The 111,545-nt window shown below is 40.6% G+C and overlaps 8 protein-coding genes across 10 annotated transcripts in view; 4 read left to right on the forward strand and 4 right to left on the reverse strand.

Annotated features, from left to right (window-relative positions):
* The window catches only part of tab3 (TGF-beta activated kinase 1 (MAP3K7) binding protein 3), an 8,744-nt gene extending 7,136 nt beyond the window's left edge, over positions 1 to 1,608 (reverse strand). For 2 of the 3 annotated variants that reach the window (XM_080032546.1, XM_080032545.1), the window contains exons 1-3: positions 1,460 to 1,608; positions 632 to 792; positions 1 to 338 (exon numbers count right to left, since the gene is read on the reverse strand). The exon at positions 1 to 338 is cut by the window's left edge and continues 911 nt beyond it. In XM_080032546.1, the coding sequence (XP_079888672.1) occupies positions 1 to 338; positions 632 to 733 (440 nt within the window). In that variant the 5' untranslated portion in view covers positions 734 to 792; positions 1,460 to 1,608. The remainder of the gene's footprint in view (positions 339 to 631; positions 793 to 1,459) is intronic. The other variant, XM_080032547.1, reaches the window with a different exon arrangement.
* Positions 1,609 to 7,337: 5,729 nt separating this feature from the next.
* Positions 7,338 to 18,884, forward strand: nexn (nexilin (F actin binding protein); the record flags this gene model as incomplete). The annotated part of the gene is made up of 13 exons (XM_080033412.1): positions 7,338 to 7,471; positions 9,385 to 9,883; positions 10,051 to 10,248; positions 11,330 to 11,417; positions 11,526 to 11,674; positions 14,820 to 15,020; positions 15,161 to 15,334; positions 15,664 to 15,852; positions 16,591 to 16,782; positions 17,407 to 17,601; positions 17,788 to 18,009; positions 18,185 to 18,373; positions 18,501 to 18,884. Exons 2-13 carry the CDS (start codon positions 9,434 to 9,436, stop codon positions 18,882 to 18,884), a joined length of 2,631 nt encoding a protein of 876 aa, XP_079889538.1. The 5' UTR covers positions 7,338 to 7,471; positions 9,385 to 9,433.
* A 1,935-nt stretch (positions 18,885 to 20,819) lies between these two features.
* On the forward strand, positions 20,820 to 28,308 carry mindy4 (MINDY lysine 48 deubiquitinase 4). The gene is made up of 18 exons (XM_080032270.1): positions 20,820 to 21,352; positions 21,994 to 22,113; positions 22,190 to 22,404; positions 22,492 to 22,753; positions 22,863 to 23,107; positions 23,218 to 23,276; positions 23,366 to 23,475; positions 23,579 to 23,695; positions 23,797 to 23,888; positions 24,089 to 24,190; positions 24,481 to 24,544; positions 24,989 to 25,054; positions 25,126 to 25,193; positions 25,310 to 25,373; positions 25,705 to 25,866; positions 27,020 to 27,200; positions 27,448 to 27,526; positions 27,666 to 28,308. Exons 1-18 carry the CDS (start codon positions 21,257 to 21,259, stop codon positions 27,712 to 27,714), a joined length of 2,151 nt encoding a protein of 716 aa, XP_079888396.1. The 5' UTR covers positions 20,820 to 21,256; the 3' UTR covers positions 27,715 to 28,308.
* Positions 28,309 to 33,711: 5,403 nt separating this feature from the next.
* Positions 33,712 to 40,650, reverse strand: alkal1 (ALK and LTK ligand 1; the record flags this gene model as incomplete). Its single annotated transcript, XM_080032580.1, has 4 exons — positions 33,712 to 33,776; positions 36,082 to 36,162; positions 36,833 to 36,886; positions 40,380 to 40,650. The coding sequence occupies 4 exons, from the start codon at positions 40,648 to 40,650 to the stop codon at positions 33,712 to 33,714; spliced, it is 471 nt and encodes a 156-aa protein (XP_079888706.1).
* Positions 40,651 to 42,436: 1,786 nt separating this feature from the next.
* LOC307254423 (dynein regulatory complex protein 11) lies at positions 42,437 to 48,028 on the forward strand (the record flags this gene model as incomplete). The annotated part of the gene is made up of 19 exons (XM_080032814.1): positions 42,437 to 42,450; positions 42,755 to 43,082; positions 43,201 to 43,317; positions 43,487 to 43,669; positions 43,762 to 43,833; positions 44,210 to 44,415; positions 44,535 to 44,619; positions 44,716 to 44,808; positions 45,005 to 45,080; positions 45,312 to 45,418; positions 45,593 to 45,679; positions 45,784 to 45,845; positions 45,934 to 46,016; positions 46,335 to 46,442; positions 46,530 to 46,729; positions 47,069 to 47,155; positions 47,257 to 47,434; positions 47,548 to 47,786; positions 47,915 to 48,028. 19 exons carry the CDS (start codon positions 42,437 to 42,439, stop codon positions 48,026 to 48,028), a joined length of 2,439 nt encoding a protein of 812 aa, XP_079888940.1.
* Positions 48,029 to 51,476: 3,448 nt separating this feature from the next.
* On the forward strand, positions 51,477 to 92,537 carry obscna (obscurin, cytoskeletal calmodulin and titin-interacting RhoGEF a; the record flags this gene model as incomplete). The annotated part of the gene is made up of 80 exons (XM_080032815.1): positions 51,477 to 51,516; positions 51,743 to 52,009; positions 52,674 to 52,835; positions 53,032 to 53,136; positions 53,248 to 53,514; positions 53,630 to 53,899; positions 54,523 to 54,789; positions 54,944 to 55,207; positions 55,316 to 55,582; positions 55,760 to 56,029; positions 56,176 to 56,442; positions 56,580 to 56,846; positions 57,166 to 57,438; positions 57,521 to 57,784; positions 57,888 to 58,154; positions 58,519 to 58,785; positions 58,879 to 59,148; positions 59,451 to 59,717; positions 59,868 to 60,143; positions 60,602 to 60,868; positions 61,943 to 62,209; positions 62,396 to 62,662; positions 62,765 to 63,031; positions 63,635 to 63,901; positions 64,138 to 64,404; positions 64,704 to 64,970; positions 65,292 to 65,561; positions 65,781 to 66,059; positions 66,191 to 66,448; positions 66,643 to 66,909; positions 67,063 to 67,329; positions 67,628 to 67,894; positions 68,188 to 68,454; positions 68,755 to 69,021; positions 69,315 to 69,581; positions 69,861 to 70,127; positions 70,428 to 70,694; positions 70,938 to 71,204; positions 71,465 to 71,731; positions 71,972 to 72,238; positions 72,364 to 74,478; positions 74,562 to 74,634; positions 74,735 to 74,826; positions 74,907 to 75,019; positions 75,140 to 75,340; positions 75,510 to 75,592; positions 75,881 to 76,054; positions 76,164 to 76,323; positions 76,424 to 76,525; positions 77,834 to 77,998; positions 78,097 to 78,255; positions 78,372 to 78,549; positions 78,748 to 78,861; positions 79,013 to 79,180; positions 79,728 to 79,830; positions 79,927 to 80,056; positions 80,162 to 80,267; positions 82,092 to 82,200; positions 82,306 to 82,439; positions 82,521 to 82,633; positions 82,903 to 83,071; positions 84,126 to 84,213; positions 84,309 to 84,509; positions 84,599 to 84,659; positions 84,747 to 84,824; positions 84,927 to 85,099; positions 85,260 to 85,286; positions 85,416 to 85,568; positions 85,994 to 86,039; positions 86,144 to 86,221; positions 86,390 to 88,088; positions 88,348 to 88,446; positions 88,542 to 88,664; positions 88,837 to 89,004; positions 89,216 to 89,321; positions 89,723 to 89,962; positions 90,707 to 90,930; positions 91,311 to 91,407; positions 92,033 to 92,182; positions 92,357 to 92,537. 80 exons carry the CDS (start codon positions 51,477 to 51,479, stop codon positions 92,535 to 92,537), a joined length of 18,963 nt encoding a protein of 6,320 aa, XP_079888941.1.
* A 1,018-nt stretch (positions 92,538 to 93,555) lies between these two features.
* Positions 93,556 to 100,816, reverse strand: LOC307254425 (guanylate kinase-like; the record flags this gene model as incomplete). The annotated part of the gene is made up of 12 exons (XM_080032816.1): positions 93,556 to 93,612; positions 93,931 to 94,008; positions 94,111 to 94,249; positions 94,800 to 94,896; positions 96,353 to 96,394; positions 97,905 to 98,049; positions 98,192 to 98,277; positions 98,349 to 98,433; positions 98,689 to 98,827; positions 99,205 to 99,301; positions 100,415 to 100,456; positions 100,705 to 100,816. The coding sequence occupies 12 exons, from the start codon at positions 100,814 to 100,816 to the stop codon at positions 93,556 to 93,558; spliced, it is 1,119 nt and encodes a 372-aa protein (XP_079888942.1).
* Positions 100,817 to 101,219: 403 nt separating this feature from the next.
* LOC307254426 (uncharacterized protein) lies at positions 101,220 to 109,936 on the reverse strand (the record flags this gene model as incomplete). Its single annotated transcript, XM_080032817.1, has 15 exons — positions 101,220 to 101,305; positions 101,892 to 101,988; positions 102,131 to 102,216; positions 102,291 to 102,375; positions 102,679 to 102,817; positions 103,762 to 103,858; positions 104,802 to 104,843; positions 105,075 to 105,213; positions 105,352 to 105,437; positions 105,509 to 105,593; positions 105,876 to 106,014; positions 107,815 to 107,911; positions 108,685 to 108,813; positions 109,165 to 109,206; positions 109,825 to 109,936. The coding sequence occupies 15 exons, from the start codon at positions 109,934 to 109,936 to the stop codon at positions 101,220 to 101,222; spliced, it is 1,461 nt and encodes a 486-aa protein (XP_079888943.1).
* Between the last annotated feature and the right edge of the window lie 1,609 nt (positions 109,937 to 111,545).

Here is a 111,545-nt window from a genome sequence, read left to right on the forward strand (position 1 = left end):
GGGGTGGGAGTGCCAGCCGACCGGCTCTGATCGTTCATGAAGAAAGGATTGTAACCCGGGGAGGGGGCCATGGTGGCGGGGGCTGAGAGTGGCTCAGGGTAGCTGGGCCGCTGGGGTTCAATGTGAGTGTCACTGGTGCTGTGCACGAGGGAGCGCCCCGCGCCTGCTGCTCCTCCATTTGCCTTGCTTACCTCGGAGCCCGGGTAGCCCAGGCTAATGTGCAGCATGTGGTTTCGGTTCAGTCGTCCCTCCTCTGGACTGTGATGGAACTCACCATACAGGTATCTATTACTCTCCTGAGCCAGCAGGTGGCAGCAGAGTTCCAGGTTATTGTTGTTCTGGGACAGCAGCAAAGAACAGTCTCAGTCATGCCATGTGGATTAGTGAGTGTTAAGATGCAAATACAGTTACCTTACAGTCCATCATGCATCATACGGGATTATACAAGATGAGGATAATTGAGCAGTACAAACAAAGCAATATATCTCAAAATATAATAATACTTTCTACCAAAGTGAATATCACACTGTCACAGTTGTCCAACTTCTGCAAACAGCTTTTATGACCATATGCAGGACTAAGTGTGTGTGTGTTTGAGTGTGTGTGTGTGTGTGTGTGTGTGTGTGTATACCTTCAGAAGGCACTGTGACACTACCCCCTCTGGGATCTCTGGGAAACGCTGCTTAAGGTCTTGCAGGATGTTGTAGTCTAACTGAGAGCCTCCCTGCGCCATCCTGAGCCAACACCTGAGTCAACGAGCCCACTGCTGAAACAACCTATCTCGTCTCATCCCTGAAGATGCAGAGATGACAGACAAAACTCAAATGTCATATGCATGCTCGCAGTAATCCCCTCGACACCGCTGGCCTTCCAAATGTCTGCAACACATCCAATGTGTCAGCAGTTATCACAGCAAACGTATCAATTAAATGGCCTTGTACAAGGCAGGTCAACATGAGTTTTTTTTAAGAGTAGGTGAAACAGCCAGAATATAACACACAACCACAAAGACAACAGGCCGGCGTTACTGGTATTCATTCACATTAGCACATGGGTGTTAGCGAGGTGCCTGTCAGTGTGTTGTTGTTTGTTTAGCCTTCCCAAGCAACGACGACATACCGTCGATACCTAGCAGGCTAGTTATGAGCATAGATTAGCCTCGGTGCATCACTCAGACTAGCAACCACACCGCTGTGCTCCGGGGCTACGACAGCTAACAACATTAACATTACTGGGAGATCATCCGTGGTTAACAGTAGCTAAATAAGTAACACAATCCCCTTAACAAGTCCCATGTTTAATACAGTTAACTTAAACTGCCTGTCAGCTAACTGAGCTAATACTAACCGTAGCTTGGTCCTGTAGGCTGGTCAGCTGTCACTAGCCTGGGTGTTGATGGATTAAGCTAACCATGCTAAAGCCAGCAAATGTAAACCACCGACGGCGTTATTGAACTTACCATATGTTCAGTAGGGCCTATCTACATCTTGTCTTTGGCCATAACTGACTCCCGAGCAGAGCCGTGGTGTTTCACAAACGGTGCGCTGAGGTTTGTCAATTTGTTGTTTCGGCCAAACAACTTGTAGTTTCGCATTCCAGTGTCAGGCCCCTGCCGCTGAATTACACACAGCCAATCTATCGCGATAATGTCACATTTTCCCGGACCAGGAAGTCGTTCAAATCAGCTCGATCGACGTTGTCATCACTGCGCATGTCTGCAGGCCGTGTCCCTCTGATCAGATCATGGGGATCAGATCCAACAAGTCCTGATCAGATCATGAAGCAGAAGTCCATTCGTTTTTCCACATTATTGCTCAGGAGTCACTAGTCTCTCCTCCAAAAAGAAATCCATATAAATAGCATAGGGGTGTACCCCTACAGATGTATTCAACAATTAAAATCAGAATCAGTAGTTTATAAAAAATAAATAAAAAATACTTCATGAATTCATTAGCCTACAGATGCTCACATTTAAGAAAAGAGATTGAAATTAGAAAATAGAAATAAGAAATAGGCCTATTGTTAAATAGCAATGCTAAATATGTGCCATTTAGGCTATATCGCCTCACGCAATAACATATGATAATAGGCTAGCATGAGACTGGGACTCTAAAATATAATCAGCCTATAGGCTAGGCTATTGTTAACAAAAAATGATTTAAATAGTATTTATATTGTAATGAAGAGACCAAATTAAATGAAACATATCCTAATACATAAAATAAATAACTCTTGTTGGCCTACATGTTCTTATATCCATTCAACATTGAAATAATTATCATGTGAATTATCTAGAGCAGGGGTTTTCAAAGTGTGAGAGAGTGAGCCCCCCCTCAGAGAACAAATTTCAGCGGAGCCCCCCCCCCCCAAAAAAAAAAAATGATTTTACAAATTTAAACATGTTTTTGAAACATTCTAAACATTTTTGTGCGTTTTTAAACACATTTAATACATTTTAACATCTTAATCCAGTGTTTTAATCCTGCTTCCTTTAAGCATGAATAATACTGACTGAGTGTGCATCGGAGTGAGAAAGATAGGCAGACAGACTTGCCCAAATTATTGACTAGTTAAATGTCATTCACACACCCAGTGTTTTTTCGCTAGTGCCTCCAATGTCCTGCTGGAGGAGAATAGCAGCCAGTGGAGAACCAGACCCTCCTAAGGGGGTCCGGGGGTATGCCCCCCCGGGAGATTTTTTTTCACCTTTTTAAAGTGAAATGCATGAATCTGGTGCACTTTGAGAGGACAATTAAGAGGCTAAATATGAGGAATTTTGTGTGAACAAATAATTTGGAGACACTGGGTCTGATGAATTAGAAGCTATTGAAGAAGGACACATGGATTTTCCATAAAAATATTAATTTAAAATAAACAAAATGTATGCAGGGTCCTCTGGGTTGGGCTTGGTGCTCTTTTTCTTTAACGAGACCTATTTCTCTGTAATTTACTGAATGCATTTAAATGCAGTGAGGGGAACGAAGCAGAAGAACTTGTGTCCAGCTATGCCGTGATCTTAGTATAAAAAAGAAAAACTAAAAAAAAAAAATTTTTTTTTTTTTTTTTTTTTTTTTAGTTTTTATTTTTTTTTACATATTCATCCGCGCCCCCCCTGCCATAACCCCGCGCCCCCCAAGGGGGGCGCGCCCCACAGTTTGAAAACCGCTGATCTAGAGCACTTTCAAAACTCCATTCAGCTCAAATACCAACATTTAATATAGGCTTATTTATATTGCTGGATGGCCAGTGCAATCCTAAACTGCTACAGCATAAACAATATTAAGTCAACAGAAGATTAATTTGTATTCATTTAGATTCCCCTTAAATTAACCAGGTAACCTTATCATTGTGAATGAAATATGTTTTTCAAGCGAACCATAAAGACAAATATAACATACACAATTGTATAAACATACAAGCAATATCCAGTTAAGCACAAACAGATATTAGAAGAAAACACATTGACCAAGAATGGCTTTTGCTACTTTCAAAAAATTACTGGAATTCAGCATCATCAATCAGCTCAGATTTTTTTTCCTTATATACATTGTTCCATGAGGAAGGAACTCTAACTCTGGTCCTGAGTAAAAGTGTACGAATGTAGGAAGGATGAGCTCTAATTTTCCTAATGCCAAAGAAAGGCACATCCTCCTCTTGCTCTGTGTTGTCCCAGCAATATCATGTATCATATTTCAAATGCTTCTGTAAGTGTACAGCATCAGTCATCTGAACTCATTTTGCATGACTTGGTAATTAGTTCTGGAATGCTCACATGAAATGACAATCAAAATGTAATGTATGACTAATTATCATAAAGGAGAAAAAAGCAGGTTTTGTGTGTTGGAAGTATATTGATAGTATATTTATTTATGGCCCCAGTTTTTGGTGGTTGACAAAGGGATCACCAGGACATATAATTAAAGAATTAAAAGCTAACAGCAAAGCTAAGAAGGACATTGTGGCAGAGGCATTTGTCTGTGTGTTCCCACTAGAGGGCAGTGAGAGATCCATTTATCCTGCACAAAGCTCACTTTAGCAACAATGACAGGAAGGACCTTGGGATGGGTGGGTTTCTCTGAAGGAAAATGTACATAATGGTTCAATTGGTTTAACAGTTCAGGAGGCAAAACACATTCATCCCCTTCATGATTTCTGCCATTGTGGCAACAAAATAAAGAAGTAAAATTAAAGTCTACATGAGAGGCCAGGGTGTGACCAACTGTTGACTGATGCCCGATTATATAGGTGTCTTTAATAATGTAGCGGTTAGTGTTGACTGGGATTGTGGCCAGTTATGGATAGCACTACTGTTCAGCAGTCTCTCTCTGGTGGAGTTTTTTTTTCAACAAGCCAGTAATGTAGAGTTATGATGACTCACTTTTGCCAATGCCAGACAGCTGATAGGGCTTAAATGATAGGCTTTCGAATACTGCACACAGGAGGGTCACAGCAGGGCATTTTAAACTTATACCACATCATAACTTTTAATAATTACAATTTTTCATGTAAAATTAAATACATTACTTTGTCTGTTCTCCCTTTCGAGCAACAGGTTAAGAGTGTGACCTGCTCTTTCTACAGGGAGCACCTGTTCTGTGGTGCAGTTGTTTTTTAAAGTAATAGCTAAGAACTCAGCAAGCATGGGAAATTATGACACGTATTCACTGCTGGTTTAGTTCAAGAGAAACAATATTAAAATGCCAACCACACTAGAATACGTTCTTGAGCATATTTGCATTGACTTGTTAAAAGGGAATCATAGAAAACTGAAGAGAGCATGACCACTCATTTCAGCAGAACTATTTTAACCTCAGTTAACCCTGTATAACTGGGCAGCTGCTGGGCAAAAAAAGGGCTGTCAGAGTTCATCACCTATGAGGGCTGGTCACAGTCTAGTCTGGATAGCACATGCAAGCCCTCAGTAAGAACACAACAGAGTCCAGAAAACCTCTACATCAGTAGTTTTGTCCGGGAATATCAGACTCTGACCAGACTCCAGCTCTGTCGATTTCTAGTCTTTTCTTGATGATACAATGCGGACATGAACATTAGCGTTTGGTGTGAGGGACTTTTTTCAATAAGTGCCATGCAGTGTCAGAAGTGTTCCTGTTATTGTGGCTAATGCTGAGGTAGTCTACTGGGGCTTCAGCAGGGGGGGGGGGGCATGGGCTGTACCACCAGTAAAAATGTTAACAGGGGAGTCAGGGCTGATCTACAGCAGCTGAGGCTAGGGTCCAGTGTGACTTGGGGTAGCTGTCCTTACAGTCATGATAAGTTGCCACAACTGTGCTGCTATTTAAAGCAGTCCCCTTGTTGTCCCTGATGCCCAGCAGGACTTAGAACAGAGGAGCAAGGAGCTCTATTGCCCTGAGTGTTCACAGAACAATGTGTGCCTTAACCTGAGCAGGAAATGAAAAAGATTATGAGGTTAAATGAGGCTCACTAAAACTGACAATGCTGTAAGGTGCTGATAGACTGTATTCTAGCCCCCCCCCCCAAAAAAAAAATTAAATTAAAATTAACTTTGAAAAAGGCTATATTTATGTTTGCTCACAAGCGTGTCATTAGGAAAAATCTGTGTCAACCCTGTATCAAATGCATGAGGCAAAAATGGCCCAGGGAGAACACTAAGAAAGGGAGTCCGCTTTGAGGATACGCTGAGCTTGAAATGCTTTGGCTGGCAGTATCATATTACAACCAGCCTTATATCAGTTTTGTACTTGTTTGTTGATTTGTGTGCACCAGTAGGACTTACTTTTGGCAAACAAGATCATTTTAACGGTCTTTAATGTTTTTTTGTCCCATTTATTTTCCTTTTTTTGTCACTTCCTTTGATGCTCTAGCTCTCAGATTTCATTTCTAAATACAGATGTATTAGCCAAGCTTTGGTCCTCTTGTTAGAGGTTTTCAAAAGAATTAACACTGGACACAGTGAGTGCCGCAATTACGAAACATTTGCAGGTTATCCTGACATGTACCTTTAACATGTAAAGTTTAAAATGTCCATTTCCAAGTGAATCCTGTCATACAGTGTCTGAAACAAGGTAGTCAGTATATTACTCATGCCATGCTTAATTAAGCATTAATACGTATTTGTGTGCCACCCCTAAATAGCATTCCTAGAGTGCTTCAATGGGGACTTTGGTGGGTTTTCTGTCTGAGGCCTGTGAGTCAGCAGCTGTGCTTGGAGCCATTAGGGCTGCAGGGTTTCTATTTACATCTACCCACAGTGAGAGACCCACTTTCTCATCTATAGTTTGAAGGAAGACTCATCCATCAGGTAGTGTATCAGGAACTCTGCTGTCCATTCATGTTTATTTCCCAAAACCTGCATAGAAGTGTAATATGAGACTATATTGAGAAACAATTTTTATGTGGCTCTTAGAGTCATGATGCAAGTTCTAACCGTAACTGCATAGCAGAATCACAGCAATATAGGTTAGGCAAAACAAAAGGCAAGCTGTTGTCGCGCTTAACTGATAAGTCTGGAATCCTGCTGCTTCAAACAGGCCCACAAGCAGATAATAATGAGATAAAGTCTGTCTGCATTTAGGTTGTGGGTATCCCAAACAGACCTGACCAGAAGAATGTCCAGTTCCGCTTGTACCAGACAGTTCAAAGGAATGTGTAAAATAATGGGATAATGATATCAACACCACACAGGGATTATATCTGAAACAAAAAAAAGGAAACATAATAAAAGCATGTCAAATAGGTGAGGATAAGGGTTTGGAGGAGAGCAAATAATGTATTACGGTATCTACTGTAATTACACTAGTTTCTGCACAAAATGACTGCTGTTAATTAGAGGATGCGCATCAATTAGTCCATATTAACTAAACACATACAGTATTATGTTAGAGGAAGTTCAAAGAGATATGTGTATGTTTTATGAAAACTGTAAACTCACTGATAACTACAGCCCATTTTTCATAACTTAATCAAAACTTAAGTGCACTTAAGACAACCAATCCGATCAGCTCATCATTAGGATTATTGTGGAGATATAAAAGAGGTATCACCGAATATAAAATGTATCATATCAATATCAGGTCACTTTAACATCATTAGTCATCGTCTGGAAATAAATAACAATAATTGAACCATGGTAACACAACAAAAAGCCATACTAGTTCATATTAAATTGTAAGTGATTTTTAAAGACACTTATTTCGAGTATTTTTGCAGCTGCGGCTGCAGGATGACACTGTGTGTGAGCATGTGTGTGAGGGTGTGTGTGCGCGCGTGCGCGCGCGCAGGACGCGACAGCTGAACCTGCGGCAGACGCGTGCGGAATGCAGTATCCGGTTGAAAGTATCGGCACTTTTATGGAAACGGCAACCAGCAGCCTTTAGAGTTGGTTCCCCGAGTAGTCGGATCTCGCTTGGCCTGAGTTTCACTTATTCTAGTTGAAATCTCTCAAAGGATTTTTTTTCTATCTAATCAAGGAGGACGGCAGGGCGCCAAAGAGGTAGGCTGATATAGCATTGAATAGCTCATGTATGAAAAATGGTCTATAAAACAACAAAATACTAGTCTGTTCATCATCATGAGGCAAGGTCATAGCAACGTGGGTCTAATCAAAAGTTTCCTCAAACAGTTCAGTTCATAGTTCTCAATTTAGGCATCTCAGCTTAAAGGCATTTTAAAGTGGGAATCAAGATTTTATGATTGTTCTTAGTTAGGAGTTACATGTCAGTTATAATTCCTGCGCACAATATGTGATTAGACATAGGTTATAGGAACAGAAAAATAATAATTCTAATATAGGCTATAATAGTCATGAAATTATAAAAGAACAGATTCATATCTCCGTATGTGTTAAACTCGTTATTCATTTTTGTCTGACACACACTACCATGATACCTTGTGCCAGCTGGGTACAGAAATAGCTAGGACATCACCAACCAAACCTACAATTTGTTACCGGAATTTGTTTAGGTCAGTGTTGATTCCACCATATGTTTTCAGTGTCAGGAGGACCTTGACTTGATTCAGTCACATTTTAGATTAGAAGATTATGAGCGAGATGTTGTATGTATCAATGTGCAACAGATGAAAAAAATTAACAGGCTGCAGTTAAAAAATGGCAGGTGTGCAGCTACAGATGTCAGTTTGTTCTGTCAAACTCTTGACAATTGTCTGCTTGTCACTGTCAGTAGGATGGGATTCAGTATTTAATCGAGAAACCTTCTCTAGTGAATACTTAACAAAGGAGCAAGCAGTATGAAATCAGGATTTTGTAAATGAGCATCATTATGGTTGCTCTAAAACAACAGTCCCATTTGTTTGTTTGTGTATGAATCTAGACAAATGTGTTCTAAATTATTAAATGCAATTGATTAATTTAATCTAAAAGCGACAGGGACATTTTATTCTAGACTGTGTTGTACAAGTTTGTGTAGACAAGTGTGAACTGCATTTCAAAGTCACTGTGATATGGGAAGATTTTGGGCCAAAATAGGAGCAACTCTACATATTTCTATTGGTATTTACACCCTTGTTTGACACTTAAATGGTGAAACTCCTGATGAACCGCATCATTTCAAACTTGATCTTCATACCTGAACATAAAAGTTAGATATTAAAGTCAGACATAAAAGTTATCTGAGGATACTGATAAACAGCAGCAGTTTTAGTGTTGCTGACTAACGGTCCAAACAGCTCTCATTCATCCAGTTGTCTAGCTCTTAGTCTGGCCATTTTGTCAAAGGTCTGTGGGGCGACATGTGGCCAACTTGAGCTGTGTCCAACTGCCTATCACTCATCAAAAATAGCCATGATCACATGTTCTGGACCAACAAGTGGGCTAAAAATAGAAGTCAGCAAGCTTCCATTGCGCTCTTTCTCAACATACTGGTAGTGTGGAGCATCTTTCTTTGCCACTAACTTTGTGCTCAAAAATGGTCCGTTGCACGTAGAAAATTAGGCACAAGACTATTCAACCATTAAAATGGAATAGTAAAACGACATAAACTTAACATAACAAAGAAAAACATGAATCACTGAAATTATTTCTGAACGGGTTTGCAACAAGCAATTAGTCTTGGCAGCCATCTTGTTTGTCTAAAGGATGCACAAATGCAGGCATTTATTACTAATAAATCTGGATTTCAACCAATGATTCCTCTTGTAAAACCACACAGTGAATTAATAGACAAATTGAAAAACTATCAGCCAATGTAATTTACAAATGAATCAGGTCTTTTGTTTTGTCATTTTTGTCAGGAGCTTAGACACTGTTTTTTAAAATAAAATAAAATCTGTAAATTCAAAATGAAATTATGTTCTTGCATAGCTTTTGTGATGATTACAACAGACGGGAAAGCAATAATTTGTGCATAAAGCAACAAGACAGTTAACACTTTCTCCTTTTCTTTTTAGGTAACACTTTAACAGAGCCTGTTAGTCAACTTGTCATTGTGGTTCAAACATGACTGAAGTGGCGCAGGTCGCGGCTGTAGCCGCACATGACATGGATGTTGTCACTGATGAAAGTGAACACGACATGAGCTATGCCGAAAACAAAGAAGAGGACGTGACATGCGAGGAAGACACAGAGATAGTTATCAAAGATGACATAGACGAGGTGTTTAATGAAGACAACACAAGTGAGTTAGTAAATGAAGACAACACAGCCGAGGAGAAAAGTGAGGAGACAACACATGTGGAGGAAGAAAAGCCCCACCAAGAGAAAGATAAATCGAGTCACAAGACTGACAAGACACAAGTGAACGGTGTGGAAAACAAAACAGCGAGCGATGAGGAAAATGACAAATCCCAAGGTGTTAACAGTAAGGCACAAGACACAGAGAAGAAGGACGATGCACTACTGGACACAAATGAAGACCAGAATATTTCTGAATTGGAACTGAAGAAAGAGGTGAGTGAGGAGTACAAAGATCAGAAGTGGTGAGACAAATCTTTGTTGATGATGTGACTCTCTTCAATGTGGATATATTGCCTTTCACGAAGGAAGAAAAAACCATTTACCCCTGCTGCAGAAAATCATTTTATCTCATCTCTCTGTCCCTTACCATTAAACCACAGAAGCTTCTCCGAACCAGGAAGCCGGTGGCCAGGAGCTACGTGCCAAAACCGTCCAAAGACAAAGGAGAGGTAACGGGAAAGTTTGAGGCCATGCAGAAGGCCAGGGAGGAGCGCAGCAGGAAACGGAACACGGACGAGCAGCAGAAACGAAAGCAACAGTACATCAAGGAGAGGGAGTGGAATCGCAGGAAGCAAGAGGTCATAGACAGATAAACCCCACTAACCTCCAAGCGTGACCTGCATGGCATGATGAGGCATGATGACGGGGTGACGCGGCTGCCAGTTTGAGTGAGAATTCCATATCCAAATCCTCCATACACCACACAGTATGTTCAAGAGAGAGTCAATAAAAAAGGAAAGGTTTGCAATTGTAACCCTATCAATGTGCACAAGGAACACTATAAGACTAAACCCATCTGTCCCTCCAGTGGATACTCTAAACGCATGTTGTGCATTGTTCAACTCATTGATCACCATTTGTGAGTAGAAGAGAATAGGGAAATGTTTGAAACCAACAAATCAATTAGTCGATCAATCAAATTGTCGATTGACAGAAACTTGAAAGGGAACTCAACCTCAACTGGGGAGTGCTACTGCATATGTAAAAAGTAAAATAAAATAAAATAAAAGAAAAAGCTGTATAAAGCCGGGTTGCATCATGGGTAATGTAGGCAAAACAAAACAAGATATTTGAAGACACCACGTTGGGCTCTGTGAAATTACGACACACTAATACTTACTTGCAGCTCTAGGATAAAATGATGCACAATACTAAATGTTTTCATTTCATGTATTGGTAAGCCATGAAAAAATTGTCATGGATTTTATTTTTCGAACAGAGGAAACAGATATACATGTGAATTATATTGAAATATGGTGTGGATTCTGTGGAATAAATATTTTTGTGACTGATAGGCTACCTGTGTGAATATTAAAAAGGATTGGAAGGTTAACTCAGCTTGCGTGTGAGTTAGACTGTGGTAAAATAAATGCATTGATACGGTTTTATGTGAGTGGATTAACAGTGATAGGCATCAGAACAACCTCCATGTGTACAGACCTGCCATAGCTGGCCAGGCTCTTACTCCTACGCTCACCTCCTGTCTGTTTCAACAATACCACGGCCCAACCAGAGACCTACTTGCAGGCCACATGACCTAGCTATTAGCAGGGATTAGGCCCTTGTTCTCGCTGGGACCAGCATGGCTCCTGAGTGGCAAAGGAGATGATCCCAGCTAAACCCTAACCTTACCACCACTCTCCTTCTGATCCACCACAGATAAAAGAACTACTGGCTTCCAGTGATGAGGAGGAGGAGGAGGTGAAGCCGGGCAAGGTAGAAAAATCCTACGTCCCAAAAATCACAGGTAAGACACACAAATGCATGCGGCAGGGTAGGATATATTAATATTTGGTCTGGGATCTGGTAGGACGAGAAGGCTGAAGGCTTGTTTTGTGCTCTTTGAAATCCTCAGGCAGTGTGAAGGGGAAGTTTGCAGAAATGGAAAAACAAAGACAAGAGGTGGAAAGGAAGAGGATGGAGGGAGAGAGGAAGAAGAGGGAAGCCCAGGACTGCATGGAAAAAGCCAAAATAAAGAAAGAATTGGCTAAGAAAGCAGCTGAAGTAAGTGAAATTCCCTGTACGGCCTCTCAAGCTGAAGTGGCCTTTCTGAGGATAGCGGCGTAGAACTTGTGTCTGTAATGACTCAGGTAATCCTCAGCTGTCACTCGGATGAGTTATTTTAAGTGGCTTGTTAGATCTCAACAGTTGGCAGAGACTGGCTGTAGGTCTGAAACCCCCAGTAGCATTGTTAACATGTTCTAGTGTGCGACCTCAGGAGAAATCGGTAGCCTTCATCTTACTTGCAGCAGTTTGGAAAATGTACAAATAAATATCTCCAATCCATGAAGCACAGATAGCATGACTTGGAACAGATTTCTGAAATCTTTTTTTATCTTCAGACAGTGCTGTTCTTGGGAATGGTTACGCAAGTATTCTTGTGCCAGATAGGCAATTACTTGCTGCCTCTTTGCACCAATTCTGCTCCAGTACAGTGAGAACAAATGTATAATGATGGTAACACTGAGTATGTTTCCATCCACAAGTTTTTAGGCAAATTAAGGATTGATTAAGGACCATAAAAATGCCTTTTGGAAAGAGTTTAATTCGATTTAATTTCATCAATATCGACGATGTTAGATCTCATTGGATTTTCTCTAAATCGGTAAAAGGCTTATGCGATAAACGCTGATGGAAACATTATTTAACGAATAAATTATGAACAACCACCACCAATGTCTAAGCATATATAGTATGTGCATCTGCACCATACTGATGTTTTGATACCAGATTCATAATTGTCATCTGATTTTTGGCTAACAAACTTTTGTTTGCAAATGTTTGCTTTGAGTGTTGTGTGATTCAGTCCAAAAATTAATCAAATCACCTTAATTGGCTGAAATGTATTTGATATAGGGGAGAGTGGCCTAAGTTGTGCCGGTGGGGAAGTTGTGCCACCCCTTGTTTCTCGAAAACCGTGGAAGAAATTGAAAATGTGACCACATATTTAAGATTTGACTCATCCTGTTAAGAAGAGAGACACAAGGAATAAGATTAAAGCACATTTAAGCTAAAAAAAGCTTTGCCTTTCAAAGTAAAATTTCAAGGTTTTTTGATTATTGTGTCCGAACAATTATAGACAAGTTTGAAAACATTTGACACATGTTTTAGTGCTTTAGTATGCTACACTTTGAGTCTATACAGTTAGCACGATGTCAGCCCTAAACTGCTGCATCATTCCTATTATCCAAAATTCTGGGGTTGGGGTGATTTGTGCCAAAGGGCCTAGGTGAGTTATAATTAAGTAAGTAAGTAAAATATATTTATAAAAGCACATTTATGACAGTTTGCACTGTCCAAAGTGCTGTACATAGTGCATTCAGTAGGTAAACAATGAAGGTAAAATAACAATAACAAAAATAAAAGACATAAAGCCCATACATCCACAAATATAAACAAAGATAGTAGTGCAGAGGTAAGAGAGTTAATGGGGAGGAAAAACCAGGGTGTACAGATGGGTTTTGAGCCTTGATTTAAAGGCAGAAATGGAGGGGGAATCACATTTGTCAGGTGGCAGTCAAAAGCACGGAGTAACTAGTGCGAAGTACATTTCTGAGAGTTGTGCCAGTGGCATGGCTGCATACGCTGGTCACCAAAAAGAAAGTGAAGAAAGTAGCTCAGAAGAGACCGACATCTCCATTCCACTTAACGACACCACTGATGACCAGAAAGATGATAATGATGACTTTGTCATTGTGAGCTTTGCAGGCAAAACCACCTAGATCTGCTAGGCCTTGTTTAAGAAAATTGACCTTCAATCTTTGTAAAATATTTACTTTAAATAAACCTTAAATAAGTAATTGTCTTATGGATTAGTCTTGCATTACAGTTTATGAGATATATATCAATGGCACAATTTACCCCATGGTATTCTCTCTTGTGGCACAACTTACACCACACCGGGGGCAAGTTGTGCCACAAGACAACTTTTTTTCCGAAAGCTATATTTCTTAAACAGTTTATTCCAGATCCAAAGTTTTTATTGCCAGGGATGCACAACATCCTGAAATATATGTACATATTTGAGTTGGAGACATAACTGTCAAGGCCTCACTTTAAAATCACTTTGAGTAAAAAGTGGCACAACTTAGGCCACTCTCCCCTACTAACTTTCTTGTAAAACAGCATATGACGTCATTACGCATACATGAAGACTTTCTTTTTGGGGTTGTGGTCGGTGATTGACCCATGACATCATTATTCATAAAATCCTTGCAATGGCCCTGGAAATTATGCAGACATAAGCATTACCATTTTTCTCTGCTGTTGATGTATGAAAAACAGAATTATGCTTTAGATCTTTCTACAGACGCAGAGTAATGTCTCATGATTCAAATGATCTCGTTGAAATGTCAGTGTGCAGTAGTCTCGCAAAGCCAGACCAAACTACAGCAAGTGACGATGATTGACAATTGACGATTTAGAATCAACTGAAACAGCACTCTTACAGCGCTGCCAGGTGTAGACAGCATATGACTTGCAACTGTTCCCCACACCTCTCAGAGACTAAATTAGCTCCAGACCTCCTTACTGTGACTGAATTAGACTCTGCTATCTTACACCGTCACCCATACTCTGACGTACTGCAACTGGTGATATTAGGCCAATAGTGTACCCACCCACATGACCTAATTACAACTGTTTCAATTCATTAGTAAAGTAAACGTATCCATTTGTCTATGTAGTAAAATTGACCATGTCACTAAAGTCATACATTTAAAATCATACCTAAGCCATTTTCTTGATCTTACTTTGTTTGTAAAAGTTTTCAGAATGTATGAAACTATCTGAGAAGTCTAGAGGGGAGATGTATTTTTGGTGAAAAACGCTGGAATATTTGGTTTTGCATACAACGATAAATTGTAATTTATGAGCACATCACATATTTATAATGCAAAATCACAATCTGTAAAATAACATAAATATAGTAATATAAAAGTAATATAAATGTAGTGGAGGTTACTGTTTAATATTTCCCTTTGAAATGAGGAGCTTGTTACATATAATGAAACGCACCAATTAGAGTACTGAACCGCATACAGTAATTGACACAGCATGCCACCTATGTCAACCATTTGTAAATGATTTGCCAATATATGGTCTATTTTTTCATCAAACAGATAATCATACTTAATCAAACCCCTTTTAGGAAGGCGATGACACTATCCTGGTACGAGTGGTTCCATCAAAGTCGTCGCGAGCTCCCGGCAGAATCAGGATGAACTTTGAAGACATGGAAAAGAACCGAGAGGAGGACCTGAAGAAGAGATCGGAGGACGACAAGAAGAGACGATACGATGAAAACAGACTCTCCTTCAGGGAAGCCAAGCGACGCTCGGTTGTTGAACAGGTAGGAATATGATAAATTAACATTTTAATAGCATTCAGCTCAAATAAGATCTTGTGTTGGGCCTTTTGCCATCTGCTTAATGAACGTGGATCATAGGCTAAAACAAAGTTTACTGTTTTGTCACGCTCATTTGGATTAAGGATGAAGAAGAGAAGACTTCAGAGAAGGTGCTCGTGACTCCTGGAAAACTGAAGCTGACGTTTGAGGAGCTGGAGAAGGAAAGGCAGGAGAACAGGAAAAAGCTGGCAGGGGAGGATGCCAAACGCCGCCTGCTAGACGAGAAGAAAGCGTTTGAGGAGGCCAGACAGGGAATGGTAAAAAAAAATCTAAAAATCAAAATATAACATTAATTTCAATGAAAAGTTGCATGTTTTATACATCTATTTTTTTTTATACATGTACAATACAATATTCACAATATTTTACAATCATTTTTTTCCCTCTTGTATCCTATATCAGAAACATATTTGCATCAGACATTAGACAGGATGGATTATTTTCTAAGAAGCACTCAAAAGCAATACACACCTCTGAAACTGCCAAATATAGGCTACATTTGTTTTATGTGCATTTTGTTAACCATTGAACTGTGGAGCTGACTTGATCAGTGCGCTTATACAGTAATACTTTTGTATGTTATCAGGAAGAAAATGAGGAGGACGCTCAGGCAGCTCAGGAAGACAAGGAGGAAGTCCGACCTGGAAAACTGAGGTTGAGCTTTGAAGAGCTGGAAAGGCAAAGGGTTGAAGAAGTGCGCAAGAAAGCCGAGGAGGAGACCAAGAGACGAATGGAGGAGGAGAGAAGAGCTTTTGCTGAAGCCAGAAGGAGCATGGTCAGTATGCTTCACATAAAAAAACAACCCATAGAATTCATTCCAATAAATCAATATAATATGTCCTTGATCTTAGGTCTGCTATGTTGAAGTAGTAGTTACACTTACATTACACACGCTTATTTGCTTGAGATGAGAATATTAATACCAGCCATATGTCTGTGTGCTCAATATAAAGAGGGTTACCTTAACTTAGTATAAACATTTGACACGGGGAAACAGCTAGCCTAACTAAACCTCACTAATTGACAATTTATATCTTATTTGTGTAATACATAATAAAACAAAAACCTAAAGGTTAAAAACCATAATATGATGTAGGGTAGGCCTATAGGCTTCTGGCTGGGATAGAGAAATATATGGTGTTAGTTAGCGTTAGAGGTGCTGGTTATGTTTATGTGGTTATAATGTATACGCCAGGCTAGCTGTTTCTCCATTTACAGTCTTTGTGCTAAGCTAACCAGCTGCTAGCTGCACCATTTTCTTTGGCGAAAAGATATGAGACAAATTATCAATCCTCTCATCTAATTCTCCACCAGTAAGCAAGCAATTTTCCCAAAATGTTAAACTATTCCTTAAAGTTAGTTTTCACCAAAACTAGCGTTGCTTAGTGCTAACGTTGTCCATTCAAAAATAAGAGGAGCCTCGTTTTGAAAGGTTAGATCAAAACTGGAAAAAGATCATCAGCCACTTCTTATCTACAGTACTCAGTGTTTATGTTGCTGTGTTCTTACTCAGCTTGTTGATGAGGATGATGAGGTGTTAATGGCCTTACTCAACCTGGAGGGCGACAAGCCCGGGAAGATTTGCGCCAGTTTCGAGGAGCTGAAACGCCAGAGGAGAGAGGAGGACCAGAAGAAGGCAGAGGAGGAGGCCAAGAAGAGACTGGAAGAGGAGAAGAGACTCTTTGCCGAGGCCCGCAAGAGCATGGTAAGTCTACATGACTCTGTGACCAAAGGTTATATACTCTGCATGTATTTTGCTAAATGGTAGTTATTGTTGCTCGAGCTTTGATTTAATTTGCTGCTACTGAGCTTTGTCCTTTAAAATAAATAATGTTAAATGACCCGAATTTCTAGTTCAAGATTTTATTTTTTTGTTATTGATGTGTGTTCTGATGAGCTCAAATGGTACACCTGCATTGCTGTTCCCTTGTCCACATTATTTCTTAAAGATCCCTGGCATGGAACAGGAAAGGTCTGCATATGGAGATGAAACAGTAAGAGATTTTCAAATGCATATTCACAGTAAAAGAAGAGGACACTACAATATCCGTAGATTATCTACTATTATTAATTCACGCATTCTAAGTATAAGGGCACAAGGATCTAGATATGATTGATTGTTTTGTTTGCATGCTGTCTTTGAATGCTATGCGCAGCCATAAGAAGGGCTCCTGCTAAATGTTTGCTAGTTGCATGACATTATTTATTGTTGGGTAAGTAGCTGGGCTTTCATTGTTTTGCCTGATTATAGAATGGAAGCCGCAATGACTTATATTGTAAAACATTATTGACCTGATACAGAGCTATCCACCTTTGTGTGCACGTATAGGTATTAGAGGACGAAGGAGGAATGGTTAAGAGTGAATCTCAGGAAGCACTGCATCCAAGAAAACTGGAGATGAACTTTGAAGAGATGCTCAAAGAGAAGCAGGAGGCCGAGAGAAAACGCAAAGCGGAGGAACGTAAAAAGAGAAGGGAGGAGGAGAAGCAGGAATTTGAACAACTCAGACAAGAGATGGGCGAGGTCAGTCTGGTTCAGATGAAAACCTATGTAGCTCATGTCCATCACACACTGTATGATTTTCTCAGCCAATAATGCCTGAGAACACAGCACTTGATTTTACAAATACATATTTTGAGAACCTATGAACTCATCCGTGACATATTTTATTGATGCAATGACAAATGTACCATGGCTTCTATTGCACAGGATGAAGTGAATGAAAGCTCTGACGTTGTGAGCCAAGAGTACGAAGAACTGACCAAGCTTAGGAGGACCGGCTCCATCCAGGCCAAGAACCTCAAGTCCAAATTTGAGAAGATCAAGCAGCTGACTGAAGAGGAAATCCAGAAAAAGATAGAGACCGAGAGAGCGCGGAGGAAGGCCGTCGATGAAGAAATTAAAGAGAGAGAAACTGAGAGGTGCCAGGAGGTAAGAGTACACACACACACTTCCAGCAAGGTATTGATAATTCAAGATGCTACAGGCAAACTTTATTGGGTTTTAAGTACCAAAAAGAACCAAAAATGTTCTCCCTCCTTTTTAATTTGAAATAACATTGGGGGATTATCTGAATGCCACATATTCCACTGCTGTGTTTTTTAAGGATGATGAGGAAGGTGAAAATACTCCAGCGCGGGCTGAGGAGTCCCCGTTCAAACAGAAGGTGGACATGCGGGCCCGGTTTCAACAAATGGCCCAGGCCAGAGAGGAGGAGGAGAAGAGGAGGATAGAGGAGCAGAAGCTGCAGCGAATGCAGTTTGAGCAGCAAGAGATCGATGCGGCCCTCCAAAAAGTAAAATCTTCCACGTTCATGACCATATATGCACGGACATTCCTTAAGCACGACAGCATAGCAACAGTTTAGCTTTTAAGGTTGCGTTGACCCTGGCAATAGATGTTTTAATGTGATCTGTTTGCAGAAGAAAGAGGATGACGTGGATGAGGAGGGCAGCATCATCAACGGCTCCGCGGCCTATGAAGACGAGGAAGATCATGCCCGCTCGGGGGCCCCGTGGTTTAAGAAGCCCCTTAAAAACCAATCGGTGGTGGACTCGGAGCCGGTTCGGTTCACCGTTAAGATCAACGGGGAGCCCAAGCCAGAGGTAACCTGGTGGTTTGAGGGAGAGATGCTCCAGGACTGTGAGGACTATCAGTATATAGAGAGAGGAGAGACATACTGCCTCTACCTGCCAGAGACCTTCCCAGAGGATGAGGGAGAGTACATGTGCAAGGCTGTGAACAGCCGAGGCACAGCAGCAAGCACCTGCATCCTCACAATAGAAAGTAAGACCACTTTGGTGTGATTGCATGCCTGCATGAAACCTCCCGCCCTGGATTTCGATGTCTCTCACGGCGGAATGCATGCTCCTCTCTTCCTCGTAATGTGGCAGGTGTGGGTAACTGCTCCTCTGTTTTCTTTCTTTCAGCCTATGACTACTGATGCCCCTCCATCCACGCTCTGGAAAACTTCCCCTGTTGTCTTTCATGTCTTTTGTAAAAACTTTGTCCCTCACAGTATGGTCAAACAGCAGAGGGAAGAAAATAGCAGTTTGCTTGGCATTCCTAAGGGAGGGATACACAAAACACACACACACACACACACACACACACACACACACACACACACACACACACACACACACACACACACACACAAATTGCTAGATGCTGTTTACATATTGCTAATTTCTAAAGATTCACTCCCTTTTAGAGTAGGCTGATACTTGTGCCAAAAACAGACACGATTCCTGTTCATTCTTGTTCAAAACTATCTGTACCCCTGAAGACCTCACGATAATTGTGATACCAGAATTTTTTAAGTGTCATAGTACTGTATTGTAAATATCACACGTTTTGGTCCATAAATGGCAAACATTATGCGTGGTGATTTTAAAGACCTATACCAGGATGCTTGCTTGGGGTAGTCATCTCATCTCAACAACTTCCTCAGTATGCTGTTCTGTACTCTTTGTCATATTAAAAACAAACTGGTATTGTGATACTTGCTTAGTTGCTTGGAAGCCTATTATATCGAGGGGTAACACATGAGGCATAACTTCATTGGAAATCCGGCAAAGGGTCAGTTGAGAATGGTATGACATTTTGAACTTGCGTATACTTCCTAATTTTTAGTGAAACTCTTTTGGTCCAGGTAAGAAGTGTTTTAAAAAGCAGCATCTTAAAGAACTGAATATGTTAATTTTTCACATACCAACCAACCTTTTTCTTTTTGAGTTTAATATAATACTCTTAATAAAGATTTCGTAACTCGGTTGTGCTGGACAGTAGGTGACCGTTTTAAGGTTTAATAATTAAAAATATAGGCTTGAATGAATATTTTTCATATATTATAAATGAAAATGTTTTAATAAAATGAAAAAAGATAACTTGACATAGATCATTTTTGTGGTGTCTTTTATTGTCACATGGGGAAGACTTTATTATTATTCTTTGGGTGAACTGTTCCTTAATAATTGATTAAAGCAAGTTTAATACATGGATGCATCATCATGGTACTACAACAAACCTGAATGTTGTTAAACCAGTGAGTGGATGTGGCAGAAAAGCCCCAGGGACAGCATGTGTAGGGTGTATCATAGTGGCCAAACCTGGAACTGCCTGTCCTGTGGTTTTTATTTTTTTATTTAACCTTTATTTAACCAGGAAAAAACCTATTGAGATTAAAAATCTCTTTTTCAAAGGTGACCTGGCTAAGACAGGCAGCAGCACAATGAACCACAGTTACAGACAAACACACAGGGACCAAATTAAAATAGCACTAAAAAATTTAAAGCAAATCAATTCACACTGCAACAATTATTTAAAACTTTGACATCTTCCTTCATGCCTCGGGACATATAGGCTACATGGCATGCTTGCTTTAAAATCAATGATGTACAATTTTTGTTCATGCTTAAAGATTGACTGAGGTCGGCTAAATTCATTTGAACCTGGAGTAGAACATTCCCCTGGGCTCCCTGAGAGGTAGCTCTGCAAATGCGTCTTACTAGGCCTACCTATTATTAGACAGTGTTTGTTAGAAAACATACACAACCACAGACTGTAAAATAATAAAACACAGACACAACCCACATATAGGCTGCCTGCTGTATAAATAGAATAAAATCATTTCCCCTTATAATCCATTGACTGTTGTTGAGGGCGCATGCGCACACGTTTGGCAGGCACCAATTTCTGTTCTCTCTCGTTCCGAAACTTTATCGTGTAGTAGACCAAAACAAACAGGCGTACAAATTATTCAAATTATTAAACCGTAGTAGCAGTATAAAAAGACTGAGCGAATATAGAAAATAGAACAAATATATAGCCTACGACATAAGCGTGCGCCTGGCAAAGTTTCCATCAAAAAAGAATAGGCCGTGATATTTCAGTAACGTATCCACGTAGTGTAGTCTGTGTAGTGGGGCGGAGAGAGAGCGGCGCAGCTGGTATCGCCATGGAAACGCACATCGCCGATCAACAGCTCAGACAATCGTTGTTTTCACCAATCTGACACTTATGGACGGTGTCGGAGGAGTCCCCGATTCGTCAAACCAGTGAACATTTGTGTATCGTGTGGCGCAGACCATCCCATAACCCACAACCTTGTTATGGTTCGCTACACTGTTCGCTAAAGGCTATCGTCAGAACAGCTACTTGTTGGACAATCTATGTGATGATGGCGATTACACCCGGACACGTCCCAAGCACCATGGCTGTCTCAGTCGAAGAGGTTTCTTCGTCCCTCGTGCGGGAATACCTGAGTCGGAAGGTAAGTGTGTGGAGAACGGTCTCACACTCATCGTTTCTGTGAATAACAAAGCGTAAAACGAAGCTAGCCTGCTAGCGTTAGCCCCCGTATAGCAATGGTAAACAGTTCAGCATGTGATGTTGCACCGATATCTGTGATTCGTCAGATTCTGTGCCATATCAGGTCTAAAACAAATGTATACTGTCACATCGGAAACAATGTGTAACTCTGCAAAGTTAGTAGGAAGGCAAATTATTCAAGTAAAATAAAATAAAACATATTTTTCAATATTTGAAGTAGTTAATATTTTCTTACTGTTTCACATGACTAAATAAGTTATGTTTTTATACACAGGTGTCCCTAACCCATAGTAATTGATGTAGCCTAGTTATTTTCAACAGTTTTGGTTATAAGTAAAATAGGTCTTTCATTTATTGTTGTTGTTATTATTATTATTATTATTATTATTATTATTATTATTATTATTATTATTATTATTATTATTATTATTATTATTATTATTATTATTATTTTGTTGTGTTATTATTAGGTCCCACAGTAATTGTAGCCTACCCTAAAGCATAACTACTACTTTCCAAGTGGCCATAAGCTATAGGAAACCTGTCACAGAATACTGTGTAAAGCACTGTGTTGCCTCGCAGGGACTCAAGAGGACGATCACCTGTATGGACGAGGAGCATCCACGCACAGAAGCCAGTATCAACAACAGATCGCACCTGAGGCAGATTCTCAACATGGAGGATCTTTATAGAAAGAATAAGGTAAACTTCGCAAAAACTGGAGTTTTGTTGAAAAATCTAGGCCTACTTATATTGCATGACTTCTCTGTCATTGCAGGTTCAAACTCACCCCATGAAGACGTTACTGGAGGTCATTGTGAAGCATCAGATTAAGAACGACAAGATCTTTGAAAGCAATGACAGCGATCCCCTGAGGTCTGCCCAAGCTATCAGTGTGATAACTAATTCCCCTGCAGTAACACTGACAGGGATGAATGACACAGGGGATAGTACGGCCATTTTTGGTATTAGCAGCAAACATGTACAATTAAGGTATTTCACCCTTTTGATCTTATTTTGTGCTCTTTTTAGTTCTCAAAAATGTGTTTGAACTTACATGGCAATTTATCTTGCTCGCAGGTCTGACACAGAAGAACTTTGCACCTCTCAGCCTTTACATACGTCATTATTTGCTGAGATTGACGGACTGCCCAGCCATAATCAAACAGGTGTCTGGGTTCCTGACTTAGACGACCAAAAAAGCCAGCCTCTGGTGATTAGTGAGAACGTCATTAGAGGAGAACCAGAAAAAAAGACTTCCAACACTGAGAGTACCCAAAGGAGCAGGCCTAATCGAATTAGACGTGGCATGATGGCTGGACCGATTGCTAGCACACCTCAGGTACCGAACGTCAGGTGCATGTACACTTCTTAAAAATGTATTGATGTCATTTCACTTTATAACTCATGTTCACCCTACTCTTTTCTATCACTGATGTTTTTCCTTTGAGGAATCTAACAAAAGACGACAGAATCGAAGACAAGAAGTGCCTCTGCTCAGAAAAGAAGAAGACAACAGACTGGATGGACTTTCAATGACTGGCCTATATCAGAAAAGCTTAGAAAGCACCGAAGTTACCGAAATCTACTTGGCTGACTGCATGGGAGGGCAACAGAAGTTGTGGAGTGCACCAGAGAGAGTGCAGAGCGAGAACAGCTTCGAAAGAGTGGGACAAGACAAACAGAAGACTAAAAAGTAAATACTTTTAGTTAAGAATATTGTGTATGTGGCAACTTCACTGTTTTATACTATAAAGATGATTTCCCTGCAGTTTTGTAAAAAAAAACGTTGTGTCTTTTTCTCAGAGTAAAGCCTTTGTCCAGGAAAGATGTGGCTAATTTGGTTGCGTCTGAGATGGTTTTAGGTAAGCATTGTGTATATTAAAAAAGAGAGCACATTCTTTGCCGTTGCCTCACATTTGTCAAAGTTGATGATATATTAATCAAATTCCAGATGACATTGACGATGATAGCGATCTGCAAGAACTCTCAAAAGTGTCCTTTCAGCAAACCGTGGCAGAGCACAGCTATTCAGGCCTCCTGATGAGCCAACACACTGCCATGGTGGGTGATTTATGCAGGTGTTTCATGAGAAATAGTGGGGACAGTTTTGGGTGGGTGCCTGTGATTTTCTGTTTGACTTTAGTTTTTTTTGCTTTTTATCCAGGAATTGAAAGCGGTTCTTCTCGGTTCCAGTCTAAATTGTTTCAGTGTGGAGTGGAGGAATCAGGGTTTCACATTTTCAGAAACGCACGACCTCGGATACGGCATTGTTCAGAGAAAGGTTGTCTTAACTGTTCCATCCTGCTAAAACTCATCCATCCAGGTAACCGAATGTCATATGATATAGGAATTAGCAGTATTATGAATTATGTGTTTTTCTAGGGTGGTCCTTGTGGAGTTCTGGCATCGGTCCAAGCCTTTGTTCTCAAGAAACTTCTGTTTGAAAACATCAAAAGCAGCGATACAGGCCTCCAGTAAGTTATCCTGTTATTACCAGCTTAGCCCCATAATATTAACCTCCGCTTGCCCTACTTGGATGCTTGTTACAGCCATTGATTCACATCAAGGCCTGCTTTGTAGCCATTGTTAAGTAGTGACCTATGCATTGTGGTATTAACAGTCTTATTACCTCAGATAACCAGTTTTTTATTCAAATGCCACTTTTTTCCCCCAGGAGGTTAAGACTCTCCAGCACCACTAGAAGAAAGTGTCTTGTTTCAGCTGTGGCTGAAATCCTATGGAGGGCTGGTGAGGAAAAACGAGCCACAATTGCAATGTAAGATCATGCTTTTATCCATCTAATCCTCTACATCCACACATTGACCAATAATACACAGAGCCTTATTATCATTATTTAAGTTGGTAGAACGCATGCAAATACCTGATGGCTTAGATGTTTAGGGTCAGGGTTGTTCAGTATGACTCATCTGAACAGAATACATAAACTATGCTCATTGCACCTGTCAGACCAACTGATCTCAGAAATGGCTGATACATTGCTGATTCCGCTGCAGCATTAATTTAAAAAGTTTGTGTACCTTTTTTTAACTTCTATTTTTAAAACAGAAATTCAGGAAGAAATCATTTCACCCCGACTGCTCACTACAAATCGGAAGGAGTGCTTGAAAAGGTATAGAGATTCCATGGCATGCTCGTCTGCTGAAATTTGTTTAGTAAAGTTTCGCCCAAGACGACCAAATGGAATTCAGTTGGATTGAGCAGCATGTAGATAAGGAGTTTCATATTTAAATCATCTTCAGTGTTTTCTAAATACAGGAGACAAACATTCCCAAATAGTACTTTATTGAGCCATTTTATTGGTGGAATTTATTTGTTGAACACACACTTAACTATGTCTAAAATGTTTTTGCAAAAGATTCTTAGTTATATTAGGATTTGCAAAAAACGTACCTGCACATTGCGCAAATTTGTTGTTTTTATTTGGAATGGATTGAGTGTGAACTTTTTACTTTAAGTCTTATCAGTCTTGGTTCTTTGCCTACTGTTGAAAATGTATTATAAGAAGTCTGTAACTTGATTTGTGAGCTTTTTTTCCACCACTCATTTATTTTAGATAACATGTTTCACTGTGGATAGCATCAAGGACCTGGAGTTGCTCCTGGTGCAGCATATTGAGCAGGCAAGAGACTTAATATCAACCATAACCCTACATATACAGGAGATTGCACTAATATGTATTTTTTCCCACAGTTTGAGACTGGGCTGTTAGGATGCATGCTGCTGACCATTTCCGCTGTTCTCTCTCGATCTGTTGAAAGGTTGGTTGAGAGGAGGATGTTAGGCCTTTATAGCTCTACAACTAAACAAGAGGTGCTGTATAATTCTTAGCATGATGATCAACCTTTGTTCTGCTTTCTCTTTATTCTTTCATTAGAGTAAGAGTGGATATGGACGTTCCCACCAATACGCTCATTGGAGCCCATGGCTACTGCACACAGGTTTGATAAACAGTTTACAGTAAAATTAATAATTGAAGGCTAAATTGGTTCAGATCACTTTGTATTGTGTTTTTTGGTTTGTGATTCAGAATCACAGATTATAATGAATAATAATGGGACAAGAGTTGGTCATTACATTGTTTTATAGACATATGTTCTCTTATATCAATTTATTCACTGTTAATGATTAAGGAAGGCAGTAGTGAAAGGCATTTATCAATTGTCATAGGCCAAAGTCAGACCAAACCCTGTGTAGTGTACTTCATTTGTACTACTTCGATGGCAAAAATGCTTGTTATTGAGATTGCTTCTTTGTGTTTGTGTTCACCAGGAACTGGTCAACCTGTTGCTCTGCGGCAGAGCAGTTTCTAATGTCTTTGACAATGACATGGAGTTAGACTCGGGCAATGGCAACATGACTCTTCTCAAGGGAATCACCGACCACTGTGACGTTGGCCTGCTGTCCTTATTTGAACATTATAACATCTGTCAGGTGAGTGGCATTGCTCATTGACTCTTTCACTGATGTAATCCTATTGCTCTCTCTGGATTTTGCTCTGCATTTATAATTATGGAGTCATCAAGGTTTTATTGAATTGGAATTGAATTAGGGGAAACGATTCAAAACAATGCTAACACTCAACTCAGAGACTGGGCAGAGTCTACCCATACCTGAAGTCAGAGCCGGCCCAAGCCTTCATGGGGCCCTAAGCAGAATTTGATTAGGGGGCCCTCTCTGGAGGAATTTTGTGTGAACAAATCATTTGGAGACACTGGGTCGGATGAATTAGAAGCTATCGAAGAAAGACACATGGATTTTCCATAAAAATATTAATTTAAAATAAAATATTCTTCTGGGTTGGGCTTGGTGCTCTTTTTCTTTTACGGGACATATTTATCTGTAATATAATGAATGCATTTAAATTCATTGAGAGGAACGAAGCAGAAGAACTCTGTTGTCCAGCTATCTTTTTTTCCACAGATGAGGCTGAAATAGGCTAAAGACTATACACAGTGCATGGGCAACTGAGGGCAGCTCCATGTCCAAATTATTAGGCTTATTAACTATCAGACCACAATATCGTATTTCTCTTTTTGTACGATAACTTACATTCGCATAATATTATGTTAATATCAAACACACAAACTCAAAAAAAGGACACAATGATATGAATTTAAATGACAAGGGTTGAGAGGGGTTTATATTGTAGTTTTTATGTATAATTTCAACAATACCCTTTTCAGCAAACACCTTTCAAAATGACCTTCATTTATACATTTTACATTTTTTCTGCACTGTAAGTGTTTTTCTGCACTTACAAAGTAAATACCAGTGCATACCGATTACCCAATATGTATTATTCCAATCAAAATCCTGTTCTACTGCCTGGGAAACTGTGTTCCCACTTTTAAGTATACTAGGGAGGCATGCATAAACAAATACCATGAGAGAGTTTTGATTTTACTCCTTTTCCTATCTGGTAAAAGGAATGTTGATTTAGTGCCAGTCTTCCAGATCAGGACATTTTCCTAACATGATAAAAAAAAAATTAAATTGATGATGGCTAAATTCCATTTAGCTGTTGCTTTTTGGGGGGTTTAATGGTCTACTTCGCTCTGTTGTGTCCTACTTCCTACTACCTAAGGTGGGAGCTTACCTGAAGGATCCCCGTTACCCTATCTGGGTTGTGTGCAGTGAAAGCCACTTCAGCGTGCTCTTTGGCCTGCAGAGGGAGCTGTTTACCAATCAGGACAAAGGTCTCGAGTTTGACCTCTACTATTATGACGGGCTGGCCAATCAACAGGAGGAGATCCGTCTCACTGTCTGTACGTAGCATCACTTCTGAATTCTCAGTGCACGTGTCCTTTTCAGCCCAGTGAATGACCGCTCAGAAAAACATGCATTATTTCAGTTTTTATGACGTGATCTTTTTTTGTTGGAAATCAGAGTATTCTGGTTATCTCTCATGTTTATGCTTGAGAAGTGTGTAGTTATTTTGCTGTTGGACTATTTGTTCGTATGCCTAAACAGAAGATGTTTTTTAAGTGTTTGTATTTTATTTTATTTTTTTAGCTTTTGGCAAATCAGTCCTGAAAGAGCAAGATGTCGACGGTGATCTCATTCCTCCATTGGAGCACTGTATTCGAACAAGGTAAGGAGAAGTTGATTCAGATGTGCCAAACTTCCATGCATACTCTAAAGACACCTATAATCAATTCAGAATCATGTAGTAGTATGCACCTGCGTCAGCTTTAAATAACACAAACTCTGTTTTTTATTTCTTTCTCAAGGTGGAACGATGCAGTAGTCAATTGGAACGACACAGAGCCAATTCTCTGAAAATTCTCATGGATTGATGTGATTTTAATCATGGCAAAGACTATTTACAGAAAATAAATATTTTGCATCACCAGTACAGCTAGCCTTCCATGGGTTTACTTTCTTTTTTTTATCTGTATATTTTTGCATATTTTTATGGTAATGAAATTATATTATTTTCTGTATAGTGAGACACTGTCTTACTCTGACATTTGTTTACATGGAAGAGTTTTTTTGCCCAAACTACATCATATCAAATTTCACTGTATTTTTAAAGCTTTAGCATTATGCATAAAGTAACTTTTTTTGGTGAAATGTAATTTGCTGCCAGATACAGTATTGACCACAGTGGCCTTTTGCTCTTTACCGTTACTTTTTACATACGATATACAAGAGATTGTTGTCCGTATGTAATTATCTATTCCTTACTTATTAGAAATGAAGTGTATATGTGATAATCATGAAAACCTCTGTAAAATGTAAAAAAAATATAATTTTACATCATATCTTAACTGATTAAAAATAAATTGATATATAGACCGCGCGCATCCACCCTGCATTGTTTTGTTTGCTTTTGCACCCTTAACACCGCCACACAGCACTCACGTATGCATTGCTGACATTACTGTATGGTTTATTTTGTGGTAACTTAAGTTTTAATAAATCACTCCTGTTTGAAGATAAATTCTTGTGTGGATTCTCTCCTCATCAATTTCCTGAGCCAGTTCGTGACTGTGTGTGTGTCAAAAGAAAGGGAATATTATATCAAATTGCTTGTAATTGCCATGAGGAATTTTCCTTTTTGACATCTGGAACAAAAAATGTAATTATTCTTTCTGTGCCATAAGTGTGGCTCCACAAACACAACTTCTGTTGATAAGCAGAAGCATTTTTTCCTCCTACTTTAAATAGCAACCAAATGGAACAAATAGGCCTACTACAAAACAACTGTTGACTATATATTGTTGAGTAATGATCATGGAGAGCATAGTCTGGTAATCTGATTTTAAAAACTGGAACTACCCGAAAAACAGGGTTTACTTTACAAGAAGATATCTGTTATATCTTCTTATATATATCTTTTCATACCCTTTAACTTTTGTAAAGCGTCCTTGGGTTTCTTGAAAAGCGCTATATAAAACTAAGCTATTTTTATAAATGTTATTATCACCTTAGTGTTAAGAGGAATCACTTAGTGTTAGGCTACAGATGTACAATTAGCTTTCATAAAAACTATTTATTTACTGCTCAGTGCATTTGAGGCATTTATTTTTGACCCATTTGTTAAATAAACATTTATGTACATTTTCAAATAAAGAAAACAACTAACACGAAGCTAATTGTAAATGAACTCTTTGTGACATCACATGTCAGGCTGAAAAAATAGATAAGTATTAGCCATGGCAGACGTCAGAGCACACACAATGTGGGGCATGCTGAGGGGGCGGCAGGAGACCTGTGCCAACACCTCCAGCACATGGGATCAAAGACACTGCAGCTGGCACACACAGAGAGCTGCAGCAACTCACTTCCCATCAAGTTGGCTAAGTCCATATTGTATCTTGTAAAATGAAACATGGGGGTCAACACATATCCAAACCATATTGGCAACTGCACACAATGGAACAATAAAATAAGCTTTCTGTAATAAATCTGTCAAAGTAATGTATGTCTCCTCTCCATGAAATATCCATTTTGGTGCAATAAAAATACTGGAGATGAGTTCACTGTGATGATGACAATGCATGTATCTGTCAAATTTCTAACGGAGGCTGTATTTATTTGAATATATATTATCTGTGTGACTCATGTATGGATGTGTGTATTCTTCAAAATACATAGGAAGAGTTATGAATTAATCATGAGACATGGAGTGAATCAATGAGCCCTCCATAACAATTTTACAGCCATCAAGGCTACTGCTGTCTCTATAAATAAGGTGGTTTGCTTGCATGAGGCCTTAGGGTCTAAGAAATTGGATTAAAGTGTTTACTTTTGCGACAAAATTCTTCTGTGGATGGGGGGAGTTTGGTATAGGTCACAAAGAACTATGTTCAGGTTTTAGGTTGAATCCTAGTCATAATCTTGATCGAATTTGTTGACAAGTGCCCGTCAAATTATAAATGTAGCCTACGTATGATTTTTAAATCAATGGGGGGGGACAATTCATTACATTGGTGAACTAACTTGGACCCCCTGATTCGCTTTTAAAGTCAAAATTGGTTTTAGACTGGTGTAGTTAATGTCAGTCCAAATCACATCCTCTTCATACATAATAAAATAGATCCTGTCCTATCTGTTTCGTTGACTACACTATTAGAGGTGGCTAGCTCCTAGTTGAGACATTTACTGTAAGTGTTGTTTCTTTCTTTCACAGTGAGCTTTGGTGCAGCGGGTGCTGTCTGACAGGAAGGAAATTACCAAGCTTTGGTCTCTATTTACTATTTATCGCACAAGCATTTCTCAGAGGTATCGGAGGGGGGATTTGGTGCTTGTGTGTAATTGTGTTAGAGCCCTCCCACATGCTGTCCCCCGTGCATCTTCTGTCTCCTCTCCTAATCTGTGCTGTTTGTCTCCAGATAAGTGATATCCTCCTCAGATTAGGATCCGGTGTCCCTGACTTGCCCACCCGGAGGGGAAGGGATCCCTGGTGCACCCCTATGAGGTGGCAGCTTTATTTTTAGCCTTATTTGTATTTCGATGAAGAATACAATGCCTCCATTAATTCGTCCCAGGTAATCATGAAACAATTTACCAGAGAGCAAGTACTTAGTTTTGCAGGTTTTGACAATGTTCAGGAATTTCGATGGAGAATACATGTCTAAGTGGACTCCTCTGTTCCTGAGGAAGCTGTGATTTGTGGTTGAAGAGAGACAATTTTTATTATGGCCCCTCAGAACTAGCTATTCTCATGTCAAGTTTGAAACATGCTGCATGGATTGAAACAGCATGGATGTCATCTGTGCATCAATAGAAAACGGGCTGTTTGTTTCACATCACAACCTTTTAAACTGACGGCTTCCGTGAATGGTTTTTTTAACGTCCTCACAACAGGCCAGATTTTCTTGAATAATGCATGATTCAATGTAACAAACTGCTCCCACTGAGTCTGTAGAGACATGCTGGCGTGAGAACTGAGCTGTTGTAATCTTTGGCTTAGCGTATGTTTTCTTCAGAACTTTGTCTATCAGCCTCCCTATGTGTGCGTGGCTTAATATTTATTTCACTAACTAAATAAAAACAGCAGGCAATCACTAAAAAACTGTTCCCCAGGCACATATCTCAGGACAAGATGACACACCATGACGAGAAGGAGAATGTTAGACCCTGTTTATTTTGTCTGGACTTTTTTAGCAATGTGTTAGTGCAAGGGTGGGTAATTTAAGATCCCAGTAGAAACACACAGTGGCATCTCCACTGTCTCTTGTCTTAATCCACCATTAGAAAGTCGTTGTGAGGAAATTAGGGCTTTGCTATCTTAAACCTCTTAAAGCTATCATAGTGTTCGCCATTTTCTGTTTATAAAGCCAAAAGAGGACTTTTTGAGAGAAAACAGACAGTTGAACATAACAGTGCTTTGGCTGCATTATCAGATTTCAGCCAGTTTACTCAAACATGGAACGAGTGGGCTGCGGCTGGAGGTCCAGGCACACTTCACTAATTGAATTAGAGTTTGCATGTAATTGTAATGCTTCCTAAACTGCCTTTGTCAACCATGCAGAAAGATGTTCTTTAAGCAGATGTAAGGAAGGATTATAGGCTACACTTATTAAAACATCTATGAAATTAAGATAATATTCACAGGAAACAACAAACATGTAAAATGCCTTGCACATGTGATTACTCAGGGTCCAGGGAGTACGCAAAGCTTTTGCTTGTCTTATCCAAAGTATATTTGTTTCGGTTCAGCTTGAATTGCTCAACATCCTGCTAAGTCAAAGAGTTCAAGATATCTGACAGAAATGGTTGAGTGTTTTACTGTCTGCCAGAGACAAACAAAAGAACCTGCCAGACATTTTGCAACAAAATCCAGTTAGGAGAGGGAATTCAGAAATGGTAACACCTGCTCAGAGGAGCAGGACAGAGGGGACTGCATTAATAAGGGGCTGAAACGAAACAGAAATGTCGGAGTCAGAAAAAAAAATCGATTTTGTGCGCTTCCTTTTTTTTTACAAATTTTAAACAAGACTGTAGAGACTGAGATCAATGCTGTGTCGTCATTAAAAGACTGAAAACACCTTTTTAATTATAAGTAGACCATTCCCCTGAGACAGACACGCCCATCACACTGCAGAGCTCGGCAGGGCTGATTCAACTCTGAATCCCCATTATATTTTCCCTCAACCCCCTCATCTGCAATAATAGCAAAATATGCTGTGCTTCAATATTCTTTATTGTTCAATGCAGCAGTGCGTTATCACCGCTGTTATCATTCCATAGGTTCTCATTGTCAGCAATCACTCAAGTGCCAAATAAAATTTAATGAAGACCATGACAGAGCATGACAAATCCTTCAAATTACAAATAGTTCATGAGGAATTCATATATAAGGAGGAGAGAAAAAATATATATAAGTAAAAGCTTCCTCTCCATCAGATATCATTTTATAATCAAAATAATTCGAATCTGAATGATTGTGAAATCATTACATACATACACTTTCAATAAATAGGTGTATTTAATTTAAAATAAATGTTTTCTTACAAATATATGGTACATACAGATACATTGAAATAAAAAGCAAATCCATTAAAAAAACCCATCAGTGTCCATCAGCATTTTCAGTAACAACAACAACAACAACAAAAACACACTATTTATAGAAACAAAAGTATACAGTATATGACTGCTCTGGATTTGAAGGCACTTCCTTGGTAACACGATGATCTTTCATTCATTATTTTTGGACCTGAGGTGAAATAAAAAATACAAAACTTTATAAGAGAACATTCATAGTTTCTTTATACTTAAACTGTATTTCAGATAAGGAAAATCTTCTGTCCAGCATCGGCAGGAAGTGGTGTTGTCAGCTTCTAAAGAGGGTCATTACTGTCCTTCCATTACTGGCGTTCTTCTGTGTTATGTCTGAACTTATTCAGAGGTGGTCAGGATGACTAAATATTTAATGAATCACTGAATGCCCCTTCAGTAGCCCCTCGATTGTGATATACGTTTGTCATATTTCTCAGAACAGTGCAGAAAGGATCTTATTATCTCATTCACTTGAGAAACTGAATACCCAATGATGTGTCAGCCTCTTCATTTGTATAATCCCCAGAAGTCGTCTACCACGAAAACACTTGTGTGGATGAACTCTCGCAGCAATCATGTACTTAATTGCGATCACTGGGAGCACATGCTTTTAGTTTTACCCAGGTTGGATTTAGGACATGAAGACATTGAACACATCAGACCTGCTGTCATAAAAGATCACCTTAACAAAAGGACGACTATGACTATGGCCAAGATGTCTCTGGTGACGATATTCTGAGTCCCGCTTTTGTCTTGAGAATAGCTACAGGTTGAGTGTGTTTAAAATGAGTGTAGGAAGTACATGCTTCTGGCAAAAAAAAATTGGATTTATAAGATCTGTTCATGTCCATCCGGTTATCTTACTTTCCACTCAGACTGTGCATTTCTTATTAATATTTTTTTGTTTTAAATCCATCTACAGATACAGTATGTATAACGTTTATAAAAGTTGATGGGAGTATTGCTTTTCTCTAAAATACATAAGCACCCTTGACCTTTTTAAATATTTAAAACCCTGATTTAAAACCCTGGTACGGTGCTGCCAAGAGAACAAGAGTTTGCACAAATATATACTGCTTTTTTTGAGGGGGTGTGAAATAGAAAACATAATATAAACAACGAAATACAAACTACATGAATAACTGAGTGGGACATCATTACTTCGACACATTGGAAGATGTTGACTAGGAATCAAAGAAAGTATGTGTGGACAGCAGACTGAGCCCCGCCCAAGGTGAGAAAAACAGTCATACTCACTTGCAGTATCTACGATTGCATGCAGAGTGGACTCATTGCTAATCGTGTTAGCAATCTTGCACACCTTTTGTAATCTGCAAAAGCAAAATGCAAAAAAATTCATTAGGTGGAAGAAGTGATTTTTAAAAGGTGTTGCAATATTCAAATTCCTGACTGAGCAACAAACATTACAATGTTCCTTTAACGGAGCATCTCTATGTGAAAGTACACAATCGCTCATGTTCCCAAGATTTAAAATCATCATCAGTAAAATTAGCATTGGAAATTAATAATAAGTATAGCAGTAAACAATACTCTGCTTCATCTAAATCGACAGTCAGATAAATGAAGCTGGATGGTGGCCAATTTGCCATCTGTATTTTTCCTCTGTATATCACAACAGGTCATTTATTTGTTGTTTTATGTCAGACTTGATGCTCACATGATGCCTTACAGATGCAAAAAGCAGAAACAAATTTAGTCTGTGCACAATAAAGTGTAGCTAAACAGATATCCATTTGTGTCATGGGGCATCGTCTGCAGTCATTCTTCATAGTCTGCTTGACGCCATCTTCTTCACTCCCAAACATGAAAATCCCAGAGGGAAGAATTGATCCTTCAATTTGCAAATCGTGGTTAACTCTACTTAGCTGCTGCTACAGTATATTAGCAGTTCCCAAGGATCTACAAGGGGTCACATGATAAATCTTAGTGCTAAACAAATTATGTTTATTTTTCTAATCTTACCTTTATTTTATTTGTTAAATATTGGAAAGTTTTTCATCTTCAAGGTTTTAAAAAATATTAAAAGTAAACGATCTGAAAAGGGAACATCACTCTTGAACTGCTTGCAAATCACAGAAATATGCAACCCGTAACAAGCCCATGAGGTCACAAATAGACCTTTGCCAAAACGATAAACTCCTCTGTACATCATTTTGTCATATCCATTTACCAGTTTTTCAAATCCATTAAACCAGCCATGTTAACATTCATTAGAATTTGTACACATAAAGTAAAGAGCATTAATCTGCAACTCAAAATGCTTTCCCATTATTGAATGGTATCTTAAATCCTCTAAAACAATGATTTCTCCCTACCCTTAGGGGTACATGCAACAATGAAAGTTTAAGTTTAGGAGAACACTACACAGCTTCATCAGGATTGTGGGTGTGATTTTGATCTGATTTAGTTAAGGGTGGCAAACAGCCAACCAACTGTTATTTGCACTTGGTGAACAGCAGTATGACATAAAGTCACCCAAAAAACCCAGCGCAAACAGAACCCCTTTAATTGAAACAACAAAACTTGTTCCAACTCTTGCAAATATTTTGTTCATGGGAGAATAAATCACGCACAGCAAGCTAGGCTGATTGAAAACATAGATTTTCAGGGCCACAGCATATAGGGGAGAACGGGGTAATTTGTCACACGGGTTGGTTGTCACAATCGTTATATCTCGGAACCAGAAGGTGCTGTCTGTGATATTTTGGTATATAAATATCCAGAATTGGGATCAGAGGTCACCTACATAGTCTTCCTTGGAGTTAGACTGCTGAATTTGAGGTGAGACGACTCTTTGTGTTTTTCATGTCAAATTGAAAATATTTAGCTCCTCTGTATTTTTCTTCTAGGCTTTTACACAATGGGTTTATAACAAAACACTTGTTACCCATACAAAGTGTGAAGGGTAAACTATAGTTTAGATTGTGGTTAGAAAGCTAATTAGTTGTCAGATGGTTGTTGGCCTTGATGCTAGCAAGAAATTCAAGTTGGGGTTGGTCGTCACATTTTTTGGGGGGTTGGTTGTCACATGTTATCTCAAGGCTGCAGCCAGAAAAGGAACCCAATAACGAAATAAATTGTCAAGCTGTATCCTCACTGACACCCCAGAGAAGGAAAGAATAGAGCAGGAAAAGGCAGCTAGCATGCAAAAGAAAAAAGGGCAACAAAATCAAAACAACCCAGTGCATCCCAAACTAGACCAGCTGCCAAGGCTACAGTAAGTTATGTAGGCCTATTTGTCAACTTGACAATGCAATTAAACTTTCAAATTTAGTTCTACTTTCTTGCCTTCTTTTTAAGATTATTCCCATTAAGATAACATTGTGACAAACAACCCCATAGTGTTTGACAACCGACCCCTTGATGGGCTTGGTTGTCACAATGTGTAAGGGTGTCTTTGATGATTAATTTCTTCTTTATTACAATAAGATGAAAAAGTGAGGGGTACACATTTCAAGCCAACACCTTAAGCTTCAATTTAATGTAGGAATGACTATTGAAAGATGTTTAGGTGATAAGCAATTCCCACTAGAGTAAAAAGTGTGCCTACAGCATGAGCACATTTAACCCTTTGCAAAAAAAGAGAAGAAAATGTGAGGAAAAGGGCATACGTACATGCTGGTCTTGAACAATCCCTTGTGTTGTGATAAAGTCTATGGAAGTGTGTTCTGCACTCCGACGAGAACTTGACTGGTCCTGCTTAATGGAAAATGTCTTATCAGGCAAAGTGCAAGAGATTTCAAAGGGCATTAATGTTTTTTCTTTCTTTATATATGCTAGTACACCATGCCCAGAGTGAATGTGTTGGTAATCAACAGAAACAAAAGAGACAAATCACAAAGTGAAAGTGAACAGCGCACTGGCATGGTTGAGGAGTCAGGGTTAGACTGGATTTGACAGAGGAATTGAGTCTTCAGTTATAATCACCTCTAAGTGATTTTGAAACAAACATTTAAACTTCCAGATTTTCACACCAATAATGAAGTCTACTCACAGGTCCTGAGACAAATAATCAGCTTAACCTTGCAATGCTTTCAACTTAATTCTGCCGGCTTCACACCATGTGCTATTTCTCTGCACCGTTGACCTACAGCTAAGCCAGGCAACCCTCTTCTGACCCACAGCAGTGGAACTGTTCACACAGCTTTCTTTGAGAAAAGCATTATGTTGGCTTACAGGAATGAAAACGATGTACTCAAATGGGCAAATATATTTCCAGACGGAATTTGCATGGGAAAAGTGCAAACTATGCGCTAAAAAGATGTTGCCAGATAAAACAGTGTTGCAGTGTTTGCAGAACAGTGAAATGCAACTAGGGCTGAAACTTTGCACTGCATGATGTCGACTTTGATGGCAATGTTCTTACCTGTGAAATGCTTAATGAATTTTCCTTTCATGTTTACATCTCTGGGAACAATTTCTGGAAAAGAAAATCAAGGTTAGCTTGTCATATACAACAACTGTTGATGATGATTATGACTGTCATTGTCAACATCTACCGACACTACGTTTATAATTGTGATGCAGGAAATATATCAGTCCTTCCTTTTAAGGTAATATATAGTAGGGGAGAGTGGGGTGAGTTGTGCCAGGGGGAAGCAGTGCCACCCCTTGTTTCTAGAAAACCATAGAAGAAATTGGTCATGTGGTCATTGTTGAAAAGCCATCCATTTGACTCATCCTGCAAAGAAGGGAGACACATGGAATGAGATGTAAGCAGAATCGGCTGAAAAGAAGCCCGACGACATCTACGACGGCCGACGTCACCGAATTTGTGTCCCCGCCCCTTCCAGACTCTCCGACCATGTTCGATGGCCGATTATCGGGCCGGTGTGTCCCGGCATTAAGGTACTTTTTTTTTTTTTTTCAAAGTAAAATTTCCATGATCAAAGTATTTTGATTTATGTGTCTGAACAATTATAGACAAGTTTGAAAACATTTGACACATGTTTTAGTGCTTTAGTATGCTACACTATGAGTCTATACAATTAGCACAATGTTAGCCCTAAACTGCTGCATTGTTTCCAAAATGCTGGGATTGTGGTGATTTATGCCCAAGGGCCTGGGGTGAGTTGTGTCAGTGTATACTCTGGTCAAAAAAAAAGAATGCGATTGTCTACAGTATCTCAGTAGAGACTGACATCTCCATTCCACATAACAACACCACTCATGAGAGTTCAGATGGCCAGAATGATGATGATGATGGTCTTTGTGAGCTTTGCAGGAAAACCACCTAGACCTGCTAGGCCTTGTTTAAGAAAATTGACCTTCAAACTTTGTAAAATATTTACTTAATTTTCTTTACATTTTCTAATGGATTTGGCTTGCTTTTATATAGCATTACAGTTTATGTGATATACGTATTTCAATGGCACAATTTACCCCAACGTATTCTCTCTTAAGGCACAACTTACCCCGTACTGGGGGCAAGTTGTGCCACAAGACCACTTTTTTCCGAAAGCTATATTTCTTAAACAGATTATTTTAGATACAAAGTTATTGTTTCCAGGGATGCACTACATCCTGAAATATACGCACATATTTTAGTCGGAGACGTTACTGTCAAGTCCTCACTTTAAAGTCACTAAAAGTAAAAAACTCCACCCACTCTACCCTGGAGTTCAACATGGGGCTGAACAATTATTATTCATGATTATTATAATTAATTAATTCCATATTCGATTAATTTTCTTCTAAATAGATATTATTCATGGTAAAACCTCTCCATCAGAGGGGCAAAATGTAGTATTTCTGTGATGACACATTCATTTCTACGGAGATCTGGTGTCAGTGGGTGCATTTCATAAGCTCCAGACAAGGGTTGGGGCAACACGTATCCCCACAACGTCGATGCAGGCAACACATGGAGGTGTCCGATTATAACACATTAGCTAACGGGCTGAAGAGATTATTGAATTGGAGTTTAATGCTTATCAGAATAAGTCCATGCCAGTAGATGGGCTGAAATAACGTTAGCCACCAGATCCAGGAACATGTAATGGTATAGCTGCAAGTGACTGAAGGGAGGAGGATGAAATACAGTAAATGGCCACTATGATAGCCAGCATAGGAAATAATTTTTAATAAATTTTAAGTCTATATACATAAAAAAGTCTAAACAAACCGCCCTATCAACGCTGATTAAAACTGATACATACACCTTTGTATTTTACTAAGCTAAAAAGGGGGTTGGACACCCAAGGGCCAACAGTGCTCTCAAGCCAAAACCCAGATGTGAGTAGTGAAAATGACAGCGTGGATTACACAAAGTCAGCTGATGTGGTTTGCACTATGCTTCTGGCACGCATTTCCTGGGTACTAACAAATTCACATCAGCAAGAATAAACCCAAAAAGTCTAGAGCTGCCTTAAGCTTATTTCTTGTGCAAAACATCTGAAAAGAGAGACTGTAAACCGATAGAACCAGTAAATGTGTTCCCTTATATTACTTCTGTTCTGCCTAATAATAGTTGTCATTCTGATTACACAGCCATGGCTTCTGAGGAACGCACAGAGTTAACTACAGATTGAGCACAACACTGTGGGTTTATGTCTGTTTCTACTACCTCCTCGTTGCGTTCAAAACATCTATCCTTCCGTGACCATAGATCTTTGGTAGTGTCACATGCACCAGTTGCTAGTATGCTGCTTCTAATATCCTCAAAAAGATAAATTCCATCCAGCCAGTGGCCTGAGAGAGGTACTTTTCCCATTGCATAAGCTGGGGCCACGACTTTGAGCTTCACGATGCCTGTTCAACATCTCTTAAACATGATCTAATTGATAGTGACGGGAATCTGAAATTACAGATAAACACATTACGTTCACTCTGCACTTAATAAACTCCAAACAGAACTTCCAATGCAGCACAGTCAGGGGCGTCACTCCAACTCTCAACTTGATCTGTTTTTTTGCAATAAAAACAGTTACTGAACATAAACTGTTTTCCTGGGGACTTTGGGACATCTTCCGTCTTGGATAATGGATGACGAAGAGAGATGCATTGAAGATTTCTTTAAAATGGCTTAATCCAAGTCTAGACATAACGCTTTATTTAAGTTAATGAAGGCAGAGCTGCACCAAGCATCAGATGCAGCTCAACCTCTGTTTGCTTCAGGAGAAATTAAAAAGGCTCAACTAGTGAGAACAATGTTGAAGGTCAATTTCTTTAGTTAAGATTAAAAAGCTAAAATCAAAAACAAAAAAAAATGTGATGTCTCATACAGTTTCCTCGTTCCGTAGTTACAGTCAAACAACTTGTGTTTTACAGTGACTTCATTATTAATTTCAGTGATGTGACACAAAAAAATTGCCAATCTTGTTCCTCTGCTCTAACCGATATGCCTGATTGGAGATTCCTTCTGGGACGTCATAGAACGCCTGTGTGTGTGTGTGTGTGTGTGTGTGTGTGTTTGTGTGTGTGTGTGAGTGCCTACAGGGTCGCCATCATTCACGTCTAAGATTCGTATGATGAATCATCCTGAGTGTGTCATGCTTGACGATGCTCCTCCTACATGAATCTATAGCCCCTATCCACTTCTTCATCCTTCAGTCAATCACAGTTTGGGTGAGGAAGCTGTGTATGTCCGAGATATGTGGGGAAAAGGGAACTCTTACAAATAAGAATGCTAAGTGACATATTTTTCCTACAAGCTTGAAGCACATTGGACTTTTGATGACAGACATATATGGATTTTGAAGGTAATCTTTTAAGCATATGAACAGGCAAACCTATGTCTCTATTCCATATATATTTAATTAACGTGCAATCCCAGGTTGCACTCAGCCAGACTAGATATACGTCTCTTAAATAAGGTATATAGCACAGGCACAACCAATGACAGCTGTCTCCCACGGTAATATGGGGATTATGCTTTCATCAACAAGACCTAAAAATAAATCTTATCAGCTTACCTATGAGTCTACTGTTATCCAGCCTAGAAACATAGAAAGGCTTTTCACGGGAGGAGAACTTCATGTCTTGGGCTGAAGTGAAGAGCCCACTGCTACAGAGCCTGGTGACGGGTTTGTTCCGCTGCTGACTGTCTCTGATAACCTGTAAGATTAGATCCAACAGGGTCCTTCTTTCTTTCTGATTGACATCTTTGCTGTCCATACAGTGGCCCGAGGTGATGAGCAGAAAGAAGATAGTCAACAGTATGTGCCATTTCCTCTCCACCTGCATGACTTCACTGTCTAAAAACACAAAAGCAAATAAGTTTTGTTACACAGGAGTTAAATGATTTTGTATTTAGTCTATTCAACTTGTATTGTTATTCTTACAACCACAAAAGGTAGCTGCACACTTTGCATCATGCTTTACCCCAACAGATGTATTGCTTGCGATTTGAGATCCTTCAAATTCCCCAAATTACAAAAAAAAGTAGTCTATGCCAGAGGTAACATTCATTGCCTCCAACAGTGGAATAAAACGGTCTGGTGCAATCCACTTTACGTTGAAGGCACATTTTCTCTAGATAAATACAAGGTTAAAACAAATGTAGTCAATCTAACTTTAAACTTACTAGTTAAGAAGTTAAAGATGCCTATGCCCGGAGAGTGGACACACTTGTCTTCAGCAAAATTCTTCCAGGCGTTGTCTGTGGTCCCGAGAAGAGAGAGAGAGAGAACAGCCTGTAGATTGCGCTCACCACCGTCTTTCTCGAAATAATGCGTCCCTATTTATACCAGGAGCCACCTTCTTGAAGGTAATACAATCGATTTCGAGTGGGTGGTGAATCAGTGTTGACATTTTTGCTGCAATTTTTCCAGTGTCATTCGCTCAATTTGGCACGCGCCCCTCCTTTACGCACCAAATCATCAAGGAAGTTTTAGGTTTTACAGGACTATTCAACCTGAAAAAAAGTACTCTTTCCAGGCAGAGTATTTATGTCTAAAAAAGAGACCCATTGACATTTCCATTGAATAAATAAACAATAAAAAAGCGTGGCGCGAAAGCGCGCAGGAAAGCAGTATAGTTTTCCAATGAACCAACTAGGTTATGTTGGATGAAGAGAAGAGAGCATTCTGTGGGCCTATAATCTATAGGCTGACCTGTCAGCGTGTCGGTGTTTTTTTTAACCGATGTCCAAGTCTTGTGACCGTCTAGTGCTAGAATGTTCCTCCAGGAGCCGCCACCAGACCAATTTCCATCCATTCTGCTACTTTTAAGATGTAGCCTATTAAATTGGAGAGAACCACCTTTTTAAAATACATTGGAAAAGAATTCCCAAAAAGTAAGTGGGCTTGCACACCTGTCGGAATTAGCCTACCACATTAATTGTGAGCGAAATTAAAACGAATTAGGCTAAATAGCCTAATACACAGATTGGTTAATTTCGACACTTTCTTTTAGTGTGGATTCACTGGCAAAGGAAGCAACACTGCATTTGCAATTTGCATGCACCTTGTTTTATTATGTAGAATAGGCTAGGCTACACGAAATAGCCTAAATGCATCTTTTTCAACCAGACTGTGAATCAAATGAAGGACGTCACCTAGTGGCGTCTCACCTGTTGCGCATATTTTCTAGTGATTGCTATCGAAACTAAGTAGAGAAAAACGATTTAGGCTATAGAGATTAAATACAAATATTTCATGTCGAGTAGGCTACGTTTACATAAACACACAAAGTCAGTTTACGCTAGGATTTCCACTGATTAGCACACGGCGAGTTACTTCCGGATTGACTGTTACTATGGAGACGGCCTAAGCACCGTGTCAACTTGGCAAAGTTGAGCCCATGTTTTGATGCACTGTTGCTGGTATTAGTTAATTTTTGTACTCTTTATCTTGTTTGTTTATTTCATAAGAAACGCGGATAGCGCTCTTTCTGTATCTGGAGGCACAGACATGTCGCAAAGGTAAACTTCTCAACAGCCAGCGCTAACGTAGTTTTACATCTGCTTGTCAATTTAACGTGAGCTAGCTAGCTGGTTTCTTGTGCAAAAAAAAACAAAACACACTTAGAAATGTTTAGGAAAAGGTGAGGCCGTCTTTCATGCTGTGCGTAAAACGTAAAAGTAATATTAATTTTCTTGTGTTAGGAATCAGACAGTAGTTGCTGACACCTGACCAACCGTGCTATTCGGACATGTTTATCCTAATTATAGCACCAAAACAACACTACAAATAGAAAAACATGTTACGAATGTTTTTAAAAAAGTCAGTAAGGTGGCATCAGTGATTGCAACAATAATAAAACGTCTGTGCGATACTATAGCCTGCCATCAATTAAGTTTTCAGATTTCCCCATCCTGGACCTTATACGATTTTGTACACTATTTCAGGACATACAACCAGCTGTGGGCAGATGCCCAGCTAGAGTTGGGACGTCTACTAACCGAGGAAGTGCCTGCAGAGCCCCCTCGCCCAGAGAAGGACAGGGTAGTGTTCTTCCAGCGTCTGGCAATGCTTTATGTGCGCTACATCCAAATCTTCAGACAGCTGGAGAAGATCTATGACCAGGTGCTCCACCCCCAGAAGAGACGGGTTATTCGGGCCATACTGGACGGTGTGGTGGGGAGGGTGTTGGAGCTGAAGAATGAAATGGTGGAAAAAGAGTTTTCAGAGTACCACTTCATGGATGATGTCCTTCACGACTTGAAGCTTACACCCGTGAGTTTCATATTTGTCTGAGCAAGTATGATAAAATTGGGTTGCTGAATGTATCCTGAACAAACTAATATTGACTTGCGACATAACACTACAGCTATTTTCTTTGTTGTCACACTAGGCAGACCTTGAGATCCCTATCCCTCGCTATTTCATCAGTGATCGTGACAAGGAGCTCCAAGAACGAAAGACGATGCTGACAGATGTCCTTAAAATGGTGGAGGTTACTGAGACCCCAGTGAGTTGAGAAGTATCTTAAATAAAGCCTGTGTCTGCAGGCCCTTTGAATTTTCTAATTTCTGAATCTGTTCTTTTAATTTATGAGTTATGTAACATATTAAAGCTTATCAGGATACAAGTTTAACATACATGGGATTTAACTTGGAAACAAAACTGTGTCCCTGCAGCCTCAGAAGACCAAAGACATGAGTCAAGAAGAGGCCATTAAGATCATCCAAGTGGCGGAGAGGGCCCGCCAAGGATGTCTTAGGGCAAAGTTGAATGAAGAGAGCAAAAATATGAACAGGATGTACAGGGCCAAGGACCCTGGACCAGCTGGCATTGAGCTGGCCGCAGTCTCCATTCAAAAGGTACTGTGTTCAACAACAACATTATACTGCATGCTTTTTTCTCTGCCTCCTTCATTTGGCTTGTTTAATCATTCAATGTGATGAAATTGCAGGTGTGGAGGGGCTACATCCAGAGGAAGAGGGCAAAGATTGCTCGGGATGAAGAAATGATTTTTCTTGGAATGGTGAGTCAAGTTGGCACTTTGTTTTGTTATTTGTTTTGAACTGGAAAATAAGCTTTACAATTTATTTATTTTTTCAAATACAAATAGTAGCCTACATCTTGAAATCAAACCAAATGCTGAATGGTTTATTTATACTCTTTGACCTTATGTCATCATTTGTCTTCCTTGAGAATAAGCATAGCCAGACATTCTGGAATTTTTTCGACTTTGTTAATGTTTAAAAAGGAACAACTCTATCATGTGATCTTTACTATAGCAATATTTTATTGTTCTTTTCAATAATAAATATACCACTTAGTGTTGTAATTTCCCCCTGAGAGCTTGCAGCAATTTAAGGATTGCAGGTTTTTGAGATGTTTGGTCACTCCCATGTTAGGCCATTGATCCAAAACACAAGGTGCCATGTCCTGCAGAAATCACCGCCCAGGCCAGTGAAGCTTCCACACGGAGTAAACAGGTGGAACACGAAGAAGACTATTGGAAGTCAGTAGTGGCTGTATCAAATCAACTACGAGAAGTGGAGGGTCATGACATGAGCAAGACCATGAAAGACCAAATCCGACAGTGGTTCATTGAATGCCGGTAAGATGGCACAGAGGGAGGGGGCTTGTTATGTTTAGGATTATTTCAGTGGAGCCTTTCCACATTCAGTGAAATTAATCAACAAGTTTTGTTCTCTTCTCTGTTTTTTTTAAAAATAGTGATGCCACTGGAACGTTTCCAGACTTCCCAGATGACGAGGACGGTGGCTCATCCATAATTTTTGCTGAAAAGGATCCGAAGCAGGTAAAATACACCCTAAATCAAGAGTATGATTTACTGCATATTTTTGCAGATGTTTGCAGAAGAAAATGTATGTTTAATGTGCACACATTTTTTCAGTTGATGGAAGAAATTCTTGCGAAGGAAGAGGAGGAATCCAATGCCAAACCAAAAGGAAAGGAGGAGAAGAAGGAAAAGGGGAAAGATGAGGAAGTAAGGGATCATAGCTGCATTAAAGGATTCTGTGTTTAATTCAGTAAATGCTGCTGATATAAGCCTTTTCAAAATCGGTATGATTATGGAAAAAGTTGGATTTAACTTATTAAAATCCATCCTTGTAAGCTGTTTTTTGCTCGCACAAACATGCTGCACAATAAGTGAACCAATCTGACTTTATTGTGAACCACAGGAAGAGGAGGCGGGTTTGAAGATGCTACCTTCAGCTTTTCTCGCAGACCTGGAAGTGGGAAACAAAACCTTTGTAGGTATGTTTGAAAACAAAACAAAAAAAAACAGGTCAATACAGTAGATCTACTGGTTCACAGTTGGTTAGAGTTTAAATGAGTAAAAGCCAACACATGCTTGAAGAGTTTATTCATTTCAAAACCAATTTGAGAGTATGTTTTTTTCAAACATTAATTCCAGTGTATAGCAAAGTTATAGTTGAATAAATGAGTCACAAAAAAAAGCCTGAACTGAATTTTTATCATCATCAGATTTTTGGCAAAACCGCAATGAGTCCATTAACTTCAAACAGAGGCACGACGTGGAACTGATCAAGGAAGAAAAGAGGAAAGTCATTGAGGCAGAGATTCGACTGCAGGTGCACAAAACATCTTAAGGCACTAAATAGTCCAAATAACATTTTCTAGGAATTCAACCAAGCCAACAGAAAGATTGTAATTTCCCATTTTAGCTGCAGAGTCAGTGGTGTTTAGAGCTCATAACAGCAGCCCACCAGTAGTGGTGCTCATGGGTCTGTTCTTTTTTCTTTCAGGTGGATGAGCAGATGAGACTAGAGTTGGCTGAATGGAAGCTCGCTGTTGATAAAGACAAGGGTGGTAAAGCCAAAGGAAATGCCAAGGTAATTTAGTGAAAAAATACATTGAAAATCAGATCCCTATGTCTGAAAGATTGAGACAGAGTTTAAAATTACTGTGCCCTGATGATTTTTATTTCATTCGACAGAAAAAGAAAGGATCTAAGAGTGGGAAGAAGAAAAAAAAGGAGAAAGATTTGACATCTGACAGGTGAGTCAACAGCTGGGTGAATTCAATGAATGAGTCTATGCAAATACAGGATTTAATATCTATTTCATCATCTATTCGTGTCTACTAGGACTCTTGAGTCTCTGTGTCAAGAGCTTGTGGAACAGGGTTTGCTGAAACAGGCAAAAAATGTTAGGCTGCAGGATTACTTGGGTAAGATTATTTGTGATATTTTGATCACAACTGACTGCATGTGAGCTCTTAATCTAATTGGAATCAATTAGTAGACTCTACTCAACTCTCCCGTTTAAGTACTCTGTAATAGTAAAGTTAACTGACAACTAACCAATGGTGATGTGCTGCCCCCTTCTGGTGCGTGCCTGCCAAAACAATAGTCAAAATGAACAATTTGTTAATGGCACATTCATCTTGTAGGAAGGAAATCGTTTTTTAAGCTCCTAACTTGCATTTCCTCCACATATTCACATACAGATAAATGTATGTCTAACAGTCTTTCCTTTCCATTCCCAGGTGATTATAGCTACCTTGGAACCACACTGAGGCAAAATGACGTTGAACCCATGCCATCATTGTCAGATGTGCGACAGGTCTTATCTCTGTATGCAATTTTACCATTAGGTATGAAGGTAATTCGATTCTTCTCTAGAATAAATTCAATTGAATATTTTGTTTGCGGTTTGATTAGGAGATGTGTGGTGTGTGCAGGCTCTCAGGTGTTGCACGAGAAGGCTCCTCTTATAAAGGCCATCCTGCTGGCAGGTCCGGCAGGCGTAGGTAAGAAGATGCTGGTCCACGCAATCTGCCAAGAGACAGGTGCCAACCTGTTCGATCTGTCTCCCCTGAACACGGCAGGAAAGTACCCAGGCAAGAGTGGCCTTGCCATGATGCTGCACATGGTGTTTAAGGTAACACACTGCTATTTAATAGAATCCAGTGCCATTCAAGAAAATGCTAGCTGTTAATCTAAGTTAATTGCTGTCAAACCAACCAATATGTGTAACACTGACTAAACCTCATTAGAGATTGGCTGACTAAGTACTGGAAGCCAAATATCCCCAAAAACTGCATCAGGGAATATTCTCCCACAGTAGTTTGTGGTATTTTTTAAGTTTACTTAGTAAACTTTAAGTTAAGTTAACTTAGTGAAACCTGAGGAATTTTATGTAAGTGCCTCTGGCAGGTTTTGACCTTTTGGCTCGGCCAGACAGCATAAAATACGGTTATTCATGATTATTTCAACGCAGGTTGCAAGGTTGCTGCAGCCTTCTGTAATATGGATTGAAGATGCAGAAAAAATGTTCTACAAGAAAGTTCCCAAAGAAGAAAAAGAGGTATTTCTGCACTGAGACAAAAGCCAAACAACCTAATCAATTGTTTGAATGTTTCAGTTATCTATTTGTTTGATAATTAAAATCAATCTGTATGTTTGCAGTTAGATCCCAAACGCTTGAAGAAAGACTTGCCCAAGTCTCTCAAGTTAATCAAAGGGGAGGATCGTGTTCTGATTATAGGAACAACAAAGGACCCACTGAGTGCTGATATCAAGTCACTGTGTAAAATGTACAGCAAAATCATCCTCATTCCAAGACCTGACTATGGCTCAAGATACAGTAAGTAGAGGAAACATTCTGACACAATTAAAGTTTTTAATATTATAAAAAATAAATCAAACAATCTTTGGTGGTTGGTGTACAAAATGACATTTGACCCTGTTTCTGTTGAGTCCTCTGGAAGCAACAGATCAAAAATCAGGGAGGTGAAGTAACCAAGGCGCTGGACCTCAGCTCTCTTGCAAAGGTTTCTGACGGCTACACGCCAGGTCACATGATCGAGGTGATCCAGAGCATCGTCACCAAGCGTCGCATCCTGCAGCAGGCCAACAGACCGCTGACTGCTGTGGAGTTTGTTACTCCTTTAGCCAAGATTGACCCTGTGTTTCAGGAAGAAGAAGAGGCCCTTAAAGTGCAGTGGACATTTAATATTATCTTGCATTGTTGTAAATATATTTTAATAATATGGCCACATTTGTTATATATTAATTTTTTACTTCTATTGTTGATTATGTGTTTTTTTCTCGTGCCTATCACTAGAACTGGTATGCAAAGACCCCCCTGGGAAAGAAGAGGATCAAGGCTGCCACAGGGAAGGAAGAAGAAGAAGCACCAGCTAAAGGAAAAGATGCGAAGAAGAAAGGGAAAAAATAAGTTTGTCATTGTGTTATTTATCACACAACTGAATGGGGGTAAATAGTTGTATGGGAATTGCCTTCTGATGACTGTCTCATTGGTTTCTTACAAAATAAATAATAAATTAAAGCATTCAATATTTTGTTGTTTGTTTCTCTGCTAGTATATTATAAAATATATTACAATATCATGATGGAAGCCTCTTGAACCTTTTACTTAACTTTGTTAAAGGAGACAGAATGCCACATCTCCCATACTTCAAATAGGACTTTGTGCAGTCTATATGGGAGGGTGCTAACTCCTGTCTTGTGACCTCCATATTAAAAGTTCCTCGTAGTAGGACACCATGATAATTTTGTTCAAAGATGATATGAATAGTACTTCTAATTCTACTCTTGCAACTGATCAAATCTCAGCATTATTTTCTGTTTTCCACTTTCACTTTCTGTTAATTATAAACCTTGTATAATACTCACCTCGATTGTCAAAAGATAATGTTTTGAGTTGATTATATGGATGACATTTACCTCCAACACGCTATATAATATGGCTATTGTCAGACCCAAGGCCACGCTGCAATTAGACATGCCAAGACTCTTTTGTGTTTGCTAGTCAAGGGCATCCAAGGTCGTTTACTGTACATCTGGATGAAATTAACTTTTGGTCCCTTTAGTGATGACTACAGTAGGCAGATGTTTGTGATCGAATATATGCGTTGAACATTTTTATATCGTCAACGCCGTCCGGTGTAAGCATACAGAGTCTGGACCAGAGGAAATGTGACACAAGGGAGGAGGAGTGTTTCCAAACACAGATCCAGCGGCTTAGGTGGAGTGTTCAGCTGTTTTGTCAAGTTCTAAATTCACCCAACACATCCTCACATTGCCTTGGGTTCCTTAAACACTACTTTATTTTTAGCCTGTGTGCACTAACGATAGGATGCTAGACACGGGAAGTCCCACATTCAAGATCTGAAGTAGTTCTTTCGAGTGTGTTCATTGTGGCGGAATATGATCTCTTATTTGTTGAAACTTTGAGAGATATGACAGTCCTTTTAAAAAATTAGCATCAAAGTATCCCAAATTTTAATCCAATAAGATACATGTTCTGTTGGGGATACATAAGAGAAAAGTTTCCTGGTCTACCAAAATGTATCCCTTTAAATGTTCAAATAAAAACCATTGCAACTGCTGCTGTTTTGTAAAATGAGAATGGTCTGCTTCTGCAGCTACCATTATCCTCTCAGTGACGACAAGTTGTTTTTTGTGCCCCATCAGGACTGCACAGAGATAGGTTTCACTGGACTTAAGGGTACTCGTGGCACATGGAGCTGTCCATCAAACTGAGGCGAACACAATGCTGGCTAGTGGTGGCTTTGTCCTGTCCTGCTGTCTGGTTGAGGGAACCCCACAGACTCTAATACTCTTGTTGTCATGCAAATAAGCACAATACCCCAACCTATCCCATGTAGGAAGATCAAGTAATGTATGCGAGTCCCAGATTGTAATTGATATCTGAATTCTGATGTATTGCTTTGAATGTTTTCTTTTTTTTTCAATTGGAGAGCCATCAGCCACCATAGGAAGCAAACCACTTCTTTGTTTGTTCTGATTACCTCACGTTTAATCTTTTGTGACATCTCATCTACAGCAGTGTTGGATACTCCCTATGGATCTTCACACACATTGATCTCTCTAACCTGGTGGTTAGGACAACTGACAGGTATGGGTCAGTATTGCAGACAGCGTGATTATTCTACATCCGCTTTACAATGCACAGAATGCTCTTCTTCTGTCTTTGACCAGTTATGTCAATAGAAGAGATCTTAGACCTGTGTGCGAGCAACGTGGTGGTGAATTTGATAAAAATGTGTGTAAAACATCATATTCATATTCATGTGCAAACAAAAATTATGCAGACATACATCTAACATGAAGGCAAATAACAAGACGCTTTCAAGTAATAGCTTGTGCCTCATCCATTCATACACACTAGAAAAACCATCAAACACACTAAACCTATTGTATACATTTAGATTGTTTAGAATAGAGGGTTGGACATGAGTTGACACACACACACACACACACACACACACACACACACACACACACACACACACACACACACACACACACACACACACACACACAATACCAATGATACCCTTGCACTCATAATGACAGGGGGCTATTTTGGAAGATAGTATGTGGGGAGAGATATGTCAGCTGTTCAGCACTATACTCCATCAAAGCAAAAAAAGAAAAAGAAAAAAAGAAAGCACTGGAGGCCGTCTGAATTGGTGACTGGGACTCTGCTAGCAAGCCTGACAATGCTCTCCTTTGGCTAAACGTTTGTTGTTAATCTTAAAGGCTTTGTGAGAAACAAAACAAGTATCGGAAAGATCTGTTGCCATGTTGGATGTTTTATCCAGCTCTCATTTTGGGTGAAGATTCTTTTGTTTCTAGCCATCGGCGTTACATTGGTAAGGATTTATTCTTTCTAGAAAACACCTGTCTAAGAGGAAGGTGGGTGCAATGCTGCATGTAATCTAATATGTTTTTGGTATAGCGTTCAAGTTATTTTTGAAAAAATATGCAAAGAAAGAAATGAATATTTAATTACTTTTTAAAAATTATATTTAAGATTATAGTTTTAAGGTATGTAAGTTTCAGCAATGGGAAACGTCTAAATGGGTGTATACGGTGCCATTAGGAATGTGTTCTTTTTAATTTCCTTGGTATTTATTCATTTTAAATGTCATCTAAGTGAGGATCTAATTCAACTTATCATATGCTCATAAGACCTCTAGAGGCAATCTAGATAATGTTTGGCAAGTGTATTGTCATTGTGTGATGCATTATGAAATTCCTTTTTAGTTGGTAGATGATGGACGACAGAATGACCTCATGCTCCTAATGGTAGTGGGAGGAGCCTGCCTCTGAAAAGTCTTTCACAATCTCAAATATCATATCAATTGGTTTTGTATATGGCAGTTCTCGTCTAGCCTCTCATTTGTTCCCTTCCTTTCGGTCAAGTGTGCGCTGCCTGATGGAGGTGGAATCACAGCTGTGTCTATATTGGTGTTGCTGAGCTCAGCCAAGTGAGGTGACAGAGATTACTCTGCTCTCCATTACTAAGGGGGACCAGTATTCCATCAGGGACCAGCCAAATGAGGGTGATGCCATGTGTATCCATTTTGACAATGTTGCTATTTTGGAAGTGATGGTTTTATAACATTTTTGCCTGAGAGGAATTAGTTTGGCATGTGAAATGTAGTTACTGTCAAACATCAGAACAATTTTAAAATAGGTTATTATTTCTCTTCGAGCAACCGACAATCTTTTTTTTCTTCTTTTTTTCTTCAAATTATACAGTGGTTGTAGCTCTTCTGTGCTAGCTGTCTTAAAAACAAAAACAAGAACAAGCAAACAAGATTCTCCATCACAGTGCGAGAAGATTAGACGGCATGGGAGACAACAAGCCTGGGGGAATAGTGGCTGCTGCAAGTAATTTCCCTTCTCACATAGAGTTGTACATTCCAGCATAGTTTATGCAGTGCAAATACTGTAAGCTTAGTCTGTCTGTGTGTGTGTGTGTGTGTGTGTGTGTGTGTGTGTGTGTGTGTGTGTGTGTGTGTGTGTGTGTGTGTGTGTGTGTGTGTGTGTGTGTGTGTGTGTGTGTGTGTGTGTGTGTGTGTGTGTGTGTGTGTGTGTGTGTGTGTGTGTGTGCCAGAGAACCGTCTGCAGGTGGTAAAGGGTTTGGAGGATGTGGAGGTGTCCGAGTGTGAGAGCTGCCCCTTTGAGGTGACTCTCAACCTGGCCTACATCGAGGGTGTGTGGACCAGAGACGGGATGCAGCTGAAGTCCAAACCTACCTGTCGCATCAGCACCCATGGGAAGAAACACTCCCTCACACTCAACAGGGTGGCTTTGGGAGACGCAGGCCTGTATTCTTTTCAGGCAAAAGACATTCAGACCTCAGGCAGACTCAGTGTCAGAGGTAAGGTGGTACAAAGGGCTGTGCTACTTCCTATTGCCACAGTATTTAACACGGATGGAATGGACATGTCAGGTTAAACTCAGGTCAAAGCCAAGAGCTGTAAAAGTTGTACAAATTAGAATGATAGGATAAAGTAATTTCAAATGTGATCATGAGGAAAATGTCGATGAATTAGAGTTGTTTTGTTAATTTTTGTGGTCAACAAGTAATAATAACACAGAAAGAACCGTATACCTTGTTGAAACAACTGGATGGTTTTCTGTGAAACTTGTTATGGACATTTGTGATCAGTAGAGGTTAAATTGTTCACATTTGGATCCTCTTGACCTTTCATCTAGCTTCATCATCAGGTTAGAGTATCTATCTTTCTGATACATGGTTTTCATGAACCTACAAATGTATTGACATTCTCATCCGCCCAAGCTGTAAGCCTATATCTTGTGTGTACTGCTAATTAGTCAATGTAAGCAGGTTTATACACAAAATTAAGATGATGAACATTGTAAACTTTGTGAACAGCTACATCAGACACTCATCACCTTTATGAATGTCTTGTGGAAATGTAATCTCTGGACTATCAAGAAGCGATCTGACAAGCAGGCTCATAAAGTTCTGTTTGGTTGCATTGCCAGTTCACAATCATGGTTTGCTTATCTTCTGCCAGCTAGGGACATCCACATAGAGAAGGAGCTGGAGGATGTCGATTCAATGGAGCGTCAACTTGTGAACTTCTTGTGTGAGGTCAACCAGGTTGATGTAGATGGTCGGTGGTACAGAGATGACTGCCGAATTCGACATGGGGACAAAATTAAAATAAGACACGATGGTAAGAGACCAACTGAAAGGATCTACAGAAACTAAAGCCAAAAGACTATAAATACTCCATAGTGCTTTCTTCATTGCACATTCACCTTTCCAGTAAGGTGTGTTTGAGTGGTCTGGGTGGTTGTACTGTAGAGTTCCTAGGTGACAATATTTAAAAAGAAAATGTAAGTACAATAAACCTTGCTTACTGTTTGCAGGTAAAACTCACACCCTGATCTTCAAGTCAGTCAGGCCAGAGCATGCTGGGGAGATCAGATTCACTGCAGAGCGTGTCTCATCCTATGCAACTCTCACAGTGCAAGGTGAGCCGCAAGACTGGTTTATGTCATGATTAAACATGGATTTATGGATGAAAATTATATCAGAGCGCATTTGATCATGGAAGGGTTACAGCCTGTTCCCTCCTCCTACAGAGCTCCCAGTCCAGATATTGCGTCCTCTGAAGGTCAAGATAGCCATGTATCGCCACCGGGGTCTGCTTGAGTGCCAGGTGTCAAGGCCAAATGCTCAGGTCAGGTGGTACAAGAGCAGACGGGAGCTCCTGCCCAGTAAGAAGTACCAACTAATCAGCCAGGATATCTACAGGCAACTGACCATTGATGACGTCTGCTCTTCGGATGAGGACACCTACACTTGTGATGCAGGGGATGACAAAACCTCTTGTCAGCTTCTGGTCGAAGGTGGGATGTTTGCTGTCACAGTCATCATATCAGTCACAATGCTGTAGTACGTATGCTTTTCCGAGGCAGGAGATGTATCAGTGGTGGTAATGTGTATTTGTGGCTGGCCATTCAGAGCAGGCTATCAAAATAGTGCGAGGGATGAGCTCGGTGGAGGTGATGGAGCCAGAGCCAGCGCTGTTCCAAGTGGAGACCAGCTTGAAATCAGGAAGGGCCCCCCGGTGGACCCTGAATGGTGAGGTGCTGGAGCTCAGTGCAGCGGTGAACATCGACAGGGAGGGTACCGTCCACAGCCTCTGCCTCACCTCCACAGAAAGCTCCATGTCCGGCCCAGTGGTCTTTGTGTCTGGCAAGAGTCGTTCCACTGCTCAGCTTACTGTCAAGGGTGAGTTGTATGAGTACGGAAGAGATAATTAAATTATTTTAAGTTGTCACCTGGTGATACTGTGCCTTATCTGTATGCACCCTCAACTCTTCGGGTATTGGGGGAATTATGTTCAATGTGTATATGTCCAGGCACAATTGACTTCTTTAATTATTGCATTGTCACAGCAAGGAGCATCCCCAGAGCACAAACACAAATGTTAAGTCATTACAAATCAGTTAGATTAAATAGCTCATTATGAGACGGTACGGTATGACAACAATACAATATAATTTATTGTCCCCTTTTGGAAATTTGTCTTAGACTCAAAAGCTGCACACATAATTAAATGTGCTGACAGTTACAATACACAAAACAAAACATATGAACAAACAAAATGACAAAATCTGGTTTGTTTGTACAGTATTAATGCTTATAAAACTTTTCAGAGGAAGAATATCTCTCAAAGCAGGCAGTGGCCTGGCAAACTTTCCTAAATTGTGTACTGCTTTATGCCTTACATAAGCTTGGAAGTGCCATATATTTTGTGTGATACAGTAAAAGATAAAATGGGCGAAGTTAATTAATTTATACTTTTTTTACCTGAGTGTTTCATTAAGTGGCTCTACATGTCTTCCATCCAGAGCGGCCTCTTCAGGTTGCCCGTCACTTGGACGATGTCGAGGCGAAGGAGAACAGCTCTGTGACTCTGAGCTGTAGGTTCGCTCCATCTCCCAGGGTGGTGCGCTGGTTCAAAGGCCGTACAGCTCTGAAGACCACAAACAAGTACAGCATGAAGAGAGATGGGAAGCGAGCGGAGCTGACCATTCATGGCTTGACAGGGATGGATGCTGGACAGTACCGCTGCATGGCTGGGGGTTCACAGAGCACAGCACATGTTAAGGTAGAAGGTAGGTTTGAAAAACTTTGTGGAAAGGTGAGGTGTGATATAAAGTGATAACACTTGAATTGGATATTCATGATCTTTCGATTTCAGACCACACTGCATCTTTATGTTAGTCCAGTTTATGATTTGGCATAATTCATGTCCCCCTTTTGTTTTAGTCAAAACGCTGAAGTTGGTTAAACACCTTGAGGCAGTAGAAATTGAGGAGGAAGGCATTGCCACATTCTCATGTGAGCTCAATTACGTGGTCGCCAACGTGGAGTGGCAACTCAACAATATCCGCCTCTATTCCAACGCCATCAACCGGATCCAGCACATGGGCACTATGCACAGCCTCACATTTAAGAAGCTGCGGCCACAGGAGAGCAGGGTCACCTTCAAAGCAGGCCTTCTCTCTGAGACAACCACCCTAAAGGTCAAAGGTCAGCAGGGGGAATAACTGAAGTGTATGATTATGAGTTAAAAAAAAATCATGCTTTAGTTTCTATTTATTCATTTTTGATGAACACTGTGAATGATCTTGGCTCCAGAGCGTCCAGCAGTGTTCCTGAGGTCTCTTGAGGATGCGGTAGGAGAAGAGCTTGGGGAAGTCTGCCTGCAGTGCGAAATTTCCAAGGAGACAGTCACCCCTGTTTGGAAGAAGAATGGTGTGATCCTGACCGCTGACGATAAACATGAGATCCTCCAGTTTGGGAAGTCCATGGCACTGATCATCCATTCCCTGAGCAAGGATGATGCTGGACAGTACACCTGTGACCTGGGCACCAGCCAGACTAAGGCTAAAGTTACTGTGCATGGTGAGTAGAGGGAAGAAATGTTCTAGTTTCTTTGGGACTAGCCCTACACCTTGAAAGCCAAGCTTTGAAAGCAGTGCTAACTTTAAATGCATTTAAACCTTGATTGAAAAAATCTTAAAACTAAGAGTATGCGACTTGGCATTCCATTATATGTTTCTGTTGTTTGTTTATCTACAGACTTACACTTCACTATTGTTCAGCGTATGAAGACAACATCTGTCCTGGAAGGTGAAAACTGCACTTTCGATTGTCACCTCTCTCATGACCTCGATGATGAGCCCTCCTGGACCATTAACGGCGAGGCGGTGGTCACCAATGGTCGTATCCAGGTTATCAACAATGGCCACAAGTATAAGATGACCATCACAGATGCTATATTGACTGACGCTGGAGATGTGGTCTTTACAATTAAAGACCTCAGCTGTAGGACAATGCTCTTTGTTAAAGGTAAATACCTACTGTATGTTAGATAAAATTATCAGCTCTGTTTTTTTAGTTGTGTGGATGCCTCTACATTTACTTTTGAAATATGCTATTCAGTAGATACATCTTTAAAAAAACTAATTGTGAATGAATGCATCCCTCCTCCTTAGAGAGACCAGTGCACGTCTACAGGGACATGTTGAATGTCAAGGCGGTGCCGGGGGAGGATGCAGAGCTGAGCTGTGAGATCACCAAACCTGAAGCCACCGTCCGTTGGCTGAAAGATGGCCGTTTGATCAGGCAGAGCCCTAGGTACGAGATGAGTGTGGAGAAGAACCTGGTGCGATTGGTGATCAGGAATACTACCATCAGAGACTCTGGAGATTACTGCTGTGAGGCCGACGGCATCGCCTCACGTGCCAAGCTGGAGATCAGAGGTAGGTGAGGGCTTTCAAAGTAAATGCTAGATGGTCGCCATAAACAATACAATCTAATGTTTCTCAAACAAATATGGATCAGCCTTGCGATACTCAATGTGAAACTCGATTTTTCTGAACTTAATTTTTCCTTTTAGAACTCCAGCACACGTTTGCAAGGGAGTTGCCGGAAGCGCGTGGCGAGGAAAAGGGTAAAGTCACTCTTGAGTGTGAGACTAGGCGGCCAGCCAAGCGGGTGACCTGGCTGAAGGGCATGTCGGAGCTGAGGTCTGGTAAAAAGTATGTCATCAGACAGAAGGGTGTGGTGCTGTCCCTGACCATCACCTGTCTGGAGAAATCGGACACCGATATTTACATCTGTAATGTCGGTACCATGCAGAGCCGGGCACAGCTGACTGTGCAGGGTAAGGAACCCTGGGAATTGCACCACATATACTTAAATAATATGCTAATCACTGTGCATTAAATAAAGTACATTAATTTCAAGGGCTCCATTATTCAATTAATATGTGATATATACAAACAGCATTGCAATATATTATTTAACAGATGACGCATGTTAGCAAAATAATGTATCCTTCCTGTATACTATTATTGCCCCAATTACCCCTCAAACAAATATTTGTTGAGTGTAATACTGAAAATTTAGAAAGGATTTGGAAGCCTCTGTATGCGATGATTATGTGATTTTCGACATTTCTATATGTGACATGTTTATCTCAGGTCAGAGGGTGTTGATCCTGGATGAACTGGAGGATGTTGAGTGTCTAGAGGGCGACACAGTCATGTTCAGGTGTCAGATTTGTCCAAGCGAATACGTCGGGGTCAAGTGGTACCTGGACGAAACTCTACTGTACACCAATGAGCTCAATGAGATCCAGATGGTTCCTGGAGGATACCACACCCTCACGTTTCGGCAGCTTGCCCGCAAAGACACAGGCACTATCTCGTTTTCAGCGGGGGACAAAAGGTCCTACGCCTCGCTGTTGGTCAGAGGTGAGGCTTAAATCTGACAAGTTTTTATACTGTTATTAATGTTAATTGGTCTTGATTTGGCTTCATCTCTTCACGTTACCAGAGAGGCGTCCCACCATCAGTAAAGCGCTAGAGGACTGTGAGGCTATTGAAGGAGGGGGTTTGGTTTTGTTCTGTGTGACCTCCAAGCCATGTCACATCCTGTGGTACAAAGATGGCTGCCTGATGTGGAACTCCTCAAGATATTTTGCCAGTCGTTCCGACTGTGAGGCTCGGCTGACGATACGGGAGGTCTGCAACAGTGATGCTGGAGTGTACGAGTGCAGTGCTGGATCTGTTACAACTAGAGCTGTTGTAACTGTCAAAGGTATACATAGCATTTTCTAACTGTTATTACAGGACTATAATTGCATACTGTAGCCCCATATTAAAGGCCAGAGAGAGGTGACTGATTTTCTTTGTCTTTTTAGCCATCCCAGCAGAGTTCATCCAGCTACTTAAGACAGTGGAGGCCAAGGAGGGGGAGACAGTGACCCTGACCTGTGAATACTCTCTGCCTGGGGTCATTTTCCACTGGAAGCGGGGTTTTGAGAATATCAGACCTGGAGACAAGTACCAAATGAAACAGAAGAGGACAATCAATTCCCTCATCATCAGATCACTGAAGCCTGAGGACTCAGGAGAATATACTTGTCAGTGCAGAGATCATCACACTACTGCAAGCCTCAAAGTACAGGGTATGTCATTAACTTTTCCCAAGTTGGTTCCCAATCTAATTTAGCCAAAATGTAGTCCTTACAAGTAATTTTTCTCCTTTGTAGTCTCACCAAATATTCATAGTGGACAGTTTCAACAAACCCTACTCTCACACTCTTCACATGAACATTTTAAGTACAACCATAACTGAAAAGAGTTTTAACCTTTACCCAGAAAAAAAATGTGTAGAACATGTATCAGGTGCTGTTTGAGGTCGCTCATGGCAGGCAGCTGTTTCTTTTAAATGCATGCCCATGTTTTAAATCTTTTCATCAATGCTTTACTGTGCACAGTTTCACCTTGCTCCTTACTGTATTCATTAGAAAGTAATCTCTTGTTTTCCAGCTATTCCAATTACATTCACACAGCAGTTAAAGAACATACAAGCAGAAGAGGGAAACAATGTTATACTGCGCTGTGAGCTGTCTAAACCTGGTATTCCAGTCAAATGGAGTAAGGAACATGAGCTGTTGAGCAATGGGGTTAAATACCAGATAAGGAAAAGGGAGACCTCTCTGGAGCTTCTGATATGGAAGCCTGTGCCTGAGGACGGTGGGGTCTACAGCTGTATGTGTGCTGATCAGACGACATCCGCCACGGTCAAAATCACTGGTATGACATGTTGACAAATACTTGAAAGTTAATGATTAGCCATAGTTCTTCATCAATAATTGATTATCTATCTCAATCTCCGGTCACCCTCAGCTCTCCCAGTCACTTTCAAGCAGAAGCTGAGGAATGTGCTGGTTGAGGAGGGCAACACCGCGACTTTCCGCTGCGAGCTATCTAAAACGGGTCCCAGTGTTGAGTGGAGGAAGAAGGGGGATGAACTGATCAGGAATGGAGAGAAATATCAAATGCGGCAGAGAGACATGCTGATTGAACTGAGGATCTTGGGTGTAAAACCAGAGGACAGCGATATCTACACATGCATCTGTGGAGACATAGAGACCACTGCAACTCTGACTGTTAATGGTAAGGGGTTTATTCTGTAGTATATGGGCAGTTAGTGAAAGTGTAAATATGCTGGGTTAGATGCAGAATTATGCAGCCCGTAAAGAGCTGAGCATTCAAGATCTGGAAATATGATTATAGCTTCTGTAATGCTGTCATTTAGCATGGTGCTAAACTTCATTTGCATACTCTTTACTGGTTCAAAGCGCAATATTCTGTGAAAGCAAAAAAGCACGTTAAAACACAAAAAAAATGCATTGTTCATTAATTTTTTTTTCTGTTATCATTCTTTTTTTTTGTTTAACCTTTTATTTGCCTTTCAGCTATTCCCATCACCTTCAAGCAAAAGCTGAAGAACCTCCAAGTGGAGGAAGGACACATCATCACACTGCTTTGTGAGATCTCTAAACCTGGTGTCCCGGTGGAGTGGAGGCTTGGGGGAGATCTGTTGGAGAACGGAGAGAAGTACCAGATCAGGCAGAGGGACTCCTTCCTGGAGTTGATCATCAGAGACGCTGATCAAGAGGACAGCGGGGTTTATATCTGTGTGTGTAGAGAGCAGAGGACAAAATCCACTGTTAAAGTTATCGGTATGTTCAATGTGTGCATACTCTATTGTTTCTGTTGTTTATTGGTGACTGACCCTTGTCTAGAAGTGTATTGAGCCACCTGTGAATTGCTTTTTTTAATATTCTAGCCTCTTTACATGTATAACAGTGTTTGTGTTTGTGTTACAACAGCCGTTCCTGCCACGTTTAAAGTAAGCCTGAAGAGCCAGGAGGCTGAAGAAGGCAACAGTTTGACATTACGCTGTGAGCTGTCCAAGAAGGGAGTCCCGGTGCAGTGGCAGAGAGCGGGTCAAGTGCTGTCTGAGGAGTTATTTAGAGGAAAGTATCTGATGAAGCAAGAAGGAAAGATGGCTGAGATTACAATCCTCAACGTCCAACCAGAAGATGCAGGGAAGTACAGCTGCATCACAGGAGATGAGAAGACCACAGGAGAGGTCAGAGTGAAATGTAAGTTTAAAGCAGGCAAAGAACCATGGAAATGCATCAGTCTATTGAATAGAATACATGTTGTCCATAATATTTTTGCAGTACATTTAAAATAATTGTTATATAGTTATAATTTTGACATTTTGAGGATAAAATGTAAAAATCTGTTATTATGTGTGCCGCCCTTAAATAGTCCATGACTTTCTCATAGTGTCACACACCTGTGACCTTGCATGACTTAACTACAGATCTAATTTGCTTCAAATGTGTACTGTTTTTGCATTTTGTATATTGTAAAAACCAAAATTTGATGCTTATTCCAAAGTTGTTTTTAAAGAGCCTGCTCCTTGTATTGCAACAACAGAATAACATCTATGAATAAGGGGTTCAGCCCTCTCTTCAATTTGATTGAAGAGAAATAGCAGGTTGCAAATGAATGCTATCAAGTAATATATGATTTTCTAATATACCCACAACAGCACTTCCCGTGACTTTCATACGAGAGCTCCAGAGCCTATTGGTGATGGAAGGGGAGGGTGCAGTTTTCTGCTGCGAGCTCTCCAAACCTGGAACTCCAGTGGAGTGGAGGAGAGGGAGAGCCATCCTGAAGCCCGGAGAGAAATACGAAATGAAGCAGGAGGGACATCTCACCAAGCTGATTATCAACAACATAGAGGAGAGCGACGCCGGGACATACATCTGCAAGACTAAAAACTGCCAGTCAACTGCTGAGCTCACAGTCGAAGGTGAGAGGAATTTGATTAAAAATTCCCTGGGATATGTCATACTGTATTTCTTCTTTTATTAAACACATTTTTTCCTCCTTTTTTAATGTTCCTAATGTATTCAACAGAATCACCTGAGCGGAGACGTCAAAGAGGTCAGCTCTAACGTAGGGGGGAAAAAAACAAAAACATGTAGCACTGTGTGAGCTCCATTATGCCATCTCATCTAAGCTCAATGGGGAGCTTATTGTTTCAAAGCATGTCACCCAATCTGTCATCCAGCTTATGACAGTGTTACGGTTCTCTGTGCATTATTTCTCATGAGCTGGGTGATAAGATGTGAAGTCACGTTTTATACATACATCCCACACAGTTCTAACTAAACTCTAGCATTAGTATTAGGTTTAGTGTTTCTCCCTTAAAGCTATAGTGCGTAACTTTCACACATAAATGAATGTCAGTTACTTTCAAGCCATTGCCCAACGAGTTGACACAAAGTGGATAAGCCTATCAGCTCGACACAACTCTCTCTGTATTTCTCAGTGTGGCAGCGTTTACAAACTGGTGTTGCCGCCAACACTGGTGCAGGAAAAATCATTGTTGTAATTACTCAGAATTACTCATGGAGGCAACAGAAGTTACGCAATAAACCTTTAAGTGACGTGACATGTTTAATAGCTTGTGCCAGAAAAGTACTTTTGGCTTGACATGGGCATAAAAGAAAAAAAAACACCACCTATAATGGATTATCATTTCATCCATTCCACTGTGTACCCTGAACATGCCAGATTTTCTTGTAAGTACCTGTCATGTCGCCTGTAAGGTCACCGCTACAACTTGTCACTTCCATGTCATATTTTTATATGTTCCTTCTCACACTGAAGACAAGGAAATGTGTTATAGAATCCCTGCATGATCAGATCATTGTTACTGTGTTTCCCTTTTTAGCTATATTGCTTGAGAAGAGATTATCTTAGTCATGTGTCTGTCTTGGTTCTCCATTGATCCATATTTGTACCCTTATAATTTTTACGCTAAATGTTGCAACTCACCATTTAGCTGTTCATGTACTGTAAGCTTTTCGTCTGTTGACAGCGTTACCGCCGAGATTTAAGCTGCCACTAGTCAACCAGGAGGTGATGGAAGGCAACGGTGTGTTGCTGCGCTGTGAGCTCGACAAACCTGCCCCGGCTGTGGAGTGGAGGAGAGGCGAGGAGCTGCTCAGACACGGAGACAAATACCAGATGAGGAAGAAGGAGCTGCAGGTGGAGATGAAGATTTTGAACCTCAGTTTGGACGACTCTGGAGATTACACCTGCATATGCGGAGAACAGAGGACAAAAGCTACAGTAGTCGTGAATGGTGAGTAGTACTGCATACATACGCCTTGGTAAAGTGAATTATTTTGCCGTAGTGTTTTTAGTTTTTAATGAATACACAGTATATGAAAACATATATGGTATAATATAAACACAATACAAACAACTGATTTTATCAGTAAAGAAAGAACAACAGACTATTCAATATTTCTCCTATGGTCTGCTGTAGAACTGCCCGTTAAGTTCCTTCAAGAATTGAAGAATATTCAGGTGCAGGAAGGCAACGGAGTGACACTTTGCTGCGAGCTCTCCAAACCCGGCACTCCGGTGCAGTGGAAGAAGGGAGACGATGTGTTGACCAACGGGGAGAAATACCAGCTGAAGCAGATCAGCTCGAACCTGGAGCTCCTTATCAGAAAGAGCCAGCCTGAGGACAGTGGCACCTACAGCTGTGTTTGTGAAGACATAAAAACCACTGCCACCATCATCATCACTGGTGAGAGCCATTACACATGATGTGACGCAAAAAAAGTATTCTCTAGTAATTTTGCACATCTTATGGTGTTTTGATTTATCTCTCTGGGTAACCACTCCTCAGCGATCCCAGTAACTTTCAAGCAAAAGTTGAAGAACCAGGAAGCCGTGGAGGAGGGCAGTGCGACGCTGCGCTGTGAGCTCTCTAAACCAGGGCTCCCGGTGGAGTGGAGGAAAGATGCTCAACTTCTGATGGAAGGAGAAAAATATCAGATGAAGCAAGAAGGCAGGATGGCCGAGATGCTGATCAGAAATGTAACTCTACCAGATGCTGGGGAGTACAGCTGTTTTGTTGGCACTGTTGTGACTTCAGCTGACATCAAAGTAAGAGGTATGCTTCACTGCAGCCACATGGAGAGGCACTGTTCACCAGGGGATTTTTGGTTTCTTAAAGGCAAAGTCAGCGATTTTTGGGTTTGTTTAAAAATGGTATCATTCTCCCAATATTGTTTTTTTCTCTACATACACTGGTCTGTTGCTGCCATACATTTTTAACTTGGATTGATCAGTTAATACAATTTATTATTCCGGTAATCTACAGTGAAATGCTGGTATTTCTTAGCTCCACTCCAAGTGTTTTGGTTTGTTTCCTCCTGAGAACCGTTTCCACCAAAAATCTGGTGTTAGTACACAGCCTAGGCTTGTAAACTGGTATGTAAATAAAGGGGCCCACCGTAGCTAGCAAATTTGTAAAGCCTTAACACTGGATTTGTTTTCAGCGCGCACACATACAGACAGGTAGCGTGAGGAAATATTCACTGATTTTGACAAGAAGTGATTTTGACAAGTAGCATTCTCCAGAATCATTGACTCCAATTTTAAGTGAACATAGTATTTGTAATAAATCTAATAGGAAAGCATCTGGAATTTGTATCACAAAATAAGGGTGACGTAGTTTCAGTTTTTTGCTTAACTTGTTGTTGTTTTCCCCCAGCAATGCCTGTAACATTTAAACAAGAGGTGGAGAATCTGGAGGTGAAGGAAGGGGACAGTGGCGTTTTCTGCTGCGAGCTCTCCAAACCTGACGCTCCAGTGCACTGGAGGAAGGGCAGAGTCGTCCTCAAACCTGGATACAAATATGAGATGAAGCAGGAAAGACGTCTCACTCAGCTCATCATCAACAACGTAGAGGACAGCGATGCTGGGAAATACACTTGCAAGACTGAGGACAGCCAGTCCACTGCTGAGCTCACCGTCAAAGGTAAACTAGAGATCCCACACAGAAAACATGAGAATATCAAATCCTTCACAGTTTTGGGGGGAACAATCCAATTCTCATTTGATTAAAATATAAATTGAAAGGGCTTTTAAAATTGATTTAAAATAAAGCAATATGAATAAAATTAGGAATCAGAATTACTTAGTTAAGCAACTGCAACACTAATTAATTGTACATTTCAAAGAGATTAACCTCTCCTTGGGGTCTTCTCCCTGCAGCTCCTCCCATCACATTCTCGACAAAGTTAAGGAACCAGGAGGTGGAGGAGGAAAACAGTGTGACGTTGAGCTGTGAGCTGTCCAAGCCCGGCCTCGCTGTGGAGTGGAGGAAAGGACAAGAGCTGCTGAAAAATAATTTCAAGTACCAGATTAAAAATCGCAACAGCATCATGGAGCTGGCCATCAAAAACACACAGCTGGAGGACAGTGGACTTTATAGCTGTAACTACGAGGACACCAAGACTACAGCCAACATCATCATTACACGTAAGTGGGTATTTTCTGTGTTTTTTTCGCATTCTTAAACTTTAAAGTTGTGAATTATAATTTAAAAGTGGGTAGAATACAAAATTGTCTCACAAGGGAAAAAGCATCCATAAGTCATACACTTCCCAATCGGTTTAAATATTTGTTTCCTTCAAATTTTTCATTGAAGAAAAATTGCTTGTTTTATCGACTCTCAAAACTTGAAATACAGTGTCTTGACCTTTTTACAGTCAAACGAGGGTTAACATTAAAAACAAGCAAAAACAGAAATCCACAACAAGAACCTGATTTTTCCACAGCTATCCCCCTCTCCTTTAAAATGGGTCTGAAGAACCAGGAGGCCTCCGAGGGAGGCAACGTTTCCCTTTGCTGCGAACTGTCCCGGGCCGGAGTACCCGTGGAGTGGTGGAAGGGGGAGGACCAGATCTATCATGGGGGAAGATATCAGATGCTACTGAGAGGAAAGATAGCTGAGATGCAAATTAAAAACATCCAACCCGAGGACGTTGGCGAGTACAGCTGCGTCTTAGGAGACCAGAAGACAACGGCTGAAGTGAACGTGAGAGGTATCTGACATGATGCTGCAATTTGTATCATATTATGTTTTTATTTAGGATTTTTAAGGACCCCAACACACATTTGTAGGCTCTGATTCTGGAAGGGATGGGATTATTACTCCATGTTCATACTTAATATGAATATTGTATTTACATAATAATTAACCTGTTCCGTAGAGTTTGTTGACCAATTCCGCTCATCAATATCACACCTTAACTTCCTTTAATTTGAGCTCACATTGTTTCTTCGATTAGCAGGTGCTCCTGATTTTGTCATGAACACTAGGTTTTATTTTTCTCAACGACCGTCTCATCTCTTTCTTCAAACAGCGGCAGCCTCAGTTTTCTTTGAGAAGGAACTGGAGAGCCAAGCAGTGATGGAAGGGAAACCTGTGCTGCTCTCTTGTGAGGTTTCAAGCGCTACCGTTCCTGTCACTTGGAAGAAGGACAATGCTTTGGTGGAAGAAGGAGGGCGATGCATTTTACAGAAGGCAGGCCCCAAACACACATTGGAGATCAAGAAGCTGTGTCTGGAGGATGCAGGAGAATATTGCTGTATCACCAGAGGCAAGAAGACTGCTGCCAAGCTGATCGTGAGGGGTAGGTGGATAACTCGGGAGCATTGTATCCGCTATTTACCAATATATTTGGTTCACTATTTTACAGTACAAGAAATGCTGCATGGATTGAACCAACCCATTATCACCTTAGTTATTGTAAATATATATATTGTATAAATAAATATATATACTGTTTATACCATTTCATCCATTCCACCTCTAAAAAGCCAGCTGTATCTAGCTCCCTCTTCCTCAACAGAGCGTGTGCGGATCGTTACGGAGTTGCAAGACAAAACGGTGACAGCGGGTGAGGATGCAGTGTTTGTGTGCGGGCTAAGCCACACAGACGTGAGTGACGGTGTCTGGTGGCTCGGCTCTAACCCTCTGCAGAAGAATGAGATGAACCAGATGACGTGCCAGGGTCGACAGCACCGATTGGTCCTCACCATGACAACGCCTGAGGAGACAGGCACTGTGGCGTTTGTGATTGGGGAGGAAAGGACCTCTGCCAGTCTACTTGTTGTTCCTAAGCCTAGAGGTGAGCAGAAAAATGAGGGGTCGAAGGTGTAATTAAAAAAATATATAAAATTTAGCAGGAATGTGTTACTTCAGCTATAATGATTTACTCTAAACCCCACATTCTAAAGCGGCATTTGATTTAAATTGTAGTATTATTCGAGGAGGAGCCTAAAGACATTGTGATCATGGAAGGAGAGACAGCCACATTGTCCTGCACAACCTCTGATTTGACCTCCCTTGTTACCTGGAGACTCAACCACATCCCCCTTAGAGACGGTGATAAATATGAGTTACGTAAGGAGGGAAAAGTCAACCTATTGCTCATCCATGACGCAGACCCCCTGGATACTGGTGTATACTCCTGTGATACAGGAGACGAGCAGAGCAGTGCCAAACTTACTGTAACAGGTAAACCTGGAAGTGAAGTTGCTATTAAATAGTGGATAGTTGTTGCTAATTATAGATGTAGATTCTGTAAAATCTTCCCTTGGAATGCTTACTATGATACCTTCCTTTGAACATTAACTCGATTTGTCAATGTATCCTACGACATGTTTACATTACACAGAATGTCTGCTCCTTCGCTCCTTTTCCCCCACCAGAGCTTCCCCCGTTCTTCCAAGAAGAATTGCAGAATGCGGAAGTTGAGGAGGGAGGTTCGGTTTCTTTGTACTGCGAGCTGTCTAAACTTGGGGTGCCGATTCAATGGAGAAAGAACAAGCTGCCAATACGGGCCAACAGAAAGTATGAGGTGAAGCAGGATGGCTGCCTCCTTCAGCTCAACATCAAGGAGCTCCAACTCGAGGACAGCGGCTGCTTCTCATGTCAAGCAGGAAAAGCAGAGACCACCGCAACTGTGACAGTGACGGGTGTGTGGATTGGCAGTTAACTATATGTCTCTGTGTGCATTTAACCACACAGCAAATTACAAAAATGGCACTATATCAGTGCACTATAGTAACAGAAAAGTATTACTTATGATGAAGATTTATAATGTTGTCCCTCCCAAACCACTTTCTCAGAGCTCCCTCCATTCTTCAAGAAGCAGTTAAGAAGTGTGGATGCTGAGGAGGAAGGTACACTCTCTCTTCGCTGTGAGCTGTCCAAACCTGGAGTGTCAGTGCAATGGAAGAAGAACAGGCTGCCACTGAGGGCCAGCAGGAAGTACGAGATGAAACAAGATGGCTGCCTCCTCCAGCTCCACATCACTGAGCTCAAACCCGAGGACAGTGGCAGCTACACATGTCAAGCAGGAAGTGCAGAGACCACTGCAACCGTGACAATAAAAGGTGTGTGCCATGAACTTTGTGTGGCAAATTGTAAATTGTCAACAGGGTCTTATTCATAGAACACCAAACTTAGTCATTTTTAAGTTATTTTTGTGATAATTTAAACTCACTGAAAATCAATATGATTTCATATGATATGGAGCAAAAATCTGTCGACGTTCATATGAATAATATAAAAAGAAAAAGTAACAACCTTTCTACCACTTATTTTGGCCTCATTTCTGAATGCCTCAAACATTTCTTCTATTACAGTAAAGACATTTACTTAATTAGTCTATGACCCTCCTATCTTTCCCAGAGCTGCCACCATATTTCAAAGAAGAACTGCAGAACGTGAAGGCTGAGGAGGGTGCAACAGCCTCGCTGTGCTGTGAGCTGTCTAAGCCTGGAATGTCAGTGCAATGGAAGAAGAACAGGCTGCCACTGAGAGCCAGCAGGAAGTACGAGATGAAACAAGATGGCTGCATCCTCCAGCTCCACATCACTGAGCTCAAACCTGAGGACAGTGGCAGCTACACATGTCAAGAAGGAAGTGCAGAGACCACTGCAACTGTGACAGTGAATGGTGAGTGACATGAGCTGTGTTGGGCAAATTTGACATAGTCAGCAAGATGTAATTCATAGAACACTAAACCTAGTAATTTTTTCTGCTATTTTTGTGATAATTTAAACTTACGTAAAATCAATACGATTATATATGTTGAGGAGCAAACACCTGTCAGTGTTCACATAAGTGTAGGAAAAACATTACATACTTTCTACCACTTATTCAAGCCTTATTTCCTAATGCCTCAAAAGAAATTATATCGGTGTAAAGACATTTTACTTAATTAGTCTACGACCCTCCTATCTTTTCAGAGCTTCCACCATATTTCAAAGAAGAACTGCACAATGTGAAGGCTGAGGAGGGTGCAACAGCCTCGCTGTGCTGTGAACTGTCTAAGCCTGGAGTGTCAGTGCAATGGAAGAAGAACAAGCTGCCACTGAGAGCCAGCAGGAAGTTTGAGATGAAACAAGATGGCTGCATCCTCCAGCTCCACATCACTGAGCTCAAACCTGAGGACAGTGGCAGCTACACATGTCAAGCAGGAAGTGCAGAGACCACTGCAACCGTGACAGTGAAAGGTGAGTGACATGAGCTTTGTGGGGCAAATGTTATATTGTCGACAGGATCTAATTCATAGAACACCAAACGTAATTATTTGATCAAGTTATTTTTGTGATCATTTAAACTCACTGAAAATCAAGAAAATTCTATATTATGTGGAGAAAACACCTGTCAGCGTTCACATAACTAATCTAAAAAAAACATTAACATAATTTCTACCACTTGTTTGGGCCTCATTTTCTAAAGCCTCAAATGTTTCTGCTATTACAGTGAAGACATCTTACTTAATTAGTCTACGACCCTCCTATCTTTCCCAGAGCTGCCACCATATTTCAAAGAAGAACTGCAGAACGTGAAGGCTGAGGAGGGTGCTACTGCTTCGCTGTGCTGTGAACTGTCTAAACCTGGGGCATCAGTGCAATGGAAGAAGAACAGGCTGCCACTGAGAGCCAGCAGGAAGTTTGAGATGAAACAAGATGGCTGCATCCTCCAGCTCCACATCACTGAGCTCAAACCTGAGGACAGTGGCAGCTACACATGTCAAGAAGGAAGTGCAGAGACCACTGCAACCGTGACAGTGAAAGGTGAGTGACATGAGCTGTGTGGGGCAAATTTGACATTGTCAGCAAGATGTAATTCATAGAACACTAAACCTAGTAATTTTTTCTGCTATTTTTGTGATAATTTAAACTTACGTAAAATCAATAAGATTATATATGTTGAGGAGCAAACACCTGTCAGTGTTCACATAAGTGTAGGAAAAACATTACATACTTTCTACCACTTATTCAAGCCTTATTTCCTAATGCCTCAAAAGAAATTATATCAGTGTAAAGACATTTTGCTTCATTAGTCTACGACCCTCCTATCTTTTCAGAGCTTCCACCATATTTCAAAGAAGAACTGCACAATGTGAAGGCTGAGGAGGGTGCAACAGCCTCGCTGTGCTGTGAGCTGTCTAAGCCTGGAGTGTCAGTGCAATGGAAGAAGAACAGGCTGCCACTGAGAGCCAGCAGGAAGTTTGAGATGAAACAAGATGGCTGCATCCTCCAGCTCCACATCACAGAGCTCAAACCTGAGGACAGTGGAAGCTACACATGTCAAGAAGGAAGTGCAGAGACCACTGCAACCGTGACAGTAAAAGGTGCGTGACATTAGCTGTGTTGGGCAAATTTGACATTGTCAGCAAGATCTAATTAATAGAACACCCAGTATTTTTTCTGTTATTTGTGATAATTTAAACTTCCTGAAAATCAATACGATGTGGAGCAAACACCTGTCAGTGTTTACACAAGAACATTTAAGAAAAAACAATATTCTTTCTACCACATATTCAAGCCTTATTTCCTAATGCCTCAAACATTTCTTCTATTACAGTAAAGACATTTACTTAATTAGTCTACGACCCTTCTATCTTTCCCAGAGCTTCCACCATATTTCAAAGAAGAACTGCAGAACGTGAAGGCTGAGGAGGGTGCTACTGCCTCGCTGTGCTGTGAGCTGTCTAAGCCTGGAGTGTCAGTGCAATGGAAGAAGAACAGGCTGCCACTGAGAGCCAGCAGGAAGTATGAGATGAAACAAGATGGCTGCCTCCTCCAGCTCCACATCACAGAGCTCAAACCTGAGGACAGTGGCAGCTACACATGTCAAGAAGGAAGTGCAGAGACCACTGCAACCGTGACAGTGAAAGGTGAGTGACATGAGCTTTGTGGGGCAAATGTTATATTGTCAACAGGATCTAATTCATAGAACACCAAACGTAATTATTTTATCAAGTTATTTTTGTGATAATTTAAACTCACTGAAAATCAAGAGAATTCTATATTATGTGGAGAAAACACCTGTCAGCGTTCACATAACTAATCTAAAAAAAACATGAACATACTTTCTACCACTTGTTTGGGCCTCATTTTCTAAAGCCTCAAACATTTCTGCTATTACAGTGAAGACATCTTACTTAATTAGTCTACGACCCTCCTATCTTTCCCAGAGCTGCCACCATATTTCAAAAAAGAACTGCAGAATGTGAAGGCTGAGGAGGGTGCAACAGCCTCCCTGTGCTGTGAGCTGTCTAAGCCTGGAGTGTCAGTGCAATGGAAGAAGAACAGGCTGCCACTGAGAGCCAGCAGGAAGTTTGAGATGAAACAAGATGGCTGCATCCTCCAGCTCCACATCACTGAGCTCAAACCTGAGGACAGTGGCAGCTACACATGTCAAGAAGGAAGTGCAGAGACAACAGCGACTGTAGCAGTAAAAGGTGTGTGCATTTGGATATCTGGATAGTATCTGTCACAGTGTCAGAACTCTCAAAATAATGGAAAACACTTTTCAAATAATTCCTTATCATCATCATCTTCAAAACATGCTGACATGTAGATATTCCCCCATCTCCCATTATTTCCAACATATTATTTAGCTCAACTTGATAATGACTTCAATGTTATTTCTTACATATCACAACATCATCCATGTGACTTCCTGTACATTTCATATTGTACAGAGCTCCCACCATATTTCAAAGAAGAATTACAGACTGTTAAAGCTGAGGAGGGAGCTACTGCCTCCCTGTGCTGTGAGCTGTCTAAGCCTGGAGTATCTGTACAATGGAAGAAGAGCAAGCTGCCACTGCGAGCCAACAGGAAGTATGAGATGAAACAAGATGGCTGCCTCCTCCAGCTCCACATCACAGAGCTCAAACCTGAGGACAGTGGCAGCTACTCATGTCAAGCAGGAAGTGCAGAGACCACTGCAACTGTGACAGTGAAAGGTGTGTGCATTTGGCAATGAACACTTTATATTTGTGATGCATGCATTTAATCACGCAGCAACATTTGCCCTACCTTCTTGAGATTTGTCTGAATTAGAATGTGTTAAAGTTGCTATAATTGTATTTCCAATATCAACTTTGTAAATTGGTCAAGAAGACTTGATAATGTCTACTTTACTAAATGCATTTTGTCCTATTGTTGGGTCACAAGTATTTAGATGTATAACTATGTTTTTTCTTATCCATACCCACTGTGGCAGAGCTTGCACCGTACTTCAACAAAGAATTACAAAGTCTGGAGGCTGAGGAGGGAGGAACAGCCTCTCTGCACTGTGAGCTGTCTCAAGCTGGAGTGTCAATACAATGGAGGAAGAACAGGCTGCCACTGAGAGCGAACAGGAAGTATGACATGAAGCAAGATGGCTGCCTCCTCCAGCTTGACATCAATGATCTCAAACCCGAGGACGGTGGCAGCTACACATGTCAAGAAGGAAGTGCAGAGACAACAGCGACTGTGACAGTAAAAGGTGTGATGGTTAGGTGATGAGAGTCAGTTTTAGCAATGCATGCAATTATGCTTGTCTAATCTTTCTGGTTTGTGCTGAGCTGCTGTCATTGCAGTCCTGCCCAATGTGCCCATATATATTGTAGGCTTGAAGTCTTCCTACTTTATGTATCATTAAAGACAATTTGGTCCCTTTCTAGTTAGGTTTAAAAGCATTTCCCTATTGTGTTAACATCTTTTCAAACCTTAACTGTTTTGCCAGAACTCCCACCCTTCTTTAAGGAAGACTTACAGAGTGTGGAGGCTGAGGAGGGAGCTACAGCTTCCCTGTGCTGTGAACTGTCTAAGCCTGGAGTAACTGTACAATGGAGAAAGAACAAGCTGCCACTACGGACCAGCAGGAAGAACGAGATGAAACAAGATGGCTGCCTCCTCCAGCTCCACATTAAGGATCTCAAACCTGAGGACAGTGGCAGCTACTCATGTCAAGCAGGAAGTGCAGAGACCACTGCAGCTGTGAAAGTGAAAGGTGTGTGCTAATGGGTGTTATGGTTCATGCATTGTACAATTTACTTAATCAACTCTCAAGTTCTCAGTTTTTATGTACAACCCCAACCAAGCATAACTCATTTATATATTTGTTCTTTTGTCCAGCACTAAAACTGACTCCATCAAAGGCAGAGCCTCCCACGATATTGTCTAAGGCAATGGATACTGTTTCCAAACCAAGTCCTACTCCAGACAACGAGATGCCTGGCCTTCCGGAGGCCAAACCTGTTCCTCCAGAGCCCAAAAAGAGAGCTAATAGGAAAGCATCTATAACAAATTCAGAAAAAGACTTTGATGTTGCACAGAATGTAACACAACTAGAGAGGCATAGGGATAAGGACAGTGAGGTGTACAAGAAAGTTGATAATGCGACAAAACTACTGGAAAAAGACAGTGGTGTTGACAGGGAGATGGAAGAGCCAGTGAGACCTTTGGAGACAGAGACAGACGTTCTCAAGCCGGCGAGACAACATGGAGAGAATTTACAGAAATTAGTCAAAGTGGACCATAACGCAGGTCAGCCAAACAGGATCATGGGAGACACTCAGTCTGAACAAAGGAAACAGCCAGACGAGAACAGTGAAGTTGCACTGAAGGAAACCCCTCCAGGAACAAAGAACAGTGAGGATAAGAAACAGCCTGTGAAACCACTAAAAATGACTATCGGGAAAGAAACAATGATGGAACAAGGAAAGTCTACATTAAAGGAGGGTAAAGTTGATAAAACTGAAGAAGAACCTTTGAAACCGCCAGTAAGATCTAAAGGAAAAGTAGCAGGGAGAAGGGAATCAGTTATATCTGTTCCAAAGGAAACTGAGGAGATCTTTGTCCAAACAGTAAATCTTTCTGTGAATGATTCTGAAGAAGACAATAAACGGAGAGATCAAGTGCAGCAACAAGTGTCAACAGAGGCAGAGAGAGAGAATACGACATTGAAGCAAGTGGTGAATAAACAGTCTGTAGAAAAACTAGAAAAGACTGTAGAAAAAGAGGCTGAATTAGCTGCTCCAAAACCACCTGTGAGGATAAAGAGCAAAGCAAAGCGGGGAATGGAAAAACAATATTCAAGGGACACAGAGACGGATCAAGATGATCAACCGACTATAGTTATGATGAAAACAACAGAAGATCAGCCAATGAAACAGTCAGTAGGGTCTTTGGGAAATGAGACTGAAGATAAACCGAGATTTGAAAGGAGACTATCAGTTGCAACTGAGACAGTTGAGCAAATGAAGCAACCTATGAAAGCTGCAGAGAAGGGGGCAAACGCCAAACAGCCAATTAAACAACCGGTAAAACCCATGAGGAAAGAAACTGAAGCGGACCAGGAAATGAACCTGGCAGTCAAGCCAATGAGAAGGGAGGAAGCACAACAAACAGCGAAGATGACAGTAGACATCCCTCTACTCTACATTTCTGAAGATGAAACTTTTTCAGAGGCGTTGACCGAGATACCGGCAAACTTCAACAATGTCCAGCGCCCTGGCTATTTTGTTGAGGAATCAGACCAACCATCTACACTTCCTGCAATTAATGTTCCCCAGGAGGCACAACCACCAAAGGATGATGCACCCGACATTGACCTCAGCATTGAGGATGAACCACAATTGGAGGAGGCTGCGGTCAAGATCCAGGCTGCTTTTAAAGGCTACAAAACCCGCAAAGACATGCGACCTGTCTTCAAAGAGGTGTTTAAGAACCAGAGTGCAGATCTTCATGGTACAGTCACTCTGGTGTGCATTGTTGAAGGAAAATCCAGCTCCGTGCGCTGGCTGAAAAGTGGCCAACAAATTACTAACGACCACCGCTGCCGTACTGAAACTACAGAGAATGGTGTATGCACACTGGTGATCAAAAACCTGACCATCAACGACAGTGGAATCTATACATGTGAGGTGGTGAATAAGTTTGGTGTGACCTCCTACAATGGAAACATCACAGTGGTCCAGCCTCAGATGTCTGTTTTGATAAACCAGAAGCCTTTACACCCACCCCTCGCAGCCATTACTCCTTTGCAACTTGCCCCAGTAAAGCCTGAGGCCCAGGTCAAAACCAAGGCTCAGAATCTGCCTGAAACACAGACCAAGGTACCCACTTCACCTGACAACTATGTAGAAAGTGTGAGTGACTCTCTGTGGGAGGCGTACAACCTGACAGAGCAGGATGCTAAGATGCGCCAGCAAGAGGGGAGACGATCCTCACTCATTGCTGCCAGCTCCAGTGAGTAACCCTGACTGTGCTCACAAGAAAAATGCTTTGCCATTTGTTTATATTTCTATATGTGATTTTTCTCCTCTCAACAGTGTCAAGTCCCTCTGATTATGACACAGCTCCGGATATAATGGAACCTATGGAGACAAGCCCAGCTGTACTAAGGTCAGAGGACAGATAGAATTTTTTTGCATTTTATTTGCTGATCTTATATATTGTGCTCATAAAGATACCCCGAATATTAATAAATGCTATACAATGTTAGGGAGGTGTCAAAAGCAGTGGATCAAGTGTCTCCAAAAGATGACAAAGAACAAATAGCTCCACCACCACCTAAGAAACTACTGACGGTCCAAGGTCAGAAATGTTGATTTTTTTTTCACCTCTTCACTGGTTTCCTGTCAGTTATATCATAGCTACTCTCCTCTCATCTTTAGCGGCTCACGAAGGTAAAATGAGGACACCATCTCCTAAGCACCACCGTACTCACACACCCTTAACTAGCACTGCATCTGGATCGGAGTCAGAAGGGGAAGATGCTAGACGTGAGGTACTTATTGTGTGCACTGTCATGGATTAAATGTTATTTAATTTGGTAACAATCTGAAAAAGTAATATGGCACATATGACTAGTATTGTATTAGCCTGTGTATTGTCTTTCTTTTTGCAGACATTTGAAATGTATGTGGCTCGAGCGGATTGCAGTCCTAACTGTGGAAATAAGGACAGTTTTGTTCTGAAGGAGGGCCAGTTTGTAGAGGTCCTGGATTCTGTTCATCCTGACAGGTGGCTGGTGAGGACCAAACCCACCAAAACCAACCCTGCTCGACAGGGATGGCTGTGTCCAGCTTACCTGGAGAAGAAGAGGAAGGTAGGATAAATTAATCCAGATGTCAACACCTATACTAAGTAAATATATTCTATTCTGAATCCCACACTGTTAATATGCAATTGTGTGCTGTCAACAGAGACATTCGTTTAATTGAGTAATATGAAATGATGAGGTTTTTAAAATAAAAACACAGCTCTCTTTGGAACAGGAGATCTTCCCGCAATTGAGAGCACCCCCAGAGGATCTTGATGGAATTGGTTCTACAGGAGAAGAATACAGGAGATCTCTCAGGTCTATCATTCTGTTATTTTATACTGACAGGTTAAATAAACTGTTAATATTTGGATTTATTGAATACATGTATTTGGATAATAAGATGTAGCCTATTGTGATATGTATGCTATTATTGCTTCTATTTGTTTAGTTTTTCTTGTACTTATTCCTTGCAGCATCTTGTTAACCAGGCTTTTGTGATGAAGGGGGAATTCATTTTCTCAAATAAAAAATCTCTGATCTGAACCGTAACAACAAATACTGCTGCTTCACATCCAAATTGTGTTAAATTCCCTTTATCTGTAGTCAACTGATCCAAGGTCTGGTTGATGGAGAAGAGGAGTTTGTGAAGGTGATGAAGATGTTCACCTCTCACCAGCTAAGCAGTTTGGACTCAAGCCGCAACGTCCCCATTAACGTCATGAACCAGAAAGAGATAATTTTCCGGAACATCAAGGACATTGTGTTTCTGCATGAGAGGTATTACACTCACAAAATGCATTGCACTTGTACTTGTACCAAACTAATGCAATGCTCAGCTGATTGTGTGTATACAAAATCGTAAAATAATATCTTCCTCTCTTCTCAGGTCAATCTTTCCCGGTCTCAGAGAGTGTGCCACGGATGATGACGTGGCAATGCATCTGATCAAGCACACTGAGGACTTTGAAAAGTATATTCACTACATGGTGGGACAAGCACAAGCAGAGGCCTGCGTTGCGGACAAGGCTATCCAACAGTATTTCAATGTATTGACGAAATCTCATTTGAACATTTAACATGAACATTGTTGAAACTAAGGTGCGGACACTGATCTTATGTGTCTTTCATTTTTGATATGTTGCTCAGGAATTAACAGAATCTGTTCATCCAGAGGCTCCAGTCATGGATGTCCTTAACTTCCTCCAGCAGCCAGGGGAAAGGATTCAAACCTACCAGGCTTTACTAAAGGTCAGCATACAGTTTCATTTTTTACCAATATGTGTGTGAAACCCATAAGTGAAACTTTGATTATGTTATGTCAGTGTGATAGTGGTTATGCCTGAAATGTTAGGGCGCACTCACACTAGTGCCGTTTGCCTGTTCCGTGCTCAGCACGATTCAGCACGATTCCCCCCCTCCCCACTCCCCCCGCAGGCCCGTGCTCACACTGCTCGTGGCCTGGGCACACTTGCACCTTGCCTACGTCACCGTGCACGTTTAGGATTTGGAGCTTAGTCTACTTGTAGGCTATACGACTGTTTGTGAATATTTTCATCCGGCCAAATTTGCATCAAATATTCCACTTCCACATTAGAGCAACGAGAATCCTTAAGCTATTGTTTTTTTTTAAATGTAGTCTTGACGTAATAGGTCGCGGTGAACAGTCTCATATTTGTGCAGCACGCTGTTTATTATTAATATAACGGCCCGTCATCAGACCATATGTATCCGGATGGTTTTGTACACATCGATCGCTCCATCAAATCCAAGTCAGAACTTTTTGTATGGGCTGAGATCGTTTTTTTAAGTGTCTTTATAAAGTTTCTTGTTAAACCTTAGTGTAGGCTACTGTTTCCTTATCACCGGGCTGCGGTGTTGTTTTGGGTGCGTCTCCACCGCCATGCGTAAATGCAGTTATGACAGCTGACGGGAGGAAAAAGAAAAAAAATCATCTGACGAACGTGAGTAAACACGAAAACCTTTTTGCTGTGCTTTCTGAGCCGACCTAATTAGCTCTCTCCCTCTTTTATTAGCCCACACCTAGGCTTACACACACGTTAATTCTCACACATTATAGCTACAAGTCCAAGTGGTGGGCAATTCTGGTGCCGACTAGTAAGGCAGCGGACGTTAACGGACAATGCATCCTTAATAAATTCACGTCAGGAACGCCGCCTGTGCGCTTGCTTGTGCGCGTGTCATCTCATTAGCATCTGTACTTTGGCCACGGCACACCTCTCCCAGGTGTGCCGTGGCCAAGGGGCTGTTCCGTGCTGGAATACGGATGGCGTGGTCACACTAGCCAAACGTTCTAGACTTTAGTATGCTAATGAGCTTTGGCACGGGGCCGCGGCCCTAGTGTGAGTGGCCCCTTATATTCAAAGACTAATAAGTAAACAAGTTGCTTGTGTCCTTATGTTGCAACTCTCAAGACTATTATAGAACAATTTGAATATTTGCACATTGGATATTTATCAGCGTAACATTAATCATTTGTAAATTGAAAATCTGTGTCAGCTGTATGCCTGGGTTCAAAATCATTGTTTTTATTGGCAGGAGTTAATCAAGAACAAAGCCAAAAGCGGCCAGAGCTGCTGTCTTTTGGAAGATGCTTTCTCTATGGTGTCCTGTCTCCCCTGGAGGTCTGAAAACATGCACCAGGTGTCCCTGATCGAGAATTACCCAGCTCCTCTATCTGTCCTGGGTGAGCCCGTGCGACAGGTAACTACTACTATTGGCATGCTTGTTGTAATAAAAGACATCCAGTCACACTTGATCATCACACTATTCCTGGTACTCACTTTCCATCCTACCTTCAGGGAATCTTCACAGTGTGGGAGGAATCTCCAGAAATTAAGACGGCCTCTAGAGGGCATCAAAGACAAGTTTTTCTCTTCAAGGAATGTATTGTACTGTGTAAACTGAAAAGAGACACTAGTATGAACTGTGACACATTCACATTCAAGAACAAAATGAAGGTAAGATCTAAAGGAACCATTAAATGCCACATGTGTTGACATAGCTTTTTCCATCTCTCAACCTCATATTCCCACTCACTCCTCTCTCACATTCTCACTTGTGCAAATCGAACTAGCTGAACGATGTTGAAATAAAGGAGACTGTGGGTGGAGATGAAAAGTCTTGGGGGCTCTGGCTTGAGCACAGAGGCTCATTGCGGAGATACACACTGCAGGGCCGCTCGTCCCTGGTTAAACTATCCTGGCTTAAGGATTTGATGGAGCTACAGCAGCGTTCCAATTTGCCCACTAACAGTGAGTGTTTCTTTAGAAAGGGAAGTCAATTCTAGGTAACGTTTTACTTTTGTATCAGGTGGACTATTTGTTTATTTTCTCAGTCTCGTGTCCTGCGTTTTTCTCACAGTTGTCTGGGGGGGTGGGGCAAAGCTTTTTTTTTATGGATTTGAATGCTTGATGAGTGATTTCTGTATTTGTGTTTGTGTATACCAACAGGTCCACCAGTGTTTGTGTCACTGTTGTCTGACTGCACGACAAAGATAGGACAGACCATCAAACTGACCTGTAAGGTCACAGGATTGCCAAAACCCTTGGTCAGCTGGCTCAAAGGTCAGAAATAATCTCCTAATATACATATGTATATACTCTGCATAATGAACCTTACTTTATCCAAGGATGATTTCCCTAGCAACACCATATTTTGCATTGTGTGCTTTGGTTACCATGACACTCTTACAGTAACAATATGTCTACCTCTTAGATGGCCTTCCTTTAGAGGATGACCCCCATCACATCATCACAGCTGACCGGTCAGGAACCTGCAGCCTCATCCTAGACAGCCTCAGTGCAGAGGATTCTGGACAGTATGCCTGCTATGCTACCAGCTCCATGGGCAGTGCTGCTACTCTGGCTAAGGTTGTGGTGCAGGGTGAGTCTGTACATGCATCTTACCCACTTCAGCCATGTCTGTGTTTGTTGGTGAATATTGTGCAACAAAGCAGCTATTATATTACTTCTACTACTTTGGCATACATTACGAGGGTCTACGATTACCAATATTACCACCCCCAGTGCAGCTATTTAAATCACTACTGCCTCTGTTACAACTGTTTGTACGTTAAAGGTGCTCTGAGGAACTTTCAGTTTGTGTTAATTCTTGCATCCCCTTTGGACAAAAGAGGTAGTGTTTTTACAACGCCAGCTGTTGTTCCTGGGCATTATGAAAAACTATATCAAAATAGCATTATTTGCACTGATGATCTCGTTTGCTGTTACATATAATCCGATCATCAGAGGAAAAATAGACTGTTTCAGAAATATTCAGAAAGTCACTCGTACTATTTCAAAAAAATATTATGTTTTAATTTTGATATACCATTCTTCTGATTATCATTTATATAATTGCCAATGTTGGTCTATTTCTGATAAAAAGGGAACAGATGACACAACATTAATTAATTAAGTTTTCTCTCCAGCTCCACCCAGATTTGTGTTTCGGCTGGAGAGTGCTTGTCTTATAGAAGGAGAGGATATACAGTTCACTTGCTCCACACTTACGACTCCTTTACCACGAATCAGGTGAGGCAACACAGAGTAAATGTAACCACAGTAGTTGCTATACATTGTTTGGGGGTCATTCTGTGTGTCAAACAATTCCTTCTTTGGGTTTAACAGGTGGTTGAAAGATGGCGGAGAGTTGACCAACCAGCAAAAATACTCCATCCTGAATGATGCTCGGAGTGGGATTCTGTGTCTGACAGTCATCAGTGCAACAGAGTCCGATATTGGACAGTACGAGTGCGAGGTATAAAACCCATATGCATAAAGTCTACCATGCATCAAGATTATTGGTATCATTAACTGTATATCGGAGATCAAAATTCAATGTCAAATGTGCTGTTTTGTTTAGCTGTGGAATGAGTTTGGCTGCGTCAAGTGCAAAGCAGGGCTGTGCCCAGCTTACGTACCGACGATTGAAATTGAGACTGGCCAACCACAGGACTTACCTCCTAAAGGTAGGAAAGCCAGAGCATCTGAAGGTAAATATCCTCCACACAGGATGGAAACCCACAACATGGTTTTCACATGGACCCTGCACACTTTCACGATCTCAGCAATCTGTGAGAAGGGAGGCAGCACATGCCATTGTCCAGTTTCCCTTCAGTTCACCTCAATTGTGATTCTGTCACACTTATTTTAATACATCACGTCTTCACTTCACAAAAAACTACAACTATTTTTTTCCACTCTCAACCATTACCATTCATCCATTATATGGATATATATAATTATATATTATATTCATCATTTTCCCCATTTCCCACACACTCACAGCATAAGACATTCAAACTACCATACCACTTTTTACTAGATCCCCAGGGATATGGCATGTACTACAGTCTATACATGAATGCCAGTAAGATTAAACAGAGAGAATGAGCATCTGTACAGTGCAGCCAGTTGGCTCACATCTGTTAACTGAATAATATGGTTGAATGCATACGCTAAAAGCACCCCTGAACTTCAATTTCCATTTCTCTTTTTCCAATTCTAATATTGTCATTAGAGTGAAGTGATTGTCCAGGATGCTTACTGTTCTTAAAAGTGGCATGTGATTGCTCATGCATACTTCAAATGCACACTCTCTGTCTCAGTTTTGCCACATTAAACCAAACTTAAACATTTTCATTGCTGACCTAATACCTGCAAATAACCAATTTTAATCAGTTTTGTATCATTCACTTCATTTGTTCATTTGACCAGTGGTGAGTTGCAAGCACTTACACTCAGTTGTATGGATCACCTGACATGTGAGGAAAACCTAAGAATAACAACCGATCTAATGCCATAACCCAGAGGGATCTAGTGGATACCATTCAACATAGACACCATACTACACTTCCCAGCATCCTCACCCATGAAAAGACATTGATACATAATATTGTATGGAATGTTTGAGTGTTTTTCATCATCTTTTCACTTTCCACAGACTCAATCATTTCCCTTAGGATCTGAAAGTGTACTTTTCAAGTGTACTGCACCTTGAGTATCCCTGAACTAACAGTGGTGATATAATTTAAAGAGATGGAAAGTATACCCCTTACTCTGTTACATTATGTAGTGATTTTCCATCCGTGCTAGTACCTATTAATTCCCCATTGTTACTATCAGATAGGGTCTGCAATGTCAGCATTTAAAGTAGTATAAATGAGTAAAAAAATATTTTAATTAAATTGCATTATTAAATGTTGATGAAACCTTTTGACATACTATATTCTTCGTATGGAACATAGAGTTGTCTCAGTAAAATCAGAATATATTTTTTATGGATTTGTCACTGGTTCCCCATGTTTGCCCTTTCATTGTTCATAATCCTCATGTTTCTCCATCTTCCCTCTACTATTCCTAAAGCAGGAACTTTCTCACATGGACCGTTCCATGTCAGTCATCTCTGTCATGATAACAAATAACCACTCAGCATTTCTCCTCTTGCCAACGCATGCCCAGCTAACTCTTCACTCCTACCAACACAAGATGGTCATGTGCTGGGCAGGTGTTACCTTTACTTCTATGCAGGAGTGGGCATTGGCCCATGTCCTGTTGATGTGTTGGGTTAGTGGGGTTAAACCCTACTTACCGAGGTAAGAAATTAATTGTTTCTGCTTCCAGTCTGTAAGGTAATGTACCTTTCCACTTTCTCTTTTTAATGATTCAGTATGCATGCTCACATTACAGTCAAGGCAAAAAGATAATTCCTCAAAGTATATTTTTAAAAATATATTCTTATTGGAAGTGTCCAACCCATAAATTCCTGCTGAGTGGCATCTTGAATTTCATAGATGCAGACTCGGAGGGCTGGTCCACAGCCTTTGTGAAGAAATGGTTACAGACTGATTTCAGCCCTACCTCGATTGCTAAGATGCTCTTCCCTCCTGAACACCCTGAACTGTAAGTTTAGTAAGAGTAAACATATAAATCTTATAATAAATTCCTGGACTGGATTGGTATTATTTTAATAATTACATTTTCATTTTATATGAATTTTGCCTGCAGAGTGGAATGTAGTGCTGAAGAAGCTGTTCCTGCCTCGACATCCATAGATCCGGCTCTACAGCAGCCTCTGCGTTACCTAGAGGACGAAGAGGAAGAGATCTACATCTCAGAGTCAATGCAGGAAATTACAGAGGGTAAACTTGTCTCTAAATTATTAGACGTATGACTGCTATCAAACTGTGTGTGATCACTAACTGATCAAATCTCCTATTCAGCTCCTCCTTCCATACAGGTACCCACTGAGGACCTGTGTGTGCAGCCTGGGCAACCAGCTAAATTCACTGCCATCATCACAGGAAGACCTACTCCTAAGATAGAGTGGTACAAGGTAAGAGCATTGTGGATCAGTGGGTCCCACCTGAAGGAGTTTTGTATATAAATAAATAAATATATATATATATATATATATATATATATAATGGCTTTGTAGTGACATGATTTATGGGATGCACAAAATATCATATTCCTTACATACAAGTACGCTTTTATCTATGTACTACAACCTGTAAAAACTGGGGAAACATAGGTGAAACATTTGACACAGATTTGTAGACCTGGTCGATATTAAAACTTTACCCCTTGCTTCTTTGATTGGAGGATGGTGAAGAGTTCACAGCCAATGAGAATGTGCAGATAGTACAGCAAGGTGCTCGCTGCTCAGTGACCATAGTGTGCCCAGAGGGTGAGGACAGTGGCATATACACCTGCTTTGCCTACAATGACTCCGGCCATGCCACATGCCAGGCTGAGCTGACGGTGGAGGAAGGTGAGACAACAGCAATGCTGCTACACATTGGTATCAGAGCCGGCCCGAGGCATAAGCGAACTAAGCGGCCGCTTAGGGCCCCCGACTGCCCTGGGGGGCCCCCTCCCTTTTTTTTATTTTATTTTTTTTAGTTTGTGTGTTTGATATTAACATCATATTATGCAAATGTCAGTTATCATACAAAAAAAGGAATAAAATATTTTGGTCTAGATAATTAATAGCCTAAAAATTTAATCAGTTCATCTGGGAGGAAATCCGAAATTATCTGATCATGTCACGTTCACATCCATGCACAGTGTGTATTGAGTTTATTTAAAAACAATTGGAAATGGGGCTGCCCTCAGTTGCCCATACACTGTGTATAGTCTATAGCCTATTTCAGCCTTGTCTGTGGAAAAAAAGATACAGTAGCTGGACAACAGAGTTCTTCTGCTTAGTTCCTCACACTGCATTTAAATGCATTCACTATAATACAGAGAAATATGTCCAGTAAAAGAAAAAGAGCTCCAAGCCCAACCCAGAGGACCCTCCATAATGTTTTATTTTATATTAATATTTTTATGGAAAATCCATGTGTCCTTCTTAAATAGCTTCTAATTCATCTGACCCAGTGTCTCCAAATTATTTGTTCACACAACATTTTTCAGATTTAGCCTCTTAATTTTCCTCTCAAAGTGCACCAGATTCATGCATTTCACTTTAAAAAGGTTAAAAAAATCTCCCGGGGGGGCATACCCCCGGATCCCCCTAGGAGCGTCTGAATCTCGGCTGTCTAATACTTTCGCACAGCTGCACAGTGGAGGCACTAGCGGAAAACACTGGGTGTGTGAATGATATTTAACAAAGATCTATAGTTTCAGCAGCGCTAACATTGGAGGGGGGCCCCCTAATCATATTTCGCTTAGGGCCCCCTGAAGGCTTGGGCCGGCTCTGATTGGTATTATACCTCTACAGACACACGATAGTTACTTAATCAGATGTACTTGTAAAACCTTACCAAATGCCAATAACCAATGTAGCCTAAGCATTAAGGCATGCTTTTTATTATCTGCAGGTCCACTGGAGCGTCAGGAGAGAGAAGTGGAGCTGGGGAAAAGAAGGAAGTTATTCTCTGTCTATGATGTCCACGAGGAAATTGGAAGGTGGACATGAACTTTATATTGATGTAGTACTAACCCTCCCATAAGCCCCCATATTTCAATCGGATATGATCCATCATAATCCCTTTGTTTTTTAGGGGAGCATTTGGGGTTGTAAAGCGTGTGGTCCACAGAAGGACATGTGAAGTGTTCGCTGCCAAGTTTCTGCCCCTGAGAAGCAGCACTCGGACCAGGGCCTTCCAGGAGAGAGACTTGCTCTCCCGACTGGCTCACCCCAGAGTGGCCTGTCTGCTGGACTTCTTCTGCACAAGACGCACTCTGGTGCTGATCACAGAAATGTATCCTTCATGTTAAATGTCACAATATCGTCACTCGTTGTTGAGTCCGATTTGTATTATAGTGAAGAGTTCTTTAACACCATTTCTAGCTGCTGTTCTCACGGTCTTCTGGACCATTTATTACTGAAAGGATCAGTCTCTGAGAAAGAGGTACACACTGACATTAATTCCCTAAGCATAATTTTCTCCTGCAATATTAGGAATGCACCAAACTAATGTTTTTATATTTGATTTCAGGTTCAGTCATACATCCAGCAAATCCTTGAAGGAGTTGCACACATTCACAGCATGAACATTTTGCATCTGGACATTCAAGTGAGTGAGATTTCCAGTTCAATCAACATTACACTGTTGAGGTTTCAATGACATTATTTTTCATTTAGTTCTTAACTCCATTTATATTTATATTCCCTTCAGCCTGATAATATCCTCATGGTATATCCGCCCAGAGATGAAATAAAGATCTGTGACTTTGGCTTCTGCCAAGAAATAGACACATCCAGACACCAATACAGTATGATTGGTACACCAGAGTTTGTTTCCCCTGAGATTGTTCACCAGGAACCAGTCACTGTGGCCACTGATATTTGGTGAGTTTAATTACTTATTTGTTGATTTGAGATATGCATCAGATAGTAATACATTTGGTGAATTTGTGCACATTTATTATGGACAATACTTTTCTCTGTACAACTGTATATTACAGAACAAACAAGACAATGTATTAATACCTCTTATTCCTTCTGTCAGGTCTGTAGGTGTTATCGCCTATTTATGGTATGTATCACAACACTTTTTTGGTTATACCCTCAGAATCTTCTAAATAAAATAAAGTTTCTAAAAAAGCTGAGTGTATGACACGTGAGAGTTTCTGTTGAATATTTAGTTCACTCTTTATGTTGACAGTCTCGTATGCAGATGCCCTTTTGTGGGTGAGACGGACCGTGCTACTCTGCTAAGGGTGGAGGAGGGGACTCTGAACTGGGATGACCTAGATATCAACTATAGGAGCCCCGAGGCCCAGGACTTTCTCCAAATGCTCCTTCAACCAGATCCAGAGTAGATAAACACGTTTTACTATTGCTTACACTGCATCATCAATCCAGTCACACACAAAATTGCAAAGTCACCAAATATGTTTTCTAAACATCGAGTATGGCAGTGCCCCATATGGTTCCACAAATTAAACATAACCTAACATAGCCTAAAATTAAAATTAATTTTAATGTTTTATTGTATTGATGTTAAAGCTTTACTCAGATAATTTTGAACCCTTGGTGACAAGTCATATCTTGTAGGGCTCAACCACAATACTGGCAAAAGTGGCTGAAAGCTATGCTCTATATTAACTAGGCCGATAATTCCTTGTGGCTGGACAAGCACCCCTTTCATATTACATTGTATTCTATGTTAATATAAAAATATTCCTAGTACACCCTGATGCAGCATATAAATCTGACTACTCCCAATGTTCCTGTACCTAGGAAAAGACCATCTGCTTTTGAGTGCTTGAGCCATGAATGGATCCAGGTGAGAGGAATCATCGCACAATAGGTGTTGTTGTCAAGCTTTCCTGTATTCAAAAACATACGAGGACCATATTTAAACACACCAATCGTTGTTACTGTGTTCAGGACATAAATGCAGGAGAAGATACTGATGAAATCAACACAAAGAGTTTGAAAGTCTTCATCTCAAAAAGGAAATGGCAGGTGAGTTACCTCCCCTGTACTGTATTATTCATTGAAAGACAACCACCTGTACAAACTGGTTTCTTGTAATGTTTATAATCTTGAAGTTGATAAAATAATCTCCCTAAAAGAAAACATCTTGACTATATACAGTGTCTCAACAAGCATCTTTCCCATTCATCTCCCCAGCGTTCTTTGACTTGCATTGGGTCAGTTCTCACGTTGAGGCCCATCCCTGAGCTGCTGGATGCTCCACTCAGGGAGACTGCGGTGACAGTCCCTCGCGAGCCCCAGGACCACAGCAGCACCTCTATGAGCAGTGGCTCCTCCTCTGAGTACGATGAAGCCGACTCTTGGGACTTCTTCCAGCACTGCAGCCCGACTGAGGAGGAGGACGAGACAGAGGAGGACTACGACCCTTTACCGGAGAGATCGCAGATCCCTCGACCTTTTGCCAAACTTCACCTGGATACGGAGGAGGAAGAGGAGGTGACATTAGGGGAGGAAGAGGATGGGGAGATGCTAGGAAGGAGCAGTGTACTAGAGCGGAGTATAAGCAGGCAGTCAGTTGCGTCGTCAAATGCATCGAGCCAACTGACACCGCCGAGGGCGCGTAGGTTCAGCAAAGACAGTACTCAGTCTCTCTACCTTTCTGATGGGGACGAGGGTTCGGGGAGCGACGGAGGCCGTATCCCTCGCGGCAGCCTCATCCGAAGCACTTTCTACAGCAGCTCTCATCAGCTATCCCCCTTGTCCGCCAGACACATGACATTACGGGACAAATTCCAGGCCAAAAAGCAGGAGAGGGGCCGCAAACCACTCCGGAGAAGCTTTTCGGGTCGTTTAAATGAGCCTCTCATCGAGTATGTGGAGGATGAACCGGAGACCAATCGCAGCCAGAGACGGGGATCTGTCCAGCCCACGATGCAGAAGTCCTGTTCCTTTGACAGTGGCGTTGCCCTCGCCCACGCCAATGCCCCCCCTCACAGGAGGAGCAGGTCTCTGGATGAGTATTCCCGTCGATCGCCCAGCTCGCCTATGCGTACCAAGTCGGGCGAGGGAGAAGAAGAAGGCTCTCAAAGTCTGAAGGAGGATTTCACAGACAACGAAGCGACAGGGGGAAAGTTGTTGGCCATCCCGGGCCCACGCCGACCGCCAAGAAGAAGAGGCTCTGTCGCCCCAATGCAAGGAACGCACACGGTGGGCGGATCGCTCATTAGCTCGAGCTTTGTCGCTGGAGACAGAATAAGGATGGATCAGAAGCAGACCGAGCACGACACATTTGCTGGCTCCCAGGGGTCTCTGGCTGGGTCTATTTTGGAACTTGGAAGCTCTGAGTCTTCGAGTAGACTGGGCTCCTATGAGGAACTGTGTCACAGTCATGTCAGTGGAAGATACAAGTCCGGAGAGAGTGAAGGGTATGACGATCAGGGGGAGCATCTGATTTCGCCATCCCCACGCCCATTCCATGAAGTTAAACCCAGAAGCGTGTTTCCCCAGGCACCGCCACGTAACCGCACCCGCTCCAACCCTAACTTACTAACAGCAAGCCCCAGTCTCTCTTCTCTCCAGGCTCCAGAGAGGCCCCCCAGGGCCAAAGACAAGAAGGAAGGCCATGGCCTCCAGAGGCATGCATCCGCTCCTGCCCTCGAACTAGCCAGGCCACCAACGGGAAAGTCACCCAAGCTTGGACTGCTGAAGATCTTCCGCAGGCAGTCCTGGACCGGCCATTCATACTCCCAGCTGGATAACACAGAGTTAGGACCCACACTAGGAGAGATCATGAAGCCAGACACTCCCACCATGTCTTTGAGGAAGAAAATGAGAGCTTCAGCCTCAAGCCTGACCAAGCTGTTCTCCAGGTCTAAGGAGGATTTGAGTAAAGGAGGTGAGCTAATTCAACTAATTCATAATGTATTTTTCTCATTTAACATTAAATTATGTTAAAGCAGCATTTATATTAAGGAAAAGAGCTATGCAATTATTATTATAATAATCTAGACACCAGAAAATATTACTTTACTTTAAATTACCTGACCCATTCCGTAGTCTCAGTTATACCATATTGTGCATCTATATAGTCATTTGACAGGCACTTGTTCCAATCCAATGTTTTTATTTCAATTTTTTTTGTCTTTTTTTAACAGGGCCAATAGTAAGAGGATCATCTCCCACTGAGAGTCCAAAAAAGAGGACCTCCAAACTCTTGCCTTCTTTTAAAATACCTGCATTCAAAATGTCAAAAGGTATTGAATAAGCTATATTCTATAAGAGTTTTCTCAGTCTTTAATCCTGCTGTCTTCATTTTGCTATAAGACTAGTTGTACTCCATAATTTCTAGGTCTGCCAGTCCGTCCCAGTAAGGCTGAAGTGCTGCAGTTAGAAGGAGGGGGAGTGCTGCTGGTTTGGAGACCAGTGCAGTCCAGTGACCCTGTCACCTACTGTGTGCAGTACTGTACAGATGGTGAGTTCACGGAAATTGGTGGTATGTGTTAAAAAGAAACCAAATGTCTTGCAAATTTTTCCAGTAAGTCAAAGCTGTAAGATTCTCATACAAATGTGCTGTAAGTCTATGTTCCACAGTAAAATTCATGCATCCTGTGCCCCCCCCCCCCCCCCCCCCCACCCCACCCCAGGTCGGGAATGGACGGTCCTGTCGGAGGAGGTGACGGACAGCTGTTATGTGGCGAAGGATTTACCAAGAGGAGCTTCTTATGTGTTCAGGATAGGCTGCATCACCAAGATAGGAGCAGGACCTTTCAGTGATGCTTCAGCACCTGTGGTCTTGTCTACTCATCCTGAAGGCAAGAAAAAAATACTCTCAGACATGACCATGCGTGTTTGTTGTACATGTCTGATCGCCTTTTTTTCCCCCAGTAGTCTACGACGTTTTTTGTAACCATTGCCAGATGTTTTAAATGTATGAATGATATACTGGTCAGCTAGTGCAGTGTTACATACAGTGTCTCCCTAGAGGGGGACAGAGTTTTCACCTGTTTTTGCTCCGTTGTACAGAGACTCACATTCCTCTCATCCAGACCGAGTTACTGGGGTCAAAGGTCAGCAAGTCAGAAGGCCAGACAGCACACAAAAACTACAATTTCCTCTCCGAGATCAACAGGTGGGATTTTTAAGCAGAAGCTGCAATTTCCAAGCAAAACTATTAGAAACTCCAGTTTACTCCATACTGATCAAAATAACAATGTCAATGGTTTTATTTACTGTAGTAGTTAATTTGCACGTGGATATATTGGATATATTTGAAAATGTCTCAAGTTTCTGATATATTTGATAACATACTTTAATTCTTTACTGTACTTTAGTGTTCTAAGTAAGAAACACACTTCAGGAGCATGATCCCTTACCTGCTCATTCACAAAGGACTGCAGTGTGCATGAGAAAAAAACTGTCTTGTTCCTATCTTGTTCCTCCCTCTTTCTCTTGCAAATAAAAATGCAATAATTGGCCAAACATTGTGGCCTTTTTCTAGGACTCATCATCTTAAGTATTCTTCTCTCTTAGGGGCCGTTTCAGCGTAATAACCCTGTGCAGAGATGTAGAGACCAGCCAAGTGTTTGCTGCCAAGATCTCCACTTACCAAGCGGAGCAGAGGCAGTTGGTGCTGAGGGAATATCAGCTGCTGAAGAAGCTTCATCACTCCCACCTGGTGCAGCTGCACTGTGCCTATATCACCCCCCGCTACCTGGTGTTAGTGGAGGAGCTCTGTCCCGGCAAGGAGCTGCTGTACAGTCTGGCAGCAAGGTAAAGGACGGCTTGACAAAACATAGGCCAAAAACAAAATGCTTTGTGTATGGATTTATGTACAAAGGGAAAAATACCAGGAATTCATTTTTTTTCTTTTTTTGCAACGCTACCAGACGTCAATGTGAGTAGGTAGGTGGTCGATTTTTCTGCAAATACTTTGTTTTAAAGCAAGATATCTGGCCATCATAGGCGTGAAAGTTGCTTTAGATGCTTATGTATAATTATTTAGTTTTTTTAATTTATAATAGAAAGAAAATATATAAGGATTTAATAATGACTGTGGCAAATCCTAGTTCTGGTTTTAAATAAACAAGAATTTCATCAGGGGACCATGTATATTACATAGGAAAGCCTTCATATTCCTTCTCTTCTTTAACTCCTAATAAGAGAAATTATACAAGTAGAAATGATCACTATATATTTCCTAAAAAAAAAAAACGAAGATTAGAGCCAACAGGCAAAATTTCCCCTCGAGAGGCCATGCTTGTGTTACAGCAAACTATTTAATTGGATGTAGTTTAAACGGAATCTAAACAAAACAAGGTCAATTTAATACAGATTTAAGATAACGAAATGAGCCAAATAACCACAAGCTGTAATAATAATATATTTGAAAAATTATTATCTATGCTTCAGAACTATGTCATAAAGGCTAGTTTTGTTCAACCTGTAGCCATTTATGTCAATCCGTCACAAATGTATTTCTAACAAACCTATGCTTATTTGATTGTGCCCTCTCAGAGAGCAATACGCAGAGACTCACGTAGCAGAGCTGCTGCTTCAGATTCTGAGCGCAGTGGACTACCTTCACAGCCGTCGGGTCATCCACCTGGACCTGAAGTCAGACAACATGCTGGTGGATGATTGTAACCAACTGAAGATAGTTGATTTGGGCTCAGCACAGTCCTTCACACCCGGTCAGCCTCTCACCGTTGAACACATCCAGGGCCTGTCGGACAGCAAAGGTACTTGTGTGCTACTTGGTTTTATTTTGAAAGGGGGAAACTGATCGATTGTGATGATGCTCGTGGTGTTATAGATTATTTTAATGTACTAAACCTCTTACTGTCATGGCCTCCTACAGACACCCGCAGCAAAGGTACACATGCTTTAAGAGAGGATGGATTGATGGATGGAATTAATTCATCCTAACTTCGTCAGCTGACCCTAGCTACCATATCCTAACCACCCAAGTCCATTTTCTTTTTTAATATAAAAAAATATATATTTTCTTTCCGGTTTGATATTTTTTTCTACAAATTTTAGAAAATGAAGCATGTGAGTGAATGTAGCAATGTCAGTAACAGCAGAACACTTTATGAACAATGTCTGTCTGTTTTGTCAGTTTATATTGTCCTTCCTAAAGCTCCGGAAATCCTGGAAGGTCAGGGTGTCGGGCCTGAAACTGACATTTGGGCCATTGGATTTCTGTCGTTCATCATGTAAGTACAGAGATACAGCTATAGCTGCATATATTTTCTGTTTTGAGAAAGTTTCCAACTGTGTTTCTTGGATTAAAATTACTTCTGACTTCTTACAGTAATATATTCATACTACTTTTGCAAACTAGTTATCGCAACATCAGAACAAAGCCAAGTAATTGTTGGATGAGAAATAAACAATTGAATCTTTGAACCGAAAGGTTTTCTTTCTTTAGAAACAATTATTTTTAAAGCTGGGGTATATGATTTCTGATCAAAGTGAACATGAGCGGTACACTTTGACCAATCAGAGCGAGGGGGGAAAAAAAATCTGATTCTCTGTTCTTATTGGCTGTTGGGACTGTCCATTCACTTTGGCACCGACGTTGTTGGTGTAGCGTGTCAGGGAGGGACCAAAGAGAACAAGTGGAGCGGTTGAGGTATTTGGATTCGAATCTCTATCCCAACTGCTATTTTCTCCCCAAATCATATACCCCAGCTTTAACTTTGTAAGTTTTAGTTTTGTGGGCTCATTAGTTCAGTCCACACAAGTAACACTTAGCTTAGATTGTGAAATGTTAGCAATGCTGCTGAATGAATCCAAAATGCTGAATTATGAACTAATTATTTCTCTTTTCTTTGCTAGGTTGAGTGCCGACAACCCGTTCCATGCAGAGCACAGCTGGGAGCAAGACAAGAACATCAAGAAGGGGAAAATCCAGTTTGGACGCTGTTACCCTGGTCTGTCAGAAGGAGCCTTAAACTTCATGAAGAGCAGCCTCAATAACAAATCCTGGTTAGAGCCTCTCCTAAAATGTCCTCTGCATAAGTGCAACTTGACTAACATAAATGCTGTTTTCGAGTTGTCATTCTTCTTACTGTATTTGCAAACCAAAGCAAAGATTATTTGCTTGAAATGTTCTATTTGTGAATTAGAAACGTAAATGTGTATATTCTAATTTGAATATAGGGGGAGACCCACTGCAGCCGAGTGTCTCCACAACCAATGGCTGCGCGCCCACCGTGCCCCACACAAAGGCCGACTCTCCAAAGTGTGTTTCTCTACAGACAAGCTCAAAGATTGCCTCAAGCAGAAGGAGGAGAAACGGGAACAGGTCCACACAAAGCTTCAGGGTCCCTTCTTCCAGTGACGCAACACCACGGGGTTTCCTTTCACCAACTATGCAGCTTTATAAGCAGCACGTTTCTTTTCAGATGAATGTTTCCTGTGTGGCTTTTTTCTGGCTAGCTGGAGCCAGGTCAGATTTCTATAATCATTTTGGTATCCTATGATTTTGAAAATTTGCTTCGTCTTAAAGAGTTTTTCCAAGTGTATTAATCCATTAGCTTGTAAATGTGAGGGCAAGGCATTATGTGTGCTTTGGTTCATCTAAGCAACCAGTGTACACATGCGCATGAGTTTCCCAAAACAAGAAACTTTTGTTTAGACAGATGCACATGTTCGGCCTTAAAGTGAAACATTTCTGTGCTGTTCTTCATATGGACAGAAGTTTGCTGAGTGATATGTTGTATTTAGAAATGTATACATTTTGCCTTAAAGTGAAGATGTATGAATGGAAAATCAATTAGATTGGTGGGTATTATTGGACGATTCATAATACATTCTGGATCACTCATTATCTGAATGAGTTGGTAAATGGAAGATTAAATAAAATGGCACACGTGTTAATTTCTTTGTCCTAACATTCTTTATTCAGTCTCATTTGCATACAAACACACAAGCATAGATGCATTTTTAAGTGTAAGATATGCAGTGGTAAAAGTATCTCAGATGCACAGACTTCATTTAGATGACGTTCAGCATATGAGTAAGGATTTTAATTACACGATATCAGTCATAAACATGAATCAAATTTTTTTTTAAATACTCTTAACTATGAATGAATTGAGTTCAACAAACAAAACACCTAAAAGAGTTACTATTTTCTTAACTTCACAAGCATTCTGCAGTAGCACTACACACTGACTGCTGGTGCTACTGATGTGTACTCCAAACCTGTGGAAAGGCCAGATCCAAACTTTGGGTTATAAAGGCCAAATGTAACAGTGAATTTGGCAACTGTACCCATTATCTTTATTTGACATGCCAGCTGGCAGAAATGTATGGAAATTAAATTAATTTGACTACATTTAACAAAACCCATGTTCTTAGTCCCGCTTTTCTTTCTGAGCACCGCCGAGCATGAATTTTTCCTGAGCAAACCTCTGAACACATAAGTGGAGGTTAAAAGAAAAACAATATTTTCTCCAAAAGAGAATTGAATCGGTGACGATGGAGTTATTCGGGGCACAGTCAAACGTGTTTTTCCGTCCTGCAGCAGAAAGCCTGAGTTACTGTTTCCTTCTATGACTTGTTGGCCTCCTAAAGTTTTTGGATTTCCTGTACGAAAAGAGTTGAGGGAAACCTTTTTAGATTGTGTGCATTTAACTAATTGTATGAATATTAAAGGACCTCGTAGACATTATCCCTAAAGTACTTGTTAAACAAAATAAAAGCCAAAGATATTTTATGGTTTTACTCACTTCGCTGAGGACATCTTTCAGCTCCTCGTAGGCCCTTTCTAAGTCGTCGTTGATGATCACAACATCGAACACACCAGGCTGAAGAAACAAGAATGAAGTTCAATGAATACAATAAGCTAAAAGTACATTGAAATATTGTATTATATTACATTAATGCAGAACACCAAGTTGGACATTTACCAGGATCTCCATGGAAGGAGGCTGAATTGAAATGTAGATGGGGTTCAGGTCAGTCTCCTTAATCCTATTCACTCCCTGGATGTCCACGTCTAAGATGCAGATTATGTTATGAGCCTTCACGTCTTCTATGGCTGCTTTACTAGAGAAGCAATGCATCGTCATATTATTAGACTAAATCAAACTAACAGGGCTTTTTTAAATAAACCTGCATTAAACATCTGAACATGGACGTGCTTCACCATGTCCAACCCAACCCGTTATTTAGAGTGTAATCTTGTGATGTTCTTCCGCTCAGACTATGGGAGTTACTAAGGTAAATGGATCGCTGCATTGATCCAAGCAGCTTGGACCAAGCTGCTCAGACTCATGCTGCAGTGACGGTGAGTTATCTTCCGAATAAGAGGTAGAGATTAAACTTGATGCATAAGGTATTGAGCCGCAGCCATGTTGCTCTTTTTGATACAATGGGGGTTAAAGCGTCATCTGTTACTGGACTATACTGATGATATAAAGATGAAGTTCTTTCTTTTGGCAAGTTAGCAGCTTGCTCAGGCATTGAATTAGAAGAAATTTAACAATTACACAAAAAGATTAGAAATGTTAGCAATAATGCATCTAAATCATAGACATTTAACTTGGCTTGCTTTTGATGATGAAAAAATGGCATTCATGCAGAGATAAATATTTACCTTGTTCCATACATGGTGCCGGAAAACTCAGCGTTTTCGATAAATTCTCCATTGTCAATTTTCTCCTGCATGGCCTCTCTTGTAATGTAGTGGTAGTCTGTAAAATGCAAAATTGTTCAATGATTCTGGCTCTGCCATGAAGGTGTGCACAGTGGAATGACACAAATGAAGAGAGGGGATTCAAATCACAGTTTAGTGACAAATGACCCCAGGTTCATCACAGGAAACAATCAAAATCTGAGTAACCCCAGACACCCACTGCATGACACTATGGCTGCTCAGAGGAGCAACCGTAGCAACAGGCTGCTCTCTCTGCGCTGCAGAACGGAACGTTTTAAGAGATCTTTCGTTCCTTCTGCCATCTGACTATACAACAGGACTCTAAAATAATGCATGTGCACTTTAGAACCATTGGTGGTAGTTTTTAGTATTTTAGTTTTTTAGTATTTTAGTATTGTTTAGGTCTATGTAATTGTAATTATTAATGCTTGTATGATGGATGGATGTGTTTTTATCTGCTGCTGGACACCTGAATTTCTCCTCCGGGGGATCAATAAAGTATTTATCTATCTATCTATCTATCTATCTATCTATCTATCTATCTATCTATCTATCTATCTATCTATCTATCTATCTATCTATCTATCTATCTATCTATCTATCTATCTATCTATCTATCTATCTATCTATCTATCTAATATCACAGTGATCATAATATTTTTTGTTTGATTGACATTGTGTGATCAAGTGTATGATGTTTTCGTCTTTGCTGAAATTGAGACGGTGTGTTGAAATTGTAAAAAGGATGCATTCATTATCTAAAAAATGTGCATGCAAAGAAGATAAATGTGTTTTTTTTCAAATACTTTCTAAAGATGCGAGTTGTATAATTGTTACATAGCACATCATATTGTCCATACCAGATCCATAGGCCTACATCATTTCTACAACCACTACAAATGGGCTCTGCAATAGCACTAGCATGAGGACATGAAGGAGTCTGCTCAGACTGGAGTAATGAATTGAAGGGAAACACTGTGTAGAATAAACAGTTGCTGTGCTGTAAACAAATAGATGATAAGCCTGAAAAAAAGTCAAAGTTACTTTTAAACAGCTCTCTAGAAAACTGCATTGCATTGAATATGTATTATTTAAGATCAGAACCTCATTTTGTCCCAAGGCCAAAGCAAAATCCACTGCTGTGTTACTCGGACATATTTTATATTAATAACAATTTATTCAAACAGTCCACTTTTTTTGTAAAAATAAAACATGAACAGCATCTAGGCCACAAAAGAATAAAAGTAGGCCTATGTGACGGCAGCATCTGAAAATCTCAGATGGATCCATATTCCTATAAAAATCACTTCATGGATCATTCTCCAACAATGCTAACGGTTGGTTGCAAATCATCAATACTCAGCCACAGTGGAAACAGGAAATTTTTTGGGCATAACAAATCACAAGGATGGAATTGGGAGTCACATGGCATCACAGGGGGATATTTTCAAGAGGATCACAAACAAGTCAGTTTTGAGCAAGAACTACAGTACCTTTGCCATCTTCCTCTCCTGGTCGAGGGCTTCTTGTTGTGTCTGTGATGAGACATTAAAAGCATCATCATTAAAAGCCAGCTAGAAGTTTTGCTTTCATCATAAATAAATTATGCAGAAACCTTAAAATATTGTATATTATACAAAACAAAAACTATGAGCTAGTGGAGAGTTAAACCATTGTGGCCGTACATTTACATGACGTTATAGAAAATCGGTGTATTCTGTTAGTCCGACTCAAACCGAACCTTTAAAATACATGTAAACATGTAAGTCAGACTGAAAGGAGCTAACACACCCAGATAAAGCGGTTGGGAACCGAGCTTCCACAGCATGTATACTGTCAATCAGACTGTGCCAGGTCTAGGCCGTCTGCACATTCTCCACAGTAACCCCTTTCCCACCGACAGGAACAAGGTTCCAGTTCCAGGTCGGCGCTGGAGTCGGTTTGCAGCTGGTTCAACTTGGGAACCTATTAAGAACCAGCTTGTCTTCCTATACCCCTTTCACAACAAAAAGAACCAAGAGCCAGTTCAGGGCTGGTGCTGGGGCCAGTTCAAAACTGGTTACTGCCTTATCCCAGTTATGAACCGGTTGGTTTCACACCGACCAGAGCCAGCCATGGAGCCGGCAAGAGAGCAACGTCATGACGTCACTGTAAACGTCTGTGTACGTCGCTGGACGCCGCTGCTCTTGTGGCTAACGCTAAAGCTAGCGCTAGCTTTAAGCACAACAACAGCGGCGGAAACGTCTTATTTTTACACGTATAGAGGCAACACAGCGTATTTACCCTGGTCGATTTGATCATTACATTTGGTAATTATGTTATGTTTAGCCTAGGTCTCGTAGTAGCAGGGTTTTTAGATATGGCGGGCATGAAGTTGTAGTTGGTCTGGTTGGTGAGGATAATCCCTCCCCCGGCCCCTGAAGTAAGCGGTTCGCAGTTCCAGACCAGATCAAAACTGGAGCCGCCCTGGAACTAGTTTTTCTGGCCGGGAACCGGCTCACTGGCAGTGGAAAACCAAATAACTGGTACTGGTTGGTGAAAAACGGGTAAGTCTCCCGCATGGGGCTTTTACCTGGAAGTCGAAAAGCATTCAATGCTAACAGAATAAGAACAACAAAGGAATAATTAGAAAGCTGTGCCTATGTAGAGAATGTATGCAATGTACATAGCAGCACAGTTATCCATATCAAAGCTGGACATAGTACCAGTTTGCCCCTCGCTGACCGTTTGAGGCACGCCTGCTAGTTAGCGTCTCGATAAGCGTTAGCAGCCTGCTAAATGTTAGCAGCGTGCCAGCAAGTTAGGTCAACCTGAAATGGGTCCAATACCAACGAGCTATGATAGCACATTGCCAACTATCGTAGCAGAGTTGGACATGTGTCGTTAAATACATCGATTCTCTTCCCTTGCTTGTATATTGGATGTCCTAGTCAATCTTCAATAAACTGTGCATGTAAGCGTACTGACTGAGACTCCTGACCCACTTCCTTTTCTGACAGAATGTTCTGTAGCGAGAGCCAAAAGGCAGTTGGCACGGTTACGTACGTGACAAACTGAACCCAAAGATGCCCTCGTGGTCCTTCATCAGCTTCTTGATCAGAGTGCTCTTCTCCTCTCCAGAGGGGCCACTCAGCACCACGGGCCTCGGTCCTGACTTTGACTTGTTGGCCTCTTCAACTTTTTGGATTTCCTGAACAAAGAGAGATAATGGATACTTTTCACATTTTGTGCGTTTACCTAAAGGTATGCATATAAATGGGCCAGGTTGACATTAGCCCCAAAGTATTTGTGCAATAAAATAAAAGTCAAGGATATCTTATGGTTTTACTCACTTCACTGAGGATAACTTTCAGCTCCTCGTAGGCCCTTTCTAGGTCGTCGTTGATGATCACAACATCAAAGACACCAGGCTCCATACCTAGAAAATATCAGCTGCAATGACTGTCTTTAACTTCAGCATCATGTCCAAGTAGTGCAGATAAAACTTACTGAGCTCCATGTCGATGCGCGCTGCCTCCAGGCGTTTCTCTAAACTCTCCTCTGTTTCCGTCTGCCTGTCCCTCAGACGTTTTTCCTGACAAAGACGATAAAACAATAAATTATCTCTGGAACAAGAGCTGCTGCACAAGTTAACAACACAGAGTCCATGTCTACACAACAAACATGTATATAGGAATTTTTTAACAGGAAATCTAGGTGAATGTGATAAAGAAAATAAGATAAATTAGCACATTTGTGCTAAAACGCAAGAATAAAGTTCATTGCACAATAAGCTGGAAAAATATTGTATTATATTACATTAATGCAGCACATCAAGTTGACCATTTACCAGGATCTCCATGGAAGGAGGCTGAATTGAAATGTAGATGGGGTTCAGGTCAGTCTCCTTAATCCTATTCACTCCCTGGATGTCCACGTCTAAGATGCAGATTATGTTCTGAGCCCGCACGTCTTCTATGGCTGCTTTACTAGAAAATCAATTAATTGTCACATTATGAAACTATATCAAACCAACAGGGATTTTCAATAAAATAAAAGTTTTTTTCATTCGAAAAGGTAGACTATAATTTGTCTTTACGTTGAACTGTACATTTGAAGGAAACATTGTAAATTGGAGAATACTCTTGGAAAAAATAAAGACTAAGTTTAAGTAAGTAACTAGGGTTTACTGTATTTCTATTCATATCAACTTAGCTTTTCTTTCAGATTTTCATTGTACGGGGAGAAGAGGAAGTTCTTTTCTTGGAAGGTGATCAACTTGCAAAGGCATTGAATTTGACCTTTTACTGAGTTTGCTATTGATGATGAAAAAAATGGTGGCATTCATGCAGAGATAAATATGTACCTTGTTCCATACATGTTGCCGGAAAACTCAGCATTTTCAATAAATTCTCCGTTGTCGATTTTCTCCTGCATGGCCTCTCTCGTAGTGTAGTGGTAGTCTGTAAGAACATTTACGTATAATGAATTAATGTTATGATGAGGAAGTGTGCCCAGTGGAAAGACACAAATGAAGAGAGGGGATTCAAATCACAGTTAAGTGAAAGATGACCCCAGGTTCATAACAGGAAACAATCAATATCACAGTGATCATAATGTATTTGTTCCATGGACGGTGTGTGTGCAAGTGTATGATGTTGTCCTCTGAGCTGAAATTGAGAAGGTGTGTTTAAATCATGATTTTTTAAATATCCAGCCAGATCAAGTTTAGTTGTCTTGTTTTCCAATTTGAGGTGCAGAGATGGTCAGAGGCGCTATCCACTGAGCTATCCAGCTGGTGCGCAGCATACTGATCTAATTATATAAAAACACTACAATATCTAACCAACAACCAATTGGAATGCTCTGCTGGGCTTTCATTTGAATATTAGCTCGCAGACAAACTTCCTTTTAAAAACATGAATTGCATCTAGGCCACAAAAGAACAAAGGTATTTCATGGCAGCATTTGAAAGCTCAGATGGATCCTGTATATTCCAAAAAATATTAACTTTATGGATATTTCTCCAACAATATTAATGGTTGGTTGCAATTCATCGATACGCAGCCACAGTGGAATCAGGACAGATTTTTGGACGTAACACCTCACATAACTGGAATTGGGAGTCACTACCATGGCATCACAGGGGGCTATTTTCAAGAGCTTTTTACTCCGAAGTGTTAACTGTCTGATTCCGATCCCTCAGATCATGAAACGTTATAATTTGTCTATTTTTGTTTGTCACATGACAAGCCCTATGGAGAAAGCAAAAAAAGGCACAAAAAGAGTTTTATCCCCTTGTATCAACTTATCAAAGGAGTTCTTTCTGCAGTTCACTTTGGAGTAAGAAGTTTTGTGGGCGTTATTTTTCAAGACTGGGCAGGTTAAGTAGGCGCAGAAACAAAAAGGTGTACTTATGAAGGTGTAAAAAACCTTCCTACAGATTCATATCCATGACCGGGGCCCCTGCATGCTTTTCTGAAGGTGCTAAAAACATCAACCCCCTACTTGTAACACCTGTGTAGATACAGAAAAGGGATCACAAACAAATCTGTTATGAGCCGGAACTACTGTACCTTTGCCATCTTCCTCTCCCGGTCGAGGGTTTCTGGTTGTGTCTGTGAAGAGACATTAAAGTCATCATCAGTTAAAGCCAGCTAGAAGTGTTGCTTCCATTATTTATATTAAAAAATAATTCAAAGTAATGCAAAAACGTTAAAAGATTGACTATTATACATAACATAAAAACTATGAGCCAGTGGAGAATCAGACCATCGATCTGAGACGCTACGACTCCTGTCCCACTTCCTCCTCAGACAGGATGTCCTGGGACGATGGCTAATTAGCAGTTGGCACGGATACGTACGTGACACACTGAACCCAAAGATGCTCTCGTGGTCCTTCATCAGCTTCTTCATCAGAGTGCTCTTCCCTGCTCCAGAGGGGCCGCTCAGCACCACGGGCCTCGGTCCTGACATTGTTCTGGCTGTGGGTGAGACGAGGACAGAGCCAGCCTTAAGCAGGTTTAGGTATGGTAGCCATTTCTAAAACAAAATACAGGGCAGTTGATTGATTCAGAATGAATGATTTTTGATATCTTGATTAAAACATAAACATTTTAAACTCCTCCTCTAAAGATTGTTTACACATGCAGTGCTGCTAATGCTCATGAAACCAGCCTGTACATGCTAATCCTTTGATCCAACCTTCTCTCAATCGCTACACGAAGTCATGCATGTGGAGGGTCAAAAGCAGACTTTTGCTCTCATTATGGTTTTAAAGATTCCTCCTTTTAAATATTGGTACATGTGCTGTCTTATTGCAGACTCGTTAGACAGCCAGAGGCCCTGAGGTCAATGTAAGGAATGCCTCTTAATGAAGTCATTGCAGGTCATTCAGCAGGAATAATTGGATCTTGGCCAGGTGGGACACAGGGTCCGGGACCGGTGACCTGTTTACCTGCTGCGCTAAGAGCCAATGACATTTCAGGGATTCATCCTGAATAAATTCACTTAGTGTTATCGTTAATGTAAGACCTAAATAATACAGCCAAATGTCAGTGAGAGCCCCATAACATCCAACCTTTCCCTTCAACAGCTTTGCATTACAAATGTATTCAGATGCCGTTTGAGATAAGAACAGCTAAGGGATCAATAAAATCACAAGCCCTGACTATTTGCCCTTTTTTCTTAAGGAGTTTGAAATATATTAGTTATCACCTGAAGGGGCTAAACTACTGTACTATTTTATCCTTTACCCTTGGTGCAATATGCCCTCAGAGACATCACATTTGTAAACACATTCATTCTCCAGTGCACAGCATTTGAGATGTCTAAACAACAAGCCACTACTACAAACTCATATTATGAATTTGCAGTATGACAGCTTGAAGTGTTGATTTCATTATATATATATGTTAAAATAAAAATGCCAAGTTGATGCAAAAACCTTAAAAGATATATCAAGCTGTGACACTGTGACTCCTGTCCAACTTCCTCCTCAGACAGGATGTCCTGCAACAAGAAGCAATAGGCAGTTGACACACAAACATACGTGACACACTGGACCCAACAATGGCCTCTTGATCCTTCAGCACCACGGGCCTCGCTCCTGACTTTGACTTGTTGGCCACTTCAACTTTTTGAATTTCCTGTACAAAGAGAGATAATCGATACTTTTTACATCATGTGCGTTTACCTAATGGCATGGATATAAAAGGGCCTGGTAAAAATTTGCCCTAAACTATTTGTTTAATGAAATAAAAGCCAAGGATATTTTATGGATTTACTCACTGCACTGAGGATAACTTTCAGCTCCTCGTAGGCCCTTTCTAGGTCGTCGTTGATGATCACAACATCAAAGACACCAGGCTCCATACCTAGAAAATATCAGCTGAAATGACTGTCATTAACTTCAGCATCATGTCCAAGTAGAAGTGCAGATAAAACTTACTGAGCTCCATGTCGATGCGCGCTGCCTCCAGGCGTTTCTCTAAACTCTCCTCTGTTTCCGTCTGCCTGTCCCTCAGACGTGTTTCCTGACAATAACGATAAAACAATAAATTATCTCTGGAACAAGAGCTGCTGCACAAGTTAACAACACAGAGTCCATGTCTGCACAACAAACATGTATTTAGGAATTGTTTTATAGGAAATCTATGTATACATGTGATATGGCGATCAAAGTTTACAAAAAAACATGCAATGAATTTCATAAATTAGCACATTTGTCACACTCTGACAGAAGGAAGACTAAAGTTTAATCATTTCAATTACCCAAAAGTACAGTAAAAACATTGTATCATATTACATTAATGCAGCACATCAAGATGGACATTTACCAGAATCTCCATGGAAGGAGGCTGAATTGAAATGTAGATGGGGTTCAGGTCAGTCTCCTTAATCCTATTCACTCCCTGGATGTCCACGTCTAAGATGCAGATTATGTTCTGAGCCCGCACGTCTTCAATGGCTGCTTTACTAGAGAAGCAATGCATCGTCATATTATGAAACTATATCAAACCAACAGGGCTTTTTAAGCATCCTGGACTAAACATTTGAACAACAATTACATTTTATTTTTGTTTGTCAATTGAAAAGGTGGATTATAATTTCTCTTTACGATGAATTTGGAAATATAAATTGAAAATTGGAAAACAATCTTGGAAAACATAAAGTATGAGTTTATACAATATATATATAAAAACAAAACATCTGAACATGTACGTCCTTCACCATGTCCAACCAGGTGTTGAGAGTGTAATCTTGTGATGTTCTTCCGCTCACACTACGGGAGTTAATAAGGTAAGTGGATCGCTGCATTGATCCAAGCGGCTCACACTCGCGCTGCCATGACTGAGTTATCTTCAGAATAAGAGGAAGAGATTAAACTTGATGCAAAAGGAATTGAGCCGCAGCCGCATTGCTCTTTTTGACACAATGGGGGTTAAAGCGTCGTCTGTAACTGGACTATGATATATCCCCTTGATCCCTAAGGCTAAGCCTGAGGGTATGTGGAGCAGCACTCTTAACTCCAATTGAATTAATCAATAGCAGTGAAAATGATACCTTTCACATCAAATCAGCTTTTCTTTCAGTGGTCATTGTATGTTGAGAAATCCTCTGAAAAAAACATTAAAACCACACAGAGTCTTTTTTCTTTGGCAAATATCAGTATACTAAGGCATTGAATGTGAAGAAATTGAACAATTACAAAAAAATTATTAGAGATGTCAGCAATAATGCATCTAAATCATATAGGTTTTACTGAGCTTGTTCTTGAGTATGTGGTGAAATTAATACTTTATTCCGGACTCAAAGTTCCATATAAAAGACAATACAAATACATGTCAACACACATACAAGGTCAACACAGATTAAAAGATTGAAAGAATGGTGACATTCATGCAGAGATAAATATGTACCTTGTTCCATACATGTTGCCGGAAAACTCAGCGTTTTCGATAAATTCTCCGTTGTCAATTTTCTCTTGCATGGCCTCTCTTGTAGTGTAGTGGTAGTCTGTAAAATGCAACATTTATAATGATTCTCGCTCTGCAATGAAGGTGTGCAAAGTGGAAAGAATTGATTGAAGAGAGTGGATGCAAATCACAGGTTAGTGAAAGCTGATCCAAGTTCATCACAGGAAACAATCAATATCACAGTGATCATAATATTTTTTGTTCGATTGACAGTACGTGTTTAAAGTGGCTACGAGTAACTTTGCCGTCTGGCGGCCCCTTTGGAGAAAACCGGTAGTAATTTTACGACTGCAGCCGTCGTAAAGCTGTTTTCTAGCGCGTGCTGGCGTGTGCGAGTGTCAAATGATTAGGACGCAATCCGTGTTGAAAGTGTGAGGGCACGGAATCTTTTCGGCTCTGTGAGAGTGGTTAGTGACACTGCATCAACTAATGCCAGTCAGTGCCACACACACCTGATTGCAATGAGACCTGATGACCCCGGATGCATCACTGACGATGTGTCAAGATTGCACCGCAAGGTGTATTATTCATCAATATTTCTATGCAAGATCAAAATCTAATTTTGTCCCAAGGCATTAAATTCATTATTGTGTCCAATGATGGGCCATATTTGATATTAACAATTTAGTCATCAGTCCATATTTTCAGTACAAATAGAACACAAAGTTGTCATAAAACAACAAAGGTATGTGACAGCAGCATTTGAAAAGCTCAGATGGATTTTGTATATTCCAAAAAAGATTGACTTTATGGATATTTCTCTAACAATACTAATGGCTGGTTGCAAATCATCGATACCACAGTGGAAACAGGACAGTTTTGTGGACTTTAACCCCCACAAGACTGGAATTCACAGATTCAAACCTATTTCCAGGTCTCCTGTATGGTGAATCACTGGGTGAATCTTTGTAAGGGTGCTACAAAACATCAACCCCCTACATGTAATAAACAAAAAAATAATTTTTGAGACAGAACTACAGTACCTTTGCCATCTTCCTCTCCCGGTCGAGGATTTCTTGTTGTGTCTGTGAAGAGACATTAAAGGCATCATCATTAAAAGCCAGCTAGAATTATTGCTTCCATTATGAGTAAATTGGTGCAAAAACCTGAAAAGATTTAGTATTTTACAACTCAAAAACTATGAGCCAGTGGAGAATCAGACCATCGATCTGAGACGCTACGACTCCTGTCCCACTTCCTCCTCAGACAGGATGTCCTGGGACGATGGCTAATTAGCAGTTGGCACGGATACGTACGTGACACACTGAACCCAAAGATGCCCTCGTGGTCCTTCATCAGCTTCTTCATCAGAGTGCTCTTCCCTGCTCCAGAGGGGCCGCTCAGCACCACGGGCCTCGGTCCCGACTTGTTGGCCTCTTCAACTTTTTGGATTTCCTTTACAAAGAGAGATAATGGATACTTTTTACATTATGTGTGTTTAATGTTATGAATATAAAAGGGCCTGGTTGACATTAGCCCCAAACTATTTGTTAAATGAAATAAAAGTCAAGGATATTTTATGGATTTACTCACTGCGCTGAGGATAACTTTCAGCTCCTCGTAGGCCCTTTCTAGGTCGTCGTTGATGATCACAACATCAAAGATACCAGGCTCCATACCTAGAAAATATCAGCTGCAATGACTGTCATTAACTTCAGCATCATGTCCAAGTAGTGCAGATAAAACTTACTGAGCTCCATGTCGATGCGCGCTGCCTCCAGGCGTTTCTCTAAACTCTCCTCTGTTTCCGTCTGCCTGTCCCTCAGACGTTTTTCCTGACAAAGACGATAAAACAATAAATTTTCTCTGGAACAAGACATGCTGCACAAGGTAACAACACAGCAGCCATGTCGGCACAACAAAGATCTATTTAGGAATTACAAAAACATGTATACAACAAGTATACAACAAAAACATGGAATTAATGTCATAAATTAGCACATTTGTCACTCTTTGACAGAAGGAAGACTAAAGTTTAATAATTTCAATAACCCGAAAGTACAACAAAAATATTGTATTAAATTGAATGAATGAAGCACATGAAGTTGGACATTTACCAGGATCTCCATGGAAGGAGGCTGGATTGAAATGTAGATGGGGTTCAGGTCAGTCTCCTTAATCCTATTCACTCCCTGGATGTCCACGTCTAAAATGCAGATTATGTTCTGAGCCCGCACGTCTTCAATGGCTGCTTTACTAGAGAAGCAATGCATCGTCATATTATGAAACTATATCAAACCAACAGGGCTTTTTAAGCAACCTGGACTAAACTTCTGAACAACTAACAATATATATATATAGGGGAAGGTGGGGTGATTTGTGCATTTTGGAAGTTGCAAAACCCCTTGTTTCTAGAAAACCGTGGAAGAAATTGGAAATGTGACCACATATTTAAGAAGAGCCATCCATTTGACTCATCCTGTAAAGAAGGGAGACACAAGGAATAAGATATAAGCACATTTAAGCTAAAAAAAACTGTGTTTTGCCTTTCAAAGTAAAATTTCCATGATCAAGGTTTTTTGATTATTGTGTCTGAACAATTATAGACACGTTTGAAAACATTTGACACATGTTTTAGTGCTTTGGTATGCTACACTTTGAGTCTATATAGTTAGCACAATGTCAACCCTAAATTGCTGCATCATGCCTATTATCCAAAATTCTGGGGATGGGGTGATTTGTGCGCAAGGGCCTGGGTGAGTTATAAGTAAGTAAGTAAGTAAAATGTATTTATAAAAGCACATTTATGACAGTTTGCACTGTCCAAAGTGCTGTACATAGTGCATTCAGTAGGTAAACAATGAAGGTAAAATAACAATAACCAAAATAAAAGACGTAAAGCCCATACATCCACATAAACACAGATAGTAGTGCAGAGGTAAGTAAGTAGTGCAGAGGTTAATGGGGAGGAAACACCAGGGTGTACATATGGGTTTTGAGCCTTGATTTAAAGGCAGAAATGTAGGGGGAATCACATTTGTCAGGTGGCAGTTGGTTCCACAAGCACGGAGCAACTAGTGCAAAGTACATTTCTGAGAGTTGTGCCAGTGGCATGGCTGTATACGCTGGTCACCAAAAGAAAGTGATAGTCTACAGTAGCTCAGGAGAGAGTGACATCTCAATTCCACTTAACGACACCACTGATGAGAGTTCAGATGGCCAGAAAGATGATGATGGTGACTTTGTCATTGTGACACAATGACGCACAAATCACCCCACTACGTGGGGTGATTTGTGCGACAAGACAACTTTTTTTCCGAAAGCTATATTTCTTAAACAGTTTATTCCAGATCCAAAGTTTTTATTGCCAGGGATGCACAACATCCTGAAATATATGTACATATTTGAGTTGGAGACATAACTGTCAAGGCCTCACTTTAAAATCACTTTGAGTAAAAAGTTGCACAAATCACCCCACCTTCCCCTATACTGTTTTTGTTCAATTGAAAAGGTGGATTCTAATTTCTTTTCACGATGAAATGTGAATTTGGAAGTTTAAATTGTAAATTGAATAATAATCTTCGAAAAAATTAAGTACATATAAAAAAAAACTTCTGAACATAGACGTGCTTCACCATGTCCAACCAGTTATTGAGAGTGTAATCTTGTGATGTTTTACTCTCACACTATAGGAGTTACTAAGGTAAGCAGATCGCTGAATTGATCCTAGCTGCTCAGATTTATGATGCACTGACTGTGAGCTATCTTCTGAATAAAAGGGATAGATTATGCAGTAAATGAGGCAGCATTCTTAATTCATATTGAATAACTAACCAATATCACTGGAACTGATATTTAGAAGGTATAATGCATTTCCATTCAAATCAACTCCGGTTTTCTTTTAGATTTTCATTGTATGCTTGCTGAGGCATTGAATTTAAAGGAATTGAACAATAACATCAAAGATTAGAGCTGTCAGCAATTATACATCTAAATCATTGAGGTTTTACTGAGCTTGTTGTTGATGATGAAAAATGGCATTCATTCCATATGTACCTTGTTCCATACATGTTGCCGGAAAACTCAGCGTTTTCGATAAATTCTCCGTTGTCAATTTTCTCCAGCATGGCCTCAACCGTAGTGTAGTGGTAGTCTGTAAAATGTAGGTGTGTACAGTGGAAAGAAACAAATGAAGAGAGGGATGCAAATCACAGTTTAGTGAAAGATGAACCCAGGTTAATCCCAGTAAACAATCATTATCAGTGATCATAATATTTTTGTTCAATCGACAGTGTGTGTTCATGTGTTCAATGATGTTGTACTCTGAGCTAAATTTGAGACGGTGTGTTGAAATTGTACAAAGGATGCATTCATCCTTAAAAATAAACGTCATGGCATGCAAATATGATAAATATGCCTATAATAGGAATTGACTGTGCTGTAACACATAGATGATAAGCCTGAGAAAAAAAGCAAGATCAAACCTTTATTTTGGCCCAAGGCAAAAGCAAAATCGACTGTTGTGTTGTTCAAATAATGATGGGACATATCTTATATTGATTGCAATTTAGTCAATCAGTTCAATATTTTCAGTAAAAATTTATTTCTACAACAATGCAAAAGGTTGGTTGCAAATCATCGATACGCAGCCACAATGGAAAAAGGACAGCTTTTTGGACATACCACCTCACAAGACTGGAATTGGGAGTCACTACCATGGCATCACAGGGGGCTATTTTCAAGAGCATTTTACTCCGAATTGTAAACTCGGATTCCTCAGATCATGAAAAGATCATTTTTATTTTTATTTTTTTGTTTGTCACATGACAAGTTCCTACGGATCCAATAGCAGCGTGCCAGGATGATGAAAGTAACCCCCGTCCCTCTGCCTTACATAATAAAAAACTTTGGACTCAGGAATCACACCTTGATCTGTGGTTTCTGATAGGTTTGGACACGACAATGAGGTTGACAATTCTATCATGTCTTCAGAGGAAAAGACGGCTGCTACGGGCAGTAAAGCCGCCCCCAGAAGCATGGGGAGTGTGTTCAGCCCTATGGAGAAAGCAAACAAGGCACATACATTGGTTTATCCCCTTATATCAAGCTATACAGGGGGGAAAAGCCATTTGTGCAGTTCACTTGGGAGTAAGAAATGTTGTGGGGGCCTGATTTTTTCAGACTGGGCAGGTACAGTAGGCCGGGGGCCCGGTGTAGAAACAAAAAGCAAAGAGGTGTAGAAAACATCCCTACAGATTCAAATCCATGTCCAGGTCTCCTGCATGGTGAATCACTTGGTTAATATTTGTGTGGGTTCTAAAAAACATCAAACCCCTACTTGTAACACCTGTGTGGATACAGAAAAGGGGTCAGAAACAAGTTTGTTTTGATCCGGGACTACTGTACCTTTGCCATCTTCCTCTCCCGGTCGAGGGTTTCTTGTTGTGTCTGTGAAGAGAAATTCAAAAACATAATTCTTAAGGCCAGCTAGAAGCGTTGCTTTCATTATAATTATTAGAATAAAACTTGGCATTGATGCAAAAACCTTGAAAATATTTACTATTATACAAAACACAAAAACTATGAGCCAGTAGAGAAATAGACAATCGATCTATGACACGGTGACTCCTGTCCCACACTGTTGCACATATTTCCCAGTGGTGTAAGAAAAAAATCCCTCCATCTCAATGTAGCCAATACAAAATATATTAAAATGTTTACCCCATTATCCCAGCTCCACACTCTCATCAACAATGAAACAGTTGCAATGGTTGATAGCTTCAAATATCTTGGAGTGACACTAGACAATAAAATCACTTTCAGCACACAAGGGACATTCAGAAAAGGAGCCATCCGTAAACTCTTTGTATATGTCTGTGTGTTATTCTCCTGCATGTCATTATGTTTGTAATTTTGTCATTTACTGTTTATCTGTAAGCGTGCTGTCCCTAACGTACAGTGTGGCGAAAAAAAATTTCCCCTTGGGGACAATGAAGTCTAAGGCCTTCCTCCTCTGACAGGATGTCCTGCAACGAGAGCCAATAAGCAGTTGGCACGGATACGTACGTGACACACTGAACCCAAAGATGCCCTCGTGGTCCTTCATCAGCTTCTTCATCAGAGTGCTCTTCCCTGCTCCAGAGGGGCCGCTCAGCACCACGGGCCTCGGTCCTGACATTGTTCTGGCTGTGGGAGAGACGGGGACGACAGGATGAGCCATTAGCAGATTTAAAATTAGATCTTCCATGTCAGTGTTAGTCTTAAGGTATGGCATCCATTTATAGAACAAGATACAGGGCAGTTTATTTTATTCAGAATGAATAATTTTTGATCTGTTGACTAAAACACCATTTAAGCATTTGAAAACCCTCTTCTACATATTCTTTACACATGCAGTGCTACTAAAGCCCATCACAACTATCCAACATGCTAATCCTCTGATCCAAGCTTCTTTTAATGGTTACACTGTCAAGGAGAATAATACATGTATAGGCTTAAAAGCTGACTTTTGCTCTACTATTAGTGTGTGTTTTAATAATTCGTAATATCCTCTTTTTAAATATTGGTACATGTTCATGTCTTATTGCAGACTCGTTAGACAGCCAGAGGCCCTGAGGTTAATGTAAGGAATGCCTCTTAATGAAGTCATTTGCAGGTCATTCAGCAGGAATAATTGGATCTTGGCCAGGTGGGACACAGGGTCCGGGACCGGTGACCTGTTTACCTGCTGCGCTAAGAGCCAATGACGTTTCAGGGATTCATCCTGAATAAATTCACTTAGTGTTATCGTTAATGTAAGACCTAAATAATACAGCCAAATGTCAGTGAGAGCCCCAAAACATCCAACCTTTCTCTTCAACATTTTGGCATTTTGAATGTATATGCAGTCTGAGATAAGAACAGCTAAAGGGATCAATTAAATCCTAGACTGTTCAGTGAGCTACCAATATAATGCACCTTTTTTTACTTGAGGCTTGCACTTGTACAAGTCACATGAATCACATCAGTGAATGTTTAGTGTCTGTTTAACAATAATTGTTTTAGGATTGTGCATAAAACTTTAAGTTATTTAATGAAATAATAAAATTTAATAACTATTTTCATGTTTTATCAAGTCAAAAGTTCCCCCTTACCTTCTCTCACACCGGCTGCACAGTCTGTGTCGGAGAAGGGTTCAATAGCAAATTATTCCCGGGCTATGCTCCTGGTATAGACTGTATACAATGATTGTGTATGTGCGTTTGTCAGACTCATTCACTAAAGCAGATCACTGTCAGTCTGAATTAACTCCACCTCAGTTCAGCTCAGCGACCAATCACATGTGTGCAATACTGGCCGGTTCTCTATCCACACCGCCCACTCCGGGTCACATGACTGCATGTGCAAAGAAAAATTTTCTTAAACAGATCATCAGATAATTTCAACCCCATTAGACGCTCTGTGACAATGAACGTGTGGATTTGAGACCAAGCACCAGACTTTGGATTTTTGCTTTGAAAGGTAAAGGTTAAGGAGGTATTGTACTGAAGTGTAATGATTACTTATTTACAGAAATGTTTATATAAAATCAAACAATACTTGTCAAATCATAAATGACATTTATTGTGCCATTTCCTGTAAAGAAATCTATCATTTCTGAGTGAACCATGTAGTGTCAGGGCCCAAATGTTCTTTTGTCCTTCCACTCAGTTGAAGCTCAGAATAGCAGGGTTTAGTGTCCTTCGGCTCCAGATGAGCTGCGATGGGTTCTGCACGGCTAATCCTGCTCCGACCCACTTCTTAAAGAG

Source organism: Ammodytes marinus (assembly GCF_949987685.1).
Source record: "Ammodytes marinus genome assembly, chromosome: 8".
Classification (NCBI taxonomy): domain Eukaryota; kingdom Metazoa; phylum Chordata; class Actinopteri; order Uranoscopiformes; family Ammodytidae; genus Ammodytes; species Ammodytes marinus.

What these genes read in the sequence shown, in the direction of transcription:
- mindy4 (XM_080032270.1), top strand. Translation starts at nt 21,257, where the DNA reads ATGATGGCGATTACACCCGGACACGTCCCAAGCACCATGGCTGTCTCA. An exon ending in AGCAAACATGTACAATTAAG is followed by an intron (nt 22,405 to 22,491) that starts GTATTTCACCCT and finishes TCTTGCTCGCAG; the next exon opens with GTCTGACACAGAAGAACTTT. An exon ending in CTCTCTCGATCTGTTGAAAG is followed by an intron (nt 25,194 to 25,309) that starts GTTGGTTGAGAG and finishes TTCTTTCATTAG; the next exon opens with AGTAAGAGTGGATATGGACG.